The sequence below is a fragment of the Mastacembelus armatus genome, chromosome 17, assembly GCF_900324485.2.
Source record: "Mastacembelus armatus chromosome 17, fMasArm1.2, whole genome shotgun sequence".
Taxonomy (NCBI): Eukaryota; Metazoa; Chordata; class Actinopteri; order Synbranchiformes; family Mastacembelidae; genus Mastacembelus; species Mastacembelus armatus.
Genome location: NC_046649.1, coordinates 16,653,349 through 16,793,849, shown reverse-complemented (window position 1 = coordinate 16,793,849; position 140,501 = coordinate 16,653,349). Strand labels below are relative to the sequence as shown.

The 140,501-nt window shown below is 39.2% G+C and overlaps 14 protein-coding genes across 22 annotated transcripts; 10 read left to right on the top strand and 4 right to left on the bottom strand.

Moving 5' to 3' along the window:
• The first annotated feature begins 11,723 nt into the window (after positions 1–11,723).
• LOC113134214 (ATP synthase subunit g, mitochondrial-like) lies at positions 11,724–13,126 on the top strand. Its single transcript, XM_026313457.1, has 3 exons — positions 11,724–11,820; positions 12,127–12,287; positions 12,927–13,126. The coding sequence occupies exons 1-3, from the start codon at positions 11,769–11,771 to the stop codon at positions 13,023–13,025; spliced, it is 312 nt and encodes a 103-aa protein (XP_026169242.1). The 5' UTR covers positions 11,724–11,768; the 3' UTR covers positions 13,026–13,126.
• Positions 13,127–13,293: 167 nt separating this feature from the next.
• ift22 (intraflagellar transport 22 homolog (Chlamydomonas)) lies at positions 13,294–15,615 on the bottom strand. The gene is made up of 5 exons (XM_026313456.1): positions 15,332–15,615; positions 14,199–14,281; positions 13,903–13,989; positions 13,561–13,763; positions 13,294–13,475 (listed from the first exon to the last, which is right to left on the bottom strand). The coding sequence occupies exons 1-5, from the start codon at positions 15,368–15,370 to the stop codon at positions 13,327–13,329; spliced, it is 561 nt and encodes a 186-aa protein (XP_026169241.1). The 5' UTR covers positions 15,371–15,615; the 3' UTR covers positions 13,294–13,326.
• Positions 15,616–15,773: 158 nt separating this feature from the next.
• Positions 15,774–22,267, top strand: LOC113133754 (outer dense fiber protein 2-like). 2 transcript variants are annotated; one of them, XM_026312621.1, is made up of 17 exons: positions 15,774–15,845; positions 16,181–16,334; positions 16,454–16,577; positions 16,719–16,850; positions 16,935–17,009; positions 17,205–17,276; positions 17,370–17,486; positions 17,593–17,778; positions 17,852–17,961; positions 18,061–18,196; positions 18,390–18,500; positions 19,107–19,211; positions 19,672–19,830; positions 20,216–20,316; positions 20,461–20,623; positions 20,758–20,883; positions 21,036–22,267. In XM_026312621.1, exons 2-17 carry the CDS (start codon positions 16,189–16,191, stop codon positions 21,207–21,209), a joined length of 2,037 nt encoding a protein of 678 aa, XP_026168406.1. In that variant the 5' UTR covers positions 15,774–15,845; positions 16,181–16,188; the 3' UTR covers positions 21,210–22,267. The 2 variants fall into 2 exon arrangements, with proteins under 2 accessions (XP_026168406.1, XP_026168407.1); XM_026312622.1 differs by lacking the exon at positions 19,672–19,830 and having other exon boundaries at positions 21,036–22,266.
• Positions 22,268–23,265: 998 nt separating this feature from the next.
• LOC113134875 (CCN family member 1-like) lies at positions 23,266–25,210 on the bottom strand. Its single transcript, XM_026314432.1, has 5 exons — positions 25,091–25,210; positions 24,773–24,986; positions 24,313–24,663; positions 23,949–24,142; positions 23,266–23,837 (listed from the first exon to the last, which is right to left on the bottom strand). The coding sequence occupies exons 1-5, from the start codon at positions 25,130–25,132 to the stop codon at positions 23,535–23,537; spliced, it is 1,104 nt and encodes a 367-aa protein (XP_026170217.1). The 5' UTR covers positions 25,133–25,210; the 3' UTR covers positions 23,266–23,534.
• Positions 25,211–29,700: 4,490 nt separating this feature from the next.
• On the top strand, positions 29,701–32,144 carry bcl10 (BCL10 immune signaling adaptor). 3 transcript variants are annotated; one of them, XM_026314434.2, is made up of 4 exons: positions 29,701–30,134; positions 30,266–30,322; positions 30,541–30,829; positions 30,949–32,144. In XM_026314434.2, exons 1-4 carry the CDS (start codon positions 30,084–30,086, stop codon positions 31,353–31,355), a joined length of 804 nt encoding a protein of 267 aa, XP_026170219.1. In that variant the 5' UTR covers positions 29,701–30,083; the 3' UTR covers positions 31,356–32,144. The 3 variants fall into 3 exon arrangements, with proteins under 3 accessions (XP_026170219.1, XP_026170218.1, XP_026170220.1); XM_026314433.2 differs by having other exon boundaries at positions 29,718–30,134; positions 30,946–32,144; XM_026314435.2 differs by lacking the exon at positions 30,266–30,322 and having other exon boundaries at positions 29,842–30,134; positions 30,946–32,144.
• An 877-nt stretch (positions 32,145–33,021) lies between these two features.
• Positions 33,022–36,929, top strand: LOC113134342 (mucolipin-3-like). Its single transcript, XM_026313665.1, has 12 exons — positions 33,022–33,237; positions 33,353–33,520; positions 33,611–33,764; positions 34,105–34,186; positions 34,262–34,358; positions 34,507–34,606; positions 34,841–34,953; positions 35,530–35,679; positions 35,827–35,928; positions 36,009–36,131; positions 36,447–36,653; positions 36,789–36,929. Exons 1-12 carry the CDS (start codon positions 33,022–33,024, stop codon positions 36,927–36,929), a joined length of 1,653 nt encoding a protein of 550 aa, XP_026169450.1.
• A 763-nt stretch (positions 36,930–37,692) lies between these two features.
• On the top strand, positions 37,693–43,420 carry ssx2ipa (synovial sarcoma, X breakpoint 2 interacting protein a). Of its 3 annotated transcripts, none has more exons than XM_026314380.2 (14): positions 37,693–37,828; positions 38,871–39,035; positions 39,258–39,424; positions 39,536–39,745; positions 40,288–40,398; positions 40,499–40,634; positions 40,755–40,830; positions 40,929–41,109; positions 41,234–41,381; positions 41,473–41,609; positions 41,834–42,007; positions 42,087–42,201; positions 42,508–42,661; positions 42,803–43,420. In XM_026314380.2, the coding sequence occupies exons 2-14, from the start codon at positions 38,993–38,995 to the stop codon at positions 42,936–42,938; spliced, it is 1,788 nt and encodes a 595-aa protein (XP_026170165.1). In that variant the 5' UTR covers positions 37,693–37,828; positions 38,871–38,992; the 3' UTR covers positions 42,939–43,420. The 3 variants fall into 3 exon arrangements, with proteins under 3 accessions (XP_026170165.1, XP_026170166.1, XP_026170164.1); XM_026314381.1 differs by having other exon boundaries at positions 37,696–37,828; positions 38,889–39,035; XM_026314379.2 differs by having other exon boundaries at positions 37,751–39,035.
• Positions 43,421–43,507: 87 nt separating this feature from the next.
• LOC113134217 (guanine nucleotide-binding protein G(I)/G(S)/G(O) subunit gamma-5-like) lies at positions 43,508–45,739 on the top strand. The gene is made up of 3 exons (XM_026313460.1): positions 43,508–43,679; positions 44,622–44,764; positions 45,463–45,739. Exons 1-2 carry the CDS (start codon positions 43,599–43,601, stop codon positions 44,745–44,747), a joined length of 207 nt encoding a protein of 68 aa, XP_026169245.1. The 5' UTR covers positions 43,508–43,598; the 3' UTR covers positions 44,748–44,764; positions 45,463–45,739.
• Positions 45,740–46,626: 887 nt separating this feature from the next.
• gpt (glutamic--pyruvic transaminase) lies at positions 46,627–60,303 on the top strand. Of its 2 annotated transcripts, XM_026314217.2 has the most exons (12): positions 46,627–46,774; positions 50,428–50,614; positions 54,479–54,568; positions 54,766–54,874; positions 55,034–55,167; positions 55,662–55,905; positions 56,431–56,510; positions 56,603–56,739; positions 57,172–57,346; positions 57,818–57,973; positions 58,881–58,993; positions 59,714–60,303. In XM_026314217.2, exons 1-12 carry the CDS (start codon positions 46,740–46,742, stop codon positions 59,802–59,804), a joined length of 1,551 nt encoding a protein of 516 aa, XP_026170002.1. In that variant the 5' UTR covers positions 46,627–46,739; the 3' UTR covers positions 59,805–60,303. The 2 variants fall into 2 exon arrangements, with proteins under 2 accessions (XP_026170002.1, XP_026170000.1); XM_026314215.2 differs by lacking the exon at positions 46,627–46,774 and having other exon boundaries at positions 49,981–50,614.
• Positions 46,781–48,929, top strand: fuz (fuzzy planar cell polarity protein). Its single transcript, XM_026314218.1, has one exon. The coding sequence runs from the start codon at positions 47,168–47,170 to the stop codon at positions 48,473–48,475; it is 1,308 nt and encodes a 435-aa protein (XP_026170003.1). The 5' UTR covers positions 46,781–47,167; the 3' UTR covers positions 48,476–48,929.
• A 10,662-nt stretch (positions 60,304–70,965) lies between the features above and the next one.
• c1ql3b (complement component 1, q subcomponent-like 3b) lies at positions 70,966–72,284 on the top strand. The gene is made up of 2 exons (XM_026313909.1): positions 70,966–71,577; positions 71,891–72,284. The coding sequence occupies exons 1-2, from the start codon at positions 70,966–70,968 to the stop codon at positions 72,068–72,070; spliced, it is 792 nt and encodes a 263-aa protein (XP_026169694.1). The 3' UTR covers positions 72,071–72,284.
• A 1,230-nt stretch (positions 72,285–73,514) lies between these two features.
• On the bottom strand, positions 73,515–77,058 carry pter (phosphotriesterase related). Its single transcript, XM_026314650.1, is given in 6 exon segments — positions 73,515–74,027; positions 74,184–74,324; positions 75,107–75,372; positions 75,878–76,039; positions 76,041–76,344; positions 76,957–77,058. Coding segments are annotated over 5 exon segments (1,050 nt in total). The 5' UTR covers positions 76,311–76,344; positions 76,957–77,058; the 3' UTR covers positions 73,515–73,816.
• Positions 77,059–85,628: 8,570 nt separating this feature from the next.
• On the bottom strand, positions 85,629–104,108 carry mmp16b (matrix metallopeptidase 16b (membrane-inserted)). Of its 3 annotated transcripts, none has more exons than XM_026312840.2 (11): positions 103,805–104,108; positions 103,516–103,626; positions 94,931–95,079; positions 94,208–94,324; positions 92,854–93,158; positions 90,678–90,839; positions 89,969–90,186; positions 89,709–89,847; positions 88,694–88,844; positions 87,052–87,167; positions 85,629–86,436 (listed from the first exon to the last, which is right to left on the bottom strand). In XM_026312840.2, exons 1-11 carry the CDS (start codon positions 103,934–103,936, stop codon positions 86,075–86,077), a joined length of 1,962 nt encoding a protein of 653 aa, XP_026168625.1. In that variant the 5' UTR covers positions 103,937–104,108; the 3' UTR covers positions 85,629–86,074. The 3 variants fall into 3 exon arrangements, with proteins under 3 accessions (XP_026168625.1, XP_026168627.1, XP_026168626.1); XM_026312842.2 differs by having other exon boundaries at positions 86,075–86,436; positions 103,516–103,610; XM_026312841.1 differs by lacking the exons at positions 103,516–103,626; positions 103,805–104,108 and adding an exon at positions 97,575–97,953 and having other exon boundaries at positions 86,075–86,436.
• On the top strand, positions 103,587–140,247 carry egfra (epidermal growth factor receptor a (erythroblastic leukemia viral (v-erb-b) oncogene homolog, avian)). The gene is made up of 28 exons (XM_026312839.2): positions 103,587–103,848; positions 123,160–123,311; positions 124,128–124,314; positions 124,479–124,610; positions 124,741–124,809; positions 125,152–125,270; positions 125,624–125,765; positions 126,099–126,215; positions 126,563–126,689; positions 126,806–126,879; positions 126,967–127,054; positions 127,211–127,410; positions 127,587–127,719; positions 128,155–128,245; positions 128,909–129,066; positions 129,919–129,957; positions 130,093–130,237; positions 130,483–130,605; positions 131,378–131,476; positions 132,681–132,866; positions 133,352–133,507; positions 134,352–134,427; positions 135,217–135,363; positions 135,927–136,024; positions 136,147–136,314; positions 138,525–138,572; positions 138,654–138,747; positions 139,904–140,247. Exons 1-28 carry the CDS (start codon positions 103,770–103,772, stop codon positions 140,245–140,247), a joined length of 3,591 nt encoding a protein of 1,196 aa, XP_026168624.1. The 5' UTR covers positions 103,587–103,769.
• The last annotated feature ends 254 nt before the right edge of the window (positions 140,248–140,501 follow it).

The window sequence follows — 140,501 nt, the reverse complement described above, 5'->3', positions numbered from 1 at the left end:
CATTCATTCAGTTTCTTCTGGCATGTCAAGCAAGATACATCAAACAAATAATTGAGAACATTAAATGGACAGTTTGATTGCTTGTGGTTGAAGGTAGCTAAGCACATTTGCTTAAGTGTGCAGAGATTTGAAGTACTTCTATATTACCTGAGTATTTTATGCTTCTTTGTACTTCTGCTTCATTTCAGAGGGAAGTATTTGGGGGAAGTGCTTTTTTGCTTTTACTGGATTTATCTGATAAACACTGTTTTTCGTCACTTTTTAGATTAAAATTTTAAAAATATGAAAACATTTTTAAGAAGCATCACACTGCTAAACAACAGTTGTCCTAAAAGATGAACTTCCCCTCTGAAGTTCTCTGTTTGGAAGTCAAATAAAATTATCCAATATTTCACAAAAACCTAGACAAAGACTAGAGAAAATTACAAAAACACGTTAAGGCTATTTGTGTATTGTTTTTATTTGTCCTTTTACCTGAATATTTTTTCTACCACTGCTTAAAAATCCATTAACATCTAATCCTGCATTGTGCAGAGATACAAGAAAAAAATCAGTGCATCATGGGTAAGACCTGCCACTTACGTGTACATCACTTCTTCAGCCCTTCGCTAAAGTCCAGTATTTGAACATCACTTGTGGTGGTGACGGGGATTCCCTCAGGGGGAAGTGTTGTGAGGAAGTCAGCATGATGGATCACACTGATGCACTGGGTTACTTCTGCTGAGCACAAGGCAGCCAAACCAAACACAGAAAACACTGAGCCACTGAGACATTTTTTTTTTAGCATTTTTCTGTTTCATTAGTATGAGTGAAGACTACATGCAACGTGGGCTGGGAACTGTGGTCAGAGACCAGAGACTGACTGTCACCAGCTATAAATGTATTGTCTCAATAATGCTTATTTTTTACTCATATTACTCAGTGGTATATAATAATTTGCATGACATACAGACAACATGTTGACATGACCTATGATGCATGTTTTTGGAGCTGAAATTGTCCCACAAACTTTCTACAAATGCAGAGTTCCACATTTAATACTGTTTTAAACAGATTTTTTCAATTTCTGTCACACCAGTGTGTCTATGTGTGTCTCAGCTAGAGAATTTGTTGTTTTATGTGATGTTATGTATACATGTGATGTACATGTATATGCCACATGTACAATACAGTACATATGGCAGGTGGAACTTACCACATGACAACATCATTATTTTAAAGCCAAAGTTAGAGCTTAGATAAACAAAATAGGCAACATTGATAAGTGATGCATTGTGAGTGAATTTTCAAGAAATTACACCTGATCTTTGCTGGTTTCCTCAGTCTACTAAAATAATAAATTGCATATTTTTTAGGTTTTTACTATGGGAAGGACATAAATGTTAAAACATGATAATGTGTGAAATTCTTTTCTCACCAATACAGACCAAAAACTTAATCAATCAATTGAGGAAAAAAAAAAAAAAAAAAAAAATCAGTCGATTAATCTATAATCAAAGTAGTTGTTAATGTAGCTTTAAATGTTCTGTCACCTCTACTAGCCAAAACAATCCAAACATGAGCCGTTCAGTAAAAAGTGTGTCATTTTTTGACTACTCCTGCTGCTCCTTAATGAGACATGTTGGTGATCTAACAAGTCCTCAGATGAAAGTAATGACAGATATACTCAGACTACTGTGTGACTGTGAATGTAAGAAAATCTTGACACAGCAAAAAAAACTTAATTGAATAAGTGACTGGCAGAATTTAACTTCTAGTCTAATTCAAAAGGCCTTAAGTCACTTCTGTATTCATACCCTCATTATCTGCTGCAAGCATATAATAATAATAATTTCCTTCTCTAATTAAAAAAATTAAGTACTGCATCAATGTTGCTGTAATAAAAAACAAAACAAAGTACTGGTAAAACCCAGAAACTGAGATATGTCCATTAATCAGAAAATTTTATAAGCGCTTCCTTGGAACTTTAATATTTGTACCAAGGTTTCACTCACCAATATGTTGTATATTTTAATTCAGTATGCTGGAGGAAACAAATATGTGCATAAAATATGAACTGTCAGTTTTGTGATTTTAACTGTGAAAAATTATTGATTTTAGAGATTGGTGTTGATAATGTTCCTGGTGTTAAACCTTACCTGCAAAAGAACAAGATAGTGTATGTGAGATTTTTCACACTTCATCCTTGTTCCTCTTTTCTGTCTGGAATCTACAGCTATGAATCATGTACCTCTTTCTTGTCTGTCGTCTGGCCTGTTTTATCAGCACACAAAAGCGCCACATTAATGTGCACACATGCATTTATAAACAAATCCGCATCTACACAAACTCTGCTCTCACATAACCCCCACTTTTCACAGGTAAAACCTGTTCCCACAAGTTTAAACAACACCGCACCAAAAAGGTTCATGTGAGTTACAGCTGGCTGCATTTTCACTCTGCTCTTTTAAAATGGTATCAATACATCAGCTGCATGGGGTTTGCTACGCCTTGCAAGATAGTAAAAATATATCTGTAACGTCACACTGAAGGAAAAGCCAGTTCGCGTGACAACAGATCATCTTCCCTGTCTGAGAAAAACCACAGCAACAGCTGTGTGTGTTTGTCTGTGCAATCTTTGTTCAATGTGAAAATAAATCATCAAGTGAGTATCAGGCTTGTTTGTGACAGCCTCAAACTTAAACCCTGTATGAGGTCTCAAATTTTGATAATTAGAATAGATTTATCCACATCTTCACACATGCCACTTGTGCGTTTCATAAACCATTTGTCATGTGTAATTAAAGGCTCAATGTGTAATATTTAGAGAGATGTATAAGAAGAAATGAAATATAATATTCAGAAATATGCTGTGATTAGTACCATATTTTCCGGACTATAAGTTGCACTTTTTTTTTTTTTTTTTTTAACTTTTCTGGCTTGTAATCTGACTTATATTTGAGTATTTGCGGTCATTTTGTCAAGTAGTCACTAGCATTAGATGGCACTCTTGACTCGACTGAGGATAACATTATACTGCCAAAAAAGAAAAAAAGCTTATGTTTACACCAAACTCGAATGCTGCCCAAAAGAAAGAGCTATACTGCAGACTTAAAAGCGCAGGTAATAAAGTATACAGCTGAAATAAAGTTTAGAGTGAGTGTCGACATTCAGACAACCTGAGAGAGTAGACGGACACGGAGGCCTCCTGGTTTTTTATAGGCTATAATCCGTATAATTAGAAATGCGACTTATACACTGAAGCGACTTATTATCCAAAAAATACTGTATGTTGTCACCAGAAAATACCAATTGGAATCTTAGAATAAGCCTTTTAAATCAACATAGGGAGCAGGTCTCCTTTCACGGAGGCAGCCATGTTGTGACTGGGCAAACCAAACACTGGCTCTAGACAGGGAATTATATTTTATTTTAAAAGTGACGGCCACCATATCCTCCTTCGCACCTAGAAACAGATTGGGGTGGGATATGACGGGTCGTCAGAGGGTTGCATTCTGCAGTTTCATCACTAGATGTCACTAAATCTCTCACATTTTAAACACTGCATCTTTAAACTGGACCAAGACTATCAAATACAAAACACTGTGACTCTTTAAACAAATATCAATTAGAACAAAACTGATAAGCTTTGGAAGCATTCGTTGGGTTTAGATTAACACGCATGAAAGAATGATCCAAACACAGCATTTTTAAGGCGTTACTGAAAGTTTTAAATGGCTGGAATAAAACTCTTTTAAATGTACCTGAACCTGAGTATATCTGGTATTCCTAATGAGTGTTCCCTTGCTAAGCCAAGATGAGAGATGAGATAAACAAAATATAGTCTGAGGCAATTTAAGCCTCTTTAATTAGTTTCACTGAGCAAAAAATCCTTTAACTAACAGAGAAATCATAAGATATTCCCTCTGACCTGAGTGCTTTTGTGAATTTTTTTTATTCTTAACTGGTTGCCAAAGCTTTAATCTTTGCATGTTTTCTGATTGGTTGTAATGCTTATATTTTAACATTGACGTTCATGGTGAAGTTCAAGGTTCTTACTAAAATGAAATGAATGATGGGAAAATAGTGTAGATAGTTGTTATAGGCTTTGACACTGCAAGCAAACAAGAATTTCGGTCCAGTCAAAGATGATGATTTATGATACAGCCTCAGGGACTCATTCTATAGGTGTACACTAGCAAAAAGGTGAGAATTATAAAATGTGGTCTATTTGAAATGCTCTATAAATCACTGAAGGAATGTTAGCAGCAAGAATCTGCAGAAGCCATGACAAGAGGTTTGCTGACTTTCCTATAAATATGGACTCCAATATTACAGGGATTTAATTATGTCCATGGATTCTGTGCAATTAGTTGAATAAGGTTTACATTTTTAAAATCATGTGCAGTATTATTTTCAGCAAGAGTTCTGATTTATAGTGAGTCAAAAAGACCCACTTTACACAACAGCTGCCACCCAGGGGGAAAAGCACTACTAAACTATTTCAGGCAAAGCAGTTTAACACAAGAGTTCACTTCATTATTCTTTTTCCAGTATTTAAATTGACAGCCTGGTGATAGTGCATGTGCCAAAAAGATAATGAGCTCATTCATGACAAAAATTACACACAATTAATGCCAATGCACACATTCCTGACAGCAGCATATGAAGGTTAACTAGAAGGCGGACAGATGCCGTGACATCACCTGTAAACAGATTGGTAGGAGTGTCACAAAACAGAAACAAAACAGAAACAGACAGCAGGATCAGCAACCTCATAACTTAACTGGTATTACTAAGCACACGGACACTGCTGGGCCAGAGCCAAGTTATCAGTTCACAAAATGTCTGCTAGCGCATGCAGCAAACATTTACTTTATCTTAGTGACATGAAGCAGTGTTCACTGGAGAATAAACCCATGAAATGTTTGTCCAACAGCACGACAGGGAAACCTTGCTTTATGCAAAATTGGATCTGAAGCTTCAAGTGCATGTTTGATGCTTCACCTGTGTTTTTGTGGCCTGCAGCTGATATGAACGTGGGAAGGGGTGCGCCACAAATACAAATTTTTGTCTAAAAAGTCATCCTACAGTGACCTTGGACTTCTGGCAGCCAGGAATGCTTATAGAAAATCCCATATGAACAGTGATGAATGTTTAGGTGAGTAAGTGCAACAGGTGCAAGGCAGTGCAAGAATGGATGAAACTGCATGTTAAACAGACCACCTTATTACCAATATGGACCTGCATATAAGACAATACTATTTTCCTGAAAATAAAAAGTAGATTATGGACTATTGTTCCTGGCATTACAGTGCCACTCTGAATGTTGCATTGAGTTTCTTGAATATCTTGTGTTTAGGGTTAGTCATCTCTAGGAGTGTTTAGTTAGACCAGTTTATTGTAACACATTTTGTTTCCATGGAGGAACCTAATTCTTCAACAAGTGAAGATCAATCAAAAGCATTTCCTGACGGCTTTACCTGCCAGAACGAGTTATCTGTCAAGCAGCCAAAACATACCACTGTCACAGAGCTCAAAAAGACAGTCTGGGAAAATATAACTGCCTGAGAAAATATTTCAATACAGGAGCCTGACAGAAGAGCGTGTATATGACTAATAAAGAGAAGGAACCACATAGATGCACTTCAACAAGCTACACAAGTGAGTAGCTTTTCATGGAAAAAGTCAAAACTCTACGGACACCTCATCAGAGCTCCTAAAATTACAGTGTGCTCTTTCCAGATTCTGCCTCAGTTTTGACCTGTCTGTTAAAGCACTGGTTTGAGTTTTAGTTGGTCAATGAGCAGAGGCTTTTTGCCTTTTAGCAGCGGCCTAGTTTCTGTGTGGTAACAGTGACATCAGTCACTTCAGAGTCTGCACTTTGGGCTCTTCACCGGAGGGATGTAATATAGCCTTACAAAAATCTTAACTCAACCACCACATCATCGGGCTCTTTTCAATATGAAGAAGTAATGACTCAACTCTAGGGGCCTTTTGCACACTACTGAGCTCCTCAACCCATAACAGAGGATGACGCCAGCCACCCTGTGGAGAGGTTTTGCTTCGACTGCCTGTCTCACCAGGAGCCTCTGGCTGCATGCAAGGGTCAGAACAAAGATCAATCTGTAAATCAAGACATACGCTCTGAGGTTTGTAACTCTTATTACCTCTGTGGTCTGACATAATGGTCACATTACTGCTGCTAGCACACGCAACCATCCACAGGAATAAGGTGCTAGAAACCCTGTCATAATTGGGCCCTTGATAGCACTCAGACGCAAGAATACATTACATACTCCTCTTATATTGTGTTATTCACTCAGCATGATTTTGGCTGAGGTTAGGTTGGAAGAGTGACTGGCTGACAGCAGTGTGAAAGCTGCTTTTTGTGGATGGTGCTGCGGTCTGGCATCATTACACCTGTGTACAGGAGCAGTCTGCAGCTAAGCATGAAACATTCTAGATGAAATCACCACTGCCAAGTCTGAGAGACAATTCTATCACAAGGCTGGTGCTTTAGCTTCCAGGTTAGGAGAAGAGGTTAGGATCCCATACTATTTTTAGATAACAGTGCATTACTATATGCCTGGAAAAAAAAAACAAAAAAAAAAACACATTCCTGTTAACCAAAGTTTATTGATTTATTTGTCCCCTAAGGTAGCATTTTAAAAAAAAACAGCGCAGTCACAATTTCACAGTCAAAAGAGAGTAGGAACAACAATCCCTCAGTTTTTAGAATGCCTGGTGCATTTAGACACTACCTTCTTATCTTTAATGCATGGTTTTGATTAAACAGAATGGGATCTGCCACAGCAAGAGAATATATTTAGGTCATAAACAGAGCACTGTACTATACATTTAAATTCTCTTTTTTTCTTTCAATAAGGTAAGGATGGGCTGAATTATCTTATAAAAATGGTTTATCTCATTTTATGCCTGCTCCTAAGGAAAATATCTGGCTCTTTACTTGCTAAATATTCCACTATATTCACAAACTAGTCGCAAAATTTGTGTCTCTGCTGTTTGGTAGTGAGTAGGCAGTGTACAGTGGGTCTGTAGAGCCATTTAATTGAAAACAGCTGCTTGCTTCCGAGGAAAACAACACTGATTAGAGTGGTGAGCCTGAATCAAAACAGTAAATTTGCAGAAACAAAACAATCAACTGAAAGACAGTAAAAAAACAGTGAGGTGGAGCTGTTGATTCGTCTCTACGAAAGACCCCTTTCACATCACATGTTGCCATATCCCTTGCTGCTTTAAAAATATTGGTTAGAGCAGTTTTAAGGCTTCCAGTGGAAACCAGACATAAGGCTTTACTTTTGACATTACCTTGTTCACACTAAGCATTAAAATGTTTGCTGGGTACAGACCCAGTCTGACTTATTTCTAATGTATGCGCGTATGTGTGTTTGCAATACACATGATGCCTGTGCAGTCCTGAGTGAAATCTGCATTGAAGAACTGCAAAACCAATTCTGTGATACACATACATGCCAAGTGCCACTTACGTAGCTGAGGTACTATATCGTGCACTTTTTCTCTCCAACGTTCCCTCATTTTGGTTTTATAGCATTATCCAATTTGCAAATACACACTAATCCTCTTCTCAAGCTTCATAACCACAGATTCCCACAGATAAAAGCTGCAAGGCAAAAGCAAAATGTAATGACAGTATTATGTTGGTACGTTTTAAATGATTTTTTATACACGTTGTGAACTGCAGTCTTGTGGTTTATCTACACACAATCTGTGTATGTGGACAAAGATAGAATATCTGAATGGGGCCAGAAAGAGAAACCAGACACAGATAGAAGCAAAACAGAAAGACAGATTAGAATAAAGATGATGATTAGAAGAAAGAGAAAAGGTCATGTGATGAAATAATCCGTTTTGCTCTCAAATTCTGAAATGGCTGCATGTGAAACAAATGACTCCATCACCTCAGTTCTTACCCTGCAGTTCTAAAACTGATAACTGCACTAATGCTCGATCACCAAATGTGTGTTTGTGTTGCTTGCTGAGGCCAAAGCAGTGATGTCATTTGTTTTAATCTCATCTGCATTTTATACCGTGAAAGGCAAATTTTACTCACACCAGCCTCCCTTCCTGTCTGTTTTTGCCTTCCTGTCTATGTATATTTCTATCTGTCTCCGCCTGTTTCTATGACTCACACAGTCCTGTCTCATTACATGGAATTAACACATCGCCCTTCAGGGACCACTGTGCTGTAGGGTCACAGGGATATCCAGAGGGCACCAGACCTCTGCTTTTTGCGCTATTGAAAACTGGTTTATTATCTTATACATCATTCAAAAAAAATTAGATTCATTCCCTTTTCAGAAAATTATTCTGGAATAAGTGTCTATAAGTGTCAGCTAAAGACCTGTAGCTTTAAATGCATTAACAATGTGCCTGTACTGTTTTTTATATGTCTTCCTATGTATTTTGATAATTGGCATTATAAGTAAAAGACGTATTTCATTTCTTTCCAAAAATCAGCTAAGAACATAAATACCTATACATGCAGGAGTCATTTACCGTAGCTAAGCTTAGTGTAAAGACTGAAACCAGAGTAGCTACTTTGACTCTAATGAATCCCATAAAATAACCCATTATATCTCATAGAAAACATGTACAAACAGATTGAGGGTTTCCTTTGGGTTACATGCTGGAAGATGCTTTCTTTTTTAATCTTTGGAAAGCTATGTAAGCTTACCTAACCAGCTGCTATAGCTTTATTTAACAAGAGTGCAGTAAATTAAAGTACAGTAAATCAATGTGTTTCACTGATTGACCTTAATATTCCACCTAAAGTCTCCTAAACATACTTCTACGCCATCTTACATCAGACACCTTTCCACATCAGATTCATTTTTATGTTGCTTGTGCTTCTACATAAAATGCTTTCACCCTCTGTCACGCTAATTCTGAATAAAATCCAAGGTGATGTTTTCCTGGCTACTTGAAATGGAAAATTCCTGATGCCTTGTGATGCTTTTTTTCTTTTAAAGACATTTCCCTGTAATTCAGGTTGACATAGTCGATATTTTAGAAACCGTGACAAATTTAGTAGAATTCAAAATAAAGTTTGCTGGCTTCAAAAAGTGTTTAGATGTGCAACACAAGTTTGACATGATGAAACCACAAAGGCGCCATGGGCTTAGGGAGATAAAGAACTCCCCCATGAGGCAAGGCAAGGCAAAGCAAACCTAATACTATAGCGCAGTCCTGATAAAAGCAACATGTTTAACAAAGTTCATACAGCACTAAGAAAACTGATAATATAATAAAAAGCAATCAAACACACAACAGTATGGGAATAAAGAGAGTTGTGTAACTTAAACACAACTTTAACGCTTTTACAAAACGTAAGACAGTTCAGTACGCTGGTTCAGTTTTAAGCACACTTTGTCCTGCTGGTATCTCTAATTCTATGATGTTATTGTAAACTATTAGAGAGCACCCTCTAGTGATTTATTCTTTAAAAGCCTGATTACACCATATGGAGGCCGGTCTGCATTGCATTTAGACAAGGGAAAAAGACTCCAAGACGTTATGCTACATCTTCTCAAATTACACACACATCTATCTCAATACATTGTATATCAAATTCTTATTTATTCCAGGATCCTTAACAGAAATAACAGTGCACGTGTATAACATACTAGGTATACAGTAAATAAGCAATAGCTGTAAAACTGAAGCTAAATCAAGCAGATCGAATTGGTAGTTGGGTGTTTCCCTGGGAAATGCAGGTCTAACCTGCATTCATGTTAGTTGTTACTGCAACAGCTTTGTTTTATATGGGCTGAAATATTAGTCAGAGGAGAGTGAGTAATGGTGTAGTCATCCATGTGATAAACACAAACTAGATATGCACGTGCGCGCACACACACACACACACTGTCCACGTACAAAAGCTAGACACACATTGTCCTTGGCTTTTACTTCTTTCTCTCACTTTCACACAATACACACACATACACAGCCAATTCCATTTCACATAATGAGCCATTTATGAGGCTGTTTTTTGGAACTTCATATAACTGGACGTCATCGTCATGGCTGTCTTGTACTGAACAAATTACGTCATAGAGACATGGTAGTGTGTGTATTTTTATGTCCTAACAAATTAGCTTGTCCAAAAAAACTGTTAAATGTGGTCCAGTTGTTGGCTTCCTGACACATCTGAAACAATGGTTAAGGTGAAACTGTACAAACAAACATTCTGCAGAAATCTTACATGTGGCACATTTAATTTATTTCCAAACAGTAAACCTGCACTGGCAACGTTAGAATGAATTAATGTACCTTTGTTTAAAATCTGCAAATTTATTTTTATTGTTTTGTTTTTAAATACTATGCATTTACCATTTCACTCAACATCTTACTCAGTACCAAAAGTAAATTACTTTATTTGTTATCTAGGTACCTCAGAAGAAATTATGTACAACATATTTAGATCTATTGTAGCAACATGAACATAAACAACCTTTAAGATGAATCTACTTAATTGGAACAGTGATTAACTTTATTGGACCTGCCAACAATCAGCCAAACTGCAACTGCACATTGCATAAATGAGGAGCATTATCTGAAACCTATCCACACAGTATATGTAAACAGCCTATACAAATATAATAAAGAAAAATGACTCTCCAACCATTTTCCTGCACTTTCCTTCAGAAGAGCAGTCATTTAGGAGTATTTAATGCATTGCACATTTAATAACACCACATCTATATTATATCCAACTTTCTGATTAGCTACTTTTGTTCTGTCATATCAACCTGGGAGATACTATTTAATCTGTAATTTTGATTAGGCTACTAATAAATGCATAGCCCCATGCAACAAAGCAGCCTAAGTAAATAAATTCTCAACAGGATAAGAAGTTTATGAATAAAGGCCTACCTTCACAGTGACTTCTGGAGGGCCAGCTGTCAGTCTTGAGAAAGCATCTTTCAGTAGATGTCCTCCACGCGAGCATTTTGAGAGTTGGCCATAGGAACAGTGATACAAATGTCACGTCCAGTGCAGCTGCACTTAGCTTTATAATAACCAGTCCTTGGTATTGAGGCACCTAATTCCCAAATTGATGCATTGGTTGCCTCTACCCAAAGAGCCCTGCATTTTTAGATACTCCTCCTTTATAACAGTTACAGCCTGGATGTCTGCATTGTTTTACTCGACATCTTGTGTTGTTTCTCCAAATGTCAGCTGCGGTGGAAACAGTCAGAGTAGACTCCATCACTGCTTCACCCTTGATTGGCAGCTGAGGCCTCCTTGTCCGCAGGTTTGTGATTGCTGTGTCGCTCTGCCACATATATGCTTTAATAAATTACAAGTATTTTTCGCGGTTGTTTGCATTTTGCTGTTCACACAAAGTTTACAACGGATGACAATATTCTTTGCATCTGACTGAGATAAACTCAAAACAATAATAATAGTCCCAGCGTGTGGAAACACTCACATCCATTATCTTTCCTTTCATTTTTTGGTTAGAGCGAGCGCCTCACGTGATAAGGTAGGGGACCTAGGTCAAATGTCATACTCAGCGTCACTTGAATAACAAACTATAATTTCTTATACTACTCGTCGTTAATAACCATATTACATTTAATAGTAATGCGTTTTACTTTTTAATTTTTCTTCCAGGTCCTTTTATTTTTAGAACACACGACCATGCTCGCATTTGTGCAGCGTTAACGCCTTTTATTTTGAAATAATCGACCCGGAAATCTTCTCACGCTGGTCCAGTTTTCTTTTTCCTTGTGTGTTCACCAATGGCTCAGGCTGTACGGAAGCTCGTTGCCAATGTACCTACTTTAGTAGGTGGTAGGTTGAATTGTTTTTGTTTTTTAATCAATTATGTATCGACGCAGTGGAAGAACCTTGTGTGACCAGCTAGCTAACGTTGTTTATTATTATTAACAACTATACATCCTCACTGTGACCTCTGAAACTGTAACCACAGGTGTTAATACACAAACCAACCACTGCAGCAGCTTTTCTTAATAAAGTCGCTAGACCTTTCTTTACCTGTCTTTGATTTGTGTTCTGGAAGAAAGGCTCAGAGGCTGTATACTTTCCTACTCTATAGGGCTCACTGAATATGTTTGTTTGTGTTGGTGTCACTTGCAGCCGTTGTCACATACTCCAAACCGCGACTTGCGACCTTCTGGTACTATGCACGGGTGGAGCTCGTCCCACCCTCCCCAGCTGAGATCCCCAAAGCTATAGAGGCTGCACAGGGCCTCATCAAGAGTTTCCAGTCAGGACACCTGGGTCAAACCACAGTAAAGGTGAATCCCCATAAGTCTGAGTAAAAATGGTCATAAATGGTGTGAACCCAGTGCTTGAAATGAATTAACATTTGTTCAATTTTGCATAACTTGTTGCTATGCCAGTTCAAATTAGGAGCAGATATAATACATAATGTGTATAATACATTATATATATATATATATATATATATATATATATATACATAAAAAACAGAATATAGACAAAGAGTGTTATTTTGCAAAAGGCAATATTTATAGCTGGATGTGACTCAGATGGAACACAAATGAAATACTGGTGTGAGGTTACTAAATGTCATCTCAGCTAATTTGAAATTAGTGGAAAAACACACCATGAAGATAAGACAAAGTGTGATCTTTGTAAAGATGTCAGTCTTCAAATGTTAATTAGAAACTTCATACACAATAGGTCTGCATGCATGGTGAGACAAATTAGTTAGTGTATATTCATAGTGAGTGTTTTGTTACTGTGAGCGTGTATGCATGCAAAGAGACTTTTTTTTTTGCTTTATATTATTAATCTTTCATATTACATTGCCAGGTCTCATTTAAATATAAACTGTCAAAACTATTTCTCTATTTCTTGAGACTGTCATTAAAGCGATTTTCTAGTGAAAATGTTTGTCATATATTTTGTAGGATGCCTTAAGGAATGGACTTGTGACCACTGAGGTGCTGATGTGGTTCTATATTGGAGAGTGCATTGGTAAAGGGGGCATTATTGGATATGACGTCTGAATGTTGGACTGTTTTTCCTCCTGCATTTCTAATTGTCATATTTTCATCAACCTGGACCAAATTTTCAAATAAACATATGTCTATAGTCAGGACTATATATATATTGTCTCTTGTGTATTCATTTCCAGATTAAATGAAGTCAAAATGTTAGTTTACAAAGAGTTTTGGAAAGAATGTACAGCTGAATAGCAGCAAAGATGTATTCTAAATAGCTTAAAAGAGTAATGTTCATTAATATCACAATAAGTGGATGTCAACAAAATATATATTCATTAGGCTACATATTTTAGAGATTTTGCTGCTATGTAATGATAGACATTTCCTCTCGCTCTCGACTCTCTGACATTGTATTTACAACATTTCCCAAGTATCTGCAGAAAGTTTGCCTCACATTCTCAGGTTCCTCCTCCAGGTTGGAGTGAATCAGTGGCAGTCTGCTCAAATGTGTGGCTGCAACAAAAGGAATGTGCATGTTAGTTGAGAAGCAGTAATAATAACTCATACAACAGTGTTTGGAGGTCCTCTGTGGGATCACCTAAAGGCAGTCGTCCATCTTCTACTCCGCTGCCAGGCTTGTGATGAGCAATGAGCAGACACTGATTGTCCTGCAAACCTTGAGAAGCGATGAACAATGAATGCCATGTCTCTATCTCTTTGAGGTGACTTGGAACATCTGGATTAAAAATGATCACCACACCACTGGAGTCCTTCATTAGTGCAGGCCAGCATGATTCAAATCTGTATGAGAATTTATCAAATATCTATAAATATATAATTATACACTGAAATACAGGAAATCAGTTATGGAAAGTAATACAACTTTCCTTAAAAGTCACAAAAGAGGAAAATAAATTTTATTCAGATTGTGTTAACTTACTTAAAATCCCCTGAACAGTCCCAAAGTTCAACTTCACATTTCTTGTTGTCACCACTGCCTTCAGGTTGTGATTCAAATTCCAGTATCCTTGAAATAGAAATCAGACACACAGTATTTCAGCTTATTATATAGACACTGTGGATCTAATCTAATGCAAGCAGTTGATTTTACACAAAATCTGACACTAACCCCCTAGGCATTCAGTTAGATAATATTAGTTCCATCCTCACAACTAATAGACTGTTGCATTTGGGTTATATTGCCAAGTGAAAATCAATCAAGTTAGCACGGTTTACCTGACTCCTTGAGTGGGTCTGTATTCTCCTCCCACATTTTCTGTTGTGTCAGAGAGAAAATTTGCAAGAACTGTTTTCCCACTCTGAAAGACAGACCATTACAACAGCCACATCAGTTGTAGTGCCAGAAGGCTAACACTCTAACTCGAGTACACCTTTGAGGAACATTTTTGCTACTTTATTTTAATTCTTTTTAACTTTTATATTAACTTTATTTAAATTGAAACTTTTCTTAAACTCAATAATATATTAGAGGGAATTACTCGATCTTTACAACACCATATTTGTTCTTATAAATAAACAATTAGTTGCAGATTACCAACACTAAAAGTTCATTTTAGTTCATTTTGTTGCTAACAATTAGTTTTCACAGCAGATATTTTGACATGTCAAAGTAGGAAATGCAGAAGTGTAATTCATTACAATTAGTGGGTTCATTCTAGGTATATGTTCCAATTAGCACATACATTACATTAGCATGGCATGCTGATACACCTAGATGAATTACGGCTAACATTAATGTTAACATTTACATGTGTGCTATAAGTATTTATTTATATGCCGTGTGGCTTACATTTTTCTGTTGTCTTATGGAGCATGTATGTAATATATGTAAATATAATCAGATTAACTAACTTCAGGTTCCAAAGGTTTAAAAAAAAAGGCCCCCATGAGTGTTTTTTATGTAGTAATGTAAAGTGAACATTCATTGTCGTAGTTGAGCTTATTGAGCTTATTTTAATAATTCACGTCAGACTACAATATTTCCCTCTGAAGTGTACTGGAGGGTCTAATGCCATGAAAAGAAAATAGAGAAAGTATAAGCACAAAAAATTTGGAAAGTTACCTAAGTAAACGTGCGTATTTACTTCCTATTAAAGGCTTGGTGTGTCTTTAAACCTGAGGAAATAAGTGATCACTTCAGCTGAATCTTTGTAGTTCCAAAGACAAATAAACGCGGAAGGATTTTTAATATTTCTTTGTAAGGACCGATAAACTGAGCTTTTAACGATTCATGCACTAACCCCCAAAAATTTGTCCTATTCTATCACTGTTAGGGCTATGACCGTCTATCTATCAACATATTCCAGCAAATACAGCGTACACAGCCGGGCTAAAAGGATTTTGCTTACCTCACTGGGACCAATAAAGAGTATTTTTGCTTTAAACATTTCCACGTCCAACTTTAGCTATCCAGCTAGCTAGCTAACGTGTACTGATGAAGCTCTTGCAATATCAAGCAGCGACCACAAAACTAGCTAGTTAAATAACACTGCTTTCTATGGTATATCTGAACAACCATGTGTTGGCTTTCAGGTTTAAGGCAATAAAGTATGCAATATGTAAATAAACATCGTGAAATTATGTTAACTGAGGCTGGGACGAGACACCATTACAGTAAGCTTCCTTTTTGTTTCTATGGTTTCAACCAGTCCTTTTGTTTTCTGTTGTTCATTGGCTGTTCGTTCGTTTAATCGAATCTAGTCCCGCCTACTTTTCCCTAAGAGAACAAATCAAAGAGCGAGAAAACGAGTGAGCGTCTTGACGTTGACTCAGAACTGACGAATCCGGTGCGACTTTTTAAGAGGGGTTCTTCAGTTTGGAGTATTCACGACCGACACAAAGCGAAAGCCTTAGTAACCTAACGTTAGTATTTACATTTCCAGGGCCATTGATTAGTAAGGGATTGCTAAAGTTTAGTTCTAATAGCCATTGATTTCATTGATGTTGCTTTTTAGAAATTAGAAACGAATAGTTGGTGTGTCTTTAATGTAACGTAAAGCTTAGCAGCCACTTAACGTAGTCCGTTGCTATGGACTAAGCTTAGTTAGCTTGCTTGACACCTGGTCTTTCATTCATAATAATGTAATAATGTGCAAACTGGATTATTAAGTGTAACTAAGTTGATTTTAATAGTCATGTTATTATAGCGTCCTGTCCTCCGTATGTTAACACTAACTTATATGTTGTTTTGTCTGTAGTAAGTGATATGTCTCCAGAGACTGAGCTCCCAAGTCCCCCCCTTGGTTTCAGTTCTACCAGGGACGATGTCACTCTGAGTTGTAGTGATCCAGGGAGAGGGAGCATGGCACAAGGCAGTCTCCACACAATAAACCCAGAGGCTGGCATCAGTTGGTGAGATCCTATGAAACATGAGCATTATCATTAACATAGAGTCTAATCCACTCAGCAGTAGCAACAGCCTAACTAATGTAATGTTAAAGAATTATCGTTTCTTTCTGTCTTTTATTCAGTCATGGAGAGTTTGCAGACAGAAGGAGCTCTTTCCTGAAAATACTTATGGATGCAGAAGCAGCTGCCAATTCTGCAGCCATACAACTTGTGTCTTTTAAAGATGCAGTTGAAGAAAAATTTGCTGTATGTATATTTTCATTTTGCACAAGTTAGGTTCAGACATGGACCCTCCATATGAGAAACCAGAGAAATAGTTTACCTACATTAAGCATGCGTTTTGGCATTGCTTACACAATACATTATTTCTTTTTTCTGTCAAATAAGGATTCAAGGCAGTCTGCTGTTGAGAAGCGCCAAATTACAAGACAGAGAAGACTTTTACTGGAGAAGCTGGAGGATTTTAGGCAGATAAATAAGTCTGTTAGACACAAACTGAAACAGATCCAGGAAGCCGAGGTTAGTGAATATACTGCTACCTTCTATATTTCTCTCACATAGAAGTGTCTTATTTCTTCTCTTAACTTATGTCTTTCCATTTAGGCTCATCGAATCGATGCAGCTGAACAGAATGACATCTTACTGAAGAAGATCACCCAGGCAGAAAATGAAAATGAGGTGAATGTCTCACTTAAATTTCAACAGGGTTTGATACCAAATGGATACTATAACTGGAATATGACAAGTTTGGACTATTTACTATAAGACTGATTGTCCTTTTAGAAATAGCATTTTTATTGCATGAAAACTGTGAAATTGTGTAAATTCCAGTCTCGAATCATGTTATGATTAACAACATTTTTTTTACTGAAGCATTTAAAAAATAATTTAAGGGAGACAGAAAGAAGAATCGAAGAACTGATGAATCTGCAGAGAGAAGAGCGGGTAAGCACAACTGATATTTTCTTATCTTCTTGCAGCCTTTAAAAATACAATGTCTCCATTTAAATCATCATCTGTATATAATGGTCTTGACAGGAAAGCATGAAGACTGCAGTTCACATGACTAAATCTGTGGAGGCAACTCGTGCTCACCTGCAGGGGCAGCTGCGCAACAAGGAAGCTGAAAACAACCGTCTGACTGTACAGCTTCGGGTACACACCTGAGTGTTTTCTCAACCAGCTTTTCTCCAAACAATCTGTTTTCACAAAACCGTGTAATATTGTAAACATACCCTTGTGGATCCATGGTGTCTTCCAGACTCTGGAGCGAACCCTGACTGAGCAGAAGTTGGAGATTGATAATCTAAAGGCTTCCATCACCTCTTTGACTGAGAAAGCAGCACAGGACAAAGAATCTCTCAAGAAAGCAACCCGAGCACAGAAACTGAGAGCTGAGAGATTTGAAGCTGCCATTGAGAAATGCTATGCACAGCTAAGAGAAAAGGTATGAAGTCAAACTGTCAAGGATTTATTTTAAATTGTGTCTTTTTATTGTGTTAAAAGTTAGCTTTGTTTAGGATGCTCAGTTGGTCAAAGCACATTTCGAAAGAGACTGCAGAAGGCAGCAAACGGAGGAGGCGTCAGATGAGAACAACAAACTTGTGGCTCACATAGAGTTATTGAAAAGGTTGGACGATTTTCTGTTACACACACCACTCCTTCTCGTACACTGGAAAATGATAGACACATGGTACTGATGAATGTTAAATGGTCATCTCCATTGTAGTCAAGTTGCAGATTTGACAGAGCGGTTGCAGAAGGAGACAGATGAGTCCAGGTCAGCTAATGAAACGGTGATGCAACGGGTTGAAAATCTAAGCGCTGAAAATGGAGACCTCAAGATCAGCAATGCAACACTCAAGGTACAAGTTGCCAAACAACATGTACTGTATGTGCTAATCATTTCTGTAAAAGGCATAAAACAGCCCTTGATTATTCATACAGCCATTCAGTGCAAAGTTCACGGGTCATTCTTCAGTCTGGTCTTTTAATTCTTCCATTCAAGAATTATTCATTTCTGTCGCTAAAATGGTTATGTTTTTTGTGTGACTGCAGGAATCTGTTGCTCAGTTGGAGCAGCAGCTGGCTGACTGTGAGTCCGCACTGGTAGAAGAGAAGACTGTGTCTAAGGAGAGGAAACATCAAGCTGAACAGTGCCAAAATCAGGTTGACGCTTACTAATTCATTTCAGAGTATTTTTTAGAAGTCTTTACACTTTTCATTATTTTTATAGCATTGCCTAAAAGAAAATGGGCTCTTGAGTGATCCAAAATGTTTACATTAATGTATATGCAACCAGTGGGTTCATAAGAATAATCTTCACAACACAACATACAGGTTTAACGATGTTTGATATTGTGCATAAAATGAAAACATTTAATGGAAGAAAATACTGGATATCTGGCCAAGAAACACAAGCTTTAACACTACCAAGTGTTGTGTCTTTTACAGACAACTCCCTAATGTGTTTTTCTTATGTCTTTAATTATTAATTGTTTGTGATTTTCTACCACTTATTATTGTTAGGCAGGATCAGTTCGGTGTAGTTCTTCCTGAAGCAGTTAGAAAACAGTTTTTTGAAAAAAGACTTTACCAAAAAGGATTATGATCATAGGGATTACACGAGCTCACTCTAACCAGCCTTTTCTTTGCATGTCAGAATGACACTGAATGTGGTCTTTTGTGGTTGTGGTTACTGTTGCTAATTGTAAAGTTGTAAGGAGGGCACAGCAGGGTTGGTTATAATATTCTCTGTATTTTTTTTTTTTCTAGGTCACAGAGCTTCAAGCTGAAATAAGTGATCTGAGGATAAAATATGCAAATATTTTAAGAGAGACAAAGAAAACACAAGATGGAAAACATGCAGAAGTTGAGAAGGTACCCTTGTGCCTCTATATAACATTGTCTATATTTCATGAACTCTTACTGTGAGAAAATGATAATGGTTACCAGCAAGTATACAAATATAACATTTTTTGTTCTTATAACAAATTCTAAACGGGCTGTTGTGCTTTTCCCAGCAGCACTGATGTTTGTTGCTGCTGTTGAAATGCCAGCGTGTGTGCTCTTAGTACTTTCTATTGCTTTTTTAGTTGCATGACATTTGTTGAAACTAGACCTGCATGTGTTTTAACAGATAACAAACTTCATACAGTGATTCTGGGCAGCAAAACACTTTAGCTAAAAAAAAAAAAGCTCAATCTAAGTAGGAACCATGGCATATTTTGCACACCATCAGCAGTCATGGTTTACTGTGACAGGTGTGATTCACCTTTAGGCTAATATATTGTCTATTTCCAAAACTGCACTCCTTCTGCTGTCCTCCTCTGGAGCCCAGGTGAGGCAGGAGCTGCAGGGGCGTGTGGAGGAACTGAAGGCTTACCCTGAGTTAGTGAGTGCCGCTGAACAGATTCTCTTCGAGTGCCAGGAGAAACTCCGACGTTCAGAGAGGGAGTGCTCAGAAAAATCAGAGTCCATTAAGCAGCTGCAGGTTAAGGTGGGGGTGTGGCGGTCAGAGAATGTAAAATATAGTAATTTTTCTACATCTGACCATTAGGTGGTAGTACAACCCCATGTGTCTTCTGCAGCATCATATTTTTTGGTCCTGCTGTGCGTTTTGATGTTTATGAGGTTGCAGCAATTGTCTACCTATGTACCCTTCTGTGAGTGTTTTGTGCTGTGAGTTCCTTTCAGTTTCTATCTGCAATATTGAATTAGTATTTTGAAAAACCGTGTTCCATGTTTGCAGGCTTGTTGTTAAATAGGCTGTTGCTGTATTTTATTCAGGTTTATATCAGATGTGAATTCTTCCTTTTTCACCTACTCACCTGTGCACATTGCAAGTTATATTAAATTAACAATTTTACATTTTACATATACAGAGGGAGAGTCAGACAAAGTTGCTGAGATCATCTGTGGAGATGAAAGAGTCCATTTCTGATGCCAATTTACAACTGAGACAGAAAGGGAATTCTCTTCAAATGTAAGTTATCTGCTTCTCTCCATTTTCTAGTCAAATGTTCATGCTTCCTAGACCTTGATTGTTGTCCAAAAAGTATTTAAGCATTGCCTTTCTTGCATTTCTTAATGTCTATATACCTGTGTGCGTGTGTCCATCTGTTTGCAGGCAGATGGATGAGCTGCAGCAGGAGAATTTGGATCTTATACGGAGACTCGCTGCTCAGGAGGAAGCTTTGAGCTACAGTAACCGGCAGCTGGATCAACGCTCATCAGATTGTCAGGCCCTTAGCCGCCAGCTGGAAGCTGCGTTATCAGATGTCAAACAACAGGTACAGTTTAATTTGAGCAGTTAAGACTGAACATGCAGATATATTTTTTGCTCATATTATCAACGAGGACAGTGAGACCGACCAGTCCAGTCAGCTGATTTGTCAAATAATTAAAAGTTTTTCCACTTGTCCAGGTTAACAGGATAAAAGACCAGGCTCTTTTCAGAGAACAGGCTCTTCAGACAAAAATCTCAGAGCTGGAAGCAGAGAAAAGTAGAAGGAATAATGAGCTGAGGCTTCTTCGCCAGAGCAAGCTCACTGTGAGTACTTTTGCTTTTCTAAAACATATAAAGCAAATGATTGCATGGAGCATTAATGCATACGTTGAAACTACATTCATCCTTGATGCAAGCTGATATGTGCCATTGTTGAGTAAGATACCTGAGGAAAACTATCTCTGTCTGTTTTTTAGGCAGAGAAGCAGTTTGAAGTGCGCATGAAGGATCTGGAGCTCAGCCTGCACCAATCAGAGAGCCACAAACAAAGCATTCAAAACTACATTGATTTTCTCAAAAACTCTTATAAGACAATGTTTGATGAGGGACTGCAAACGTCAAATTTTGCATCATCATATTTTTTAAAATGACTAAAGATTCCTTCGTTTACATTTTGAAAATGTTATTTATTTGTATTGTATGTCACTATTATTGTCTGTAATGTTTTACAAGACCTATTTATGTCATTTTCGTCTAGAGCTTAGTTCTTATAGATTTGAGGTATCTTTGGATATCTACATCTACATGATGAAAATGTATGACATTTTTTCTACATATATCAGGAATCAACTGTAATTTTTCCCCATAGACCAAGAAACATTACATAACATTTTCACTCTTGTATGCAAATCTTTGACTATGAATTCTTGGTGCTACTGTGTCTTGTGTCTCTATTTTTCCAGGTAGGGAAAAAGTATGTGTCACTAGTTGAAATTGGTATATTTTGAAGCTTTGTAACTGTTCACTGTTACTATAAAAGTACTAATGAATGCAAATAGTGTTACAAACACCAAATGTGTGTCTTCTTATGATCCAAGTTTAGCTGTGGTAGAATAAACTACATTTAACAGGCTACTCCGCTTAATCATAAATATGCTCCATCTTCACTCCCATTGAATCATTATCATTCTTCTGTGATCGACATACTGTTTCTGATGGGAAATTTGGAGCCCAGGCACACAGAAATGCTCGTTTTACAGTTCAGTGCTCGTGCTGAAAACCAGTTTGTTTATGTTGAGTGAGTAGTTCAAGTGATCATAGGACGTTTTATATGTGACATATTTATATATGACATGTCATATTTAATGTGTTTATGTTGACTCTCAGCTGGACTGAGACGAATTAGGCTCAAGATCACTTGTTTAGCTGACAGTTGTGAAGTTTGTGCCTTTAGGGTTCTAAAAATAATTACTAACATACATGCAACACCAGGATGTCTCCAAGCCACTGATGTTGGTTTGCTCTCATGCTTTTGTAATGGAAGCTTTTATATTACTGAGGCTTAGGGGCATAGAAAGATACAGGTATGTGCTGCAGCATGATTTACCAAGATGTCCCAAAAAATTGGACTGTGTTTGTCATGTTCTGTACTTTGATCTTGTTGTTCTCCTGTTGATTGATTTGTGGTCCCATACTGTATCTATGGTAATAAACTACACAGCCCAGACCTCTGAAAGGCTCTTACATGTCTTTGCAGCAGACATATTCCCCTGAGTGAGCACTGCTCTTCTCAAGTTCTCAGAGACAAAGCTCTGTTGTGCTCTGAATGAATGGGATGGAACCATTTCATCTGCGTGCGTCAGTACCCCATGTTTATTTTTTGCTCGTGTACTCAGTCTCCTGATCTTTCCCATTTACGTGTTTCTGTTCTGGTCATACTTTGGTCATTGCTGTTTGTCTGCAATTTGATGGAAACCAAGGTTTCATTTCCGTTTTGGTAAATTTGGTTGGTATCACAATACAGCCGCATCAGCAACACAACCTGAGCTTATGTGCTCATCAGCGTGTGTCTTTTGGGTGGAGGGGGTGGGGGCGGCTGACTGCTGTATAACCCTGCTGGGTGGAAAATAACCTCTGGAATATTTGCATTTCAATGAAGTAAATTTGCATTTCATCAAGCTAACTTTTAAATACAACTTAAAGAGGACGAAATAATACAAATATATTTACCTAACTCTGGCCTTATTGCATTTAATAGCAGCAAATTTCAGACCCAGTGGATTGTACGTGGGCTTGTCCTGTGTTCTGCATACAATAAATCACTGTGGATAGTTTAGATTATTCTCTGCTACCCTTTAAAATAGCCAAGCCATAATTTTCCTTTTTTTTAAATAAAATAAATCAATTGGCAAACTGAAACTGGGTTTACTGTTTATTTTTTAAATAAATACAATCACAAAGTTGACAATTTAGCAGTTCATCAGCCTGCTAATACACAGTCGAGTATGTGTCCCAGCCTTCAGTCATAAGCAAGTGTAGACAACAGGTTGTCAAACCAATATTCTTGTACAATATTCCATGATAAATCTTACAATACCATACACAAAGTGAAGTATGACACATGAATTCTTTTAAATAAAGTGAAGAAAAACAACAGAAACATGGCGACATACTGTGTAATGAATTACCTAATAGCTGCCGTCATGTGACATGTCTTGTCAAGAAAGGCTTAAATATGTTTAATGTGTAAATAAAATAAAAGTGATGAACAAACTTTGGTTTAACTAAAAAAATAAGACTTGTTCATGTAAAACAGCTTCCCAAAGAAGCAAACCATAAGGCTCCAATGGTATGAAGCAAAATTATGAACAATTCATCCTACATAAGTTTGCAACCTCACAGTGCATTTTTTTCTGTCAGTCAATACTTAATGTTACTTATTATAGTCTTCTTTCCACCTAAACTTATTTTTTCCTTTACATGTTCAGTTTGTGTTTATCATCAAAAAGTCTGTGGAAGTTAGGTGTCTTCTTGTTTCCACCCACACAGTTGTGGTCACATTTGCAAGACTCGATCATCATCAGCATCCTGTTCATGATTTCTCCGTTTTTACATCGGAAGAGGACACGCGTTGTCTGGGTTCGATGAGGCCTGCAGCATTGCCCATCAGAGCACAACCCGCAGTATTTGGGCTGGAACTTCTTCAGGCTACGGCAGCCTGAGTAGGACAGTTTAATGGGATGGCTTGTCTTTTCAAGGTGGTTACATTTTTTACCTTTCTGTTGGAAAAGACACGACAGGCATGTTTTAAACATAAAACAATTCATGAATAAGACTGGATTTTGGATTTCAAGACATAAAAAACATGACATAAGAGGTTTGGACTGTACCATCATTCTGCTGAAAGTCTTTTGGTGGCATGGGCGGACTGTACAGATCCGCATCTCTGTCACTAGTCTGCACTGGGTGTTGCTGTTGGTCATCCTAGTGGATACTCCAGTGCCGCAGGATTTGGAGCAGGGAGACCAGGCTGTGGTCTGTGATACACACTTGTCGCCTCTGGCAACCAGGTGACGCCTGAAAGCTGTACAGAGAGAAAAACAGTAAATGGCACAACTGACAATCTGATGTAAAGCATAAATGAAAAGACATCACTTGCACATTTTGCGATATTTTTAATTTCACAAACATTTCTTGTTCTTAGATACTTTAACAATATCTCATCAGAAAAGGACATTGTATAAAAGTGCTCACCAGGGAGAGACTTGGATTTGCCTTTCCACACAGGAGCCCACTCATTTGTGTTACTGAAGTCATCTTTAGATGCTCTGTCTTTGCTGTGCTTTTTGCTTTGCTTCTTTTCCACAGAGCTTTCTGACTTTGTGTCCTTGGGACAGGCGGGTTGCACACAGCATTGTCTCCGGGATTTTACCTGGCCTGGCTTGACACATCCCAATTTGGACAACGAGAGCTCATGTGGGCACAGGGAAACACATCCAACAGCACCATCCATGCAAGTGCACTGGTGTTTGCAGTTTGGATGGAAGATTTCCCCATTCTGGTAAATCTTATTATTGTACTCGCATGTTCTCCCATCAGATTTTGCTGTTTTAGAGAAACAGAGAAGGTAGTACGGTTTGGAATGAGAAGTGTAAAGAGGGTAAGAGTGTAAAGTGAGTAAATTCATAAAACAGAGGAGAAAACTGAACATTACCTCGACAGATGCCCTTTGCAGAACCAAATCTCCCGCCAAAGTTACACTCCAGTCCCTTCTTGTGGTCACATGGCTGTGTCTTACTGCAGTCTTCGAAGAGCTGTCGAGCACAAACATTACAGCATCCACAGCTATCCAGAATGAGACTGATTCCTAATCCACATCTTGGGACTTCGGGGGGACACAGGCAGTGCTCTGGACAAGAGGCTGACACCTGAAGTCAAATAACAAAGAACATCAAACAATATTTGCTCCAAAAATGGATCATCTTAACAGCTGAACAAGCAACTTATGAATAAGCAGTAATTGTTTCCTTACCAGCATAACACGGAGGACCACAATGACACAGACTTTCCACATTTTTAGAGACGTGCAGACCTTTCCTGAGTAAATCTCCTCTGTCAAACACCAGAACTGGCACTGAGTTAAACACTGAACACTGCTTGCTCTCCCTCTTTAGAGTCCTCATCTCCTTTTATACACTCTGAGCAGATCTGACGTATGCATAGGCTGAAGAGGTGTTTCAAAACTATGAGAGGAATGCTCTTCCACGCGTTCTCCCATAAGCCTATGAGAAGTAGCTTGTTGAACTTTTTCCAGGGCTTATTTTTCAATTATATAATGTTCAGCTTTTATTTACATTGTCAGAAATGTAAAAAAAAAAAAAATTATTGTTGAGGTCAGTGTCAAAATGCATACTCTGAACAAATTAAAACCTCTTTGAAAGTGTAAAAATATGTTGGCAATATTGTTGACAGCATAAAGGTAGTCTTTATAGTAGAACAGTTTAATAGGATTGCATCAGATTGTACATGTGTCCCATCTGTTAACTTCTAGTGTTACATGAAATGTCAATGAGCCTTTCCCTAATGTCTAATACCTGAAATATTTCAGAGAATATATAGCTCCATATATGCAAGAGCAGCCCCAGAAGGAATTCAACATCAGGGCACCACAAGTTCTGACATAAATATTGAAGAGAAGCTACATATTTCTATGACCAACTTGATTTCTATCTCTGATGAGAACAGTGTTTAGACTGTTGCACATTGGCTGTCATCAGTGTTTGTATTTTCTAACCTTGGTGTTAAAAGTAACATGAAAATCCTGTCAGTCACATTTTAGGGTGTGGATGGATTAAAGTTTGACTTCAGTATTTCAAAAAGCAGATGAGAGGTTCCTGTTTAAACCTCAACAATCCTTTGTTCAGTTTGAATGAGAGTGTTCAGAATGAAAAAAGCACAAAAAAAACAAAAAAAGAAAATAGAAATCTTGAGGATTGCCTGAAGCAACATTCCTTTAAGGATGAATATTGTAGGTTTCTTTGAAATAGCTGCCAAGATAAAAAGCATCATCTTCTATCCACATCAAAGAACAATGAAAATTATCAAGGAAAAAATATATTTCCTTTTATTATAACCTGTGAGTACAAGAGGCCAAAATGGGCAGACTGGCACAGCCCTCTTCTTATCTAACGGAGGTTACAAGGGCCAGTTTGAGTCGCTGCCAGATCAAGCAGATGAAGAGCGGACAAGCATGAGCTTGGTGCAGTGATGCTGGAAACTTTTCCTTCCAAAGCTGTGATATAAAGAATTTGCAGAACCATGTTATGTATGAAGAGCACTGGGTATATAACAGGCAGCTGGAGGAAAGAATTACAGCTGCAGGTTAAACTGACCTATCTGACAGTGTTACAGTCGACAAACCTTTTATTTTCCTGGACACACTAATGTCCCACTCCCACATTATCTGAATATATATTGAATGGATGTAAATTCTACTTCAATGTTGATGTGAACACTGTTTACTATAAACTTTTAAATGCAATTACTCTGATGTCACATGACCACAGAGCTCTTTCCAGGGTAGAAAGGATTGACAAGAAAAAAGGATGACTCTCCTCCATCAGAAATTCCTGTTATTTACCTATGGTGTGGATGGATTAGAGCTTGATGTCAATATTTCTCTCCAGGAATGTTTCAGAATCTGTTGTTTGATTTGATCGAGAGTGTCTAGCATAAGAACTACACCTAGAAAGAGTGGATGGATTAAGGACACAGTAAAATTCATCCACACGTCTTTGCAAAATAAAATATATGATTTTATTGACTGGACTGAACTGGAACTGGAAAACAACACAATTCTCCCCAAGCTTCTTTCTATGTTTTCTGTCCCAGCATTTCCTTCTCAAGATTGTAGTTAACTTTATACTGTAACAATTTACCGAAAGCTCTAGGAGTTAGCACCATTCAGGACAGAGAGTACACACAATACTCAAGAGAACTATCTGTAAACTGTTCCCCTGTTTTTGGAGCATGTTATACTCCAGGAGAAAATTAATAAAAGTGGGTGGTGCAGCATCACAGCTAATGAGCTTTGACAGCTTCTAATATTTTGTACTTTCCAGCTCTTGTTCCCAAATGTTGTTTTTTTTAAAGAAACCTTTAGTTTTCCCATGCGTGTAGCCTTTATGCTAAGATACTGCTGGCTCGAACATGAGAGTAGCATTAATCTTCTTGTCTAAATCTTGGAAAGAAAACAGTAACCACATTAAAACTAACCTACTCCTCTAACAGCCATAACAATTAAACCTTTCTCACTGTGAAGGAAATTGTCCAAATTTGAAGTGTTTTCTTTCATCTTGCTGCCAAGTTCCTGTTACCATCCACAGCAGAAACAAAGGTGGGTTGAGAAGTTATGCAACATGTAGTTACCCATCCTCGGGATTATCCTATTAAGGAGACATGGCTTTAATCTTCCTTACCCACTTATATGATATGATACTGTGCAGTAGCATCCAAGAAAAATAAATCAGTGCACCTTTTTAGTAATTACATGTCCTTAATTGACCTAGATAATTAATTGGCAACCTGTCCAGGGTGTGCCCCTGCCTTTCACCTGAAGACAGCTGTAGGCTCCAGCAGATCCCAGTGGCCCTAAACAGGACTAAGCTGGTATAAATGATGGATGGGTGGGTGGACAAATGGCAAAGATGCTGATGCTGTACATGATGGTGAGGTTGGAGAAAAGAATTCAAGCATAAAAAGCATTTTGTGATGCTGTACACATTGATACTGAAACACAAATTCAAACTTGACTGCAGAGAATGGAAAAGCAGAAATACTCCTCCAGTAGTACCCAATGCGAACTCCATTGTGTCTGAGATATATTTGCTTCTATTAGAGCAGGTCACAGTCTGCACAGACAGAGATGTCTGTAGGGGCTGTGCAGCTGATCAAATCATTTTTATAAACAATGCCTTTTTTCTGTGTCCTCATTCCCTGCAGAGGCCACACATGTCTCGTACCCTGGGTTGAATATCCCACAGCTGACGCAGCACTATTTCCAGGCTACTGCCCTCTGCACGTAAAGCGTGTGAGTCATCATGAGGTTTTTCGTGAGGAACGTGGGCATGTGGCGTTAGTTTCTGTCGACAGCTTCTGTGGCTAATCCCCAACATATATATGGTTTCACCTTTTAACACCTGATATTTCAAGGGTGTCTTTTGTTGCAGTTCTCCAGAAATTGCAAGGATGCAACAGCAGACATGAAGTTATTGGAGCTTGTATTTCCCCTCAATTTCAAATCATTATCATTACATGGAAAAACCTTCAAGGCAGCAACAGAAAACCTTATGTCTGATTTACAGTTAGCATAGTTCTCCTTGGGAAGGGTGTTTTCCATCTACACAGTAGGTATTAGATTGCAGAACATGACAAAACAAGTCTGACAATAATCTCCTCAGGGATGCACCCTTTCTCAAACAGTTCATGGCGTATCATGATTAAAGGGAAGTGAAAATCTTAACTGCATGTGTTTTGCCATTCTGCAATTTATTTCAAATTTACTGGAGTGTTGTTTTGCTTCATCTCATGCACTGGCTTTTTAGTCACACTGACAGTGATTACAAACACCTTTCCTTTTCTTTTACATTTGCTCAGTTTAAATAATTTGACATTTGACATGAAGAACTTACAACAGATGAAGCACTTTTGTATCAGAGTTAGTACAAGCACAACACCTTAAGCTGCTGCCAGGGACTTGGATAAATTATTCCAATGCAGCTTAATGGGAAATATTGTATATTTTACTCTATATAACGCTGACAGACAACATGGTGGCTGAGTGGTTAGCACTGTTGCCTCACAGCAAGAAGGTTCCTGGTTCGAAACCCAACAGGGACCTTTCTGTGTGGCGTTTGCATGTTCTCCCTGTGCTTGTGTGGGTTTTCTCCAGGTACTCCGGTTTCCTCCCACAGTCCAAAAACATGTATGTCAGGTTGATTGGTGACTCTAAATTGCCCATAGGAGTGAGTGTGAGTGTGTGAGGTTGTTTGTCTTTATGTGGCCCTGTGATGGACTGGTGACCTGTCCAGGGTGTACCCCTGCCTTTCACCCAAAGAGAGCTGGAATAGGCTCCAGCAGATCCATGTGACCCGAGGAATAGGAATAAATTGGTAAAACATGGTAGATGAATAACGCTGATAGCTGCAGTTACTATTTACTATGATAATTTTATCTCATGGTCCTATGAATTTTTGTGACGGGATGCACTGAAGTAATTATCTCCTATTCCACAATAGTAACTTCTGCTTATATATTAAAGCATTAGTAAGCTATTAACAATATAATAGTGCCATATGTGTTGTTATTATTGCAGTCACTGGCATAATTTGTCAATATTTCTACTTAATGAGGCTTTTTAACGGATAATTTACTGCACTTTTATTTGTTTAAGATTTTTAATGCGGGATGTTGACTTGTAATGAAGTGTTTCCTTAAAAATCACCTAAATCATTCTTCAATCCCGGGGCATGTTTTTGTTTTGAATCACATCTCTAATATCTGAGGTGGTTCACTGTGTTGAGGTTCAACAGCGCCACCCAGCGGGCAGAGCCGGAACAGCACGTCACCTGTGGAAAGAAGTATTTTCTACGTTTGAAATCGATCAAAAAGTGAACAGCCTGAACTTAATCCTTCATCCCTACAGAAAATCGACATTCTTTTCACACGTATCTAAATAAATTCGCATTTGGCGTGAAACTGACGACTCTGCTGTCTCTACTTCTCCTCTGGTGTCGACGTAAAACCTCGACACAATCAGGAAGTCCGGTGATTTTGTTTTCCTTACATGAGGCACAAAAGTTGAATGGACAGTGGATACGGCCTGTTATCACCACAGATAATGAAGATCCACGCTGATTAACGCTTACAGTTCATTAATGTAGCCTTTTTTCGGTGTTATTAGCTTATTGACTTATTTTAGCCGTGATTCGTTGAACACCTGGATTTTCACTTTTCGGGTGAAAGCGATGGATGTTCCTCATCTCACTGAAGATGAAATGGCAGAGATTAAAAAAGACGTGAGTATGATCATTCAACCGATCAGATAGGCGTCGTTGTGTAGGATAAGACGATGTGGAAAATACACACAGAATTGTTACACTGCTGCCATTTGAGTTGTACCTTGTTTGGTGTTTACGGCCTGTGAAAGGAGGAAATACCTCACCACACCCTCCCAGTGCCCACAGCAACATCCAGTCCCTCTAAGGTTTGACATTAAGGCAGTGTTCAGCACACAGGCTGGAGGTTGAGTGCACAGTTTTTGTAAATAGACACAGTCTGGCTAACTCCATGTACCACAGGGAGCAGAACAGGTGTGAGTGATTTCACCAGCTGCTGTAGTCTTTGTTTGGTATTTATTCAGGGCCTTGTCAGCTCACGTTCTTTTCATTTTTCCTCTCCTACATGGCTGCTGTGGGTTTCCAGGTGCTGACCAGGTTGCGGCACTACCTCTGTGACAAGATCCGAGCAGAACGCCACCTCGACTACCTGCGTTCTCGCAGGATCCTGACACGGGACGATGCTGAGGAAATCAGCTGCAGGACCACACAGACGAAGAGGACAGCTATGCTGCTGGATATCCTGGCTGAGAATCCCCGAGGCCTGGATGCCCTGATTGACTCCATAAGGGAGTTGCGTTCTCAAAACTTTATCATCACTAAGATCACAGATGAGGTGCAAAAGGCCAAAAATGAGAAGATCGAGTCTCTCAGAGGTGAAAAAGCCAAGTCACAAACACATCTCTTGTATATTTCTGATGTATCACAGGTTCTTGATGCTTTAATTCAAATTTTCTTCCTACTGTCCCCTTCTTCATCTGTCACTCCACAGCAGGGGCTTCTAGTTCCCCATCTGAGAACAATCTCAGCACTCTGAGCACAACCAGTGACCTCCCCATGATGTTTTCAAACAACTCCACCCTGCTGTTTCATCCAGACGGAGAGCAAAGCCCTTCTACTTCAGACATAGCAGGCTCACTCAATCTGCCATCGTTACAGAAAGGTGGAAGCTCGGCCTCTGTGACTGGTGGTAGCATCACCATAGTCTCCTCCACAACCTCCTCCAGCCTCCCAAAGCCTGGAGACCCAGGAGCTCCTCCGCTGCCGGATGAGGTGATGGTCGAATCCCCCTCCAACATCGATGCCGCAGCTGCAGGGTGCCCTAGTAGTGGAGGGGACCCGAACTTCCAGCCCCTCCGATCACGCTCGCTTACTCCAACATCACACAGGAGCATCTTTTAACTTCACATCCCAAAAAGACAGTTTTCATGCAGTGAAACAAACTAGTACAATCCTCTGTTGCCTCAAACTAGTACAATCCTCCGTTGCCTCTTGTTGGTGCTTCTGTTGCCTTTGATTACACACTGAACATTGGTTTTACTTTTCTGACCTATTTAGTCACTGGGCTGGGGTAATGTTTGAAGGTTTTTGGTAATTGTGCCAAATTGTTACCTTAGATTTGTAATTAGGCTAAATGTCATATCCTTAAACATAAGCAGATGTACAAAAGTGCAGTATGAATTGGCAAAATCAGAAATTGTCTAATTAAAATAAAACATTTGGTTTCAGCTTTTAGTACTTCAGATTTCAGACACATTTAAAGCAGTACCTAAAATACATTAAGGTTCAACACTCAGTGTGATGATGTCAGGAGCTTAGAAAATCTGACTCATCTTCTTTGACCTTTGCTGCTGCTTTTAGGAGAGATGTGATATCCTGATAAACTGTATAGTGTAAAAACATGGCAGCTGTGGTTTAAGTGCAGTCAGAGAAATTATATATACTGGAATGAGTACTTGAGTATTTACATTTGTGTTTTGAGCCAGTCTAATCTTTTAAGACACCATCTTTGATGGAAGTGGTGGAACTCCAAATGTTATTTTCCATCTTCTGTGCAGCATTAAGCCAGCAAAAAAGTTGCTTTACATTTTCATCACTACTGAAGTCTTAAATCAGAAAACATATGGAAAATACCATCCATGTTCCAAGTCCTGTGCAATGTCTGTTGCATACTAAAGTTTTTCTACATCACTTCCATTTGTTTTCTTTTTCTTCATTGGTGACACTTCAGTACTTTAGAAAAGAGTTGGTGTAGTTTACATTCATCAGATTTAATGTCTACTGTATTAACTGTAAGCTATTGCACATAGGTCAAATTTAAAATAAAATGATTGACTAATTGCAGAAGCTCAAACTCTCTGGTGTTTGCAGAGATGCGGTAACTGGGAGCTCTATTTCTGTTTTGGAAAAACTGGAAAGCTTCATATGACACTTTATCAGTCATTGTGGTGAAGGCTGGAGTGGTGACTGCACCACTTGGTCTTCACAGACAGGGCTGAGTGTTAGATCAGTTACTCTCTGGCTCACTGGTGCAGAACGTGACAGCAGGTAATTTATTATTACTTTCCACTAATTTGGAGCTTTATGCTCTGTAATATTCCAACAAGGATTTGTATTATATAATTACACTACAAAAATGTCTACAGTTTAAGTGCTTGCTGTTTTGATTTTTCTGTAAAGATTTTAAATTCAACAGTATCACACCTGAAGTAAATTGGTAATTAGTAAAAATCTGTACATATCATGTCTTATTTATGCTCACTGGGTCAGGTGGGTCTGCTCTGAATGACCTACAGTTATTAATTGAGGAAAAATACACTTCTGTTGTTTTCTAGAGTATTATGGCTCATTATAGTGCAATTAGTTTTCACTTCAATTTAAGGACAAAGGAGAGAATGACAGTGAGTTACTGTAGGAGAACCAGTTTGATAAACATCAGAATGACTGGAATGGCCAAACCTTGCCTTATCACTGATACGTTGCTGATGTATGTTGAAACTTTACCAAATAAATGAAGACAACCAAAACTGTCCTCACAAACATAAAAGGTCTTCTGCACTTCACTGTAATGGATGAGTCTGAACCACTTGTGAGGTCCGAGGAGAGAAGGCTAAACAGCCACTGCAGATGGAGCAGTCAAACCATGGAGACGAAGGTGGTGGAGAACTTCAGGCGGAGGCTCAAGTACTTCTTCATGAACCCCTGTGAGAAATACGAAGCCAGGGGGCGCAAACCATGGAAACTAATTTTGCAAATATTGAAAATTGCCATAATCACAATCCAGGTAGGTTTATAGAGTCCTTTGGTTGAAATGGATTTTTCATTAAACATAAATGTAGTAGATATGGTGTTAGATATACTGTTGTTAATTTGTTGTAATATATGTCTTTTTCTATCAGTTAGTGTCGTTTGGCCTGAGCAATGGAATGATGGTCACCTTCAGAGAAGAAAATCTGATGACATTCAGACATCTGTTTCTCAAAGAACAAAAAGATCTCCAGCTGGGGAGCTATGCACTTTACACCAAAAAAAATGTGTATGATCACATCTACTACATTATCCACAGGGTACTGAAAATGTAGCTCAGTTGCAGTTAACATTGTATCACATGGCAATTTGATTGCAATTGATTTTTTTTATTATTAATGTTATTGTAGTACATCCACCTCCGAAACCTGACTGTTGGTAACCTTGCGTATGAGAGGATTAATGGAGAGTACACTCCTCTGTTGGTCTGTCAAGAGTTTTACAGAAACAGCAGCATTTATCCTGGAAACGAGACCTTTGACATCGATCCACAGATTGAAAAAGGTACGCAACCACAAAAATTAATAAATAGAGACATATATAGTCAGACATAGCTGTAGGTCTTGCATGTTAAACCTCAGTAGTTACCTTGAATTTAAACCATATTGTTTTTTTTCTTTTGTTTTTTTTTGTGCAAAATGTATTAATGGAATGTGATTCATGGGAAGAATGGAAAATAATCACAATGTGTATTTACTTGTGACTCCATGTAAGAGGAAGTTCATATTGTTCACAGCACAGAAGTAGTGTAATCAGACGAATGAATGCTAAATAATTTCCCTCTTGAACTAAGAAATCAAATCTAAGAGCTTTTTAACAGACAGCATTTATTTCTTCCTTGCAGATTGTATGTCGATATACCCAGTGCAGTGGTTGGACAGCAGCAGTTGGGCGACACACGTCAACTTCTCTTTAGATTTCAAGAGGTGACTAAACTGGAAGTACTAGTTTAATGCTAGGTGGTACAGGTGCTGCCAGCTAATTTGTGTTTGTGTGTCCAGGCTGCTGTCAGTGAACATCTATCTTACTCTGAAAACCATCAATCTGCAGACTGTGCGGCACCATGAGCTACCAGACTGTTATGACTTCCATGTAATGGTTGGTGACAGTGTGAAAACTGCTGCACCCTGATTTGATTTTAAGATCTATCACCAGATAAATGCATAAAGTAATGGTTACATCACATTTTATGCTTAAAAATACTTTGCACTATGTCTCTAAAAAAGTCTTTATTTGTTTTACACAGATTGTGTTTGACAACCGTGCACACAGTGGAAAGATAAAGGTTGATGTTGAAAATGATGTTAGGATCTATGAATGCAGAGACTGGAACGTGGAAGGCACTTGTAAGTTTTCACCCAACTCATACAATAAATGCACCCATGGTTGATGCTTTATGGCATCAGCAAACTAAATAGGCTTATCATTGCTTTAAAAATCAGCAGAGGGCATGGTGACATTATTTTGTAACCTTCCAGCAAATGATGTAACTAATTTCTTCAGTTTGTTTCTCAGTTTTGCAAGTTAAAAAACGCTGTTAATGAAATAACTAACCTGAAATCAGTGTCTCTCGTTTCTAGCTGGGAAGATTGACTACCTGCTCTTGCTCTTTGATTCTGTGGTCATCCTCTCCTGTTTCACCTCTCTCATTCTCTGTACACGATCTATCATTAATGGCATCCAGCTCCAGTTTGTAAGTTGCAGTGAGCATTGCACGTAAATGTATTTCTGAAACCACCACACATTAATATTAATCTTTTCTCATTGAAACGAATTCATTTACAATTTAAAAATCAAATAAATTTATCAGCACAACATATAATAAGGAAACCAGCATTAGATGCACAATTGTAGCTGTGTTACAATGGGGGAGGGATTTAGCAACCCTAATAATTATTAACCATACATAACAGGATTTGAATATAAATTTCCAGGCATCAATCAAAATTGCACTCCTGACAGTAGAGGGGAAGTTTTAAACAGCATTTAAATGGTTTTATTGCAACATAAAGATTTATATTTACAAAAAATGTAACTACATTTTACAGAATTAAGCTCTTTTACACAATGTTTGCATGATTATAGTATTTCTAAAAAACAGATCTGATTACGTATTAGTCTAAAAGAATAACTCAGTTCAACATATGAACCTCTTGCAGACAAACATTTTGCAAAAATGAAGTTAAATGACATGTATAGGAATTCATTTTTGTGTGCAATTGTTTGACATGTTTACATGTTTTGTGATTATTGTATTTTTTTTTTTTAGGAGTTCAGCATATTCTTCCATGTCTACTACAATAAAATTGCTACATGGTCAGACCGGATGGAGTTTATAAATGGCTGGTATATCCTTATCATTGTCAGCGACATTTTGACCATCGCTGGGTCAGCCCTCAAAATTGGAATACAAACAAAGGTCTATTTTGTTCAGAGACTTAAGACTTCTTAATATTCGCTATGCTAATGTTTCACTGACAGTAAAGGGAAACCTGAAAAGATAAATCATTAGAGATCAGACCACACTTACGTTTGTCATGGAGTTGTTCTTTCTTTTCCTTTGTAGTTCCTGACAAATTATGATGTCTGTAGTATTTTGCTGGGAACAGCCACAATGCTTGTCTGGGTCGGCGTGATTCGTTACCTTGGTTTCTTCAAGAAATACAACGTAAGAACATCAATGACCTTTTGTGTTACAAAGATCAAATGCATATCCAGAGGAACTGAAAATATTTTTTTCCTTTCCAGATTTTAATCTTAACTCTGAGGGCAGCATTCCCAAATGTGATCCGATTCTCCTGTTGTGCAGCCATGATCTATCTTGGCTACTGCTTCTGTGGTTGGATTGTGCTCGGGCCTTACCATGACAAAGTATGTATATTATAATCATATTCTGTTTCAAGTGTCAGTGTGGTCTACTAGATTAGATCAGGGGTCTCCAACCCTGGTCCTCGAACACTAATGCTTGTTTTCCAGACATCCCTGCCCTACCTACTGCTGATTACCAGCTGTGTTCAGCCAGTCAGAAACTGGAAGGGCAGGGCTAGTTGGAAAACCTGCTGGACAGTAGCACTCAAGGACCAGGGTTGGAGCTCCCTGCATTACACCATGCAACGAGATGTCTGTGCTGATAACACATCTGACACTGAAACATAAAAACTCAATTATCAAAACATTTTTTTCCAGTTCCGAACACTTGACAAAGTGACAGAGTGCCTCTTCTCTCTCCTCAATGGAGATGACATGTACGCCACCTTCCTGAGGTTGAGAGACAAGAGCTACATAGTGTGGCTTTTCAGCAGACTCTACCTCTACTCCTTCATCTCCCTCTTCATCTACATGGTGCTCAGTCTATTCATTGCTCTCATTACTGACACCTATGAGACCGTCAAGGTCAGTCTGAGTCTCATGCATTCATCTATTGAAAAATATTATTAGATCTTGCTGATGAGAGATGGTTTTAGGGTATAGGTTTTATTTATCTTTGCACTTTATTGCCATTATAACTGCATAATGGTTCTTTTCCAGCATCACCAACAAGATAAGGTGCCAGTGTCCCAGCTTCAGGCTTTTATAGCAGAGTGCAGGGACCAGCCTGAGTCTGGAATATACCAGACTGATGAAGAGCCAGCATCCTGCTGCCTCTCTACATGCTGCTGTTTTGGATGAAGTCTGAAGACATAGCATGTGCCTTTGCCAACTGAAGGTTTTAATAGTTTGCTGAAAATTACACACTGACAACGTACCTGTAGGTCATTCTTTTCTTTTGTCGTTTTTGGTTTAGTTTAGTGCAATAATTCATTAAAATCAATGTAAATAATTTAACTTTTAAAATATGACTTAATGGACTGCTTTAGCACATTTTGAATGACTATGTTTTACCACTGAAATACAGTCAGTCAATCATTATATCATGATAAAAAGAAACAATCAGAAAACAATTAAAGATATAGGGTAAGACCCAATACGTGTACAACACAGGTCAGTACATTAATAGAAAGCACACAGTCCTTCTATGTTTGTATGTTTATACTGCTTGTGTGTCTTTTTTGCAAGTTTGATCACATGTAACATAAATATAGTGTTAATATATAAGTGTTGTGAAGTTAATAGAACAGTAATTCCCTGAAATGCAGAAGCATAAAGCAGGATGAAGTGGAAACTCAAATTGAATAAAATTCTATGAAAATAGTGGGCTATTTGAGTAAATGTACATATCTACCTTCCTCCACTGATGCATGCAAATAAATACCAGTGTGTATCTTATTTTTAAAGGCAGGGCAATACATTGTATATGTGCTGACATGGGGGTCATTGCTGCGCCTGCTGACACCTGACAGCATTTCTTATTTGCATATTTCACCCACTGCGCATGTTCACGTCCAATGTGCTACTCGGATACTGGTTGCCTAACAACACACCCTCCAATAACAATCACGTTTGGTTTGCAGCCAGCGCCGGAATAGACTTCAAAAAAACACAATCAGCTGCTGTTGCTGCAGACTGAGCCTGCTGCACCCACAGTACTGTCGGGGCACCTCTGTTGGACTGTGTTCACATTAAATCAGGTGAGATTGATGGGTTTTTTTTTTCCCTCTGACATCAAGGTGATGACTGAACTGGACACGGCAGCTGCCTTGACCATTTTGTTAATGTTACCAATAAAACCGAAGTTGGCAAGTATCCGGTCGAACCGACCCATTTCTGGACCCGTGAGGAGCGCTAGGTTTAACTTAGCATAGCTGCTGTCCAGGTTAGCAAACAGTGCGATAGTAAATCATTGGGAATTAGCCTGTATGTTAAGATTTAAAACTTTACCTCACCGTAAAATTCCTCTAGCGTTACGTCAAGGTGAAGTTAGCAGTTTTACATGTGGTAACTTATTAACGCAACCTGGGAAATAATTTCCCCTTAAATAAAAACACAGCTTTAAGCACCAGGTAAGGTTAGCAAATGGTAGCCCAGCTTACTATAACAGTAGCTAACATTATATACTAACATTTGATACCGTTACCATACAACCTTAAGGTAAACACATAAGACTTATCTCTGCCTCAGTCAATGTGTCTGCAGATAAAAGCTGTTGTGGTTGGTTAGATAAGACCTTTGGAGGGACATGCGCACTGACATGGCAGGCACAGTTTGACTGGTAGTTAATATCCTTTCTGATTTAATTACTGAGCAATACATCAAAGTTTCCCGTTTTGTTCAACAACACAATGTGCCCCTGAACACAAGTTGGAACATTTCAGTGCACAGTAAAGTTGAGGGAGTGGTAGCTGTAGATATCCAGCTCAGCGTGTTTCACCACAACATGCTAGGATCATAATTTTGTCCTGAGGGCAAAGAAGTTCCAAAAAATAAAATACATGCACATTCTCAGATTTAGCCTCTCAATGATGTGTTCCTGCTTTTATTTTTTTTTTTAATCTTTCTAAATCCTTTGGCTTGGGGCTGAGATCATCTTACTACCCTGCAATTTAGATGTCACTAGCCAATAGTGAGGGCTCACTTAAACCCCAATCTAGCACCCTCTGGCCCACATCTGACAGTTAATCCCATATGAGTGAAGAGACAGCCCAGATTTTCCATTAGTGATCTGTTTTGTAGCTTGTTGCTCCATTGCAGGCCTGTTTTCCAGTGGGAGCCTCCGATCCACCACCTGACTGCTAATCCAGCTCTTCGTTGATAACTCATGACTTCGCATTCCCGTGTCCTGATGCGTCGTTGATATGGGGGAGTGGTGGACAACAGTGCCAACAGAGATGTCTATGGGTAGCTTTCTCTGCTAACACTGTGTCTCTTTGAATACTTCAAATATAGAAACCCCATCAGCTATGCTTTTTTTTTTTTTTGGGATCTGTTAGATGTGACCCATATTTGTGTTCTCATTTTACAGCACTAACCCAATTCAAGCTTCTCACTAGTAAGAGACAATATAGTCAATGAAATATAGCTGCAATTGCCATATTTTGCCTGTTTCTGTTTGTGTTTTAGGAAACAATGAGATCTCCAGCATATCACAAGTGACAATGTCCCCTTCTAGACAGAACAACCTTGTGTCGATGTATTCTTCTTTGGCCCTCTCCAAAAGCTCCTACAGTGGGATAAGTGCCTTTTGCACAGAGGAAAATATTCCCCAGTGCATTTCATACATCAGTCAGGTATATCCTCTTTTTCTCATTATTCAATATATTATATTCAATATATTATTTGTAATATAGATAACTCAGTACCACAACATGACAGTGATATCAGTCCACTTTCTTTTACAGGAGCTTGACTCACTGGGCCTCTCTTCCACATGTATCGAGGTCAGCTCACCCGGGGGATCCAGCCTGAATGCAGTGCCAGCTCTGAATGCCATGTATGAACTGCTGCAGATTCACAGGCGAAATATGTGCGCTTTAGAAGAGCTGGAGAAAGAACAGCTGAAGAAATCCAACACCTTGGAACATGTCCAAATCAGCAATTCCAGACTGAAGGTATGTATGATGGCGAATCTTAGAGTTACATTTTCACACTGTTTTTCATTTCTCTTTGGATACAACTCTGTGTAACCACGGTATAGAAACTGTATATGATATGTCCTGATGGTGAAGGTGCAGTGATGGTTTCTGTCCACTACAAGGCAGAAATACACAGTGCAGAGATCAAACAGGAAGAAATCATTCACAGTACTGTACTGGGGATACTCACTGCTTTTCCTGATATTTTAAATAGCACAGTGGTCTCACCAGTTGTCTCTGTTTGCTAGGGAAAACATATTTATTCTCTCCAGTCTTACTAGTAAGGAAATTAGTACATTTCATATCACAATAAGAAACATTTTAAATTAGTTACTATAAAAATGGCAAATAGCTGGCTGCTATTTGTGGATCTTGTTAATGTCTCTTAATAAATCCCTCGGTATCATATACCAGCTTTCGGGTAGGGTTTTGCTGTGGGACCAGTCTTTCAGCTTTAAACCTGAAATGAATGCTTGTGGTAACATTGTCATCTTATAAGTATTTAAGTTTTCTTCCAGGATCAGCTGGAACTGTCCATGAGGGAGAAGTCAGGTCTGCATGAGGCTGAGAGGCAACTGCAACTAAAAATTAAGACTTTGCAGAGCTGCTTGAAAACGGAAAAAGATGAGGTAAAATTTCCCTTTATGGTATCATTGACAACATTTATGACAATTTTATATGAGAATGCGTCAACCTGGTAAACTCTAATGGTTGGTTCACACTTGGCAGGTCCAAAAGCTCCAGAATATCATTGCCAGCCGTGCCTCTCAGTATAGTCATGATGCGAAGAGAAAAGAAAGAGAAGCTGTGAAGCTCAAGGAACGCCTCAGCCAGCTACTGGTTGACAGAAAGGACAAGAAACTAGGTAAAACCTTTCCTTTTTTACTATATATATATATATATATATATATATATACATTGCTATTTTTTCTGGGAATTTAAAAGTAAGCTCATTGAATGTTGGCCTCCTAATCTTCCCAAACAGCTATTGATGTACTGAATTGCTTGGGACGGTCAGATGGAAAACGGAGCCATTGGAGGACCGCAAAAGCGTCAACCAAGTATTTTGAAACCCTTCTTGTCACTTGCAAAGAACCCAGTAGTAGTACTGATATGTAATATTAGTTGTGTAACTGCATTTGCAAATTGTTCTGTGCAGCCACGAGAGTGAGATGTACAAATCCTTGCTCAATGACTATGAGTCGAGCCAGAGGAGCTTGATGGTGGAGAATGCTGAGCTTAAAAAAGTCCTCCAGCAAATGAAGAAGGAGATGATACATATCCTGAGTCCACCAAAGTCCTCTACCAGAGGAGCCACTGCTGATGACAGCCTGGACCAGGTTTTTTTTTTTTATTATTATTTTAGTGGTGTTCATTTAATTGACGATGTTCATGTATGTCAAATCTAATGAGATAGTTGCATGTTTGAAGAGTTGCCCTGTTTTTCTGCTCTGTCCTCGTCAGGCTGATTCAGATGGCGATGAAAAGGCTGGTAACTGTAGCAGAGAAACACTGGACCAATCTTGTGAGCAAGCTAGGGAGCAGCTCACCAGCAGCATCCGCCAGCAGTGGAGGAAGCTGAGGAGCCACATGGAGAAGTTAGACAGCCAAGGTACGGAACGGTTACATAGTCTGAAATACTGCAAATGTAACTTAGGTTTAATATTTTGATGGAGTTTATAAACTAGTGTTTTGTTTGTCAGCATCTCAAATGCAGAATCAGCTGGAGTCCAGTAAAGAGGTGATACCAAGGGAGACTCATGAGGATGAGATGGAGAGGATGAGAAATGAAATCCAACAGTGCAAAGAGTTCATTCATGCACAACAGCAGCTTCTCCAGGTATCTTTTTGCTTGTTTATAAGGCTCGTGATCGGCAAGAACTCTGAGCACATTAAACATTTGCTCAGTTTTCCACCAATTTACAAAAGCTTTCTCATTTTGAAGTAAATCAAAGGATAAAATAGCAGATAACATAATAGAGCCCTTTTTTCTTATATATTATTGGATATTGTAAAGAATAATTTAGTCTTAAATGAGTATTTGTCTGTTTGTTTCCTAATAAGCAACAGCTCAACACATCATTTGATGATGAGACTGCAGCTCTTCTTAATGACTGCTACACCCTGGAGGAGAAAGAGCGGTTAAAAGAGGAATGGAGGCTCTTTGAGGAACAGAAAAGAAACTTTGAGAGGGAACGAAAGAATTTCACAGAGGCTGCTATTCGACTGGGCCGTGAGGTATTCAGGTCTTATGTTTTATTCCCCATTTGAGTGTAGTAATTGCATTGTGTCCTCTAATCTTTCTTTTATTCCACAGAAAAAGGCCTTTGAAGAGGACCGTGCTTCTTGGCTCAAGAATCAATTTTTAAATATAACTCCATTTAGAGACCACAGAAGTTGTTCATCCGACGGTCAAAGTGCCTTATCAATAAGTAAGTTGAATAAAAATCTACAGTGACACAGATTCCTCTTCGTACATCTTGCCTTGGGAGAACCACAATAAATATAAATGGCATCATATGTTGCAATTAGTATAATGTTGGCATGACAAACATTACTTTGAGAGGAAGTATATCAATTAGAACCTGCACATAGAAAAGTCAGTTTAATACGAAAGAACACTAGAGAAACAGTGAAACAGAAATAACTAAACAATATATGTTCTGCTAATGTTAGATTTAAACACCAAAAACTTTGGTTGATTTAGATTTGACTGAATTCATTCCCTTTCATTGCAGGAAGTGAGCCAGAGATAAGGATGTCTTCCACAAAGACTCGGCTAGCCAAATCATCAACGTACACAACGTTCTCCACTCCTAAACCCACACAAAGCGCTACTGTGCCATCCACGACTGAACTTTACCGGACACTCCGCCTGATACCAGACAGCAGGTATTGTTCAGCCACTTGATACTATTGTATTTACTATTTAACAGTATTATATATATTAGATATTCATATTAAGTGGTGTCTAAACTTTGTTGATGGCCATTAATGTCATTAATCTGTATTTTTCCATTTCCTTTCCTCTAGACATTTACATAGAGGATCCTGGCAAGAGTCCAGCGCCATTGATGATGGAGATACTCGGCTCAAGTCAAAAAACAGAGTTCGATGTGGAGACTTGAGTATCTTCTCTCTGGGTGAAGATGAGAACAGCCTCACCTAAACAACCTCTGGTGCCTTATGTTTTTTTTGTCACTCTGCAGTGGACATAAGCATCAAACCATTAATCCACGGCTGCATTTCATCAGAGCCGATAAACAATTTTTTACATCATTGCTATGTTGTGGTGTTATGGATAAGGACAAATCATTCACCAAAGCTGATCAAACAAGAAAGCACTTTAATAAATCCGCCATTGTTTGTAGAAACAAACCAACACTGACAATTCAGATTTTAAGCTATATTCAAGGAGAGAATATTTGCCAAGTGGTAATCTGAATATATTGGAGTTAGAAATCTTTTTTTTCACGTTGATCATATTGAATGCTTACGTTTTTGTTGTTGTTTAAAATCAACTTTGTTTACATTCTCCACATGTGTAACTTATGTTTAAATGAACTGGTATTTATTGATGTAACTAGCGTTAAGCTTGATAATGATCTGCACTGCTGATATAACTGTACAATAAAGAGATTTTTAGTTAAATGTTTTTATTTTGTATTTTGATTTGGCTCCCCCTAGTGTCTTTCAGTAGGAGTTGCAGTCACAAATGTGAACAAGCGGAATCCGGATGTGATCGTCGTTGCTATTGTGCCAGCATCCAGCCCAGTCTCCCACCCGCAGCTCGGCGTTTATTTTTTTTCCACAAGAAATTAAATTCACAATGTCGGGTTCCTCAAATCTCGTAGCCATGAAAAAAGTCGTACAACAGCTTCGTTTCGAGGCGAGCATAAACAGAGTGAAGGTAATTTATGGGTTTATTGTTTTTCTAATGCTAAATAACGGAGCAATCTCGACCGCTAACAATGTTAGCTGGTGCCAGTTGGTGCTAGCAGCCCTGTAGTTAGCGAGGTCAGCAGACACTGGGGCTTTGTGGGGGCAGAAGAGGGAGTGTTTTACTGAATAAGTCTCACACGGTGCTGAAAATGTTTACTCTGCTTTAGGAAACAGCGATACTGTCCAGACTTCATGTTAGTAGCCGCTACGCTAGCATCCGGTAACTCAAGCTAGACCCGGGCTGTAAACTAGCTTAACAAACGCTAAACCGACTTGATAATTAACCAGATCGGTAACATCGTCATCAGTCAACACTGTTTCACAGCATATTACATACTATTGCTCACATTTTGCTTTAAAATGATATGATATTGAAAACTTGGTGCCTGCTCCCTGTTACTAGTTCATCAAATAACATGATTTAAACAGAAGTATGTGGGTGTACTCACTATTACTACTACTGAAGAGGATGTAAACAGTTCATTAGCTACCTACTTTGTGCCACTCACTAGGGAAGTACAACCAAGAGTTTAAAAACCAAGAAAAACTTAGCAAATCACCACATATGAGAATTAGCTTTGCATTTGTAATAATTTCTTCTTAAAAAACGACCAAGTTGTTGTATCAAGCTTCTTATATTTTATTCTCCTTTCGGTAAATGAATTTATTAATATTTGCGGCTCTAAAGTGAACCTAAAATACTTCATTCTGTCATGGTTTTACAAGATGCAAACCTTTAAAGAACTCCAGTATTTCAGCGATTCAGTTGAATTCAGTTGTGTGTGTGATTGATTAAATTTAAAAAAAAGTCAAACTTTAAGCAACAGAGAGCACAATATTTCAGCTTTTCATACCTAGCAAAATGTGAGCTTTTTGAAAAAAAAACGGGATGGTCCTCTTTTGTCACCAGGTCTCCCAGGCAGCTGCAGACCTTCAACAGTTTTGCATACAGAACGCCTTGCAGGATCCTCTGCTTACCGGTGTGTCTTCCAGCACCAACCCATTCAGGCCACAGAAGGTCTGCTCCTTTTTGTGAAACCACTGTGTTCATTGGTGAGTCAGCCATCCTTTTGGCACATTCACTCATACCAGACATCAGTGTGATGTCTAAAAAGGTTTTATGAAAAGGGCTGAAGAGTCCCTGAAGTAATGGTCAGAATTTCTGATGAAACTGAGAATAACAGGTATTTTAATTTGAAAGTCATCTGTGAAACGTTGATAGTCTCTTTCACAATAAAACAATAACTCAGGTGGGCATGAATATCTTAGTGTTAGAGGGAAACATCCATAGAAACTGCTCCAGAATAATGGACTTCCTTGCAGTGTTCCAAACTAAAATTTTCTCCTAAAGATGGTGAAAGCCACACTTCACTGAGATACTAATAGTACAGTTTACTTGTGTTAAGTTGCCACACTGTACCAATAATATTAATAGTTGTTATTGCTATTTGAGGATTTATGAAACTGTAGAAAATTTTAGCAGTACATAAGACCGTAAATTACATGGTTTTGTAATTACACTGTTGAGAAATCATAATGTCTCTCTATCTGTACAAATATCCTCGTCTGTTGAATAAAATCTCCACTAATAAACTTAATAAACTTATGTTTACCCACACAGTCCTATAAATTGAAACATTCAATATGTTTTTAAGAAACCAAATCTATTTAAGTTCATTGGTAACTGTTAAAAATCAAACCCCATTTCTGATCTTTCTGTTTCTGTTTCTTGTTTTATTTTTGTGCTGCAGGCCTTCATTTTGATGATACAGGGAAAAGTTGACCTCAACACTGCTCCTCATGCCAAGCCATTATACTGCCACGGGATCTCTTAAGTCTAAAATGCATTGTCAAGAAGATAACCATCTATTTTCAGCCACAGTAGAAGAAAAGGTGGTGTTTTTATTTTTCATGGCACAGTGTGATTTTTGAGTAAATTATTGTGCCTTTTCTATTGTTCTATTGTAGTCATCACTGTTCTGGACTTTTTGTATTTAATGAATAAAAAAACTTTCTTTACTACTCCAAGGCTTTGTTGATTGGCAGTTTGTGTTTTCTGTTATTTGTTTTTTGACAGCATTGCAAGACAACTGCTTGGAAAAAAGCAGATAGAGTGCTGTCAGAGGTGTTTTAAATTATTCTATATATACTAATAAAGACAGCAGATTTTTCGATTATGATATAGAAAAAAATGAAGAGATTACCTTAAAAGATTCTGCATTTCTTACATTCTATGTTTCAGTGCAATAAAGGATCAATGTCTGGCTTTTAGTTGCTAGTTTTACAACTAATAACTTTAGAAAAATATGTTTTGGCCCAGTTGGTATTTGCTCCTAGAGTGTGTAAAAAATGTTGGTTGTGTATTTGTGATAGAGCAGGTTGTTAATGATTGATTGATTTTTTAAAAAACAGTTACAAGAAAAATATTTCCATTAAAGTTTTACTTAGGAGCACATAAACATGATCAGCCAGGAAAAAAAATACAAAAGTAGACTATAAGCAACATTGTAAAATTAATCTCTCTTAAATTCAGGGTGTTATGGCAAATTATAAACAGAAATTACAAAATTATGGAATTAGACGTAATTAAATATAATGAACAGTGGGTATATATTTTATTGAAGATTTTTTTCTGTCTCAGACTAAATGTAGAAAGTAGCATAAAATAAGAGTGATATAAAACACAAGTACATCACGTTTGTAGAGTAAATATACAGTCTTTAACTTACATTATATGCATATGTGACTGACAATACCACCATGTTAGAACACAATCATACATGTAATTATTAAAATACTACGAATAAAGATAAACAATCCCGTGTTTGTGAAACCAGTGATGGTAATTGCCATATAGCGGTTGTCTCAGTTCTCGCGAGAGGTGATGCAACGTCAACTCTCCGGGAAGAGTTCCGGACTGAACCCAGGTCGGTGTTGATCTCCCGCTCGTTCAGCGGTTACACCAGAGCTCGTCCCTGATAACTGCAGCTCGACCAGCCGAATGCAACCGTCCTCACCAGGCTGAAGAATGAATCATGGGACATCGTTACTGTGGAAACGACGGTAACCTCTTTTGTTAACCTAGCATTTTAAATACTTGTCGCTAACAAAACAAGCAATAGCAATATTTAACGTAAGTGAACCGGCGGTATGTCCGCAGACAGCTAGGGTCGCTGCCGTTGGTTGTACCTGGTTTCAGATAACGGTTTAAAGTTAACGCGAACGTTACTGATGCTAACGGCTTACCAAGGTGCACACCCTAGCTGATGCAATGCTAGAGCCAGATTTATAGCGGCTCCCTAGCCGGTTTTCTTACTTCAATGATTGTTGTAATAACGTTAACTCGTAAAGAGCATTGAGTGACGTTACGTTAGTTGACCGGGTCAATAATCTGCTGTAACGCTAGGTGACTCTATTTTACGTGAGAGTTAACCAGAGATAGTTAGCTAAAATCTCATGATGATGCTCCAGGATGGGTCAACACAGCTCATCTGCCTCACAGCTAGTAGCGGTGTCCCCCTTTTCACGAGGGGAGCCTCCAAACAGCTACCCTTCTCTGTCATCGGCTCCCTCAATGGTGTTCACATGTTCGGCAGTGGCCAGGGGGTAGCGTTGTCCTGCTGTGAGACTGAAGGCGGGGGGAAGGTGGCGTGGAGAGTCTTTCAGGACAGTGTGATGCTCATTGCTGTGAGTGGAGGTGGGAGACATGGTGCAGGCAGCAGCAAAGAAGAAGAGGTCCATTTACAGCGCCTGCTGGAGAATGTGTGGAATTGTATGGTGCTGGTTTTGGGGCAGGATGAGCTGACCAACATGAGAAATGTTGAGAGGCTGAAGAGAGACTTGCGCTCCTGCTTTAGCATCATTGATCAGCTGCTGGAGGACAGGCAAGAAGGGATCCTGGGTAACCTGACACACTGCACTGATTCACTGATACCGCCAAACACCACTGTAATTCAAGAGGCTGTGGACAGCTTTGCTAAGGCTGCAGACAGTGAGTTTGGTTGCCTCATTGTCCATGGTCGGATAGCTGCAGCAACTGAGAAGTGGTGGCGCCTTGCACCGCAGGAAGTCGTACTGCTCTCTGCTTTGGTGCGTACTCTCTCAGGTTCAGGATCAGCTTCTTGTGATTACCCAGTTTTCCTTCCTCAAGGAAGCCCTACTGTGGCCCACCGTCTGCTCCGCTTTCATCTGCTCCCTGGGGCAGATGTATGCGTGCTGTGTGGTCCCACACCTTCCTTGCATAGAGCTGAGACCGAGCTTGTGGGTCGTTTCTGGTCACCCCTGGTGGAGACCCTAAGAGACTGCCTGGCTGTTGGAGAGCGCTGCTTACCAGGATCTGTATCCTTGCGTCCTGATGTGCTGGCACTTCTACTCATTAACCGTGAAACACGTCGCTCAGTCTCTTGTGTGCGAACATCCACTAATCATCCACCCTGTGCCCCTCTGTTACCCTCCAAGGCCCGCTGCTGGGAGCTTCTGAAGCTATTCTACATCTTCAGCATTAAACACTACTTCATGCAGGAGGAGACTTTGTGTGTCACTCCAGAGGAGAGGGCTCACAAAACTAACACTGAAGACTTTGTCCATGGTTTCTCCCATCAGCCAATACATTGCTATTTAGTTACAGAAGAGTGCAAAAGCTATGGACTTCAAACCCCACAGCACCAGCTCTTCCTGCTTATCCCACTGTCAGTGCCCACCTTCGCGCTGCGTACGGTGGCCACACAGACTCTTTCTGATATAGTTGCAGCCACTGGGTTTTAGCCAATAATGGTTTTAACGGAACAGTTCACTTAACCATTGTCATTTTGACATAATTATAAGAAGAAGAAATTAACAGATGAATATTTAGTTGTAATGTGAATTCACTGTTTTGGTTTTCCCTCATATTGTTACAGCTGCCTGCAACTATATACAATTATGTGTTCATCAAATCTACAATAGAGACATAAAATTCAGTTTCCATCTGTTCAGCTTTTGTAAATATATTGACTAAAGAAACACTGGTAAGTGAAGTCAATAGGACCAATAGGAAAAAATCCCACTGCTACTCTCACCATTTTTACTAAACTGCTGCTTAAAATGTTAATACTGATAACTGATAACAGTTCCACACCAAAGTGAACATCTTCGAACTTGCTTTTTATGTAAGACAAAAAAATCACTGTAAAAATTGTGTCTAGCATCACTGGCTTCAAGGCTATTACTGTCACAGTGAGCAAAATCTCAGTCCAAATTCTCTTTGCTGTCACTACTGTATCTAAAATCTTTTTTGAACAATCGTGAAAGAAATAAACACTGATAACTAAGTATGTACTATTTGATCATTTGCAGCGTTTGGCTTAAAAGAAAATTAAATCATTAGTTTGTCTCCTCTGATGTAATGATGAGAAAGTTTTGCCCTCTATTGGTTGAACCTTTCATTGCAAAACTGGGTGAATGCAAATAAACTTGGCAAAAAGGACAAAACTTCTAAGCATGCTGAACTTTACACATAATCAAAAGGGAAATGATAGGAAATATGTAAACCTTTACATTGAAGGCAGTGAGTTTTATCCACAGTCACACTGAGGATCTATATCATCAGATACTCTGCTTTATTTCTCTTTGGGCTGGTGTTGTGTGTGCGCATTCCTGAGTGAGAAGAGGCTGTCAGAACAGGATATATGCTGCGTTGCCTCAGAGGCAACCCCAGTTTAACCTGACAAAAAAAAGTGTGAAATCTGAGCCAGTGCCAGTGCAGACTAGAACAAGTGAACTTGTTCAGGCAGTTTGACCGCTATCATGAAAGGCCTTTAAACACGGAGCAAAAGTAGCACTGCATGTACACGCTTTTATATATATTTCAACAAGAGTCATTTTCTATCAAAGCCAGTGATATTTTTAATTTAAATCGTAGCATCTATACAAAACCAACCGAGCAGATGAAGGGCCCCTAAATAGATAACTCAAAATAAGAGACGCCCTTGTTATTATTTTGTTCAATTAGCCTTCACAATCTCGTCTTTACCCGCATGGAGCACATGGACAAAATCGAGATGCCTCGCAGCGAGCTCAGGCCAACGCTGGAAGCTGCATCCGGTTCCCTGTCACTTGTCTCTGAGCTAGGTCTGTACTCCAAATCTGGTTCAGGTTCAGTAACTGGAGAACCGACCCTGGCTGATGGCCTTATGGCGTATGTGGTATGTGGTAACTAATGGGAGGGGGTGGGATGAAGATGAAGCCACACAAAGGGGAGGGTTACGTTTCGGGGGGGGACTTGTAGTGTTGTCCTGTGCAGGGAGCATACCCCAAAAATGTCTCAGTGGAAAACTTGAGGCGGTGTATGTAGATGCATCCAGGGTGCTTTTATCAAAGTTTAGTTGAATCCTCGTTAGCACTATCACCCCAGAAAAGTCCAAAGGTCTGCGCGCTTAGTCATTTTAGGGCCGCGGGGGCTCCACTTGCACAACTTTGATTTCGCTCCTCTCTGGTGAAGTGCAGGCGTGGCGCAGGTCTCTGTCGCACCTCAGAGGATTTTCAAGTTACCGACGTGTTGAAAGAGCAAACAGTAAAATGTCAGCCGCACGGATTGGACTGATGTCGCCCAGAACCGTCTGGCCTTTAAGCCGGGTTCGAAAGGAATTGTTAGGCGGTACACATGGAGCGCAGCGGCCCGGTGGTGATCCCAGGGTCCGCGCACTGACCTCTCCCCTCCTCTTCTCTTCTCCCGGCAGAGCCTTGTCGAGTCTGAGTGCGACGCGGCGTGGTCTTCCCAAAGAGAAAATGTCCGAGAATGGAGTGGTGCCCCGGGCCAAGGTGTTGACCATCGACACCATGAACCCCACGGTGAAGAATGTGGAGTACGCGGTGAGGGGGCCCATCGTGGCGCGGGCTGTGGAGCTGGAGCGGGAGCTCAGCGAGGTTTGTGTCACTTTCTCGGTCTGATCTTTTCTCATCTGTTTCCTCCGTGGAGCATGCTTTCCATCTCACTTATCTTTACAGACACACATCTAATCTCTGGAATGCTTGTTGTTGTCTCTATCAACACATCAGAAAGTTGCAGTCTTATCTCACTGACTGTCGCAAAGCTGTGTCCCTTTCCATTGACCGACAGAAGCCACTTTACCCAGTATATTTGGGTACTTTACCCATTTTACTTTTACTGTATTTGAATCAAAATATATATCAGTTAGGGTGTGCAATTGTTTGCAACAGCTTTGAACCTCTTTGAAGTTTGTATGTAACTTTGATTTTAAACCCATTTTACATCGTAGTTGAGACGGGTCTGAATGCTTTGCTGCCGATAAGTGCTTGTGTTATTTGCTTCCGCACTGAGCCAGTCAATACCTTTCTCTTGTTACAATCCCAGGTTTCTGTGTTTCCAACGTTATTCCAACAGAACACGGTTCATGTTAGATCTTGCGCCTTACATGTTCTCTTGTCAAAGTCCATCAGTTAGTAATCCCGGAGGGGCCTGATGACATACGGTGTGTAGACTGGTATGATCCAGATGAATGGGCCATTTGTCACTTTCCGTTTTTGTTTGGTCCTCACTGTTAATTTGTAAACCTTTTTTTTCCTGAGCTATCTAAGAGAGAGGTAAAAGTTCATAGTCTGAGTTACTCATTGTGACTGTTTCTGTTCAAACTGGATTTACCGTCTGTGTTTCAGTGGCAGACCTCCTGCAGATGTAAGCCTCAGTTAGCCTCTAAAAATTCCCATTGTTCGACTTGACTCATCTGTTCACTGCTTTTCCACAGCTATGGTTTGAAAGTAAAGATAAAAAGATAAGAATGGAAATTTTGTTATATATTATCGTTTATATCCAGCATTTTAAGTCAGAACCTTTAAGTCAAAGTGATTTTGTGTTATATCCAAGGCATAAGTGGTCCTTTCCATGTTACTGTAACTATAAATTCAGACCATTTGTGCACTGTCTGATCCCTTCCACTGACACTGTTTATGGTGATGTGGCAACCAGCTGTCAGTGTACTGAGTGCAGCCTGCTGTGAAAACTGTCATCTCTTGAGTGCTGTGCTCAGGAAGGGATGAGTATGCGAACAAGCTCAGGTGAATGGCACAGTGTCTTTGGCCAGCATGGACTGAAATGATAGTGGTGACCTTTTTAAACAGGTAGTTCACTAGCCACAATGATTTTTGTGTTGTTTGTTCTAACCAATGCTTATCTGCAGCTGGTCTTCCTATCTCTGTGGGATAGGTTTACTTACGTTCTTCATAAACGTACAAGACTTTCAAGTGTTTTTAAATTGATATCTAGATGTTTAAAAAGCAGAAGAAATTGAATTTGGGTTCAGTTGTTAAAACTCAGCCAAGGAACAGGGACGAGCATTTTCAGGGATGCGTCTCCTGCTTAGGAAGTTTTTATTCATCACACTTCTATCTAGGGCAGGAGGAGCACTGCAGTTTGTTTTTTCACTAACTGCAGAATGTCCCACTGCCAGTCTTTTTAGTAGTAAAATAAGCAGAAGGCAAACATGTACTTCAAGACATCAGCTGCAGACTTTTCAGCTTACTGTCCAAAGACTTTTAACAGTTTTGACAAAATGCATTCACTTTCAATTTCAAACACCACCTTCTCCATGCTAAAGTGTTGGATTACTTTGGGAAAAAGGACACAGTGGTAATCAGTCTTTTAGTCTGTGAATTAAACAGACATGAATGCACATTGTGATCCCCTACTCCAGTTTCCTACATGCCTTGTTTTTTGGGATACAGGATTTTCTTTCTTCAATTACACTAGAACTAGTAGGTTGTTCAATAATAAGTAATGGGTTCAGTTCAGAGCATTTCCTAACGGGGAGCAGAACCCAGAGCCAACTGTGATCCAACTGACAGTACCAGATAACAAGGGCACAGACTAAGCTTTCACATTTGGTTATTATTTTGTGGGCTTTGTTATGTCCTAATGAATAGCAGTCTGACAGTGAATGGGGACCATTTGAGAGAGCTGCTATAGGGGCAGACCATGAACACAGAAGGCTAGTCTTTGTGAATCTCTCTTTACATATTCTACCACAATGCAGCACAGTATTAAAACCTTTAAAATGTTTTTTTTTTCTTGTAGAAGTTATGATGAACTTGATCCTGCATTCTAGATTTATTTGGTAATGGCTGACAACTAACATGTGATGCAGTGACGCAAAATTAATTTTCTTATCTTCGTTTATCTGAACTTTATACTGTTATTAGTCACAATGTCATGTAAACACATCTGCTATAAAGATTTAACAGTAACAACAAATGCTGCTTGAAGTTAACATTGAGAACACCAGTTCACCTTCTGTTTGAACTTCAGAATTGTTTGTTTGAATGCTTTATCAGTGATGGAGGGCAAAAAGCACAGGCCTTTCAAGTCACTTCTCAGGAGTAGAGGTCAGTTGTTTTCTGAAAAATATCCTCATCGTGAATGGGTGGTTCAGCTGACCTAGGGGTGTTTTTCACCCTGTATAATGTTACTGGGCCAGACTGAGGGACGCCTTACGTGTGTGACCAATGAGAGCCAGACACTCGTGTTTCTTAAGTTTTGAATTGGATTGGACATTTGAAACAGTCAAGCCTTTTTGATTTCTTCAGGGTGTCACCGTTAGGTTCAACTTGTGGCTTCTCTGCAGTGTCACTCTTCCTAACATCTGGTGTTAGCAGCATGTGTGTGGGTGTGCATGCTTGTTTGTGCACATGCCTGCATTCCTGACCTCAGTCAGTGGTCTCAGCTGCTCAGGAGATTATCTTTCAGAAACATTATATTATATTTGCTTGGAAAACAGCAAATACATCTCATTATTTTTTATTTTTGACATGTGATTTACTGCTTTGCTGTCATACATTAAGTTTTCTCAGTCTGCACCACGGTTGTTTTAGGCCTTTGTTTAATGTATGTCTGTGTGTTTATGTGTTAGAAGGTTAATGGTATCAGTAAGATAAGAGAATTTGCTCAGGTTGAAACTTGGTTCTCACATTTGCAGATACTTTAACATTGCTGCAAATACACTTCTTTTTTTTAACCAAATTATGTCTGTCTTGTGAGCAGTATAGCAGTGTAACCATACATATGCATACATTTCCGTCAATAAGGACTTGTGCTTAACTTTAGTGACAGTGAACATCAGTGTGCATGAGAACAGGTTAGCCTAAGATAGTTGAGTTTCACATTTTGTCTTAATGAAAGTGAGACTGATGCATTGAGTTTATATTGGTACCCAGAACCTATGGGTACAGGACTTGTGAAATTTCATCAGAAACCTGGAGATTAGAGCTGCCTTTTCTAAGCAAAGTTATGTTTAAATTTACTGTTCTTCTCCATAACACATTGTGCATGTTCTTAAATCCTGTGTGGAATAAACCAAATTTTTGGAAGAATGTGAAATTTACTTTTCCACTGCCCCTATAATCACTACTGACTGACTAAATTAAAGGAGAGTGAATTTGCAAGGGGTTTTTGGATAAACCACTGAACCCACTGTGTGTTGTGCAGCTGCTGGGCTGATAGCGTCCTGGGGCATAAATGTTTATGGAAAATTTTTGTTTGAATCCCATGTGAAGGCACAGGGTCAAGGTTATTAAGGTGCAGTCGGAGTTCTGAGCCAACCCTATTTTCTTTTGACAAATTAAACCAGGTTTATTATAGGCTGTTAACCATTGTACATGTCAAAGTGATATTACTTCAGTGAAGAAATGCTCTTATTGTTATTGTTAACATTGTCAACATTTTTTTTTTTTTTTTTTAGGTATATAATAATTTCTGTATCTTTTGTTTATGTTCTGCAGGGAATGAAGAAGCCTTTTGCTGAGGTCATCAAGGCAAACATTGGTGATGCACATGCTATGGGCCAGCAGCCAATCACTTTCTTCCGGCAGGTCTGCTTCTAAGCCCTTCCCCCATCTGATCATCTAAATATAGCATCTCCCCTCTTACTTCTGAATTTTTAATAAACTGATTTATTCCTTAAAGATTATGATGTAAATCATTGTTTCTAGTTTTGGGCAGTAATCCATGCAGTATTTTTTACAATGTCCCTTTCACCCTTTATGATGACACCTCTCATTGTTTCAAGGTCTTGGCGCTCTGCTCCTACCCTGAACTGCTAAATGACAGTACATTCCCAGAAGATGCCAAAAGTAGAGCATACCGCATTCTGCAGTCCTGCGGCGGGAACAGTATGGGTGTGTATGGAATTTGCATAACCACAGATTTTAATTATCACCTCTAGTCTCTTTATGAGTTCTTTGGGTGTTAAATTATGGTTTCTGATAGTGCATTGTTGTGTCAAGGCTTTAAGCTGTCATAGCATCTTTCATTATCTCCCCATGAATCTCCCTCAGGTTCCTATAGTGCCAGTCAGGGCATAGACTCTGTGCGTCAGGATGTGGCCCACTACATTGAGCGAAGGGATGGAGGTGTGCCCTGTGACCCAGACAACATATACCTCACCACAGGAGCCAGTGATGGCATTATGGTACAAAATGTGTCACTTTTGTCTCTTTGTGTCTATGCTTGTTTTCTCTAAATTAAATAATGACATGAATAATGAAAATTGTAGCACTCCAGTAATAATGAAACAAGTTACATCATGTCTTCATCATTTTGTGGTATTTTAGTTTATAACATTGAACTGACAAAATAGAAGCATTTTGGCACAAATTCACCCTCTCAGCACATATAAGCGAGTTTTCTTGAAGGACAACAAACATACACAGAAAAAGTTGAGGTATACAAGGTCAAGATACTTCTAAAATTAGATTGCTGATGGCCAACGTTTGTGTGTCCTTGTGTCAGGCTTCATTCAGCACCCAACTTAAGCTCAGTATACAAGAAGTGCACCTGTACCCTTGTCTTAAGCTTTTACACAAATGTACATGCAGACAAAGTTACTGTCTATATAATCTAAATTATGGTCACTTGTTAACATATCTAGGATTAACTATATTCATCTTTCTCCTGTAATCTCAGACAATGCTGAAGCTGCTGGTGTGTGGTGAAGGTGCCACCCGTACAGGCGTTATGATTTCTATACCTCAGTATCCCCTGTACTCGGCTGCACTGGCTGAACTCGGCGCCGTGCAGATCAACTATTATCTTAATGAAGAAAAATGCTGGAGTCTGGACATCAGCGAGCTGCAGCGTGCTTTAGACGAAGCCCGGCACTATTGTAGCCCAAGAGCTTTGTGTATCATCAATCCTGGAAACCCAACTGGTAAACTGTCTTTAAATTTTTTTTTTTTTCAAAATTAATGTCATAATACTTTCTTTCAGTAATAACTAACTTGAAGAAGTTGTTTTGTTCACCTATTAAATAAACCAGGAACTAATATAGTGTCAGTTACAGTTCACTCAAGGTTCACTTGCATTTTCTGGAACTTCCCACTACATCTCAAAAACTTTAATTATATGGCTTTTTTTTTTTAGATAGTTTACAAAGATGGAGAGAAGAAACAAACAAGGGGAAAGGGTGGTGTGACATTCCCCTTGTGGAATCAGAATGGGAACATTGCAGGCATGTTGTACACATCCTACCCAGTTGATTAGTTGATTAGGCCCATCAGGATGCCCTGGGTTCCTCTTACTTGAGATTAAATCTTGGTATAGACACCATTAGCAGATCAAACCACAGATTTCACTACTCAAAGAAGATTCACTAGGTGGCAGCAGAACAGCAGAAGTACCTGCCTGGTCACCACTTCAGACCATTTCTCATAATGAGCATCCTATTCTTTCACAGGTCAGGTCCAGAGCAGACAGTGCATTGAGGATGTAATCCGATTTGCAGCAAAAGAACGTCTCTTCCTCATGGCTGATGAGGTACTGTCTCTGCATCTTTTTAAACATCTACCACCTCTATTATCTATTTCGCCCAATCACCCTTCATCTGTCATTCTGTCTACATCTCCCAGGTGTACCAGGATAATGTGTATGCTGAGGGTTGCCAGTTCCACTCTTTCAAGAAGGTTCTGTTTGAGATGGGGCCAGAGTACTCGAATACAGTGGAACTGGCATCCTTCCATTCCACTTCGAAGTGTTACATGGGAGAGTAAGTCTTACTTTTATGTTGATAAGACCTAATGACAGTAATGTTTACAGGTAAATCCCAATTCCATCATTTGTGTCTTTTCTTTGCATCTTATGTGCATGAGACTAAGATAAGAAAAATGTTGAGGAGAGAGGAAATATGAGACCTTAGACACTGGAATCATCCAATCACCACTGATTTCCAATTAAAAGGTTTGTTGGGTCATAATAAAACGTTTGTGAAGGATGGTCTCATGTATCCCCGCTCATAGTGCCTCCAGGCATCCTGTTGTTTCTCGATCCTTGGGACTGGAATGTCAGGTCGAGCAAGGAATGTGGAACGATCAAATAAGAGAATTGGGATGTACACTGTATTTGCTGTAACCTGTTGGATTTGCATCTTTATATTTGGGGTCAAGTAGGTTACATTATAATGTTTTCAACTCTCTCTTAGGTGTGGTTTCCGTGGAGGCTACATGGAGGTCATGAACATGGATGATGAGGTGAAGGCCCAACTAACGAAGCTGTTGTCAGTCCGTCTGTGTCCTCCTGTTCCTGGTCAGGCTCTCATGGACCTGGTGGTCAACCCTCCACAGCCTGGAGAGCCCTCATATGACAACTTCATCAAGGTTCCTAGTCTATATCCTATAAGTCTATTTACTCTAGGGGTGCAACATGTAATCAATAAACCAATACATTGTATTCCTACATGATTTCTTGTTATTCATCATCAATACACTGACACCAGTATGATTATACATTCTATTTACAATATTCTTTCAGCACATTTGATTTGAGCAAATCATTTGTAAATTACATTTTTCTTTTATTAATGATTAGTTTTTCATTTCCTGGGTGCAGTTTTCTTTCATTATATTATGATGTATTACACGTGATTGGCTTGTAGCACTGACTCACTGGATTAATATTAGCAGGCAAAAAGCTTTTCTTGTGGTTTTCTTCATCCTTTTAAGATCTTGATTGCTACATATGTTGTTTCCAGTCTTTCATGATTTAAGTAACGTCTCTCTTTGGTTCACTCTTCATTCTCTCTAACCTTTGTATTTCTATATTTTCTCTTTTTTTTCTTCCACATCCAGGAGCGCACAGCTACGTTAAGTGCCTTAGCAGAGAAGGCCAAACTTACAGAGCAAGTTCTGAATACTGTCCAAGGTATCAGCTGCAATCCGGTGCAGGGTGCCATGTACTCCTTCCCCCACATAACCATCCCTGAAAAGGCCATCAAAGAGGCCATGGTCAGTCCTCAACCTTCTCTTGTAAATGTTTTGAGCGATAAAAGCTTGACTGTATTTTTTCTTCAAAGAAAGGACATTGATTAGAAGCGGCAAAAAAGAAGGGAATAAAATAGACGATACAGTTATATAAGAATCTACTCAACACACATGCTAATCTACTCCCTCTTATCCAGTCCAGTTATGATTTCTTTTCACTGCCTCACAGCCCTTAGTGAATCAATGTTTTCCACTACGTACAACCCAAATGGCTGACATTAGGTACACTTGCACAAACATGGGAACAAAGCACAATGTTGGATGAAAGAACTCTTCACTGAGGTTCAGTACACTGTGCGTCCACTACCTTGTTTGCTAAAGGGAACAAATGATTTCCAATTGCTTGTTGTTTCGCTTATGTCCTGAGGTTAACTGCTTAGGAGGAATTTCAAGGAGAGTGAATGTACCAAGTCACTAAGAATCTGATTAGCATTACAGAGGATAAGGTCAGGATAAAGCTGACCTGGTGACACTTGATCAATCCCAGCGACTGCACACCATGTTGATCACACAGTTGTGGCTGTTTGATTTATTTTAAACTGTGCAAAAACACACGTTCGACTAAAAGACAGCATTTCTTTATGTCAACATTACCATTAGAGATTAAACAGAGCTCCTGTTCTCAATCTCAATACTTTGGCACTTTTCAGGTTGGGAAAGTATACAAAGGAACTCCTTTTTTAAATTATTTTTTATGAAAGCATCTGATCAAAATTAGGTGCACTTCAAATGTATTTGACCTTAAATCAGTAATCTTTTTGTATTATACTGTATACTCCAGTCTTCTTTATATTGCTGAAGTCCTCATTCAAAACCTTGTGTGATGCTGAAGGCACCTGTGCTAACGTAACTGTGGGCTCCTTTTTATCAGGAACAAGGTCAGCAGCCAGATATGTTTTACTGCATGAAGATGCTGGAGGAGACGGGGATCTGCCTTGTACCTGGGAGCGGCTTTGGTCAGAAGGAGGGAACCTACCACTTCAGGTACACAACCTTTCTGAGCCTCCAGCTGATTATTATTTTCTTGATTTTTAAAAAAAAAAATTTAAAAAAAACAGATCTATAAAAAACATCAACAAACTGAAAAATGTGTCTGTCCAAAAACCCAAAGATATTTGATTTTTTTATGAAATGCTTGATGTTTTTGCTTCAGTATGATTTAAAACATTACTTCTACTTACTTTGATCTGTATCAAATGGTCAACTGATAAATGAGTAGTTCCTTTGTAATAATGTAGCACTCGGTTGACAGTTTATTAGGTACGCCAAGCTAAAACTAATGCGGTCTAATACAACAGTCCTGCATTAAATCCAACCTAAATGACAGTTTGTTGTTTTTTTACTGTTAAGTTGAGGTGGTGATTCTGACTTTATGGTAATTTTATGTAAGATGTAATTTCTGGTGAATTTTATTGTATTATACTCCCAGGTGTTTCTATTTTTTTCCCCCTATTCATGAACATGTTTACCTTTATGCAAGTAGATTTATATTGCAGGACTGTTGTATTATAATGCATCAGTTTGGTGTACCTAATAAACTGCCAACTAAGAGAAAATGATTCATCTGACAGAATGCTCTCCTGCTATTGAATAACCTTTTAAAATAATTATGAGATTCTTCGAAGTTCCTAACAATGTGTAACTCTTATCCAAGCATCCACTCAGTTAACATTTGCCTTTTCCTTCTTCCGTTCTGCTGTACAGAATGACCATCTTGCCACCCATAGACAAATTGCAGATCCTGCTGATAAAAGTCAAGGAGTTCCACCAGAAATTCACCCAGCAATATTCTTAGATTTCCATGTGTTTTCTCTCTTTTCAAGAAGGGAGAAGCTCACCAACCACACCAACAAGAACTCAGCTAATCAGAATTTATGTCACTAACAAGTGCCTTCTCTACATTGGCTCTAGTGGTCTCTGTGATGACACACTTCAGCCTCTGCAGCTATCTCATTTGGACACTTGTGGACAGTACACAAGGCACTGTTTTGTGTCAGAAAAGACAAACATAAAAGGGAGATGTAACTAATTCAGAGACGTGTCGGGTGGGTATGAAAAATACTGTCTCATGTAACGTTCCTGTTTTAAACATATTAACTGTGTATTTGTATGAGATATAGATTGCCAAGCTTAAAAACGTACAACTGAAAACAATGTGATGCTGCTTAAAACTTTGACTACATGTAAATATTCTATTCATGTAGGCTAAACTTGACAGAATAGACAGAAGCGTCCAACTTGCATGATGATTCAGAAATGATTTTCTAGAAAGAAAATAAATGTGTCAGTCTGTGGTTTGTCTCATTATTTTGCGAAGATGTGTTTATAGACTTTAATACGTTTTGTACAGCACTTTATAAAAACCTGTTTTACGAAATGCTTAGCATTATCTGCATATATCATATAGAAGCTCACAAGAAAAGTCCATATAAATCAATAAATTCATGTATTTTTAAATTGTTAAACATTTATGCCCACAGGAATAAAGGAAAGAAATGAAGATCTGAACAAACATGAGTCTACTTGTGCTACTCACACAAATATTCTTATTCCAGAATCATTAATTAATGAACACGCTGTATTCAATTCACCACCGATGCAGTTCAATTAATGGACTGAGACAACCATATCATTTAACCATCTGCCCACAAGGGGGCAGAAGAACAAGCTGAAAACTACAAATCTACATATCATTTTCATATATATTGATGTAATAAAGTGTAACAGTTACAGATCCAGCATCTCAAAAGGACTTTTTTTTTTTTCACCAACCTCTGATGTATAGATCCCAGTCTGCTGGATGTTTTTCTTATCTGGACTGGGAGACCAACTAGAGTAAAAATGTGTAAAAAATCTAGAGCTCAGGGTTTGGTGATAGTTTTTGGGGGGGTTTGTTATTATAAGCCACCTTTTTTCACATTACACATGGTCATTTTGTTAATGCATGGTCATTTGTTAACCTAAAATATTAAGTAGTGCAGCTTTAAAATGAGGAAAATTCCATGTGCTGTTATCCTGTAATTGCCATCTCTGACAAAAACACTACAGTCTGCCTTTAATCAAACCAATTCACAGAGCCATTAGTGTCACACACATAACATATTTTTTTATCTTTGTAATATATATGAGTCCTTAAGTGTTAAGCCAAGTAAGGGACATATCTTTGTTATGTTGTGACTAAATTGATCATTTGCCAATAAATCTAGACTTCCAGTAAAGGGACACTGAGTGAGGTGGCTCCTCAAATGTCGCACGTTTGGGAGATGGTGAGATGGGAACCGTCTGCACACTATGAAACCGTCACCTCTAATAATAATGTTTAGCTTTATTTCAAGTTCAAACGGCTGGGTGTGTAGCTACCACAGCTGCCTTTATTGTCTCTATTAATCTGTCATCTATTTTATTGCCTGGTATGCTGTTTCCAAGCAAGCTGGGATGATAGATGGTACCACAGGTTAAATGTGTGTGTGTGTGTGTGTGTGTGGAGTCTGAAGACTATGTAGAGTGTGTTAAAGTGAAGCTTGTAGTTTGAAGGGGTTTTCTGCTGTCTTCTCCCCTACTCCACAGTGGCTGTCATCTTTAATTATCTTTGACAAAGGGTCTCCTGAATCCTAATTATATTGAGCTTTGTCTTTCCTGAAGCCCCTCACCATTCACTCCAGCGGCATGATGTACCCACACGTTCCACTCCCCTTCACCCCAAATTAATTGGGTGCGTTTGCATTTTTTTCCTCATCTTCTGACATCTTTTGGGAAATCAAAGGTCATCATTAGTTCGGGTGAGGATGTAGGGCGACAGAGAGGCAGTCATGCATCAGACATCGGTGCTGTCATGTGGCTGTTATGGTTATGACACTGACCAGTCTTTATTCACTGTGTACAGTCCTGTATGAGGAGATTCATATGACTGACTGGAGCAGCTTATTGAGACTCGGTGGTGTTTGTGAGTTGAGAGTCATATCGTGTTTTCTATATTCTCTCTGTGTGACAGTTATGACTGTAAAAGTCCTTTAGCAGGTCCAAGTCTTAACTTTGGATGGCATTTACAATAGCATGAAAATGAAAGGTGATCCACAGAAAATGTCACATAGGACTCACTCTAAAGGTATTCTTTGGTATAGATATATATAAATTAGTTCTTTTCATTTAACCCCTTCAAAACATATTGATCATACAAATTGCTTAATCCAATTTAACATGCATTTCTTTTTTATGTCACCTGCTTGTATACTGCTAGTGTAACACCGTCTATCTGTCTGTCTGTCTGTCTGTCCGTCTGTTGAATTTATTAAATCATTAAATTAAATTTGTTTAATTAGTAGCCCAGCTGCACTTTTTTTTTTTTAAGCTAAATGGTCGAAGGTCATTCCAGCTTTTTTGCCATGAATGCATTTTTGATTTTGTTTATTTTTTTAATGAATTAGAGGGTTGATCATGCCAGGAGGATTTCAACTGGCATGACGTGTCTGTGTTTTCCTAAGTTTGATGCTAAAAATGGAACTGATGCATTGTGGGAAAGATGAGTCAAATGAACCATCAGCACCACCAATCAACAACTGCATTGTTTCCTTGAAAGAACGGTGTGTAGTTACAACTTAGGGTTAAGCTAAACTCTGTTGTTGCAATCATTATGTTTTTGTTTCGGAGTCATTTGCATTTAGCTCTTGTGTAATTGCAGATTCATGGAAGGAAGCTTAGAGAACGAAGATCTCTGCTTCCCCTCCAATTTGTTTGGTTGTGGTTGTTTCTGAATATGAGCCTGATTTGTGTCCATATAGGATTTCATCTTTATTTCTTCATCTCCATTTTGTGTCTCTTAGAGCCTTTGTTTGAAACAAAAACCAAAAAATTATACCATCTATGGGCTGAATGGAAGTGAAAATCAGACTTAAGAAGATAAACTCAACCTACAGATTATTAGAACAGTAGTTAAACCATTGCAAAACATGCCTATTTGCTTTGTTTTAGCTTTGCTTTTTTGAACAGATTGATTTTTCTCTCACATCTTTTACATTGGACCAACTTTTAGTGGTTTTGGTGCCAGAACATGAGTTTGAAAGCAAATGTTAGTCAAACATGTTATATTTTCAGGTGCTTTGTTAAACTCTGGGGTTTTAGAGGTCCTACTGGTTTACTTTATAATTGTTAATATTTGATCCCTGGAAATGTAGTTTAATATTACCATAACTTATTTTTCACCCCTTCTTAAATCTCTACAACCTGTTCAAAAGTCATATACACTTTCACATGGCACACTCAGGTCAGTAAATGGAGAAGGGCAAATTTGGGAAAAAAAGAGAGAAGAGAAAACAGTGAGGGGGAGGGAGTGATGATGCAGAGATTGGGTGATAAATCTTGTTCTGATCAGGTTTCTCTGGTGCCCTCACACCTCAGTCTCTTTCTTGGGGTAATTAATCAATCCCAGACTAGAGGCATTGATCGGCCTCTTGCGGCCCTCGGTATGTTTACACTTCTCGATTGTATTTGCCACTAAGCCCCTCGCTGCCGCTCAATCTCATCGGCAGAAAATGTGACACTCCGCCCTCTGATGCCATCAGCGAAACGGTGCATCGATTGACATCTCGATGAAAATCAATCTACTTATTTTTTTTGTTGCATGGGGGATTTGGTTTTGCTATAATCCTTTGTTGTAATTTTGCATTCCAGGTTACAATACATAAAGTTGTGAGCAATCAAGACACTCCTGGAATGCAGGACTGAGTGTTAGCTTCACAAACTGTCAAACATCTACAAGGTTTTACCCAGATATACAGATTATTTTAAGTTTTTATTTATAAACTGCTCAAAAAAGGGGACCACTTAATCATCGGAGTATAAGACCAAGTCAGTTAAACTTCATGGATATCAATCTGTCCATTTAGGAACCAGAAGTGACTGTGAATCAGTTTCACCTGCTCTGGTGCAAATGAAGGTGACAACAGGTGCAATGGAGAGGCAGAAGCCAGACAACCCCTCACAAGGGAACGGTTTTTATATGTGGTGGCCACAGATAAATGCTCTCTACTTATCCCTCCTGAATTATTTTTCTCAAGTTTTGGAAGAACTGGCAGGCCTACTGTCGGTGCCCCGTTCTCTTCGCACATGAGGGCAGGCTCACGCTGAGCACATGTGACAGGTGTGTCTGAGGATGCCATGGTGAACGTTATGCTGCCTGTAGCATGATCAGGCATGACTGGCGTGGTGGTGGGTCAGTGACGGTCTGGAGGAGGCATATCCTTGGAGGGTCCCACAGATCTCAATGTTATAGCCAACAGTACCATGACTGCTGTCAGACACCAAGGTGAAATCCTCAGAGTAACTGTCAGACCTTATGCTGGTGCAGTGAACCCTGGGTTCCTCCCAGTCCAGGACTTTCCCCTGACCCATCTCCATCTGAGCACCTATGGGATCCAGGTCTGGAAGGAAATCCCCTACAAAGGACTCATCAGGATCATGTCTGGGACATTGTTTGGGGTGTATACAGACACATGTGGGTCATACACACTTGTGAGTCACATAATGATTTGCTGTGATGAAACTGACACAGCTTAGATGAGCCTGTGATTTTCCGTGTGATTTTGATTACAGGCTTTCATGGGTTGACGAGTTTGGTCTGAGTTTCGGACTATTGGTATGTAATTTTGTTCTGAACAAATTATACAATGTATGATAGAAAGTAAAGATTTTCAACTTCAATAAATCATTCATCAAGATCCGGTATGTGATTTAACTTTTCCCTTAATTTTTTGAGCAGCATATAATTTGAAATACAGCCATTCAAACAAACCAACTGAATGCATATCCTAATGTTTATCATCCACCTACATCTTCAGATTCCTTCCTAAACCATCAGTGCTGGTTGAAATATTTATATCCTTTTCTTAGGACAAACTAGTGGTATGTACTAGTGTAAAAGTCCTGCCTTCAGAAAATGTGCTACAGTAAACACTCAGAAAACATATCAGGCAAATATACTTGGTAATAAAAGCAGAAATGCTCATCAACCTTTTATTTTAAGGGTCCAGCATGTACACTGTTATTGAATTGTTGCTATAGTGAGATTTATGTGAAATGATAGTATAATATGATGCTAATAGCTGCTGGTGAATTAGGTCTGAAAATGTTGCTACCAGCCTTTAAAATTTATCTTAGTCAGGCCCTAAAATCTATTGCCTGCCTTCAGGCGTTTTGCATCACTGCCCACATCTCTGATTCAAGTGAAATAACAATTCAGAGAGAGTTTCAGCATGATAAGCTGAAATGAGTGTCATCTATCCATACTGGGTAAGTTTCAGCATACCTCTAAAACAAGTGTATTTTAAAACACTTATTGTTTTATGAAACCATGCAGACCATATATTTTGCAGTTTAGTTCTTTGTTGTACAGTTATCACCTTTTCATCTTCTGTTTTCTATATTGTTGCTAAACCTCCAACAGGATGCGACTCGTGATTCAACATCTTATTCACACACTGTATGGAAGGGATGACAACTGTGGCTTTGAGCTTCTGCTGGAGGACAGAAGGACGATGCAGAAAGGGGAAGTTTCATATTAGCGACATGAAATTTTGCTGCAGGCAGAAATGCTCAAAAGTAAATGACAGCAATCAGCAGCATTCCTCAAACAAGTGAGCTTGTACTAATCAAAAGACAGCAAACAGAAATATGTCTTATTATTGTTATAGTATTGTATTAGGCAAATATAAATTACATTTCAGTGGTATGTACGATTGTGTGTTATGAAACATTAAGGGCCTAATTTATAGCAATTTCTGTTTGCTTGTTTAAAGGTGCCCTGTGGAGTGTTCTTGTAAAGGCTGTTAGTCACAAAAACCTGTTGTGTGTAAACTTGGGGGTCTAACAAACATGTTGAATGCAATTTTCTCCCCATAGAGCAGATTTTGCTTAAAACATAAATAGCCAGTCTTACTTGACTTCCTTTGCTGGCACATTGCTTCCTATCTTTCCATGTCACTGCCACCTGCAGGTCAGTGCAATAGTGTGACACCACCGGGAAGACAGTTTAAGAAAAACAAATCTCCACGTGTGGTGAGGTGCAGTGATGTCGGGTGGCTGAACTAGAATTGAGAAAAACTAAACATGATTCTGCAAAACATCTGAAACAAGGTCAGCTGCATTAAAAACAAATGATACAAGTAAAGTACTCTCAATGCCCTGGTGGACTTTTTTCTCATTTAAAGATAATGAAACTTTTTCCTCTCAAATTACAGAAAGAAGGTCAAAATTGGGTAATATTCCATTTTAGTAATGCCTGCATTAAGAAAATGCTCAAGTTCAATCTATGAATCCTCATCCAGGATATCTGTTTTTTGTTGTTGTTGTTTTTACATTTTCACTACAAATGACCTTCAGTGCTCATCAGAAACTCTGAATCCTTCTTTTCTATGCTTCTCTCATGTGGGACGCTTACAGTACGGAGACATACCCAATGCTTCTATTCACTTAGAAATCTGAATTAATGAAAGTCCACACAAGTACATAAACCACTTTTCATCCACACTGACGAATGAAGAATAAAAAGAACAGAACAAATGAAAATAAAGTTCTGCCTGTCAACTGGAAGAAAGTAATGAAATCAAATAAAAGAGTCACCAATCACACCTTGATTTTTACTTGAATGAAAAGATGTGTTCTCCAACATGCAGTTAAATCCCCCCCCCACAGACGACTGTGATTGCTTCTCCATCTTAAATACAGTACAGGACCAGGTTTGAGTGGGCGGTGTGATAACGCATTCTGTTACCCCCCCCCCCCGCTGCGCTGAACTGACGAGCCAAACCTTTTCACTGGCTTTTCTGTGAAAAAGAAAAATAAACACTCAAATTTTGAAAGAGCAAAACATGTGAAAAGTACTGAGGCGCATGAATTTTATCACTGCCCGGCACACATGGTGTTTTGTCAGTTGATAAACACTTTGGTGTCAATGGTCACATCATTTTTCTGTTTATATCCTGGGCTGGTAATGAGAGCTCCATTCAGTTTCTATCCCATTCACCACATAAGTTGTTTGACAAACCTGTCTTGGTTTTGATTGTCATAACCACAGCTGAACTCTGCTTAGACACTCAGGTCAGGCTACGTAAATATCATGCATATTTCATGCAGCATCACACTTATCTGACAAAGGGATTTATTTTTTTTTTTTTTTTGGGGGGGAATTGAAATCATGCCTCATATTTCATTAGACACTCGGAAAGTCTCCGGTCTGTGGTCAGATGGGCTGTATGTTTTATTCATGTCCTCTGAACATCTGCTTGTCCGGATGTCAAAAATCATCAGGCTCCCCCAGGACTCCTGCCTGACTGGCTGTAAATGAACTCCAAAGTCGTGACTCAAAACAACCTGTCAGGGCTCTCCTCCACCAGAGGAATCTTTCAATACAGCAGCGGAGGTGAGCTGAGTAACTAAGATCTTGTGCTGGAAAAGATTGATGAAAGTCAAGTATGGACATATGCAAGATCTTTTTTTTTTTAAACAGCCATAAAAAATGTACAATGATTCACTTGGTGTGATACTGTGAAAAGCTCTCTAATACAAGTTGTGCCTTCTTCCCACAGCTTTTGGTGGATTTTGACACTGCTGTTCACTTTGGCTCCTGGTCGACAAGTCTCCCTGAGTCACTGGAGGCTTGTGCCAACTGGAGGGAAAGAGCCTGACCGCTAACAAGTGCTCACTGACTCATATCTGCCACAGTATGTCCCACTGTGTTTGTGTGTGCGCGTGTGTGTTTTTATATATTATTCTATTAGCTATATACTATTCTATTCCTCACTTTGCACCCTTCCCACAGAAAATGTGCTCTTTTAGAAACGGTTATGTATTTAAGCTCACATTCACTGTCCTCTCAAATTGCTTAAATGAATCAAATTAAATGAGCAATTAAAAAATAAAATGATTTATTGTGTCTTCAGGGTAAATCCTGATGAACCTACTATGAATCTGCCTCCGTGTTTGGTAAGATCAAACATGGCTGACTTGACATTCAGAAATGCTGTCAACAAATTACACTTCACATAACTAAGATTCGAATACAAACACTTCATATGGCATTCGACTGACTCATCAAATAATGTCAGGCTAGATATTTCCCACTCATTCAATCTGTATGAACATTCAAACACATAACCTGAAAACACTCTTCAATTAGGTGAACACACACAAAAACACACACACGAAGGAGCCACATGGAGGGATATATGTTTGGATTCATTTAAGCTTGAAGGTGATTTTAAATATTGTTTTATGTATTTATATAAAGAATCTGCTTCGGGTGAATATGCAAAGGAAATAAGCTGCATTTGAATAGTCGTTCATGCCTGGACATTTTTTTCCCTTTGTTTTAATCTTTCAAATGTCATCTCTCGTTTTAATATCTTGAAATGACCTTGCTGTATCTGTTCGGATGGAAGGGTGAAGTCTTACCATCCTGAGATTGTATGCAGTGAAAGGTAAATTCAGTTATACAAAGTCATATAAATCAAGTCACCTATTAAATGCATGTGACCATATAACATTGGAAGATTGTATTTTTAGAAACCTGCTGCTGCTGTTTTGCCATAATTTATTGTTCTGTCACACTGTTTTATTTTCCTTTATGGTCTGTTAATTTAATTAGCTTGGTTTTATCTGTTGTCAGGGTTTGAGTTTCTTTTAGCAGATGGATGGTTTTAAGGTGGATATTGTTAGGTTTTCACTTTTTTATATTCAGACCTGTTTTTTAAAGAAATTATTTACATGAAGTATTTTACATTGTTGACAAATTCCACTGCGTGAGAAGGTGTGGTCCTTTATTCCCCTGCATGGTGGCAGTAATTGCACATTAACCCCTTATTATGGGTTGTTGTGTTTGTTGTATGTGTTGTAAGTAGGGCTTGGCCTTTTTATTGACGCCACCATTCTCAGAGCTTCATTGGTGTCCTAGAAATTTTTATGATTGTTTCTAGTTGAACCCAAAGACTCCTCTGGTTCACAGTATCTCTTTGTCTCTATTTTATTGGGGATAAAAATAGGTCAAAATGTATTCAGTTCTGCCCTAAATGTTACCAGTCGTCAGCAACAATGGGCCAAGTTTTCTGGCCAGGCATTGCCTTAAAATGGTTTCTGGGTCTCAATAACTGAAATGCCCTTGTATATTTAAAAAATAGACCCAAATATGGCACTGTTGAGTGTAACTTTAAATGAGTGTAACATCATTTAAAGCCTGTTCAAATTAGAGACAGAAGTTCCCCTGCTGCTTTGTAAGTTTAAGTAAACTTAAGTTCTCTCTCCTTCCAACACTTGATTGCTAATGCCTAAGGTGAGCAGACACCTTAACTGTGCATCCATCCCACCACCCTCCCATCTTAGACTTTTCTTTTTCTACTGTTTTCTTTATTCTTCCCTCTTATTGAAATGTGATAAATTATTAAAAAGAGTTAAATGATAACTAAACTTGATTCATAAGGAGCCACACAAGATCCATTTAGATGTAAAAGGAAGCACCGGTTTGTGGCTATAAAACATTTTCAATGTGTCTTTTATTTATTTGTACACGTTGTACACATGTACACATTTAAATGCTTTTGCACATCTTTAACAGAATAAGACCTTTAATAGTCTACTTGTAATTCAATTTTAAACCTCATTATTCAATATATTCTCATGGCCATTTTAACTATCTTTTTAGGAGCGCCATCAGTTCTGTATGGCACTTAGTGAGATCATGAGTCAACAAACACATTTTCCATAGAATCTCATTCAGGCTGCAATCAGCACCTCCCAAACAAACTAGGCTATCTGTGTTTTTCCTTCTTGTTCATCTATCTCTCCACCTGGCTGTGAGGTGCCATCGATACAGACTGACACCCTCTGCATTCATGAGCACATCATCATCTGCCCTCCTCACCAGGAATTAGCCCTTCATCACTCAAACCTCACTAAAAGCCACAGTGCTGAAGTTTTATCTGGACAGGACATTTCGTTTTGAATCCCAGAAGCCAATAGAACTGCTTCTTTTTTTAGTAGAAAATCCAGCTGTAAATTTTAAGTGAACTATCACTTACTGGGACTATTATTACAACCCAAGCTTTTGGGATTATATAAAATTGTAGCTGCTAATGGTGAATTCCTACTGGTAATTAAGTGATCTCGCCCTATTTTTCCTCAGAATGCCTCAGCATTCAGTCATTTCATCAGTCTGTATCTGTGTTAAGTCTTCCCTCTTTGCCAGCTCCCAGTGACACACTCCTTCTTTTCAGTGGCTCTATAGATTTTCTCCAAATGATAAATTGGACACGGGGAACCACTGAGGTGTGAACAGGTGCCAAAGGAACATAGCTTTTAGTCTTTAATTGGCCTAATTATGCTCAAGAGCTTTGGAGCGGTTTGGATAACCGCTAATAACATGTTGTGGGATGTAACGTTGCGAGCATCAATAAAAAAAAAAGTATCTTACAAAACTAAATGGCACAAACTTGCTCCTGAACTTCACAAATGCATAAAATTAAGTTGTCACGTCTCAAAGTTGCATCTGTGTTTGTGTGTTGTTCACTTTCTCTCTTTTGATTGAAGAAATGCATGGATTCTATCCCATCCATCACCACCACCCCTCCCCTCACTCTCCAAACAGAAAAAAGGGTAACGCTTAATTTCTAGCCCATTCTCTCCTGTGGCATCGCGGTGGGCAGAAACTTGTGCAGCAAAACCACAACGCATTTTGTTTTCTTTGTCTTCTCACAGTGTTTTATTGTTTTTGTTAAAGTGGAAATGAAACGTTTGGACGGATACTGCAGCGCGTAAAAGTTGTGGATGGTTACTTTTGCGCATAAACATTTAAAGGACTATTTTGTCTACAAAACACAAGAACAGGTCAAATTCTTCCCTCTGCAAAAATATCGCCCACAAGCAGGCTGGAAGACCATTCACTCCGGAGAACACCACGAATCCGCAGAGTGCAGATGATCGCAACTGGTGTTTGTGGCGTCGCGCTGGTGCTGGTGCTGGTGGTTCTGATCCCGGTCGTAGTGAATACCGCCGGGACTCCTGCACGCTACGAGATGCTCGGATCCTGTCAGATGGTGTGCGACTCCCATGGGACCACGGCCACTGCAACGGCAAAGGCAACCAATCCGGTCAAAGACAACCGCTTGGTTCAGTCGCTTCCGACGTTTATCCAAGGTCCTCAAGGAGAACCGGGACGCGTCGGGAGGATGGGTCCAAGGGGTCCGGTGGGCGAGCCCGGACCACCTGGACCTGCTGGTCCTCCCGGGGAAAGAGGGCCACCAGGCCCGCCGGGTCCACCCGGAGCAATTGGGCCAACTGGTGCCATCAGCGCTGCCACTTACAACACTGTCCCAAAGATAGCGTTTTATGCAGGACTGAAGAAGCAACATGAGGGCTATGAAGTGCTGAAATTCGACGACGTAGTCACAAATCTTGGCAACCACTATGATCCCTCTACAGGGAAATTCACCTGCTCAATACCGGGGATTTATTTTTTTGTCTACCATGTGCTGATGAGAGGCGGCGATGGAACCAGCATGTGGGCTGACCTCTGTAAAAACAACCAGGTGGGACCATTTATGGTATAACTGTATAACAGTCCTTTATCTTCTTAGCTTCACACTTTAGTTGCCTATTTATTTACAATACGCAGTGAAACGCTTTTTGTTTTCTGTATTTTTACGCACATGCTTTACGCGCGGTTGTACATAAGAAGGCGCTTCAGTTCTAGGTTTTCTGTAACATTTAAAGTTTAAGAAAGTTGTTTGAAGGTCGTCAGAAAGCTGAATAACTGATCTGTCGTTTGTTAGTTGCCCTCATGTGATAGAATTGCCCGCAATAAAGACATTTATCATCAGAAATGCCTAATCCACTTTCCAGGTGAGAGCCAGTGCCATCGCCCAAGACGCAGACCAGAACTACGACTATGCCAGCAACAGTGTTGTCCTACACCTTGAGCCCGGGGATGAGATTTACATCAAACTAGACGGCGGGAAGGCGCACGGGGGCAACAATAACAAATATAGCACCTTCTCCGGTTTCATGCTGTACGCTGATTGAGACTCGGGAAAGATCTGCTGAGGCGGAAGATGTGTCCTGCATATCGCTTGCTTCACTGCTCATACTCGATTCAATGCCAGGTGGATTATTAGAGACAGAGCTCACCATTTCCATATTGCAAATGAGTCAAGGAAGATGTGGAGGAAGTCGTGCGAAAAAGGGGAACTGTGCTTTGCACCAGCGCGGAGCTTACAATTTAATTGCAGGGTAGTGATAGGCCTAATGAATTTTAATTTGTACAGCGTCGAACTGTACCCGTCAGGTTGATTAGTGTCGCTACTGCTCCCTGAATGAACTCTATAGCTTTACAAATTAACTTTGCTGATGTGTCAAACATACTGTAGCTGCTGTAGTAACATACTGAGTGAATGTAGACTTAAAGTACAATGTATTGACCTTTAGCACTCAATTATAAATACTAGAAAGATACATAATCATTGCTGTTCACATTGTTAGTCCATGCGTGCTATATTTTTCAAAAATATGTGACAATTGTATTTTGAGTAAATGTTCAAGTCTGTGGTAATGCATGCTTGTAAAAGGTGACATTTTAACTGTGCAGTGTAAAAAGAGTTTAAAGAGAAACAGAAATGTGTAAAAGGCCATTCTCGTGTCCGCATTGAAAAGTCACTAAGTGATCATTGTGAGTCTTTTTCTTGTATGTATGACAGCTGCCTGGGGCAACAGAGTGGCCTGGTGGTTAGTCACCATCACAAAACTGGATTGTCGCACTGACAGAAACGTTTCCTCCAGCTTGACAACATTCATCGATCAGCCCGCTGATTGTTAAGCCCCTCCAGATAAGACTGTCAGTTAAAATGTTAAAAAAAAGAAGAAAAAAGTTAAATTAAATCCTCTGACTCACTTTCTAATCCTCTCAAGAGATTAATCAAAGTTATATAGTTATATATAGTTGTTCGGTGCACAGTCAGCTGTGGCGATCATGCCATTGATCATGTGGTGAAGTCACCCTGTGAGGCCACCTGTTCCCAGATGAGAGGAGAACATGTCCTTCATCTGGACTTGCCAGCCAGTCAGCCTCCCATAGACACCCAGGCCCCCACTGTGGGGCAACAGGACAACTTATCCAACACAGGCACTTTGTTCTGAGAGCAGAGCAGCATACTGATTACTAACGGGCTCATTATTTTTCTTCCAGAAAAACGTGTTTATAGAAATGTCACATGAATACAAAGAAATCATCCACAACATTGACATTAAAATTGAAAAATCAATTAGCACCATATCTGTGAGCACCACTGTAGACAAAACCTTGAGGGAATAGAAAATATTTGTCCTAGATTGCATTCAAATTTCTGCACACAAAAAAAAAAAGCTATTTTTTGGCATAAATGAGATCAAAACAAGACTGCTAATGAGAGTTATTGTGATCCTCAAAGGCCCATTTATATAATTTGCTTACAAAGTTAAATATTGTGCAGACTCAAATATGAAATTGAGTTTTAATGAATGTCTCTATTTAATAATCAGCAATTATTTTCCATTGAAAAAATGACAAGTGTTCTTTTACTAAAAAAATGAATCAATTAGTAATATATGTAATGTTAATGACATTGCATATCAATTTACATATACATCCCATAAACCTATTGGTTTAAAAAGAACATTTCTAAATCATTTTGGACTGTGATTATTACAATATTGAAGTTTTCATTGTGACGTGTTCTGAGGATAAAATAACAGCTACATCACCATGCCTGTCTCTGGTGTCCTTTTTTTTAAACTTCATTTGAAGGTCAGCAAGTGTTTTGGGTTGTCAATGAGGATCTTATCCACCTGGTGCTGCGTGATGCCCCTGGTCAGCATCTTCGGCACAATGTTCTTCAGGATGTGAGAGTAGCCATGGCCGCCGTACTTGGTCAGGCGATTCTTGGTGTGGATGTCATGTGCCATCAACAGCTTGTCTTCATAGCCCTCCTTCAACAGCATCGCCAAGCTAAACAAAACAGAAATGTGAAAAAATAAGGAGCAATAAACAGAACATTCTGACCTAGATTTACAGGACAGAGATATTTTTTTAAGTGTCAAGTGTGGATGAATCAATGTGGTCACACTTGCAGATTAAGTCAGTTTACTGATCAGTGTCTCTCACGTTTGGACTCTTTGGTTGTCACTGGGCATGTCCACCTCCAGGTTAAATGGGTAGTTCAGCATCTCTATTCCAAACAGATCATACTCCAGGTAACTCCCCAGTTTTCCAAACTCAAGCAGTTCACCTTTATCGAATATAGTCCTGTATAAAGAGAAAAGAAATGTGATGAAGCCAAGGTGCAACATGTTTCTAAAAATATTCAGTTTTCATACGGCAATAAATACTTAACATGCAGTACAATTACTGGACCTCCCTAAGAATGGAAAACACCTGCAGCCAGCATAGCAGTGACTCATATGAAGCAGCTCTAAGAAATACTGGGATCAACTGCAGAATGATAAAGCTATATTAACTGATACAATCTGTCTTTCGCCCAGCTTACGTGAGAATTTGAAGTGAAGAAGATAAAATTAGCATTTTAATTGACTTGATAAATAAAAATGCTTTTCTCAAATTGAATGTATATGCTAAATCTTACCTGTACTATCTTCTTGTATTTACATATCTGACTCAAAAAACTACAAACGAGGGTAATAGTTTTTGGCTTCAAGTTATTTTAACCAACCCTGATTTGTTTAAAACATCAGAGAGTAATAAAAAATTAGAAGAAACTGAAACATTAGCAGATACTGCACTGGTTTGCCTCTAAAACAGGATCCAAATGGTATTTGTAAATCAGATTATTTATTAAAATTTCCCCTTGATTTTCAAAATTACTGATAATTTGAAAATACTTAAGAGATGTTTACTTTTAGTAAAACAGAAGAGGAAAACAAACACTAGACAGGAACAAGCAGCAGGGGGCTCAATGGTAAATGTGGTTTTAATTCTGAGGTAAACCAGCAAAAAGTTGATGCTGTTATGTCAATCAAATTACACATTTCAACTTTTAGAAAAGAAAACAGTTTCCAGGCATTTCTCACCTGTCCATGTGAGACATGACAGTTTTACTGATATCACCACCGGCCTCCTGGAGAATCCGGATAATTTCTGCTGGAGCAGCAGGATTCCTGCCAGGGTGAATGATGACAGGGCACCCGAGCTGAGCCTGAGCATGAGCCGTGGCCCTCAGCACCTTCTTCTCGCTCTCTGTGATGGGCCAGCCGGTCCCAATCTCGCCGATCACGCCACAACGGATGTCTGTGCCGTCTGCGCCGTGAAGCACCTCGCTGACAATTATGTCGCTGAGCTGATCAGCAGGAAAGGAGAAGTTAGTCAAAGCAGGTCGACATCACACATTAAGACCAGTTACAGGCAAATTAATACATTAATTAATAAATTCTGATTTCTCTGTTCTGGCTCTTTAGCAGCTCTGATGAACACAAATAAAGCAGATGTCGGTTTTGCAGAATAATATCTAAATACCCACAGAGTAAACATTATATACAGCCTCAATGTGCCACCATTAAAAAGACTAAACAAAGCAGCCAGAGACCTGTTCAAATCGATAAAAGATACAGAAGAAATTCCTCCATATAAACACAGAATCTGTTGAGCCAATGGGTGATAGATCAAATTGTCAGCACAACAAATTGATGCAGGACGTTCCTCGTATCTAATGACAGAGACATACAATACCAGTGCCCTCACATACTAATGATACTTCCACAAGTTGAAACTGTATTATACCTTGCCATTAAAGTGTGTGTGCCTTATTTAGGCTGAAAATGCTGCTGCTACAGACTGTACCACACCTTTTCCACACTCATTTTCTTAGTGGTCTCAGAGTGGGTGCAGTCTACATAGTACCCTGCTCCTGCGATGATGTGGACCCCGGTGTCCTTCGACAGCTGCCTCAGGGTTGGCAGGTCCCGGTCAATGCCTGTGGTGGTGTTCTCTACTATTGCCCCCCCCCCCGGCCTTCCTGTAGGCCAGCAGCTCATCCCGCACAGCACTGGTCTCCTGCTGCAGCAGCAGGTTCTCGTGGCTGCTGTAGGGGTTCTGTCTCAGCCAATCCATGTGCTGCATCTGGAATGGGTTCTCCGCCACTGCCTCATCACCTGAATGAGGAGGGAAATAGCAGCATTCGAAGCTCATGGTCAGGTGCTCATGGGTCATGGTGCGGCCCAGTTGGTCTGGATCCACCAAACCCAGAACAGTTTGGACCTTCCCAGTCAGCTCTGCCATGATGCTCTGATCAGTGTTCAGCGTTTCCAACGACCTGAAAGAACACAACATACAGAGATGACAGAGAAACATCCTGTCCAGCATTTTTATTGATCAAATAAATGCCAAAACCAAGCAACAGGGAGTCACTAGTGTCATTAGTGAGATGTCCAGTAATATGTTACTCTTATAAACATGTTGAACTACATTAATTCACAATAAATAAACCATTGTCTTAACAAAAGTTAACTACCAGGTGAATGAAAACGCTTCATACGTTTTTCTAAACTGTGTGTTTGACTACAGACTAGGACAGTGTCCAGCAGAGGTCACTCTTTTTTAGGTTAGCTAATCGTTGACCGGGCTGACTTCACAGAACATGGAGGAGCGGAACCTTTGGACTGTACTGTCTGACTAAAAGCTCCGTTCATTTCGTCGCCTTCTTCCAGCTCGAGTCCCAACAGGTTCTGTTTTGCAAAAATACACATAACTATCCACAGCCCTGTTATAACCAGAGGCGTTTTGTGCAGCGTCGAAATCACCAGAAAACAACGTGACAATACAGCCTGTGACAATACTCTCACAGCTTCAACATGAAGAGAACTGTCGATTAAAGTTTGAGCTTTGTTTCTGCAACGTGTCTGAATCGCGGAAAAACTTTTCTGACCTTGTTCCTTCTTGTTCTGGTCCACTCCCAGCAGCCGCCGAGCACAAACAGACACAGCCTGCCGTAGCGAGAAACGTCACGAGAAGTGGGACTCATCGCGATACTTCAGCGGCGATCACAGTGTTATGTCTAAAAAAAAACAACCCAATAATAAACTAGTTCATGTGATAAAATTTGCTCAGGACATCGGCCCTTCAGTTTAAGCTTTTTTCTATGATTATCATTATTTTGATTGGCTTTAGATTTTACATTTTAAAATTCTGTTTTCCTTTCGCAGTTTATTGTATGTTAATTTCATTTTTAGAGGACTAAGTAGGCTATTTGTTATTCAGTTGCTGTCCTATTTTGTCATTTGCTCCAATAAAGCTAAATAAAAATTGAAGAAAATAAATCAAAATTTATTATAGAAATAGATTAAGATTTCTTTTTCAGTTGATACACATACATTTTGTATGTTTATTTAGCACTAAAGCAAGACTTTAAAAAAATGGTAGCAAATAGTTAACCTTGAAACTACAAACAACTACATTTAGGCACCATTCAAGTATTAAATTCTATTACAAACAAATGGGTAATATATCATTGTAATGGGGTGGCATTTAAAATATGGTTGATATCATAATGTAGTCATTTGAGGAGAACATAAGATGATGCAGAGTTTGGGAGACAGACTGTGAATCTTTCTGGTTCTATGCTCCTCACTCAGCAGATGGTCTCCACAGCATCATTTGGTCCTCTGTTGCAGGGAACTGCCCTGTGAATAGTCACCATTACACTGACCATTCCTACAAATGGCTGAGCAATGGTCCATCCCCATACTTTAGGGCCTACGCCACCCATTTGTCTGCAAGATGACTACTCTGTAGAAATGCAGACTGCTGAGATTTAAAACAAACATTTGGGGCCCTTCTCATTTTTGTGTCTCAGCTCAATGTCTTTTGTTTGTATTAGCTGAGAAAAGGAAGGTGAAGTCAGGCCAGCCGCATGCAGGTGCAGAAACATGCCACACTTTTCTTTGTTTCTTCAAGGGCCATAGAACAAAAATGAAATGTAGATCTACCATCTCTCGAGCAGGCGACTGTGTCTTAAGCTGTAAGGAGATTCATTTTTTTGATTCACCTTATCACTGTAATTCTTTTATCATCTCCTGTAGCAAGAACTCTCTGGGTTGTTAACAGGAAATCCTGAATTCTGATGTAAAGCTTTTGACCAGGTTCCTGTTCCAGTATCCAGCTCCAGTCAAGTCCAGTTCAAGATTATACATTAGTTTCATTAAACAATAATTAAAATTAATCTGTGCAATGTAAACCTTCTGAATATGTGCAATGCAACTAGCATACCTAATAAAACTAAATTTAGGAATACATTTTGACACAAGGACCCTGATAAAAGACAAACCAATGAGAACGATGAACTGTGAAATTAAAGTAAACTAATAAACACTATATACATAGAAAATGAATACTTTTAGCTACTATGATAGCAGGAGGAAGAATACATTTTAAAAATAGACAATATTAATAATAATAATGAGGCATATCACCTGTCAACGGAGTTTTAAAAAGTGCTTTGCAGAGTATAAAAAGAACAAAGTAAGGCACGGCAACAGGGCTGCAAAATAAATGTATCATTTTAAAAACTGAGCAGAGTTTATATGGTAAATGTGTTTTGGAGTGCTGTTGCTGTTGAGCCCAGAGTGTCATCCCACTGCAGGGTTTCTCATTACAGACAAGAGAAGATTGTCACTCCCATCCATCTGTGCAGCATGTTTCAGGGAGATTCTCAGGAAGAAGGATGGGTAAAACCACACTTTCCCCTCTGGATGGACCCAAGAAACAGCTTAACATGAATTTGAGTTTGGTGCATTGTCTGCGTATTATGGATGTTTTTTTTTTTAATCATTTAATACCAGGTTTATTTTTAAAGGCTTTTTTATTAATATAAAATGTATTAGGAACATGGATTCTTATCCTTTAAACTCATGACTGGACACACCTTTAAAAACTATATTTTCCTGTTCCTCTCTGTAGTTAGGCTGTATATTCAATGTTGTTCTTCAATAGACAGCTTCATTAAGGCAGCCAGTGTTTGCAAGCTAAAGAGAGAGAGTCTGGAGGCCTGCATCTCCAGGTTCGGTGGAATGTTGTGATCTGGTGCCCTCTGCAGACAGAGAGGAGGCACATTAGTTTGCAGTTTAATGTGGCTAAATAATCTTTATTGGTATATAATGTATTTCTGTCAAATGACACAGTAGCTGTTGCTCAACATTACACTTAAAAGTAAAAATATGCACTTAGCATTGCTAGAGGAAGAAATGTCAATCAGTTTAGATGAAATGAATAGTAATAAAGCCAGTGATTTGTTGTAGGGTTTATTTGTTGGTCTTTATCTAATTGTTGCACTGGTTAGACTGGCCATAGAGGCCTCATTGATTATGAATCAATAGGTTTGTTTCTAGAAATTACACTGAGATAACAAATTATTATTAGGCCAAAAAACAAAACAAAACAAAAAAACAAGGCAGGAATATTATAATGATAAAACAGAAAAGTGGCTTCCTCAAACTGTTGCCACATTGTTTGAAACACACAGTTGTAAAACATAATATATGCTGAAGACATAAGTCTCATACTGGACACTGTAATTCAGGTTTAAAGCATGGCGACACATAAAATATAAAGTGTGCAGACAGGATGAGTTACTGTTTGACTAAATGCCGGACTTTGGACATGGTATTATTCTTCTATTGCAACATCTTTGAGCCTAAATCTGGTGAAACACCCATGAACTTTAAAGAAATTGATGTTAGAGCTAAAAGAAATTACATATTTAAGCAAAAATATGATCAGAGCACAAACTGCACATGGCAGTTCCACATTTGCATTTATATATTTATAATCTAAAAAGCTAAACTAAAGCTTTATGTTATGGTGAAAAAAGCACATAAACAAGTTATATTTCAAACATACGTTATTTATCAAAAGAAAAAAAATCCAACAACCATCACCAGTGTGAAAAATCTCTGATATGCATATTAGATGGGAAAACTTTTCATTTTTAATAGTGGAGTCTGATGTGTTAATTTACCTTTTCCTTTTTCTTTTTTTACTAGAATGTTAAACAGGGCTAAAACCTTATCTGTGCATTTGCTCATTTATTTAGACTACTTTTAAACTCAGACTAAAGAAAGCATGAGTTTTATGTATTGTATCTCAAAGCCAGATCTATGGATTTACAATGTCCCTGGATGTACCAGAATGGGAAGTAGATAATGGATATATAGATGGTTGTACGAATGCTGCAATATGTGGCATTCCTTCATGATATGTACTCATCCTTAGAGAAGGCACATTATTTTGCAGTTGAATGCACAAATATTTGATGGAACCATGTTTGGCAAGGTGCTACTATGGTTTTGTCATTTAAGATGTTACACTGGAGTTCAGTGTCTCACAGTTTTAGCAAGACAAGCAATGACACATATGCCTTTATGTGTTGCTGTGACTCTACTGCTTGTGCATGTATTGTGGGCAGAGGAGTAAGATGCTAGTTAACATAAAATTAGTTATGCTTACTAGCAATTGGCTACACATTTTTGTGTGGGCCTTAGGTGCATGTTTCTATCACGATTCCTGAACACTTCATTTTAACGTTACTAATTCTGCCTCTTTGCCTCAGGTCCCTGATTTAACATGGTACTTTTCTCACTGTCATTCCTTTTTTGTCCACCAGATGTCCTCAGAATTCCCCCACCTGTTCCAGCACCTGATCAACCATGCCCACTCCCACACCTGTTCCCAGTTTTCCAATTAACCCAGTCACCATGTATGCCTGCCTGTTTCACCAGCCCTTTGTCAGATTGCTGTATTTCTGTGGGTTGTTGTTTATGCTGTAGGGTCTTGTTGTCACTCTGTCGTATGTTATTACCTGTGATCAAAACCAGATTTTGCACTGGCTTACAAGTCTATTTTAATGGTTCATTGAACCCTTTGTCACTGCACCCGCCTGCCTGCATTTGGATCTTCTGTGCCTATTTTTCACACACCAGTCATGACATGTTTCCACTTTACCAGCTGGTCTCTTTTATGAATTTTGCTTCAATATATTTATTAGCAATGACAGCCACTTGTATGGCTCCTTGTGCTTGTTTGTGATGCTCTGGTTCTGCCGTGGTTTAAGGGAAAGGAAGAAGAAATCACTGAATTTTTCAAATCTCATATTCTCTTTTGTTGTGAATTTCACTTCTATGAATGTAGACATCCAGTGTTGTTTTCTGCTGGTAGTCTCAGTCTGACCCTGAGATTTTCTATTGTGCTTCTGATCAGCAAACCAAGAAAGGTCACCTGACCTGTTATAATTACCAGGTGCATTATACAATGTAAATCAAGCATAGAGGTATTTCACAGAGTATACGACAAAACGCCTGGTCAGTATCACTACATTGTTAAGTAATTGAAAATCCTCTCCATATGGTACATTTGATTGTTAGCCATAAGCCCAAGGGGAATGGAGCTTGAACTATAATGATAGTGAAATATAATGAATATTGACAAAAAAAACCTACAACAAAGGTCAGTACCTTCTCTGTCAGATTCCCGTTCTTTTATATATTTTCAGAATATTTTGTATGTCCACCTTTTTATTTGATGACAGATTTACTCCTCTGGGAAATGGATCATACCAGTTTTGCAGAAATCTGTGGAAAGATATTTTGCTATTCTTAACAAATGGCTTTTCTCAGCTGCTCTCTGCTGGAGGGGTTTTGTTGTTCTACTTTAGATTTAAAATACTCCAAAGGTGTTCTGACCTCCTGATGACTGCAACTGTGTGTTTGGCTTACGTTCAGTAGCCTAACAGTGCTCTTGTACCCACAATCTGGTTTCTTACTTGTTCAGGCATTTCTTTACCCTGCGGAACTATGTTGCATTTGACACAACACAGGCCAAAACAGAAAATCGTTCTATTTGTTGTCTGATGTGATGAAGTTGACTGAAGGGCAATATCAACAGACCTTAAATATCAGACACAAACATATGGTTTTTATCTCATACATTTTTATTCATCAAAATAAAAGCAAAAGAACAATTGGCATGGTAGCAAACTGTAGACATAACTATAAAGGGATGACGGTTGTTATACAATAAGTTTAATATAATTTTTAAGTTATACATTTTTAGTCTTGGGTTATGAGTATTAACTTTAAGATCACTGATTACCTGAATTATCAGGTTATCACAAAATTACAAACTTTATGTGGTTGATCATTAACTTCCACCGACAAAACAGGCTCCGATTTTCTCTCTGCCATCTGGATAAAGACCTCACACTATCCAGACCAATTAAAAATATATGTGAATGAGTCACTAATAAATAAGTGGGCATTCATGTGGACTCCCAACCTAGCAGCTCAGATTTTTCCTTGTATTTATAGATTATGACAAAATGTACTGGGCAACTGTCCCAGAGCCCCAGAGCTCCAGGGGGCCCTGAAAGGGCCAGTCATGAAAACATAGTTAAATAGAACTTGTTCAAGAAATAAGCTAAGTTTCCTAAACAAACTGTCCTTCAATTGTGCAGCTTCTGGCTGTAACTTTGTAATGGGTGATGAAATGTACAACATTTTATTAGTGTTCGATTTGAATGTTTCTGTGTGACATGATAATACAGGACACGCTCTTTATGCACTCGTTTTATTTACAACATACAGTTTTTTTTCTTTATCCATAAAATGGATGGGTTAAAAACAAAATTATCCCAGACATTACACACACTGTGTTTTGTACAGATTATGTTTACTTCTTGTACACTATGCCTTGGTGTATATACTGCAGTAGAAGCTCTTGACTGCAGTGTTTGCAGAATGCTCCTCATCTCTTCCTCATCCATGCATCTGTGTTGTATTGACTGCTGTCTAATTGGCCCCATCTCCTTCCTTTAATGACACTCCAAATTAGCTCTAGTGCTTAACAGCGTGTGGCAAGGCAGACCAAAAAAGAACTGGAGAGTCAGGACATAAGCAGGAACAGGTTACAGAAGTGAGACTTCCTGCTTTCACCCACTCCACATCTAAAATGTCAGGTATCTTAAGCAGAAAGACCCATGTAAATGTGTAACCTTTTAAAGTTTGTGATCTACATCTGAAAGATGGAAAAACATTCACACTAGGTGAATTGTCTGTTGAGACAGTAAAAGAAGGATGAGGGCTACTTGGTAGCAGTGAGACGAGAAAAAAAAATTGCATTTCAAACCCATTTTATTGACAGCGTCTTGCCCTCAGTACAATGCAATGCAAGATTTGAGGTGCTGAGCACAAGAATAAATACGGCAATACATACAGTACCGACTCGCCTCACTGGTTGTCTTTAATTCATACTCACTGGAGCCATCAGATCCTCACCACAAACACACAAGCTGATGAGACATCACGCACAACACTGAGCCAAAGGTTTTTGCTTCCACCTTAAATTACAGTGGTCATGGATCAACATGGACTGATATGCGCTGCAATTCAGCATTGCTTTAGGAAAGGAAAGATATTCCTTTCTTTAAAATGCAAACATTTTCTTCCATCACTTTTGCCTGAAGATCCAAACAGGGAGGACAGACTGGAAGTTAGTTATTTTACATGGTTTATAAAATATAACAGTTTGGAATCTGTCAGCGTACCCAATGGAAATCTGCAAGCCTGATCAGTCACTTCAGGATGGAACAGTACGAGTGTCCGAATGATCCATGGTCAACAGCTGTGAAACAATGACATCTTAGTTTAACAACGGCATGCATTGCCCTTATATAGGTTTTATGTTTTTATCCCTTACTAATGATAATGAGATAAAACATCTAATCAAGGTTCAGCCCATCAACTATGGTTCAATCCATTTAACCCTTCTCAAATCCCTTGACTGATATGTTATAAAATGGCATTGCCTTGATGTCAACAGAAGATTACGTCAGATATCCTGTACAGTTGATGTTGATGATCATTTCAAGTAAAAGAGTAACAAAAACAAGAAGCACAAATATTAAAAAAAAAAATCACATCATGAATCATCACAAACAGATCATCTGGCAAATTCTGAGAAATGCTATACCACACAACCACATTGTTACATGAATGGCAGGCAACCAAAGGCAACTGCAAGACAATATATTTCACTGGGATCCAGGTTGTGTGTTGCATTTATAATGCAATACATGGAGAGAGAAAAAGCGTCTGCTCAGCTTAGCTCCATCTTCATAAATCACCTCTTTAAATGTGCTAGATTATTTAGTTTTTTGTACTTACCTGATTAAACAATTTTGAAAAGATATATGATGTATGTGTGAAGTTATATTGTATATATGTATTATCATAGATCATGATATATATGTGAAATATTCAATATCAAACTTAATTTTGCTGGTTTTAGTTTTCCGATATGCCTGTTAATTCCAACAATGTTAGAGTAGTTTTATAAACATTTATTAGTAATTTGTTAATGACACATTAGTGAGGTTTTTAGTATGAAGGTTAATTACAGTTACAGTGCATAAGATAACCTGGTTACATTACTGAACACACAGCCAAAACCGGTTCAACTTCTTTTCTGACACCCACAATTTCGAAAAGTGTCTTTATTTCTTTATTGTTTGAATGTATTGTCTTTTTTTACAACAACGGTTTTGCTTTGCATTTCCTTAAAAACTATTAGTAGAACTTGGTTAAAAAGATGGAGCAATCTGGGCAATGGCCACTGGTATAAGGCTGGCGACTAGAGAAGCAGAGATGATTTTTGTTGTTTAAGAAAAACATATATCAGTTATCAAATGAGTACATGTAGTTTTTCTTCCTCCTTTCTAATTTCTCACCTACTTCTGTCTATCCTGTACTATGTGAAATATGTAACCTTACAAACCTTGTACAAAACTTGAAAAAACTGTTTAAATGTATGGACTGTCCTGTTTGGAGTATTAGTGTCCAAACCTAGCAGATAAATAAGGGAAGCAGGATGTTAGCTGTTCAATAACTGTCACCACAGTATGGTACGCATACAATATAGTGGGGGTGACTACTCTCTTTCACGCACATACACACAACCTTCCCTTTGTCTCTCGTCCCCTCTGGTGAGGCAAAGCGATAGCTGATATTATTTACTATCAAGTTGATAGCCTAGTTGCCGTCCGGTATTTAGCACAGCGTAGCACATTTTCAAGAGTAATGAACCCATTGTGGATCAAACTGTGACTAGTGGTTTTGAAGTTGCATTATGTGCAGTAATTAATGGCTTCATACACTGTTTGTATTCCTACTTTGTCAATCAGTACCCAGCTACCAGAGAAACAGGGAGAGAAAGAGAAGGGAGTTTAAGCTATCTGTGATTAAGGCAGTCTCATAAATATTGCAGAGAGATTTTTGGCCCCTGTTTGGAGACAGACTGCCACAACAGTCTTGAGTTCCGAGCTCTTCCTAACGGCTGTTTCCTATCCCCACAGATTACAGAGCAGACGGGTGGATGAGAATAGAAATGGCAAAAGAAAATCTGAGTATGATGCCACAATGTTCGATCTATCCCATCAAAAACAACATCGAGCAGTAATCCTCTTTGGAAGAAAAGGTCATATTTGGTTTGTGTATCAGTCTTCCACATAATGAATGATCTTTTACAGGGACCCTAAATAAAAGAAGAAGCACAGCGCATGGCGATTTAATTAAGAAATGAAAGTAAAGTAGAAGCCTATATCTAATTTGTCCACTGAAGTTAGTGCTAGGGGCTTTTAAAGCGGCGTGCAGAGACGAGGATAGACAAAGATCCCACTTACAGTACAGTAGCTTAACTCTGTCTCACTTAATTGAGTTCATTCCAAGATACAGAAAAAAAGTCTAAGCAGATACATACATATTAGTTGGACATAGGAGATGTGGCTGTCTCACTTTCTTCAGCTGTCTTCTGCTGATCATTTCGCTTCCTTGCAGTTTGCACGTTATGAGTTCAAGCAGTTTTAAAAATCTGCCAACATGGCAATCCTTATGTACTGTACCCTTTACAGTGCTTCCAATTACTGTACTTAGGGCTTCAAGCAATAACTAGACCTTTATCAGAGCTTCACACTCCTTCTCTATACAGTGCAGTATCATCCCTCACACCCACTCCTGCATGGAGCGCTTGCAGTACAGTATGTGGCGCTGTGTACTCTTCCTCCTGAACTGGAAAACGGTGTAGAGGAGGACCATCATGCACAGCGCCAGGACACAGGGGATAGCGATGGCCACTGCTTTCTCAGTGCCCCCCGTGCTGTCAAGTTTGATGACAACGTCCACATCGCCATTGTCATAATGGCGCTCCTCCGCCACCGGGGGGCTCCAGTCCCAGTCGGGGTCTGCAGGTAGGCCGTCACAGCCCATGAAGTCCCTCAGGATGGATCTCGGGTAGCCGGGTTCCACACGAAGCAACTGGTTGTTGAACTTCCAATATTCCTTTCCCTTGTAAAAGTAGGTAAAGCCTGGACAGAGGGATTGTGGGACACACATTTGCTGATTTTACAGTTGAATAAACAATGACACAGTAAGTATTCTTTAGTTGCTAGTGACAGTTTATAGTGCAGGGGAGTAGTCTAGACGGATGATTCTTGCTAAAATTAGGCTAAAAACATGGGAAAACATGCTTAGCTATTATGAGCAGTGTATTGCAACAGCATTGTATGCATAGAGTTTATGATTTATTATTGTCCTTTTGCACAGTTAATGTGTGCAGATCCTCTGACCTGAATTAATACTTTAGCAACATTTTGAAGTACATATTATGGAAAAACATAATACATAAAACATTTTTTCATATTATGAAATTATAAAATGACAAATGATTATGATGATGAGAAATACTCTTCAACTAACATCCTATTTTCCTATTTATGTTATTTATGTTTTGCAACACACAGTACAAAATGCAAACCCAGAGTAGGTGTAGTTATTTGAACCTGTTGCTTTTTGAACTGAGATGAATCTTTAAATTATAAATGTCCCTGTTTCTCAGTAGCAATGGTAATGTGATGCTAGCATGTACAACTACTTAGCTCCAATATCACTAACTCATTCTGCACTCAGTAAAGCTGGCATACCATTGGCTTTATCCACAAAAGCTCCCTGTGGAGAGTCAGGGATGCCCTTCCAGATAGTGATGGGTTTGGGATAACCTGGGTCCATGGTCCTCATGTCCTCATTGTACCTCCAGTATCTACAACAGGACAGAAAGAAACACCAGTCATTGAAGATGTTTTCATGTCAGTGTCATGTACCCCTGTCAGACACTTAACCTTGCAGACAGTCAGAGTGCTGATGTAGCTCAATACCATGTAGGAGGAAATTGTGCATTCTTGCAAGAATGCACAAATGCATACGCTCACATTCGTACAACAGTTCGGGCAACTGGACATCACCATCACCAAAACCATTATCACTGGAGCACACAATTTGTTCATCAGTCTCCACAAAGGCAACGTTAATTTCCCTGTTCTATCCCTGTCACCACCAGAATCATCAAAAGACATCAAGAGACTGGCTGTTTGTTGTGTTTGCTCCCTTAGGAAAAATCTGCTGACACAACTTTACCAGCCAACTGAGTGCTCAAGAAACAAAGAATTAAATGTTAAAACTCAATTTGGCAAATCTGAATAAAAACTATATATTATGGCTTGATATTATTGTGGATAAATTGTGGCATTACACTGGATTTGACTATATTCATTACACAGTCTTGCAACTTGCAGCCAGACTTAAAACAACAGTCTCCACTCTGATTGTGGTCATGTAATCATCAGCAACTGATTTAATTCACATGACCAGAGACAGCATTCAATCAGTCATCTGCAGTATTCTGTGTTTGTCTGCCATGCAAATTTGTTTCGGAGGTTGTTGTGATTGATCTGCTTCTCACACGCTGGTGCTCACACATAAATCTTGCCGCCGCAGCATCGTTTCTTTAAATTAGAACAAACATCACCCTGTCACACAGAGACAGAAAGATAAAATCCTGTTCGAGACGATGGACAGAATGTCCTGTTTGTCATGATGTGCAGCAGCAGGTTGAGGGATGACAGTATCATGACAAAGCATTTTGTCAGCTCTCACCACAGGGTCTCCAGACCTCTTAGGATATGATTTATCATGACAGCTGAACAAACATGTGAGTCACATTGGCATACACTCAAACATTAAGACACATGGAATGCACATAGATAAACAACAGATTCACTGTTTTTGGTTGTTTTGGAAACATTCCCTGGTTTAAGTTCTGTACAGGTAAGTAACAACAAATTTGATTAAAAATGATAACTTCCTGGCACCCTGAAGCAAAACAATTACCATTACAAATGTTGCTCTAACACTGGGTCATAACAGGTTGAATACCAATAAGCAGTGTGTGTCTGCTGTTAAAGAGGCAATTAGTGGTTTCAAAGCAACATGAGACAGCTTGCAGAGCTTCGAGGATGCCAAATTATTTATGCCAAAATTAAAGATGCATTGATCAACACACCTGCACATAGGCAAACAATGCATCAGTAAAGAGGAATAGAAGGAAAGGTGCTTAAAGGGTGCAATGATTGTACATGCTCTTTGATAACACAGAGTAAACTGTAATGTTTATTTATTATTGTAATAAGCAAAAGTTTAAACCTTTGAGTCCTCAGAGTTTTTGTTTTTGCTTTGGTTCTGCCAGATTGCTGAACGTCATAACATTACTAATAATCATTCCACACAGACCTGTCTCCTTTGAAGAAGTAGGTTTTGGCGACATCCTCCCACCAGACAGCTGTCTCGATACTCTGAGTGGGCATGCCGCTCCCGAACAGCGAGATGTCCTGAGGGTACGAAGGCTGGAGAGTTGTGTCCTTGAAGACCCAGAAACGGTTTCCTAAAATACACATACAAAGTTAGGAGGCTGTGGGGCAAATAGATTATCTTAAAGATGACCTCAAAATTAGACAAAACACAGCCGACTCTGAGCTCATCCAAGCCTTCTGTAGGTTTTTTTTCGCCTGCGAGTCTATTTTATTTCTATTCACATGACTTCAAAGGTCAGATGTTTGAGCACATTTACAAAATATCTGCACAGCAGAAAATCTATGCAGGGTTATCTGTAATACAATAAATAGAAAGATGATGCTCTAAAGACAACTCTGCCAAGACTTGTTGTTTTGAGCTTTATTGAAGCTATTGTTGCATTTAATTCAGTTTGATCATAAGTGCCTTAGGCAGAGTGAGGAAGCTATTGGGGTGTGTGCGCTTATAGTAAGTCGTTAGACACAAAGACACACACACAAACACAAGCACAGTTAAGTTCCCTGGAGTGAATAAATAAAGCATGAGGCGCTCTGATCCCACTGGGTGACAGATGTCATGTTAATCTGCCTGATGGACGGATGGCAGTACCGGACGTGCACCCGTTCTGTTACCATACAGAACAACTTCACAGTCACCCAGTCTATTACTCTACAAGGAAAGATTACTATTTGTTTAGAGAGCTCACACTTTAAAATGCACTAGTGGTGGAAGTATGCAATTAAAAATGCCTTTAAATGAGTAAATACAAGATCACTGTATGTTTTAAAAGCTCACAATTTCACATACACTTTTAGTGGTGCTACACAATAAAAATTACTATTTTATTTTTCATTTATTAGTTATTATGTAGACAGAACTTTGCACAATACAAACAAAGCCAGGACTTCCTTGAAGAAACATTGCTAAAAAATGTTAAAAAAAAAAAGTTTATTACCTTTGAAAAAGACAAATTTTCCTTCGCTATTTTCATAGACAGCATCAATTTTGGGAGGCAAGCCTTTCCAGAAGTAATTAATCTGCATGGGGTAGCCTGGTACAACTGAGTTGTCCCGTACCCTCCAAAACCATTGGTCCTATTGAAGTACATAAGGTAGAATCATCATCATCATCATCATCATCATCATCATCATCATCATCATCCCAAACTGGTCTAAACCAAAAGCTGTTTTTACTCAAACAGATAATCGGTTCTACCTTGAACACAAAAAGCTCCTGTCGGAGGATGGCCAGGGTATTGAAGCCACCATCGCAGATGTTGGGTTTGGAGTTAGGGTTGGAGGGCTTAGCCCCCTGTGGAGGGCGGTGGGGTCTGGCATGGCGGTCATGTTTGCGAGGGTCTGAGGGAGGGTGGAAGCGAGGAGGAGGGACCGTGGGTGGGGGCCTGGTGGGCTGCGGGGCTCTATCAGGTGGACCTATACGCACACACACACACACACACACACACACACACACACACACACAACACACAACACAGGTTATTCCTTCCTCCTTCCTCCAACATGTAGTTTTGACATGTTTAGAACAATTACCTATGTTGTGACTGTCTCCATTCTGATTTTAGATATGTTTACAGTGTTTTGACCAGTATACCTTTAATTTTGGCACTGATGATGTGGCCTCTTTGGAGCACTGTTAGCTGACTCATTTTGCTTTGAAAACGCCTGTTGGCTGGCCTATTTAACAGCTGACAAATGCTGCTTACTGGCATTCAGCCCTATATGACTGATGCAGCAGCATTTCTATTAGTGACTGAGTTACTTCAGGATTTATAGTTCTATACTTCAATGCAGTGATGGAACAATATATGTAACATATGTAACGTTTTTACATTGGTTTTTAATTATATCATCATCTCTGATACAAAAACAAAAGAGATAGACTAATGTAGAAAACAGAGGGTTACCATAGATTTTCTGGATGCCCTGTAGGTCATCATGAGGTAGTTTGAAGTTCTCTGTGTCCATGTACTGGTAAAAAGGAGCCATGATAGCAGTGGGGTCATTAGAGTGCTCCAGACCGAGGGCGTGGCCCAGCTCATGAACAGCAACCAAGAAGAGGTCATTACCTTGAAAAGAGGACAGCTGTACTGAGAATGGCATATACATTTTTTTTTATTGCAAACTCAATATCTATCATGTTTTGGATTGTAACATCCACTGAGGTAGCTTGGTGCAAGAAAATCTTAGTAAGGATTACTGGAGGTAAATTGTCAAGAATAAGCACATTTTCTCTTTTCCTCCACAAGGGAAGATAAGCCACATGTGATCCACAGCTCACAGAGAACTGCCAAGGGCACCAAAGAAAAGTGAGAATACAAACACACATCCATGTAATGCATCTGAACACAGTCAAATGTCGACCTAGTACAAGCAGACATTGTGGCTGTATTCCATATTACATTTAAGCGCGGACACACACACACACACACAAATGAAAAAGAAAAATGTCATGGTCAGTGCCTATGGTCAGCGCTCGGCTCACAGTGTCGACCTGATTTAGAAAGAAGTACACCATTTACGTACAGCTTGTGACTGAAACTGTCCCCAGGAGATTGTTGCCCTTTAAAACATGATATCCAGTCCTGCCAGGAGCACTGCAAAGAACAACCACTGACCCTCAGTCAGCAGCTAAAAGGTTACACCTTCCCCTCCCCTCTTCATCTAACACAACCAGCCTCTTCCACCTAGCCAAAAAATGTCCCATAAGAGCTCCCAGGAGAAAAGCTGGAGCTACCATTAGTGCACATGTCAACATGCAAAATTTACTATTATGCCGCTGTGAAAGCCCATTAAAGATTGCACAGTTTTCCAGATGCATAAGCTGAGAGGAGCTTTTTAGAATCAGCCTCAGCAATCCACATGGATAACCCTGACATACTGTGCAAGGGTGAACATGAATTTGACTTGGGAGTTTGAGACAATCACCAATGGAATATGAGAACAAAAGCAATAGATGGAGGAGAGCTGATGGGTGGCAAGCAGTTTCCCAGAAGAAACGCAATTAGAGCTGCAACTCCAGCCTCTCCTGCTGCTGCAAGAAGCCTAGCACCCCGTAGGTAGGGTAATTAAAGTGTGTTTGGTTGCATAGATAATAAATGTATCTTATTTGCCCCTATGAGCTGCCAGAATACACACTGGCAGGGTGCATGCTGTAACGCAACGTAACATAACAAAAAATATTACCTAAGATAACTTATACTAACCAAATTTAACTTGACTAGTTCTGCTTAAAATTACATAAAACAACACAAAACATAAGATAAACTAACCCAACCTAACCTACCATAGCACAGCAATATACTATGATATGACATGACCTGATGTCATATGACACGACATCACAATATAATATAATATGACCTATAACTCAACCCAGCGTAACTTATAAGGCTATAACATAACATAAATATAACATAACATGACATGACATGACATGACATAATATTACATAACATGACATGACATAATATAATTTAAATACATAACCTGAGCTGAACTGCTTTGTTAAAGTAATGGTATGGATGTTTCTCTGCTACTTTTACGTAGATCTATTTTGAAGCATACCATTGAGCTACATCAAATTCACTAAAACCGGAATAGCCATAATCATGGGCCAGCAACCAAAGTCTTAAAATAGCAGGGCTTTCTATCCTGTCATCTCAAGAGCTTATTATGCAGGGAAAAACATCAAAATCCTGACAGATGGGTTGATGCGTCTTTACAGAGCACAGACCGTTCAAAGACATCTCTGCATTCTTTGTTTTTGGTTAAGCATCCCTCATACCCTGCATTGTAATACTGTCTCTGCCATGCTGCCCTCCTGCCTAACCATCTGTATCTTCATTATATACTTTCAATCAATCCTTATTGTTTTTACTTGATGACAGCTTTTTTTCTGTTTCTCTATGCTTTCCTCACTTCTTTCCACACACTTTACTAGTGTACTTCTCTGTCAACATTCAGAATTGAACAATCTTTAATACTCCTTATTGGCTCATTATTACTTTGTCTTACTCCTTGCCACCACCACTGCCTTTCTCTCCTGATTTAAGGTTTACACCCATTTTCTCCACCACATACCATCATGGTTGGGGTTCCCCAGGGTCCAGGGTTCATCTGAGTCAAAGTGTGTGTCCCCTCCTATGCCAGGGCCTGGGAAATAGGCGTGGGCAAGGAATCCGCCCTCCCCATCAAAAGGTGAACTGTCCCCGTGAAAACCCGAAGCGAAGATGATGGTGATGTCAACGTCACGCCTGCCAGTCTCCAGGGCGCTGTATGGAACGGCCTCAAAACGCAGAGGAGTCACACCCTGCCACACATCAAATGCCCGCCGGATGGCATCGTGGGTCTCCCGGGCACCCACCTTTGGCGTGACATTTTTTATACTGTCGAAGGAAAAACAAATAAATCAATCAGGCTGTGAAAATACTGCTACAGTGTTGTCATTAACATTCAGCTATTTTGAACTAGAAACAAAACATTTAGGAGCAGCTGAAATAAATGACATACTGCATCATCCCCGTGCCTCGTTATCCTATTAATTTCAAGTGAACATTTTTACTTTTCGAAATGAGGAGACACTTAAAAAAAAAGTCACACTTGACACAACTATTTCAAGCCCAGCAGCTTTCACTGAACTTTTAACACAGGAGTCGTTATCAGTCCCTGGCAGGCAGAGAGGAATGGGAAATCTTGTCCCTCTCTCTCTCTCTCCACTCATTTTCATGAATAAAGTGCAGTCAGCAGCAGCACTGGCTCAGCACTGATTGACATTCCATTAGGAGAGGTGGCTCATCAATTCAAATTCGGAGAGGAAGGAAGGATTTGAATAAATTGACAGTGTTATCGTCTATTACTGCTGTAACCTGTCAATTTGCAGTTGTGCCAGCGATGCGTTTATCAGTTCTCCTCAGGACTTATTAAAGGCTGGAGCTTAATCAGGTGAGATAAGATGAGGGAGAGAATATTTCTGCTGAGATTATGAACAATTTACACTCAGGATTTTTTAAACTGTTTAATATGAGGGAGAGGACAGCTTTCAGTCTTCATGCTACTTAAATAAATTTATTTGTTTTGTTTAATAAAAAAAAAAAAATGATAGTGTTAAAAAAAAAATCTGCCCGCTCCAAATCTTCACTTTGCCAGGAAGCTATTTTTACACTGGAAAGTAAACATACTCACAGCACACATGGGCAAATTTATGTGTTAATCCATGTGTTTCTGAATGTGTGATTATGACTATATTTTTGTGTGTGTGCCTCCTCATATGTGACGTATTTGCCCAGTCTCTATGACAACACAGAGCGTGTGATCCCTGGTGGTCAAAGACCAATAGAAGAGACAGAGGAGAGCTGAGAAAATGAACACGTGAACTCTACAGTAAGCGCAGCTAAACTCAATGGTTGCTATGACAACCTCATCCACTGCCTCTTACCTGTAGGTGATGTGTGTACGCTGCCATTTCTGTCCTGTCAGCGCATATCTCCGCGTCCGTGACCTCGAAGAGCTTTTAAATTTGTCCGGAACTCCACAGCGAGGCTTTTGCATCCAACTTAAAGAGAAAGGGGAAGAGAAGACAAGAAAAAGATGACTCAAGTGTGCTAACTAAAACCAGGAGTCAAACACTATCACAACACAACACAACGCACTGAAGTGAACTCAGCAGTTCTCTTCCCAAAAGGTGCCAGATAATGATAGCAGCAAAATAAGGGAGTGAATAAGGGAATAACTACTCCAGACTACAGCCATCGATACGTATGAGGTGTAAGATCAAAATCTCAATGAGGTCTGAGAGAAAGTAAGAGTTTTATGTTTCTCATTGATACCACATCAGTGTTTCACAGTTACAGAATACACACAATGCATAAAGAACACATAGATTCTCACCTCAGCGTGATATCACTGCATCATCATGCAAAATGAGAAAAAGGAAAAGTGTTAAAACCTGCACCTGGGGTTCAGGTGAGGTGATTTGGGGGAGGGGTGGGGGGTGTAAAATAAATTTCTGTCCTTCACTAGTTCATTGATATATTGATAGGCATTTCTTCTTCATTTTAAATAAATGAGAAGAACATTTCCATTCATGTAACACCAAAATAAAAGTTCATCTGCACCTTAGCTTGTGTTTGTACAAACATAAGCACATGTGTATACTCACTCCTTGGTTTTCTCATCCAGTGTCCCTGTGACATTGAGGCCATAGACGCGCTGCATGGCAGCAATGGCTGAGTGCATGGTTTGGGCCGAGCGCTGGACAGACATTCCCGGTTCTGTGCGGGGAAGGTAGCCATACCTCTGTAGCCATCCCTATGTGGGGGAAGAAAAGGAAAAATGTAGGCATTCGTTGCATATCGTGGCTATTTTAAAACTTGTTTTAGACTCTTCGCTTTCATTAGAAAACTCAACGATGAGAGAAAAAAGGAACAACAAAATACAGATGGAATAGCAAATGACATGCAACAGAGGTCCCAGACTGAAATCACATTTAGGATAATGCACATTTAAATTTTTCTGCCAAACAATTGGGATGCCTAAGTTTGTTCATTTTAATAAATGAGTCAATCATCGACTACAATGTACTGAGTATTGTGTGCAATACATCAAAAGTGAAAGGCTATTAAAATAATCTATTGTCTTCGTGTCCTCCCATTCACCGCAGATACCGTATGAACTTGAATTCCCTACAGTTTGTGTCTGATTAGATTGTAACCACATGTAACCATTTCGACATACACTTTTTTTTTCAAGACTTTACATAAGACTGGAAGTCTATCTAGTACAAACACAGACCACAGTTGCTCCTTCACTGCAGTGGTTGGGGTACCTTACCCAAGGGCACCACATCTGTGGCTGTAATGAGGACAAAGTATTGTTTGTTTTAGCCACCCTACCCAGTTTTCCCAGTAAGTGGTGACTCCACTGAGGTAGGGTATCTGGCAACCTTCCAAGCATAATCCTGCTTCTTTCCCGCTATCACTCCTGTAATAAAAATCAATACTAATATGGCTGTGAGTCATTCATCCTGCATCTCACAAGAGGCTGTAAACTGGCTAAACATTGCTACAATACTATTTCAGTAGAGCTAGAACTGGGAATGAGCTACTGTGGTTATATTTACATTTAACATCACAGAGTGAATACTGTTCTAATAAGCTTGAGTGACATTCTATATGCTTAAATTGTATGTTCAGCAGTGTTTTATATTTAAATTTATCTGTATGTTTGCAATTTGTTTTTGTCTGTTTTGATCATTCCTGAATGGCTCGGAGCTGTCTGTTACCACTGAGTATAATTCATCTAATCGTAGCGATGGATTTTAGCCAGCAGGAGGGTCGGCATCTTGCTTATTCTTTGGCTGCTATACTCAATAATATTGCACATTATTGATCTGTAAAATTATGGACCTACATTATGGCTGGCAAGGTTGCAGGGTGCAGCGTGTCATGTTACATTTCATCACATATCATAAATATTTTGCTCTATCTTGTTTTGCACATTACTGCAGCTCACATAGTACATCTGTAGGCTACTGGTCTATTGTACTCTTTAATTGTCCCCTTTGTCTTGTACCTTGTCCAACTGCACTGGTTGTATGTGGCCCATTGTCCATTTCGTATAGTTTTTGTCTAAAAAATACCTGTTGTAAAATTTGTTTTACTGTGCACTGTTTTCACTGTACATGGTGGAAAAGCCGATAAAAAGCCCTTGAACCTTGAACCCTTAAACCTCAGAGGCACAGTGCAATCATTTGCATTTGAATCCCTGCTAGTGACCTTAGTCAGAGTGTGTATCCTGCGGCTGCTAATCAGGGTGCATGTGCAGGACTGTGGCCCTGCCTCCTCCTGCCCTACAAAGCAAGATACGGAGGAGAGAGATGAGACTGGGCATCATTCAGGGGTCACTCAGTCTGGATTCTGAGGGCAATGAGGTGCCCACGCCATCCACAGCTGTCTACATCCCAACCAGCTGCCTCCCTATCACTACACAGCCTATGAGATCTGCTCCAGCTACCTAATCTGGCTAGCTGTCTCCTCTGTCCATCCCTCCCCCTTTCGCCTCTTTTCCTCTTTCTGCTGAGCTAAACGCCTTGTTTATCCCTTTTTCCCTCTCTCTCTCTCTCTCTCTCCTGTGGGTGTGTTTCCTGTGTGTGTTGTGTTTGTTTAAAGGCACAGATCTCAGAGAGATATGGGCCAGATTTCAGTGAGCCATAAAATTGAATAATGATGCGTGTGTGTGAGTGTCAGCCTCAGCATTTAATTTCTTCAGAGTGGTGGGACGAGAGACCGTGGTGAGGATGAAAATTACATCAATTAATAAGGTACAAAAAAGCAAATCCTATTATGCAACTTGTGCCTGTGAACGTTTAATCTCATCCAAAAACTATGATGCTGCCAGAGCACGTCTGACGTTATGGTGGCCTGTCACAAAACTATGCTATGAAAACATGATGCTGTAGGGCATCTCTTCTAAAACAGACGTCTCGAGGTGCAATCATATCTGGGTTGCACAGTCCGGATCAATGGGATGGATCCGCTCAGAACCTGGACCGCAGTGTAATAACCTCAAATGAGCATCCTTCTGTTTCTTTGCAGCCTAAAATTGAGAAAAGCCCGATATTTTCGGTGCGTGAGTTGTCCTGATAGGCTTACAATGTCTCCTGTGTTATGCGTTATGGTAATTGTGCCCACGGATAACGTGGGGAGTCAGTATATAGCCTATGTTTGTCGCGCTGAGGCAGATGATGTGGAAGGAGAGAGCGCGGTCGTTTATGATAACCAGGGAGGGAAGGCCATTTATCTTACCTCAACGCTGAACTGATGATCCTCCTCTCCGGACACGGCACACGAAATCCAAAGCAAAAGGTGCAAGCAGAATGCTGCCGCGTAAAAGCAATCCGATGGTTTTCTTTTACTGGAGGATTCTAAGGTCATAATGACCCGTTTTTCCCGAGTGTTTATTAGGAGAAGCCGCCCGTGTGTTTTGGCTCTTGTGTCAAATAAAAACCATCAGGCGAGCTGTCAAGGCAGATTCAGATGAAAACGAGAAAAGGATCCGCGTTTTCTAAAATCCCGATGGTGGCGTACGATATTCCGATGTCAAGCAGAGATAACGCGGCATGTTAGACCCGCTGCCCTCGCCATTCTTATTTACATCAGGGGCTACATCTATCCAGCAGCATCAATGGCCATGTACAGTACCCAGTCTGCGCAAGATAGGCTCCCTCCCGACTCGACGCCTGCGCTTTGATTTCTCTCACACAGCGCAGCTCTGCTTGGCAGCATTATGAGCGCTGCCCTACAGAGTCATGAGAGATGAAATACCATTCTTCAGAACTGCCTGTACCTTTGAGTTTCACACTGCAACTACAGCGGCTCTGTGCACAGATATTATGCTCCTATATTCAAGATAGTAAACAAAGGCCTAGGTCCAAAATATGGATCCTTTGCTGATGTTTTGATAAAGCTGAGCCAGATTATTGTCATGTGTACCCTGTAATAAACCAAATATAGCCTGCACCTTGCCAGAAACTAAATCATCATGATAAGCCTATATAGGACACCAGGCCATTAGCTGGCTATTATCCTAATCATTCTCATTTATCTTGACATATTTGCCTCACAGTTTATCCCTTTGTTGATCTCTGGCCCGAAGACCCACAGCTGACGACCTGACAGCTTCTTAAAACATTTATAGCTGCTACAGCTCTTTATAGCCCACATAGGGCCTAGAGAACCTGCTGCCTCAAGCAAACAAGCCACAAGATGGCGGTGTTTCATTGAGGAACGTGTCCTCCAGCTACTTCCTTGCAAAACCTTGCAGGACACAGGACACACAAAACCTGAATCCACCCCTCAGGAACTAATGAGCCGAGAAATGGATCTGACATTGATTTAATATGACAAGCAGAAAGGGCAAACGGAGAAGGTGAAGATGAAGCTCATTACAGCATCTTTAAGGGTTTCTATGTTAACATACAGTAATATGCTCAGGGAGAGCTTCAGGTGATTTGTACTATTTGCATTCATGCCAAATACATAAGGAATGGATAACAGATAAATAAGGAGGCTTTTCTTTCCATCCTTCCATCATCGAACCATTTATCTGTTAATGGTGGGAGGCATCAGTAAAAACTGAGAGGCCTGCTTCAGATCTGTCCTATGATATTCCTGTCAAGGCACTTTACGAAGGAGTCGGCTCAGTTGACTCTTCTAGGACCAGTGTCCAAACCTGACTCTGAAGCTGACATTTCCCTGAAAAGAGTGAAAATGTCTGCAGAGAAATCTAAATTTTAGCTGATTATATCCACGATCTCATTCTATCAATCACTTGTACAAGAGAGATTTGGAGTGAATACCATCTGCCAAGCTGACAGATTTGTGGCTTGGCAGTTTTTTTTTGTAAAGACAGTCCAATACAAAATGTGCACTGCTGACGCCAGTTTGTCTAACAGTCGATCTTTTGATCTCTTTTATTCACACTTGTGAATGACTCAGAGATTCCTGCAGTTAGACACATTTTCTCATCACTGATTTGAGAATGAGACCGGCCACTTTTACTAGAAAAGCACCTCGACTGTACCAAAGTGGAAATCAAAGGCCCATGAAACAAAAATAACTGCTTCAAAGAGCAGGTCCAGAGTCAAACTGAGCTCCTCTAGATAACAACGGACTGTTATCTAGTCCAAGAACATCACAAAATGGTACAATTTTGTTTGAGTCTGATACATTCATTTTTTAAACGTCCACAGGCCAAATAGGTTGCTGCTCCCACAGGATACAGAATCAATAATGGGCCTTAAAAAATCACACAGTGAAAACCAGTGATGAAAAGTTGAAAAATTTAACTCAGAGGTGCGAGTGCGATTGTGAGGTATTCACACTGCACTTTATTTGAACTTCACCTCTACTACAACTTAGAGGCATACTATATATATATATATATATATATATATATATATATATATATATAATCTACTGCTAAAATTTCACAGTGCAGTATTTTGTCTGTTGTTTTGTTTTGCTTTTCTATAGTGAAGCCATTTTGGTAAGTGCTATATAACTCCTCATTATTACTGTTGTGACATGCTTGGCCTGCCTCACACATCAACATTTTCTACCAAAGTAGCTGAATTAGCAGTGAAACCTGAAGACATGGGACTTTCAGTAAATGATTTGCATTCTTCATAACTGCAAACAAGGTGTTGCGAGTTTTGCAACAGGATGCAACTGGTTGAGAAGTTGAGAAAGGACTCCTATTGGATTAAAACAGGTTCATTCATTTACTTTGCTATGTTTACTGTGTAACCCATAGAGCTGCCATGGAGACCACATGCTCGGGCAAGTGAACGCGGCTCAGAGCCAAAGACCATGGGCCTCATCAGGAAATGGTAAAACACAGTGCAATAAGACACATGCACAAATTTTATTGTTCTTCATAAGAAGAGAAAACAAAGTGTGCATGTACTGTATATGTGTGCTCAACATTACAAAACAGCAATCCATTCCTACATTCAAATATTTGCCTTTACTATTTAAATTTAGCTTAAATGAGAATTTCCTTTAGAGGGCAGATGGTGAGATAAAAGTAATCTCTGGCTTCTCTAATTAAACTGAATTAATTGGTATTTGACAGGTTGTTCTAAATGCCTGGGGCTTTTTCATACCGCTGAAAACTGAATTTAGAAAGGCGTTATTAAAGCCTTCAGGGATTCAGTTACATCTAATCTAACATGCCAGAGATATGGCAGCAAAACAGGTACCTAAAAAGGTAGAGATTCACAGGAAGTACTTAGGACTATAACATTTTCTAAATTATGAGAAAATGTCTTCATATATTTTATCATTCTAGCCTTTAGATACACAGCAGCATGGTGGCTTGGTGATTAGTACTGTTGCCTCACAGCAAGAAGGTTCCTGGTATGAAACCTGGCAGAGGCCTTTCCATAACTCTGGTTTCCTCCCACAGTCCAAACACATGTATGTCAGGTTGATTGGTGACTCTAAATTGCCCATAGGAGTGAGTGTGAGTGTGTGAGGTTGTTTGTCTCTATGTGGCCCTGTGATGGACTGGTGACCTGTCCAGCGTGTATCCCTGCCTTCCACCCAAAGAGAGCTGGGATAGGCTCCAGCAGATCTTGTGACCCTGTTTCGGAATAAGCAGGTATAGATAATGGATGGATGGCCTTTAGATACTATTATGTTTTGATTTTGAATTCACATTTCTGCTAATGGCCCTTCAAGAAAAAATATATAAAGCAGACTTCTTACTTATTACATAAAGATAAAAAATATTTTGAAAAAATCACCCTTTAATAATGTGCTTTATCAAATGTCAGAAAATCCAATTTAGTATTCAGCTTCCAACATATCCAACATATGTACATTTTTATTATACATAACAAAGAGAAGCGTCACATCCTCACATCTACGCAAACATTTGCCTTAAAATTAACACATATTTAATGAATTATCAAAATTGTTAATACTTGTTAACAATAATTGTTGCAGTTCTGCTGAACACCTTCACTGGTGTTGGTCATTGTCATAAACACAACTATTATGAAGTCTACATGGGTGGATGCAGCAGATGCTTCCCCTCCAAACGACAGTGCATGTTTTTTAAAAGTAGAGTTAGATGATTCTGATGTGGTCCATCTGGATCCTGCAGGCAGACCAGACTTCAGACCTTCAGGACGATGAGCCGTCTTCTTTCTACAACACGGTCTCATAATTTCTGCCTCACTGAACGATTTAAAAAGCCTCCCTTTTCAAACATTATTTAATAAAATGCTCATAGAAGGAGTGTCTTAAATTATTTTGATTTTACAGCTTTACATTTATTAGCATTCATGGTGTATACTGCTATTCAGATGCTTAACACCAGTGCGTTCTGAACATATAAGTGATGGAAAATGTGTTGAAGATGTGTTTTTATTTTGTCAGTCAGTAGCTGTCTCCTCTCTTTTTGCTCTTTCACACACTTTCTTCATCTTTTCTCTCCCTGCTTCTTCTTTTTTCTTACCCTCTCTGTTAATTCCCCAGTGGTCTGGTTATTGTTCTGTGTTTGTTTAGTATTTCTGTGGTGTGGGGTTCTGGGTAGGCCTGTGCAAAACACACAGGGTCTCAGGCCAGTCATGCATTTTGGTATAAAACACTGTCAAAACTCTTTCTTTCTCTCTGTGGAAAATTTCATAATTGAGACATTTTCCAGCGATGTAGAAATAAGCTGCTGGTGAGAAGCCAAGGTGATTTCTTTCTTTTTGCCCCTTTAATGAGCCTCTAATGTGGCTCACTGTGTGGCAAACCCTGGTTTCAAAACATTTAAACCCAAAACCTGAGTCATACTGAAGTGAAGATTTGATTTTCACTGTATGTGACCTCTCTATATCCTCTTAAAAGACTTAGACTATTTAAAAGTCCATAACCTTGTGAAGGGAAAAGCGATATCACTTCATGGTGATTTTTCAGTTCATACCCCCACCCCCCCGATTTACTTAAATGACACACTTTATTCTGTTTCCCAATAACAGTACACCTAAAACCCTCAAACTGACAGTTGCTTCACATCCATATAGCACATTGAAAATAGCTTAGTGTGCCTTCTCATGTGAAATGTTAGCTTCACATTAGGTAATTTCTCCTCAAGGAGAATGTTCATAATTTCACCCAGCACAATAACCTCTTTCTCCATCAGTATAGCCAGAGACGATTTGCTGAGCCATTAGGCTGCTGTAATGAAATAAACAACAGTGTGAAAAATGATTTCTATCACTCCTGTCCCCATAGAGGCTGATCTGTGTACAACAACAAACACATTTAAGCAGCTTGACATCCAATTAGACTCAGCTCTGTTCAGACAGACACTCTGTCAACAGTCTAGCCGTTTTGTCCATTCAACCCCACTATAACCAAAAATACTGAAGACTCTGATTCATACGCACACATAAAAAAATGTCATTCTCTGTCATTTTGATTTCAGAATGACACAAATTACAGTTGGTCCTGTTGTTGCTGGACAAAATTCAACGAAACCTCTAGAAGTTTGGTTTACAATCCTGGATGAGTCATCGTCATTCGTTTCGCAAAGTTTCTACATGTAGGTGTTCACCTAAAATAGTTTCAGGGACACTTACATCACATCTGCTGTCTAGGTACATGATAAAAAACCCCCTCTCCAAAAAGTAGATGACCCTGTACTGTGCTCACAATGAATGTCAGTGTCTCTGTCTACGTTTTGATGTGGTTGATGTGTATTATTCATCATCAGAGCTCATGAATGGTTATTCATGATGACTGCAGATTGTTTTATATGTCAATGCACTAAAAATGCATACAGTATGTAATGACACTAAGTGTGCATTTCATGAAGGTGTACTAGTGCAGCATCCTGTTATTGTGCAGTCTCATGTATTTATTTGGCTTACAGGGAGAGATCTGAGAATTTCCCATGTCCTGAAGAACTTCTTGTAAAATGCCCATATAGTTATATAGGAAACCATTTGTTATTGTTGTATGCCATACTGACCAGCACGTCTTTCTTCAGGTAAAAAGCTGGATAGAGTTTAGGTTATGTTCCATTTCCTAGTCTTCCCTGCTCCAAACAGAGTAACTGGATTGGGAATGATTAAATGATCATACCTGTATGTGAATTTTTTTCATGCTACAAACCCTGTTTGTATATGTTGGTGCATATCACTGTGTACTATATATATTTTCAAATTAAAATCCATTCTCTGTCCTGTACCTGAGCCTTGGAGAGACGCATATATCCTCCCTCTTCTGACGTCAGCGCAGCCAGAGGTTTGTCCTCGCTGCCTGCGTCCGGACTGCTGGAGATATCTGAGAAGAGGAGGAGCTGTCAAAGTTTGAGAAGGGAAAAGTCTTTTACTTGGCGAGTAAAAAACTTAAACAGTTTGAAGTTTTAATAAAAGCGAACATCGTGGGGCTTTTATGGGGGGCATGGAATGACACCTTCTCACCAGGAGCTTCAAAAACACGATGGCAACCCGTTTTCTGAAGTGGATCATTCTCACCTCTCTGCTCAGCTTGTGCTCCTGTGTTGTGGCGGAAAAGAAAGGTATGATTGTCAGGGAGTATTGCAGCATGTACGTGGCTGGGCTGCAATGTTCAGCTGACTTTCGTTTTCTTCTTAGTTCGTGTGGCATTTACATAAATCTCGTAGAAATCACCGACTGCTCTCAAAACCGCAGAGAAACTTGATCCAGCGTGGGAGAAAAGTTTGTCACAGTCTCGCTGTTCAGCCAGTGACCTGGGAACAACTACACAGAGGCTGCAGGGAAGTTTTAACGTCAGTCTTAAAGCGGGGTAGTTATTGATAATCACGTACAGTGGCGCGCGCGCGTGTGTGTGTGTGTGTGTCCATTGTGTGTTGCGGAAAAATCCTGGGTAATTGGGCAATAGCGAACCGCGCAAATACGCATCTGTGCCACATTCAGCGTAAGTGACGATGGGCCAAGTCTGAACATTTGCACCACACTTGTGATGATGATGATGATAATGATGATGATGGTGCAGGGAGGGGATGTGGATTGTGCAACTTATTTGTGTAGTTTTTTTTTTTGTTTTTTTTTTTTTTGTAGTCAGTTTAAGTCTATGTGTTTTGGATCTGTAGTATTATTTTTTCTTGATTTGTTTTATACAGTATTTGACCTGTTTGTAGCCAAAAATAGAATTACCACTGGGACATGGTGTCACCTTGAAACACACATGTACATTTGATGTATTTACTAACTCTCGTTAGATGTGCTCTTCCCACTGTAGCTGCCCACACATATTTCTATAGGACTTTTGCACAATCCTCATACATAAGAGGTTCAGTGGTGCATGTGCACAGCTCTTACATCTGGTCCTCAGAGGAAATTAGTTTAAATCTGAAGACGTTCCCTTCATTATACATGGAAAAGCGATATAAGGCAGAGAGCATGGGAAGTGTGGCATGGAAAAGTGAAGATGATGAAAGTATGAAAAACAAGTGCTGAAGTCGCAGGGACAGGTTTTCTTAGTGCCTCTTGCTTTGCTCGATTGGAGCTTTGCTTTGGCCATGAAGTTAAGGTCAAAGAACACTTAGTTTTTTATGATATGACAGTGTTTTGACTGTTACTTCAATGCTGTTTATGTCTTTCAGAAATTATGTCTTTTTTTATCAAATCAATATTTGACATAGATATACCTTAAACACAAACAAGATTCTGCACCACAATGCTTAAATTTAATGGTTAAAATCCATTAAAGATTAAAAATTGAAATCATATTTCAGTTTAAGCGACATGCAGTTTGAGTGACTTCATAAAGGCCAGATGTCAGGAGTGAAAGTGACCAGAAGTATCACTTTACTCCCTAATGATTTCAACTTCCTATTCCCATGAATCATAATTGAGCTCACTTATTGCGCTGTTGTTCCTCCTTATAAGCAGATAAGCACAGTGTGTCCATTGCCAGCGGCACACGTGCAAGTTGCATCTTTCCTGTCTGCGCCAACGTGTAACAACCAGCGCTGGTTTTCAGAGAACCATAACAAATCAAAGTGTTTGTGAGCCAAAAAGACAGAGTCCCTAAATATTTCTGGACTCCTAAACAAACCAGACAGTGCATATTTCACAGAGCAGCAAGTCTCCCACAATAAATAAGGATTTTATTAAGACCGGAGAAGATTAGAAATGAGCAGCTGTAATGATGAATATGGTATGCAGTACAATTTGGTTTAATTACTGTTCAGTTTTTTTTATTTTGCAACTGATCCAATTTCCATTTCCAGGGAAATACAAGCTCCACCATATGGCCTGACACTTTTAGTTGTTGTTACTTTTCGTTTTTTGGCCAGGGGCTGAGACAGATGTTTATATGTGGCACACCGTGTTTACCTAGCACAGTGTCCATAACAGTCAACCGTGATTTGAACAAGATGTTGAATTTCAATTATGTTACTTTGGCATCTAAACTGAAAAAAAAAAATGCTTGAATATGTGGGTTGTTTTAGACTTGCTAACTATAATTAACATAATTTTTATTATTGATTAAAGAAAGTGTAGTCAGAGGGTGCCATGTTGTGTGCCTCAGTTTGTGTCATCATGTTTGCAATAGGTTTGTCCATTAACTCTAAATCCAAGCCCGTAAAGCAGACTTTGTTCCTCTATAATTACACTTTGACTACTTGAAATACTTAGATTTTTTTAATTGTCAGTGTGATCATTGAGAAAAAAATGATCAAATGTCTGGACATATTGGTTGGTTGTTGATATTAGTGGTCGACTGATGATGTTTTAGTGAGATTCTTATTACTGCTTATCCATAAAAGCACATTATTTCTAAGTGTCTTAAGACCGAATTTCAAAAGGCTTGTCCAAATAGACAGCAAACAGCTTTTATTTTGAAAATCTGAAAATATTTTCCTGTTTGGTAGAATAGTAAAGTATTACAAATGTTGGCTGTAATTGCGTATATGGTGTAGGCTATATGACCACCTAAATAAAGATGCATGAATAACTTAATTTTTTTAAACTAAGTTATTAAAGTGGTACAGTATACGAGTTACTATATATAATAGTTAAATGATATAATATATGTTATAAGTAATATAACATCACTTTGCAGTAAAAACAAGCATTTCCAACGCGTCAAAACAAAAAGAAATGTAACTACGCTTGTTCTAACCTTAGTGATAATGCATTTCTGAGATAATCCAAAGGGGTTTCAAAGGTTTTTGCTAGACTTAAGAAGGATAATTTTCTCAGCTCACAAAGGAGCATGTAATCCTTTGAATTATTTTAAAATCAGCAAGCCAGGAGGTACATGATTTTCAGTGATGGCCAACTGTTCAGTCTAATTTAGTAAAGTCTGTTTGTCTTTGAAGTGTCGGTGCTGTTAGGAAGCAAGTAAGGACATCTGGTCAGCTTTTTACACTTAGAAGTAACAACGGATTTTCAAGTTGAGAAAAACTTGAAATTGATGCAGCTCATGGATGAAATATTAGCCTTTGGTCTGTAATTATTCTGTATTTGGGTGCTCTCCCACTGATAGGAACACCCTGATAAGTACAAATATTTTCACAATTCATGGGCTGAGTTCAGTGAGCTGAAGAGGAAGAACACACATGAATAGCGTTACTCACTTCACAGATCACAGATACAGTTATGAAACCATGGAGTGAAGTGTGTACAGCCACACACCCTAATTTGCCATTTTTAATGGATTTGCTTTATGCACACCCCTCCAAATTATCATTGTCCAATCATAGCTTACTAACCGGGACTGGGCAGAGTGTGGTGGTGGCATTTGGAGATTCTGCAAATGTAAATTTAATGGATTTAATGATTTATCTCTTCACCAACTTCATAATGTAAGATGCTATTGTTAGCATGTCCTGAAGCAGGTTCCTGGATGCTACTACTTCTGTTTGAGAAGGTTAAAGACCCAGTCCCCCTCTTTATTTGATTTATGGATGTTTACACTCCAGAAACCACAGCCTTCAGTCCCATGTAATGTTAAAAATGATATCATAGTTACAAAATGCTAAATGGGGTTTATTTGACCAACATAACAGTTTTTATAAGATTGGACATTTTTTCTTATGAAACTTATGAATACTCTGATTTTTTTTTTTTTGCCTATGACATGTAGATTTAGCTTCTGTTTTTAGCAAAATACAATTTATCTAGTCATCAGCTGCATATTTAGGACCCTTTTATGACATGAGTATTTCTAGCAAGTGACATGTAATATTAAAAAGTAGGCAGTGATTGTAATTTCAATATGTAGCAAACATTGGCTTAACCAGCTAGAACTGAGAATGTGCTAGCAGTAGCCACGTTAGGTGGGAAATAGGCAGTTGCTGGCCAGAAATGAGGACCCAGCTGGACCCCTGCGGAAAATCCAGGACGTACTATGAATTTTGAGTGGTAAATCTGCCACTGTTATCACTGTGTGAAAAGTGTGATTGCATAGCCGCAATAACTTTACAGTAGAAAATTATCAATGCCTCTTTTGCCTTCACTTGTGACAGCTTTATGCAGTTCAATCAAATGAAAACAAATATGCTTTCTTCAAACAAATATGATTGCCCAGGTTATTGAATGTTAATCAAACCTGGGAGATAAAAAAAAAAAACAGGTGGTCAGTTTGGCCCAACCATTCAGCCCACCTCTAGTTGCAGCCCTGCTATGCAGAACATATCAAGAGCTTTTGAAAAAGAGAATTTGAGATTTGATAATGCACTTGGCATCGAGCGGCCTCTCCCACAGGAAGCCCACCTGTCATTCCTCTGCTCAGTGACAGGCTGCTAGGGTGTGATGATGGCTTCTGTGGGAGTCAGACAGGACTTGCTGAATAATAGAAAAGCTCCTCGTCCCACGTGCTGGTATGTTCAGTTTATTAACTGTCATCATCTGTGGGGAGGTTGTAAATAATGCCCTCAGCTTCACCCTGCAGCCAACCACAAGTAATAACTGCTGATATATTTCCCAGATGAAATGCTAAACGGTCTAGCAATCAGTTGAACTCCAGTTTGCGACTAGAGCTGTACTGAGAGGAGATGATTACATTTAAAATTAAACACTTAAATATTTTTATTGTTTATATAAAATATATCTCCAACGTGCAAATATAAGGTGAACCTGGCTGAGAGCACCTTTAACTGGGTCATGAGTTAACCTGTGAAAAAACAAACTAATCTCAGGGGTATGTCAGTGGCTAAATCCTTAATCCGTAATGAGAGGCTTCTGGGGTTGCTTTGGGCCCAGGATAACCCTCTTATATCAATATGCTGTTTCAGAGTTGATGGGTCATTCAGGTTCCTGACAGAATGAGATTGTAAGATAATATATTTAGGTGAAGTCCAGCACCATCACTTCTGCATTTAAATGTGCTTGCACACCTGCAGAAGTTGAGCTGAATCATGACAAAATTTTACTCCTGCAGTGCATTACAGCATCCTGAGTAAGTGCTTTTCCCTCTGCGTTGTGCTGGGCTCTAACAAGCCAGCTTCCCTCATCAGTCATCTATTTTTTTCCATCACTTTCAGAAAACTCTGCCTTTTCTTTTCATTAAAGCCCACTCTCTGGGATTAAATAGATGTCGGTAGTGAAATATAGGTTATGATCTTGTGAAATCCTAGAATCTCTAGTCTGCGTTTTAGGGTCCATAGTGGCTCTGGTGCTACTACTTGCTGCTGTTGTGTCTTGCTGATCCTTTGATGACCTTCCCAGACTTCCATCTGCTGCAGCTATTGTTGGAAATATTAGTTTTTGGTTTAGGCCGTGGGAGCTGGAGGATAATTTCTTACCGCCCTCCTTGCTTTGATAAACTGCCTCGTGTCTGAGTGGTAGAGATTTTAGAGAGCTGCTGGCGAGGTGCAGGATTTTGGTTTCACTCTGGGACAATAGTGCCTCTGTAGAGGACAGGTTATCTGGCAGCACTGATACTTTTGTAGAGCAGCAGAGATATGTGTTGTGAAGCAGACGCACGAGAGGCTAGACTTTTATGTCATCAATAGGGAATACAGAAGTTAACCAGCTTTTGTTATACTTCTTACTTTTAACTGTAAAGACACATCTGAATACATTCAATCTATTGTGTGGCCTTAACAGTTAACTGTTATTTACATGTCTAGTTCCAGCCTATAAAACAGAAACAATAAAGTTTTTTGTATTGTTTGCATAGCTGACATTAATAATTCTTCTTCTAGTGAAGAAATGCTTCATGCATGACAGATTTAATTTTTTAGTGTGTCCTTTGGCCTCTGATTCAAAGTAAACTTACTGTGTTGTAACTGCAGCTACTGAAATCCATTCTGTAGTTTGTATACATCCACTTAGAGCATGGAACAAGTGAGTGAATGTGGTTACTCATTGAACTGATTTGTGTCCATTGTTTGTACATAGTAACACAGTCATTCGCTGCATTTATAGCCTTTCCATGATCCACTGGTTGTGAATGGAGTCTCCGTTGGAAAGAGCTTTAGGAATTCAGGTTGGAAAAAAGGCCCTCTGCTATCTTCCCATCTCATCAGATGCAGTGTCGTTTTAACAGGGAAAAGAGCTCACAGCTCTTCTTGAGTAATTGGACCAGTCTGTGTATGCTTATCTGCTAAAACTTATCTTACTTGGGGGGCACTGCTGTGATAATTTTCAGATTTCATTATTTTCACCTTGGGACAATGTTTTTGCCCTAATCTATGGGGAAAATATGACTTTCACTAGTATTTCTCATTTTTTTAGGGATACAGAACAAACTGATGGATCATTAGTAGTGTTAACAAATGTCTCGTAATAAATCTGTAATGTTCAGTAAGTCGACCAGCATAAAATCTGCAACTGTTTTAATAACTGATTGATCATATTTAAAAGCAGATTGCCATTGTTTGAGCAGAAAATACATAGCACTCCCAGCTACCTGTTCTCATTTCTAAGGATTTGTAGCTATTCTTTGTCTTATCTGACCTTACATTTCATATCTTTCCATTTTGGAAACAGGTATGTGAAGACATTACTGTGAACCTTAGGAAATAGTAACAGGAAATTCCCTTTTTTAGACATTTTATTGAAACAACCAAACAATACAAACAAAACAAAGCAAAAAAAAAAAGAGAACTCGATTTATGATGCAATCAACATCTCAGAAAATGTTTTTTGCACCTGAATTTATACCCAAATGTGAAAAATATGTTGATATAAAAATACTGGCTAGAGTATATTAAGCATCCTTCAAGAACCAAATTGGTACATCGTCTCATTGTATTATTTATGTAGTCCATGTTGACACTATGTACGTCTGTGTACTTGTTAGACAAGTTCACACTGGGACATCTAATCTAAGGCACGTAGCGAGGTAACCAGTGCACAACCCAGTTGTACTTCAATTTATGGGTTGAAATAAAGAATAATAATGCTGGCTGGTACAATTTTGCCAGTGTAAACACCATTTGCACCTCTGACAGTTGCCAATTGAAACATTTCTTACCAAGTCATTTATATAAAGGAATTATTATGTTTTTCAAATGTGTCTTGTGAGGTTGGAACTGCTGGAACAGAAAGTAAACCCAAGTAGTGGAGGTAAAGATGGAAAGTATGTGAATATGTTTCCAACCTGGATGAAAACTATGGTTCGAACAATGCAAACTTTGCTGCTCAGTTCAGTTCCAAAGGAGACTGAACAGACTCAGGCCTTTTTTTCTTACAGGCAAACAGTTGGTTTATTTGTATTCATTACTGTGCACTGTGGATCTTTGTGTCACAGTGCAAATGTAAAAGATGCCAACAAGATGGACAGGGGTGGTGCATAGATAAAAGGAAGTATCACAGCAGGGAAAAACAGGAAAGCCGAGGATACACAAACATCAAGGACAGGGTGAGATCTTCATGCTCTCGTTTAATCGTTCATCAAAGAGTCCTCAGGCTGTTTTTTCTAGTTACCTCTGCTTCACTTTAGCGTCCGAATTGGAGACGAGAGTCTCTCGCCATTATCCTGATGGGCCTCCTGTAGGTGTGCCATTTTTTCCTATGACCTCAAGGTCTTTCTGAGGAACATTGCTTTAAACAGTGCTGGCCCAGAAAAGAAATCCCCTATGGAGAAGGGAACAATGGTTTCAGAAACAACATCTCAGACTATTTCAGAAGAAAGCACTGGCTGAGTGGTGGTTGCTCTCTGATACTTGCTGTCCTAATATATTTAGCCTCTTCCTTTGTGGTCCATTGGCCAATAGTACTTAACTAAATGGGGCATTTTAATTGTTGGTAGTTTGGACTTTGTGGTACTTTGTGGTTCATTTATCCAATTTTTTTAAATGAGTTTGTGCGTCTGTCAAATGATGTTGGAATGGGGAATCTCAATGCTTAATTTCTGATTTAAAAAAAAAACCACTCTGTCAATAACAGAAAATTTGTGGCAGACATTGATGTAAAGTTGTTCTGTGTGACTTCCCACTTCAGGCCTCTGGTTCACTCAGTACAAGGGTGAATCAAATCAAACTTCAAAACTTTATCTTCTTTATTTATAGAACATAATTAATTATATCTTTCAAGGGAATCTTGATCTGGCTTGTCTGATAGTTTTCATCGCTCAACTACCTATGAAAATGAGTGTTTTCTTTGCCAGTGTTATTAAGGCATTATATGCTTCATTGCAAGGGTGTGGTGCTGTGTCACTCAAGATCAGTATGTACTGTAACTTCCCAGTATTTATTGAAAAGGTAATGATTAGTAATATCTAGTCAAATAAAACAGATTTCTTTTTGCCTCTGTTGGTCTTTGGCCGTACGCTGTAACCTCTGCAGGGAAAAGAAAAAAAACAACTTCAGTTACAGGCTTTTATCTTGGATTCAGTAACATTTAGATGCCAGCATTAGGATAAAAATAGCTTGTTACAATAGGTGCTTTTATTTTTTCGGAGCAGAATTTCTCACAAGCAAATTATACATATACAGACATGCAGAATCACTTGTCAACTAATACCTGTATTGCCTCCAGGTTTCTTCCAGCCTAGACCCCCTGTCATATCTTTGAATGAGCCTGGTATTGACAAGTTACAGTGCCTACTGTGGTAATCTTCCTTTGGCTTCCTAACAACAGTGTATGCTACAAAAAAAGTCAGTAAAGCTGAAAATTAGCCAATATACATAGTGGGTTTGTGGCGGGGTTCCAAATGAGTTAATGAGAGAACGTGCATGACTGAGAAATATACACAAAGAAAAAGGAAGCGTGCATAAAGAAATTCACTTCCAGCCCCTGTGGCTCATGTGCAGCCCAAACTTGAATGTCTCCTGCTTTGCAGAAACCCCTAAGACTTTGAACAAAAGGTTCTTTATTTGAGACTTTGCTGTCTTCTTTGACACAGGCTTATCTATCTTCCTTGACCTTAACTTGCCATGTAGACATGACTTTACAGCCCAGTGTCAACAGTGAGGAGAAAGGCATCCTTGTTGGCTTGATGTTATAAAGGATGTGAGGGTAATAGAATCCATTTAGCTGTTTTAGAGCTTGAAGTTGAATAAAGGTGAAATTATTCTATGTGTAAATAATCTGTTGATAAAAATAGCTTATACCTTGTAGGGGTAACAAGACTGAGAATTCACAGCCACACCAACAGCTCAGTGAGGCTGTGCATAGGCACCACAGCAGTTTCAGCTGTTGATGTCAGCGTGCTTACATAGCTTAATGACAATGCTAACATGCTGATGTTTAGCAGGTATAATGTTTACTGTGCTCATAATCGGAGTAGCTAAGCATGCTAACATTTGCTGATTGGCTCTAAACCCAACAAACAATTGAGGCTGATATGAAGCTCATTAGTTTTGCAGCCACAAACATTTTGACCTGATGGCGTAATAAGGTATGCATTAAGTTGTCAAAACCCATTCTGCAGTGGACATGGATGGCAATACCAAATTTTCAATTAAAACCACAAGTGTCAACTTTACAATGATGCAGAGACAGTCAGGGACCTCTAAAGCCATTAGGGTTCATGCTGTGGACACAGTAGATATTTGTATCAAAATTTGTTGCAATCCATCATAGAGTTGTTGAGAAATTTTCAGTTTGGAGTGAAGTGGTTGACCAGGCACTTTACTAATCCCTGGAGCCATACAGCCAGTGAGGCTAAAATAATTTCATATAGTAAATGCTTAATCAGGTGATTTTGTTTATATCTTTAAAGGGCTGTCTCCAAAACTATAAGATCTCAGTAACAAAAAGGACATCAAGTAAGTATACTCCAGTGAGTATAATGCTGGCAGCACTGTCTGAATTACGACACAACTGATGATAGGCCTGCTGGCAGTGTATTGTGGTGGGGTGTGTGAGAAGCGGAAAAGAAGATGTCAGCCCTTCTCCCGCTATGGTTTCAGCATTTTACAAGCCAACATCACTTCTCAGGGATTTTATCAGTATCATAAAATGTATTTCACTCTAGTCATTTATAGATGAGATGACACCATTGTTCATAACATTGTAGTTGTGGCAATGCTTGGCTGCAGAGTTGATCTGTGGTTTGTTTAACTCCCAGACTGCTAGAACATATTATGCACTAAACACAACATGTCTTCTGTACTATCTTACTCTAATTGCCAAGTACGTTTCAACAACACCAACGCTTCGTTGAGCTCAGAACTAATTTCCTAGTGGGAGTTTGAGCGGAACATCTTCATTACCACATGTTTTCATAATTGAAGCCAGAGGCCTATAAAAATGCTTGTTTCATTTCTTTCCATGGAACCCTGGAACCTACTCTATTATTGCCAGATTGTCCACTACAGCATTAGTAAAGGACATACATTATAAGTATATACCCATGCACTGCATCATCTTACAGCCCCTTTAAAGACCTCTCGTCTATGACACTTAAAGCATCGCTGATAAAATAATCAATATCTACTGCTCTCTCCTCTCATTTTCATAACAGACCACTTCAGTTTGATAGCAGTGTGGCTAGGTGGAGAATGGGTTCTCTGTTCAAAATACCCTGGAGTGCATATTTGGACTGTTGCCAGGCAGTAAGGATTAAGCCTCCTGGACCTGCTGTATATGCACTACATCAACAACCTCTTCCTGAGCTGATTAGGAGGCAGTCTGAGATTTTTTTTTTTAATATAAATCCACTTGTTTAGTTTTTATCTAAGTATTATTGGAATAATCACCCATAAGATTACCTAGAGATTAAAAAAAAAAAATACTGCAAACCTAATTGGGTTTTCAGGTCGAAGGATATGTAAACAACCCACTGAATTTGATTTCCTTGAACAGCCAAATTGGAAGTATTTGAAATATGCATGTTGGATTGGCAGGGGTAATTGTGTCTTCCTTTTACTTAGTATTGTTATTCTGGCTTGGTAAGGGAGCATTTTGGATACTTTTTATGCGCTGATGTCTTTTGCTTCCAAGAAATAAAATGATCTGAACTGTCCAAGATTTATCTTGGCTTATAAATACTTGGCACCTGCTGGTCAGTTGAAAAACATCTGAGATGACATCCAGGATTTGGAGATGGAAACATCATTACATCTGCTGAATTGTTTAGCTCATGTTTGTAACAGAGAAAACAATCACGCCACAAGGTTCATTTAGGTGATGTATTGGAGGTTTTGGTCATATCAAACCTCCTTTATTTAAAGAAGGAAGGTTTTAATTTCTCATTTTCTCTTGTCCGTGTTGCCTTAAAAGATAAAACTGAAAGTACATCATTGGCCATGGAAATAGTAGTTCACAAATTAATCTCATCACAAGGACCATTTACAGTAAAATTTCTCAGTAGTTTTCAATCATATCACACGATCTTTCTTAGACAATGGAGCTGGGCTGTCCACATTTTGATTTGAAGCACTTGAAGTACTTTTTGCAAGTTGAGACTGGAAGCTTAGGCTGAGCTTTGGAAAGAGTGGTTGATAAAAGAATCTCATTTGTCTTTCTCACTAGAGGAAGATTTTGTGACTTGATTGAAAGCTCGAGAAAAACTACACAATGGACCTTGTGCTGGGATTTCTGTTTACAATGATATGGTTATGAGAAGGACGAAGCTGATTTCCCTTTTCCCCTGAATTTAGACAGTGAATAACTAGAGTGTTGGATTTGGTTTTAGGATTGTACACTGATTGTCCACTCTCTGGAGTAGGTGTGAGAGTCTGTTGTGTGTGTTTGATACACAGTGATTCAGAGCTATGGTCCTTATATTCAGCATTGTAACAGACAGCAAGAAGAAGAAGCTCCAGTTAGATGCCTTTGATGACTTAGGTTATACAAAAGCCTCATCTCTCTGTTTGTGAGGGGGCGGCCTTAAAACAACCACCTTCCTCAGTCATAATCATCCTAAACAAGCTAATGCATTGTGTTGGAGCTTTGTTAACTGTGTGTGATGTGCTTTTTTTGTCAGGAACAGGATAACGCCCCACATGTTAACAATGGATGAAATCTGAGCCATGCTTTTGTGGGAGAGGCGTTTGATGAAAAACTAGCACCATTTTCTGCGGCTCTTTGCTGTTCACACTACTACAGTGGAGAAAGAACTGTTTTGAAAATACTCTGAAGATTATAACTGAGCACTCCGAAGCCGAAGTAATTGGCAGTGGCACCCCGTCGCATTTCAAACATTTCAGTTTGATGTGTCACCAGGAAGATGTAGCTAAATTCTTCAGAGCTTCCCTGTGCAAATTAAATTGGTCATGCTTTTGGCAAGTACAGCACAACATGTAACAAAATACTCTTTCACAGTGTTAAAGTATGAGAGTTCCTCTGCTGTGCAAACCAATTCCCTGAGCTCCATTTGTCCCTGACTCTTGGCCTCTGCCAGTGTAGATGAGGAAGAAGCTACTCATCAGTGGATTTAAGGGCCTGCTGATGTGTAAAGCAGAGGTTGAACTGGTGAGTAAGGGCTGAGCAAAAGAGTAAAGCTTACTAATGCAAACCCCGGGGCTTTTGTAGAATACTCCTTTTATGGGGTCGGTGAAGACTTCAGCGGGGCAGAGTTGCTAGAGACATGACTAAGGCAGTAACAAAGTTGTTGGCAGGCAACACTACAGAACAACAGTTAGACCCACACAGAAATTAGCCTGTCAACAATCGAGCTAAAAATAAGTAACCCTCAAGCAAGACGGCTGCCTCAAAGAGCATCTATCTCCTTTGTTTAGAAGAAGTGAGGTGTCCAGTGACTGAGATTTATCTGTCCTGTGTGCTGATGTGCTCTAACCTGGGCTTGCTGCACTGCACTGGGAATGCTTAAACCAACAGGGGATTCCCGAATCACAGCTGCTTTCTCGTGCTGGAATGATGTGTGAAATGTGTGGGTTTCTTTACTTGTGGCTCTTGTTTTTCTTTCTCTCTCTCTTTTTCTTTGCTTCTCTTCCTCTGCTCTTCTTATCCAGGCATGATGGTTGGTGGGGGCTGGGGTGGTGGGGGGCACTGAGCAGTGAGTTAGCAGCAATGCACTCGCCGCCCACTGCCTCTCCAGTCTTCCTTTCTGACTTCCTGTGGGAGTCAAGAGGAGTATGATTTTAACAGGGAAGGATCAGTAAAGAAAAAAAAGAAGAAGCGGGGGATGGGGTGGGGTGAGCAGGGGGTGTCTTGGCTAGAATGGACTTCAACAGGGAGAATGTCTGGATGTTAAAGAGGAAGTGGTTTGAATGCTGGAACATTTCAGGAGAATGGTGGGTGCATTATTGGAATTTAAATAGAGCCGAGGCTAACGGAGGTTGTGTGAGTTTCGGGTAGCAGGAGTGGGATTGTTTTGTGCCTCTAAGAGCACTAATGGACTTTCCAACAGGTCATGTGGGAGAATTGTCTGGCTAATGATATCTATTGCCTGATTATGTGGGCCATCATGTTGGGGCCCTTCATATGTTGGTCACAGCTGGAGAGTAATAGGAGTGCAGCTGTGTTTAACCAACTCCAGTAAATCAACTTAGTGCCCAGTAATTTATGCCTTTTCTAATGCATCTTCTATTATTTATGGTTTATTTATCTCTTCTGTCATGGATATCACTACTGGGTAATGAATACATCATTAACTATTGAGATAAATGTGCAGTATGTTGATTATTCACAGCAGCAGCTCAAACAATAATCAGCATGAATGTAATCACATATCCTCTTCTAAGACAGTAGTTGTATAATAAATGAATTTTTTTTTTAAATTAAAGAGCTGCTTTGCTCTAGGCATCCAAACCGTTTTTATTTTTCCAGGATATGAGATATTTGAGCTGAGATTTTGGCCTCCAAACCAATACATTGGAGGTAAATGCAACGGAAAGCAGCACAATATTTTGGTATAGGGTGAAATATTATAAGGTGATTATATAACTTTACCTTAAAAAGTTGGAAAACACAGGACCGAGCAGTTGCCTATTACGTACAATTGACAAAGAACATTGGTAGCATTTATGTCGTCGTGTTTCAATGCTACTCCAATATTCCCTGAGAACTGTCTGATTTAATAACTGCTGAGTGCTCCAATATTTTCACCAGTTGTGTGTTAACATTTGACACTGGGCAGGTAGCGTACAGTAGGTTTATCGCTGCTGCTCTGCTGAATGCAGCTGCCTGCCGTCGTGGAAACAACACTGATGAGCTGTGACAGACAACTACAACAGTAAAGCTGTGGGCTGGAAAGCCGAAACAATGAGCTGAAAGATGCTGTAAAGCTCTAGGCAGAGTGGGTGGGTCGGTTGTTGGGTGATTTACTTCGCCAGCAACTTTTACAGAATGGGCATTCATCTAATCTGGATAACTAAATGACATTAACAGTTTTTGTTATCTACTTTGTGCTCTAGTTATCATGTTGACATGGAAGTCAACACTGACTAGTACGAGCCACTGTTTCCACAGCTGGGAAATATCTCAAATTTTGGGCAAATCAAACCAAAAGCATCAGCAGTTGGATGTAACCCTGGTAGAAAATAATAAAATTTGGGCGAACCAACCCAAATTTACATGCATTATACAACTTCTATACTTTAAGAATTCAATTGCTCTGAAAGTCTAAACTTGCTCTGGTTCTTAGATGTTATTGTGGATATGCCTTAATGTTAGTGTGATAATCAGTATACATACTGAATTCCTGTTTGTGCAGAGCCTAAGTCGATGGTTTCCACACGCTGAGGTGGAGAGTAAACATCATGATGGGTCCAGCCACAGGTATCTGTAGTGTCTCACTGACTGGTAGAGAACACTCTTCAGAAGCAGAGAGTAAACATTAGCCTTTTTGGTCTTTATTTGGTCACTTTTGCTGAGCTTTTAACAGACTTAACTTCACTGACCTCACTCAAACTTAAGGCAGGGACAGCGGGTGTAGTCGCTGGGGTTGATCTGTTTAGAAGACATGTGACTTTTTTGGTGGGACGCTTCTTTTGCTTGTGTTCTGCAGCTGGGTGTTTCAGAGTTTTGTCCCCTTTGTTGGCCTTCAGAGAAAGGTCAGCCATGTTCATACATCTAGTGTGAGACTTTACACCCACCGGCCACAGTTTGACCCCACAGCTGGCCACAGCATCCAGCACCTCGGTCGGCTAAACCACAAACCACCCCGATTCTACTTTTCCCCTCTCAGTTCCTTTCCCTCAGTCCTCTTTGTTACAGTGGTACATTATGCTGGATTCAGACTGTCCTCTTGTCCTCCTCCCCTGGAGACAAAAGTCATCTACAATCCAGTTTAGCATCACAGGACAGCCGTATGAGACTGACCCTGTGCAAAGTTCAACTTCCTGAGATGTCAGAGGGCCTTGTGTTGTTGCATTCAGTTGGGATGGGGAGGGTAGGGGGGTGGTATCCTCTGGCCCCTTTTTTCTTTTCTGAGGCCCCAAGATGTTTTCTCTAGGGGATTGATGCATCTCCCACACAAAGGAAGATTGCATTTCCCCTGTACAGAGAACAGGATATCAGGAATTTTTAAAAGTCTTAACTACAAAGTATGTTCATACAAATACAGACTATCACCACAGAATGCACATATGTGCTGCTGCTTCTGTCTTTGTATGACATTGATACTTCATATCTTTCTGAATTTAAGCCAGTCAGAAAATATAAAAAGAGGAAGTATAAGCTGAATACACAGAAAGATTCAAGGATGTGGCCCCCCTTTCATTTTCTCCTAGTGGGTTTGTGAGATTTATGCATCCTGAAATCTAAAGGTCTGGAAATTTGAGTCAATGCAAGAGGCCCTAAAAAAAAAAAAAAAAAACAGACCAAAAAGTAGATTGTGCTGTGTTTTTCGATGTATCAGCGTCAATTTGCCATACATGTGGAGAGACATATTAGGGGGTTAACTAAAACTTACCTAATTAATCTTTGCATCAATTTGTTATCAGCAGGGGAACACCGCAGATTGAATTACATAAGAAACCTTACCGTAAGGCTGTTGACTGGGAGAGAGAAATAAACAAGTCATATCAGTTAGCATTGTTACTTCCCTTTAATTATGTATAAGTTTTCAGATAATGTAATTATCAGACTCTGGACACAGTGTAATTTAATTGCGCATAGTGAATGAGAGGAAGAGAATGCAGCAGGCCCATTTCTGTTTTCTGGTAAAAGATATAAAGCATGGTGATTCAAATGTATAGTAGCGGGCTCAGTGTACTAAAGGAAACCATTAGATGTGTTTGGGAAATTATTGCTGTGTCCCAGTTTGGATTGCATTTCACTATTTCCTATCAATGCAAGAAAATGAATGAGATACAATATCTTCTTGCAATATCCCTTGATTATGTAGTAAGGCTGTCGCCTCACAGCAAGAAAGGTTTTAATCCCATTTGACTTGACTTGGAGACTTTCTGTGTGGAGTTTGTATATTCATTTTTGTGGGTTTTCTCCAGGTAATCTGGTTTCATCCCACAGTCTAAAGTCTTAGATTGGTTAGATTGAGTGGTGACTCTAAATTGCCCGTAGGTGTGAATGTGAGTGTTTGTTTCTATATGTCTGTTAACTTTTATATGATTTCCAGCTTGGAGAGAATTATAGCTCCAGTAGAGGGTTTACCTTCCTTCTGTGCAACAATATGGTTATTCTTAACATGAAGATCTGGTGTAACCAAAGATCTTGTAAACCATATTGGCTTTGTTTTTAAACACTGCTTTTTGAAAGTAAACAATGAATTAATTATTTCACATAATGAGATTAGGCAGCTTCTTTTTCTGTTCTTACACAGATCCCATAGCCTCAAGAAACGAATATCTACCCACACACCCTTGACTTCCAACATTTGTCCCCAAGTAAACATCAAAAGAGTAATTTGCGACCGCACATAGCACGGAGCTTAGATGACTAATGATCGGGTTTATCAAGTCTTTTGTTTAGCCGTGACTGGGTGCTGATCAGCACAACCCAATCCAGGGAATGTTTTCTGCACCATTCACACACACACATGCCAGTACACACACCTCCACATGCACACATACACATTGAGATAGACATATACCAGACCTGCCACTCCCAGAGTTACCTCCTGGACATTTTGTGACGTCAGTACAGCTGGAGGAAGTGAAGCAATAGGTAATTAGTCTTTGTCACAGTGTCAGTTACATCACTGCAGGCCCCACCTTTGCATGTTACATTAAAAGTACAGACAGTGAGCATTGTTTTTAATGTTTGATGAGTCAAAATTGAATCAGGTTCTATGGAAAAACAGGATTCCCAGTTATTTCCCATCTGTGTATTGCTTTAGTCACCATCTATTACCAGAAAGAGTCAGCAAATGTACAACCTACTATGGCTGTCACCTGTATGTGACAGTGATTTTTTTAAATTTTTTTAATTTTTTTATTTGTAGAACAATGAAGTCATTTTTCACTTACAGCTTCTCTGTTGATACAGTCTGACCTTGTTTTTTCATCTGCAGCCTGATAACTAATTCACTGCATTGTCACTGAATAGAGTTAGAGTTCTGAAATCAACAGCTACTGTAGACAAGGAACATGTTTACTGTGGCTATACTGCAGCTTGCTTGAGCAATCAACTGATTTTTTTTTTTCTTCCTTATGCGCCACACAAGTATGTACTCCAGTTGGGGGGAAGTTTGTTAAACCTTTAGTCACCTGCCTCATTCAGCCTTTATTGCTCATCATAAGTATTAACAGAACAAAACATTAGGACAGGAAACAGGCTGTATGTATGCATCTGGGAGATATACATAGATGTACTGAATGTGGCATAGCAGCAAACCAATTAACCATAATCAGCATCCCTATTAGCAACCAGCCATTTGGGATGCCTAAATCAGGTTGATTAACATTTACAGCTGCACGGCCTTACAACTATTTTTGTTTATCACAGTGTGGTTTCTCAGTCTGAGTAATAATTTGCAGAATAATTACATATCATATGGCTCCTCTAATTAAAACGGTCAGCTTGCCTTAGCTAGACTGCCTCTGTTGCCTGGGCATTAGGCTGCTGGACTGCAGGGTTCATGTCAGGGAGGACCCTGAGGGACAAACTAATGAGGAGGAAGAAGAGAGAGGGCTGGAGACAGCTGTTTGTGTCTAAATCTCACTGATTCGGTGCCCCTGGATGTTGGTTTGTGTGAACTCGACACCACAACAAGAGTAAAGTGCATAGTAGATGAGGAAAAGTACAAATAATTGACCTCTGATACTAGTTTGACTGAGCTGAAAGCTAATAATTTGTTCTTTCTACAATTTGGAGACATAAATAGCTTGCAGAAATGCTTGGCACTTAAATTATCTGTTATGTACAGTGTTGTGAGGTGTGTCTCTGGACTAAGAGCACACGTTATGGCTTTCTTTGCAGTCAAGAGCAGGCACGTTGTGGAATGTGATTAAGAGACATTACAGCCGCACCATAATTTCTAGCATAACAAACACGGGGAAGAATCTTTTGTTTTTCTCAACCTATTGCTTAAGTTTACCCATAAATTAGGACTTGAAAGAGAAAAATCCATTATATGGTTATGAGTGCATGCCGAATGTTTGCATGTAATGTATGTTTAAGGGTATGTTGGCTGTCTCTTTAGTGCCAGTCAGAACCTGTCTGACCAGCTCCAGACAAATGAACAGAAGATGATGACCTGTTTTCTTAAGACATGCATTCTTCTGCTAAAAACTACAGCACATTGATTTTAAAAAAAAAAAAAAAAAAAAAAAAAAATCTCTGGTCTCTGCTCCATTTATCGGCAACACTGCCTTCCTTATCCAAACATTTTATTGCATAATGACAGAGATCAGCCTACAATTATAGTTCTGTGAATCTCTCAATCACTACCTTCATTATTATTGCAGCTGAAAACAAGAAAAGAGTACACTTGATTTAAATTTTAAAAATTTTTTTAATCATATCAAAAACTTTGTCTAGAATAATTTATCCTGTAACTAGGATGAAGTTATTGCGATCAGTGGTAATTATGCAATTTTGAGATCTGACGTTTTCCCAAGAAACATATTCACCAATGTCACGGGAATGTGTGACACACCAAATCCTTTCTCCGAAATGACATGATGGGCCTGGAGATTCTGGTCGCAGTGGTTGTTTTTAACTAGTCTGCATAGCAGTGGAAAGATTCGGGCCTCTGCCAGTATAAATACAGCCAGAGCTCACTTTGACTCATGAGGTAGAACTAGCTTTGTAGCTGAGATTTGATTCCTATTGTAGATGCAACACAGATCGCTTATTTTCACATGAATCCCGGCCAAGTTATGACTGCACAGACCAAATTTTCAAACAGAGACACACAGACTGCACACAGAATATTATAAATTGAGCCAGGGTGTTACATAAGCTTTGGATGTTTCTGACTGATAGCACTATGAGCCTTTGGATTAATGCTTTTGTGACACTGCGCTGAATTTCCAGATGCTTTACAAACAGTTTGCATCTTGTATTTCAGGCAAATTTAAGTTAACTTAAATTTAAGTTATCCTATTGTTTTTTTTTTTCTTTGTCTTTTACAGTGTGCCAGGGCATCACTAACCGTTTAAACCTTCTGGGCTCCAAAGATGACCACTACCTAAACATGGTGAAGACCTACAGCAACTGCACTGTGGTCCTAGAAAACCTGGAGGTCACCTACATGGAGGAGCACCGTGATCTGTCCTTCCTCAGGGTAAACACTGCATTCTGTTAGCAGTGGCGGCTAAACATGCATATAACAGATTATTACTGACTGTTATCTATCTATCTTTTTGGTGATCTGAAACCATTTTGCCAAACAGTCTGTGTTCCGGATCTTTGCAGACCTTTCGCTGCTCTTATCACTCTAGTAGAGATAATTAAAATCAGAGAGAGAGTGAGTTTGTAGTGACAGATGATTCACTGTTTATAACCATCTGGTTGTAGCTTTGCATGAAACCCAGCTGTGGTGACATGGTTGTGAACATTGGGCAGATGTGAGGGGGGACCACACACACATGCAAGCTTGTACACTCAAATGCAGAAATAACATACAGTCAGCAGATATCATGCAGTAATTCAAAGGATGTCATTTTCCTAACCATCTGATTGGTGCAGCTTGTTGGGGCTGCGGGTAGCATGACAGGAGCACCCACAGGCAGCACTCAATGCTCAAAAAACTACTAATTCTACCTTCTGTGTGATAGACAATAATGTTTAATTTTAATATTTTTACAAGCAAAAACTAAACATTAATCAAAAGATAAAACAAGAAAAAGATGCAAATCAAAAATCGTTCAACTTATGTCCAGTACCAGGTGATTTTGTAATGTTTTTAAGACTAAAGTCGACACTATTTATCAGTGAAATTACCTGTGATTTTGGATAGGACTAGTGCATTAATAATATAGCCACTGCATCTCACATGTTTTGTATCCAGTTATTGTCTACTGTCAGTTTCATTTATTGTTGACTTTGCATATTGGATTCTTTAGTTCAGACCTAGGTCTTCTCACTTTTACTTCCACAGTCCATTGAAGAAGTGGGCGGCTATGTCCTAATCGCCCTCAACACAGCTTCCAGGATCCCTCTTGAGAACCTGCGCATCATCCGAGGTCATTCACTCTATGAGGGAGGGTTTGCTCTTGCTGTTCTTGCCAATTATGACAAAGCCACGGGCCAGGGCACCAACGAACTTCTTCTGACCAGTCTGACAGGTCAGTCCAACTCTCTATACTCAGGTTTTCCTTGACAAAAGCTCCTCACAAAATCTCAGTATTATAATACAACTAAAATAAAAAATGGTGTTTTTAAAATTAATTGTGTGTGTTTTTTTTTTTTTTTTTTTTATTAAAACTGACGTAGCAGTTTTGCTTTGCAGAAATTCTTAAAGGAGGTGTAAAGTTTGGGACCAATCATCTATGCAACGTGGAGACAATACAGTGGTATGATATTGTCAACTCAGATACCAAACCAAACATGGAGCTCCCGGTGGCCAGCAACAATCCGCTGTGTAAGTAACACATTTAACCACAAAAGATAAAGACAGACAAGGCAGAATTAATTCATTGTGCAGTTCTAAAGAATTTCAAGGGTCAGAAATATTTTATCCTGTTTATCCTGTTTTATACCTGCTGCTACAGGTAAAAGATGTGACTCAAGATGCTTCAATGGGTCCTGCTGGGCACCTGGTCGTGAAAATTGTCAGACCTGTAAGCTCTGTTCTGTGATTTAATTTCAGTTAGTGTGCAGTACATCCACATTTATGGTGTGAAGAAACACTAAAATAGCCATGTTTTTGATTGGTTTCCATATTCTAGTACTGAGAAACAATGGACCTCTCTATGCGTTATATAACTTGGTTGGTTATTAATATTTTCACTTCAACAACAGAAAGGTGAAAGAGCTTTGCAAATGTGCTTTATTGTTTTTACCATTTTTAAACATGCAAAATGTTATAATTTATAGCTGTAATGTGTCCTCAGAATTCAAATGTTAAAACATGACTTTTTGCTGGTCACTTCGCTGCTGACTTTTTCTGGTCCATTCTTTAGTGACAAAGCTGAACTGTGCACAGCAGTGCTCTAAGAGATGCCGAGGACCTTCACCCAGTGACTGCTGTAATGAGCACTGTGCCGCAGGCTGCACAGGACCCCGGCCTACCGACTGTCTGGTGAGTGAAGGACACTTTCATACGCAGGACAGAAGTAATGATATGATCAGGGAACTCAGGAGGAGACAACCTTGAAAAACAAAATTTGGATGAGAAGTCTTCCACAAAACAAAGCCCTCAGCAGCATCTGCTTTTATGATCAGAAGAATTATTATTGGTCTCAGTACCAGGGAGACATATAAATGCTGATTAAATCTTTCCTTTGGCAGCGCCTTGAGTATCAGCGTCTGCTCTCCTTTTCTGTGTGGCTCTGAGGATTAAGCCAAGGCTGTGATAGAGGAATGCAGTGTTATCATTAGTGTGGGGCTCTGTTTTGGTCCCAGTGTACTGGATGACTGCTGTTTGTGCTGCAGGCCTGTAGAGACTTCCAGGATGATGGGGTGTGTAAGGACTCCTGCCCGGGCCTCATGCGCTACGACCCCAACCTGCACCAACTGGTTCCTAACCCACATGGAAAATACAACTTTGGGGCGACCTGTGTCAGGAGTTGCCCACGTAAGGATGACTAAACAGATAAACATATCCTCAAATATTCTCAGTTTGTCTTTTAGAGTTTTTAGACACAGTGGTTACAGTTTGTCTGAGTTTAATTATAAACTGTACAAGGAAATAAATGATTGAGTTCAGGGCGTGTTAATGCAACAACTGTGCTTGTTTTAACTACTGCAGGTCTCTGTCTATACTGTTTGGCCTACAGCATTAATAGAAAGGCACATTTAGATTGATTTGGATGTTTTGGGTATTTGTTATTGCTCAGGTGCCTTGTAATACTGAAGTATATTGAAAATTATATGAAATGAATGAAAAACTGCTTTGCAATCATTCCAGATAACTATGTTGTGACTGATCATGGAGCATGTGTGCGGACCTGCAGCGGTAACACATATGAGGTGGATGAGGGAGGAATCAGAAAGTGTGCCAAGTGTGATGGACTATGTCCAAAAGGTGGGAGGTTAAGCTGTTATTGTGCAACCTGGAGACATATTTCTTCCACATATACTGTACATAATACAGTTTATAGCAGTGGAATACATTTACTCATGTCTAGAGTTTTATTGCTGTTCTAAGCTCAGCAAGAACACAAGTAGGTGTATTTTTCTACGTTACATTTTTTGCTGTACATACAAACTATATAACCATAACATAAAGTATAATACATGATAACAAAATACCAAACACTATGTCAGTTAGTTCAAATGAGCTTCACTTTGAGCTCCAACATGATAATTCTAAAGTATCGAGATCTTTATAATAGTTTCTGGACTAATGTTTGTTTTCTGAATTGTGTATAGTGTGTAATGGCCTCGGAACGGGAGATCTGACTCACACCCTGTCTATCAATGCCACCAACATTGGCTCATTTAAAAATTGCACTAAAATCAATGGTAACATTGCCATCATCCACACATCAATTTATGGGTAAGTCAAGGACATTAACAGCATCACAACCCTCAGGTCTTTCTGTATGAGCTATAGTTGTTAGTGGGCACTTTTATCTTTAGATAGTAAGATGTCTTTCATTTATTTTTCTTTAGGGATCCATTTACCAAAACACCAAAGATGGATCCTGCCCAACTTGATGTGTTTAAGACAGTTAAAGAAATTACTGGTAAGACTACGTAAGACCTGAGTAAAGCATGACACACTAAATACAGTTTCACAATAGAGTTTCACAATTAACAATTTATTGCTCCAGGATACCTGTGGATTCAAACCTGGCCAGGGAGCATGAACTCACTCAGTCCTTTTGAAAACCTGGAGATCATTCGAGGACGAACAAAACGGTATGATGTTTGCTAAGACCCCCTATAGATTCACAACCACTGACTCAGGAATAAACAGAAATAAATTTGTTCTTTAAGAGTTGAGTGTTATTCAAGGCTCTCATAAAATCTTTCCTGTTTTCATCTTTTCCTGTTCCACCTTTTTCCCTTTGGTAGCGGTAGCCGCAGTGTGGTTATGACTCAGCTCAGTATTGACTACCTGGGCCTTCGCTCTCTCAAGGAAATCAGCGATGGAGATGTGGTCATTGTTAAGAATCAGAAGCTGTGCTACACCAGCAAAAGCCACTGGAAGCGGCTCTTCAAATCAGAGCATCAGAGTGCCACAGTAGAGGAAAATGCTGATGCTGCTACATGTGGTAGATTTAATTTTGTTTCCCACACCACAATTAAATCCTTTTGTTGTCTTATTTTGTAACTTTTTGTTAGGTTTTGTTAAGCAACTCACAAGCCTGATTCAATTATTGAAGTCTAATTTCAAAATTGGATAATTCCACACGGAAGATGGCTTCTTGAGATTGTGTTTTGTTTCCAGCTCTGAAGAACAACACTTGTGACAGGAAATGTACCACAGACGGCTGCTGGGGGCCGGGCCCGGACATGTGTTTCGCTTGCCGTGATTATAGCCGTGATGGGAGCTGTGTTGACTCTTGCAACATCCTGGAGGGGTAAGGAAGGAATCTAGATCTTACTGCCTTTTAAGCTCTGAAATGCAGTGTTCCTTATTTTAGACAAACAGACTGAACATCTGATCTATCTGCTCCATTGGCCTTCAAAGTCTATTTTCAAACCATGAGCATTTCCAGACTATGACATTAGATGAGTTTGGGGATTTGCTATTGAAAGAAATGCTATAACCAAAATACAGTCCAAGGTATTCTGAAGTTAAAGCTCCAGTAGATCTAAGACAAACAGTGTAGCTGAAATAGCACATTTGCACACATCTGTTTATCTTTGCAGATCCCTGTCAAACATTGAATCTCAAACTGCTTACAATTTAACTTGTGCCCTCAAAAAAGGGATCAAAAATCTTACTTCACTTGTAACTGTGTAAATAAGGCTTGTCAGTGGTCCGTCTGTCAGCTTTATTATTGTTTTTGCAGAGAGCCACGGGAGGTGGTCGTGAATAAAACCTGTGTGGACTGCCACCCCGAGTGCCAACGCATGAATGGGACTGCAACTTGCAGTGCGCCTGTATGTGTGTCACCAACAACTAAATTATTAGTACAAACATCCATAAAAAGCTGAACCTGTAAAAGTCTTGTAAGATTATTTATGAATCTCAAATGTCAAGGATAAATGTTATATTTTATTGTTAGTCCCTCAGAATCTGAGCATCACAAATCAAATAACGCAGCATGAAATCTGTTTTAGAAGTGTTAGTGTTACCAATTTCAATTCAGTCAACAGAAGCTTTATTAGACCAATGCCACCATAAGACATGTTGAGTTTTGAATAATGGGTGTGATAATGTAGTTGCTGCTGTCTTCTATTACTGTATACAACCATAATCCCATCTTTGATGGGAAACAAGTTCAGGCCCCTTTTTTGAGGTTGTGGAAAGTCATCCTGGGAATGTAGGGCATTAAATATAGAACAAAACAGTTGATAAAGAGACAAAAGTATTAAATTACATTTGATTGGAGTAGGTGCATCAAGGGACTACATTATACTGGCCTAAACTAAAGGCCCTATGATGGGTGGATGGTTTTGATTGCCTTAACATGTATATCTTTATCAGAAAGAGGGATGTGGCTTGCTTTGAGAAATTGTAACTATGAGACAGTGCTTTGCACATTATATTTACTACTCCTCTCAGGAGGGTTATAAACATCATGTCTTCTTTTTTACTTTCAGGGTTCTGGAAACTGTGCTAAGTGTGCCAACTTTCAAGATGGACTGTTCTGTGTGTCTCGCTGTCCACAAGGCGTGCCAGGAGAAGACGACACACTAGTGTGGAAATACGCAGATGAGATGAAAATGTGCCAGCTATGCCATAGAAACTGCACTCAGGGGTAAAAGCATTGTTCCACCAAACTGAGAATTGGCACTATATTTCTCTGTGTTGCAGTCATGTATCTGTGGTAATGTTGATGCAGTAACTTAATCCAAGCCAGAAGGGTCAGCTGTGGTTGTGTTGGCACAGATTGGAGAGAGCTTTGTTTTAAAGATGAGGCCATTGTTGCTGAGATAAATGTTGAAATCTGAAAATTAAGGAGAGATGTTTTTGAGTATGATACTTTTTTTAACATTTACAGCTATTTTTTATTATTTCCACCTGTTTTCCAAAGTACAACTTCGGCTTTATAGATTTATGAATGCTTGTGATTGGTTTCTGTTTGTTTCAGTGGATAAAGGGCCTACTCTGCATTGTAGAACAACCCAATAATGTCTTTGACAGAAATGGAAGCAGACCTGATGTTCACAATGATGAACTAATTAACCATGGAGTTGTACTGATGATGGTGGAAGGGAGGGGAAGATGACCACTGCAAGACAGTGTTGATTGGCCTCTGGAACTGCCTTGTGCAACTTTTTATGATGAAAAATAGCATTTATTTTTGCACAAGTTGTGTATTTTTATGGGTTCTGTGTTTCATAACATCTCTGGCCCCAGCAAACCCCAGTGATTGATGCATGCAGTCTTGTAGACTCTGAGCAGATTTCAGTGAACTTGTATGCTTTTAGTGGCTTTTCATCTTTTTTGAGCACAAATGAGGGAACTGTTTTTTATGAAATCAAATAAGTGTGGCAACAGCAATCGGTGAATACCAATTGCAAAACATTTCCCTGGATGTTGAATTTGTCTTGTGAAAGCATAATGGCGATATAGTTACATCAGATCATTTGCATTGATTTGTTTATAGGTGCACTGGACCTGGTCTCAAAGGCTGCCATATTAAAAGGTGAGTAAATACAGTAACACTGATCATCCATACCCAAGTTCGACATTCTGAGCTCATCTTTCCATGTTGATCAAATTCACAAATGTGTTCTGCTTTATATCTGGGTTCTTAAATCAGCTCCCACCTGTCTTTCAGCCCTTCTGGTCTTTCCATGATTGCAGCTGGTGTAGTTGGTGGGCTGCTGGCTGTTCTTATTGCAGGCCTGTCTGTCTTTGTGTTCCTACGCCGACGCCACATCAAGCGAAAGAGGACCATGCGCAGACTGCTCCAAGAGAAAGAGGTAAGATGAGTCACTCCTTGTATCATCAAGATGTTAAGATTCATTTACAGATACAGTACAAGCCTACTATACCCAGAGGTCATTTTTACTTGTCTTCTGGTTCTTGAAATGGAAAATGCAGTCATAAGTTTCATATTACAGTATGTTTAGAGTATTTGATTTTTTTGTATGATTTGTATGGAATATTGATTTACTACAGTGCATTTTAGGGCTATATTTAAGATATCTGAGCCTTTTTTTTCCAGTTGGTTGAGCCCCTGACTCCAAGTGGAGAGGCACCAAACCAGGCTCTGCTGCGGATCCTGAAGGAGCCTGAATTTAAGAAAATCAAAGTGCTGGGCTCAGGGGCTTTTGGCACAGTTTATAAGGTAATATCATGCCTTAGGTTTGTGCCTAAAAACATCATCTTGTTAAAACTGCAGTGCTGAGCTCTCTAGAAGCTGGAGCTCAGGAGTACAGCATATGCCAAGCCCACATAACCAACACCTGTCAGTGTTTTCATTCATCAACATCTGTTGTCAATTTTTCAATTAAAGACACATTTTTAACTTGCCAGATCATGCACGGGTGACTAACCTATCACTTTCAGTGCTATCTGTGTGTATATCTGTCTCTGGTGACTGTGACAACTCATCTTCCTCATGCTGATACAAAGCAAGTACCCACAAGATTTGGAATATGTTTTTTTTAGGGTTAATGTTTGGGTAAATCTCCAGAGAGGATAAATGTCAACACAGTTGTTCTACTTACAGTAGAAAAACAAGTCTGTGTGCCTGTTCTCTTGGTTTTCTGCCTTTCAGAGGACCAACCTCACTTTTTAACCTTGAGAGTAAGGGCATTTTTTCAAAGCACTATTTGAGAGTAAAGACTTATTTATGGGCTTGGAATTAGGTTTAAATTATGGTCATGGGTAAAGGGAAAGTGAGGAATTTAGCAGTGCAGGTAAATCAGTGCTCAGTTGTTTCTGACCACTGGGTTTGGGATCTAGAGTATAGACTATAGAGAGTTTGGGTGCACTACTTGTATGCCAACATTTGTGATTATGCTGCATATGCTGCCATTTTTATGTATGCACATGTACTCACTTGATGATTCAGGTGTGATTAAAGCCTGTGAAATAACAACCTTGTGTCCATGCAGGGCCTGTGGGTTCCAGAGGGGGAGGATGTGAAGATCCCAGTGGCTATTAAGGTTTTGAGAGAGGCCACGTCACCAAAGGCAAACAAAGAAATATTGGATGTAGGTTCTGTGATTTGTGCAGTACTTCTTTGAACTCTACATATATTATAATTCTGAGTCAGACATTCAAAATGTTATTTCCCGAGCTGCTTTAATAAAAATGCGTGCTGCCTGGCAACACAGCAAAATCTTAGAATTGACTGTGGAATTACAAAAGTTATAAACTCAACACATTTTTTTGTAATTATCACAATGTTTGGACTTTATTAAAACAGCTCAGAAGTACCTTAATGTGCTGCACAAAGTGAGTGACAAGTATTGCTTTCCAGACCTCAGTTTAACAGGAATGTATACTGTAATTTACAGCACATGCAACTTATCTTGATGGTATGACCACTTATTTTTCTTGTAATATAGAACATGTTATGTTTCTACACTGTAGTCCTCCTATGGGGACTCTTGAAGGCTGAAGACTGAGGTGCTCTGGAAATGAATGCAGTCTTGAAATCACACTGAGAAAGCAGCCTGTTCAAATTGCATTATGCAAACGGCAGAATGTGCATCTCAGATCCTCCGATGTTGTGATAATTTTGCTCAGTCACTTTACTCCAGGATGTTGTTGTGCTGGACCCTCACATCATCTGAACTTCATGTCTTAAGGACAGAGTCTTGCCTTTTTAAAGAAAGCATTTCTTAGTGCTTTTTGATGCTCCTTCTCATGACACTGTCAGAATTACAGAGTTCCTACCAATGATGTGGTTGTTTTCTGAATAATGCTGATACTTTAATAAGAATGTGGAAAATATTTGGGATAAAAGTAATACACTCATGGCAGGAAACCTACTAAATAAAGCTCAGTTTGAAATGCTGTTTGCAAAGTTCTGCTAGTAGGAAGCCTTTCGTCAGTCAAATCACATCTGATGGTTGTGAGTTCCACTCGGAGCAGAGCTACTACTTTTACAGTTGGCTAAATGTGGCTAAGAAACATATTCCCCAACATAGGTTTTATTCAGAAATATTTTTTTCAAGCTGTCAAATGTTAGTAAATTACCATTATTAGTTCAGTTGAGGAAAATGTTTCACTCAAAGAGATAGTTTCTTTTTTGCTTTTGAACCTTTAATCTAACATTGTGCATTCTCAAATCTTTACCTCGTGGAAAAGAGAAAAGTGTTGTTTTGTTGTATGTGTTATCTGAGTGTTCCCAGATAATATTAAACATGTAATGACAAAAAACGTTTTTGTATGTCTACATGCACGCTACAGGAAGCTTATGTGATGGCCAGCGTGGAACACCCACATGTCTGTCGCCTGCTTGGCATCTGCCTGACCTCCACAGTGCAGCTTGTCACCCAGCTCATGCCCTACGGCTGCCTGCTGGAATATGTCAAAGAGAACAAGGATAACATCGGATCCCAGCACCTGCTCAACTGGTGTGTTCAGATAGCAAAGGTAAGAGAGACACCTTAAGGCATCAAGTTACATACTGTTCAATAGGACCGACCTGGGGCTATTGTTGTTCATTTACACACATACGGTGTGTATTTGTGTTATAATAAAGATAGGGAGTAGATTAATTTTTCTGTGTACTATATTATAACTATATTGTTTACCCATTGTTGATCTACAGTACTCACAGCCTTTAACTGCTAAGCTATAATGTTAAATGACATCAGGTGATTGTGATAAGTCTGAGGAAGACCATTTTGCAGTCTTTTACCCAGCACCTGTACAAACATATTGGTGTGTGTGTGTGTGTGTGTGTATGCCTACGCCTACTTAAGACGGTGACCAGTGTATCGTGACAGCCTTTCAGCACTCTTAGATCCTTTATCTTTGTCTGATCAAGGCAAGTTCCTGTGTTTTGACATATCAGACAGTGAAAAAAGCACCACTCTTATGTAATAAACTACATTTCAACATTTGTTTGACAAAAGGGTATGAACTACCTGGAGGAACGCCACCTGGTGCACCGTGACTTGGCAGCCAGAAACGTCCTGGTGAAGACTCCTCAACATGTCAAGATCACTGATTTTGGTCTGGCCAAACTCCTCAATGCAGATGAGAAAGAGTATCATGCAGATGGAGGAAAGGTTGGTTGAAGATTAAAGTAGTCTATAGTGTCAGCAGTTTAATCTCTTATGAATATTTTATAAAGACAAAAGAAGCTCACAAGGCTACTACTTTTTACTACTGCTACTACATGTGTTAGATTTATGGTCACCAATTGTTGTTGCAGAGAAATAGGCCTAAATGTGAACAACCTTAGTTGTGTATTTACATCTTTTCACAAATCTGGTGCTGGTAAACAGATGGTTTCTTTTAGATGGCTGAATTTGCTCCATGTCATGAAAGATGATATTTTTACATTTGTAGTTTTGCTCTAAATTGTAGGTTAGTAACTGTTGCACTGTATAAATAGTTCAGTCAGTGAACTGAGTTCTAAGAGAAATGACAAAACACATATTTTCCATCTCTTATCAAGGTGTCTTTGTGCAACTGAAAGCATTTTTTCCTGTATAGTGCCTGTATTTACTTATAAAGTGACTTCTCTATTGAACCCAATAATGTTCCTCATAAAACAATAACACTTTAATCATTTTTACCCAACTTCAAGAAATCAATAATGTGGTAAAAATGTCCTGGTACTAGCAACTTTACTGATATAGTATATTTTCAGAACTCTATTGGTGGTGTATTATTTTTTCCAAAAGACAGATGCTGAGGTATTTGAAAAACATCTGGACGGAGCTGGACTCCAACACAGACATTTTCAACTACAACTGCTTTCCTTCATTGTAGTTGCTGTTCTCCCATTTAGTGTGGGCCTAGACTTAATCCTTATACAGGAAACCATCCAAGTAATCAGGTTTTAAGCTTTCTGTGACACACTTTATGTGACGTCGTTACATTCCTGATTTTTTTTTTGTTCCACAGGTACCGATAAAATGGATGGCGCTCGAATCTATCCTAAACAGAACATACACACACCAGAGTGATGTGTGGAGTTATGGTAAGTGCTATTTGCTGGGTGTACATACTCTTTAAACTAGAAAGGCATGAACCCTGCATACAATATCCCAGAGGTGTAAGTTCAGATATATGAAACTGCTGGGCCTCTGTACTTTCTGCTTAGTATTGGTGACAGTCTCACAGGAGAAATATTTGCTCAGTGCTAAATAAAGTGTTTTAACAGTGAGGGCAGTAATTTTGAACATTCAGAAAGGATCTTGTTTTTGGATCTAATAAGGCAGCGTTCCAAAACATCAAATGAGAGAGAACATCTTGCTAGCATCTGTGGTATATAGGACACAGGTAGCACACACCTACACAGCAGCCGTCTCAGATGGACAATATCACATCATAAGAGATTTTTGCCTCAGCCCTCAAACTGTTCTGCTACTTGTGCACAGATGCTTCTCCATACATAAACTCACACAGAAACCAAACATAGCACAGTTTTCTTGAGTGGGCTAGCCTCCAAATCCTCTTTTCCCGAGGGTTTGATCATGCCTTCCGCTCAACATGGCAAAAGCATCAGCAGACCCTGGCAAAAGTGATGGGCTTCTTTTCTTCATTTTCTTTTTTTTTTTCAGTTCCTCCAGCACAGAGATGCATCCTGCTAACTCCCACTCCTGCAGGCAGAGCCAATTTGTCAACATAGCTATTTTGATTCTGTGTGATACTTGAGAGGCTTGCATCATGTCACCCTCATTTCTTTTCTTTTTCTGGGAGCAAACAAAGTGAATGGCAGATCACCAAACTGTGACACATACTGTACCAACTGTTCTCCTTTCTGTAGGTGTAACAGTTTGGGAGCTGATGACATTTGGGACTAAACCATATGATGGGATTCCTGCCAGTGAAATAGCTGGGGTCCTGGAAAAAGGGGAGCGATTGCCTCAACCACCAATCTGCACCATAGATGTTTACATGATCATGGTGAAATGTAAGTATATGTGTGTGTGTGTGTGTTTGTGTGTGTATATATGGCCATATATATTTTATATATATATATATATATATATATATATATGTATAAAAATAATATATATGGCCATCTGTACACTGACTAGTATGATATGATTTATATTGATTTACATCCCCATAAATTAGACCTGCAGGGCTTAGCCAGTAAAAACAACAGCAAATTAATCCCCAACTATTGTGATAATGAATTTCTCAAGTCATTTTCTAAGCAAAAGTGGCAAATCTCCTCCCTCTTTCTTTGTCGTGAGTCGAATTACTAAGACAATTCACAATACATAATAATGATGATGATGAAGTTAGTTGTTTCCAGTTTTATAAGTTTCTGTCTTTTTAACACATACAAGCAAGAACTTTGTTTTACTAGTTATGCCATTATACACTGCTTTTCTAATTTAATAATTTTAGCTTTATGGTATATTCTACCTTTTTTCTGTTGCACTTAATTTCTGTTCATGTCAATATACAGTTTCATCTTATTAAGTAATTTTTATCCTAATGACATCTGCTGGTATGTTTGGACAGGTTGGATGATTGATGCAGAGAGCCGACCACGCTTCCGGGAACTAATAGCTGAGTTTACAAAGATGGCACGGGATCCTTCCCGTTATCTTGTCATTCAGGTATAAATTTACCCACCATTTGATTTTACTTCCTGAAACATGCAGCTCATTTGATGATAAATAGCAGTAACTTATGACATCCAAAAAGCTGTAGAGGTTACTTTTTTCTATTTCTATTTCAGGGTGATGACCGCATGCACCTGCCAAATCCCACAGATACTAAATTCTACCGCAGTCTGATCAGTGGGGAGGATATGGAGGATGCTGTGGATGCAGACGAGTACTTGGTGCCACAGCATGGCTTCTTCAGCAGTCCAAGCACTTCCCACACCCCACTGCTCCACTCCACAGTAAGCTCCTTCATGTAAAAAATGCAGTCATATGTTTTGGACTGGATGTGCTTTTGCTTCTGCCTCTCTCTCTTTCTGTCCCAGGTGACATTTGTGGCACCACAACACAGATTTTGGCAAAAGATGAAAAATTAGGCCTGCTGGCACTAAAAAATTCTAAAGAAAAACAAAACAAATAAATGGCTAAAATGTGTGGCTTTTTTTCTTTTTCAGTTACACTGCTGATATTTCAGAAAAAAACTCAAAGGGGTGACTCATTTGTGTGTTGTGGTCAGATGTTCAAAACAGAAAATGAATGCTATAATTTAAAGACAACCATTTTAATTGAAAAAGGCTAGTGCTGCCGTAGCAGGGCTCCCGTTTTACTGAAAGTCATAGACAAAAATGTGTTTTTCCATTTTATTATTGTAGGCTAACAATCATGCACTAAATAGCAAAAATAGTGTATTAACACAAATGGCCTCTTAGTCACACATGGTAGCCTGTCTGCTGCAAGTATAACTTCCACAAGGTGGTGCAGTTTTACTGAAAATATGTCCTTGTGTACTATAAACATTACTGGATACTATTTGTGATTGTCCATCTATAGTATTATTATTACCTAATAAAACCAAAAGATTTAATAATATTAATAATAAATGCATATTTTGGAAAATAAAATATATTGGATACCAAATACAGTATAGATCAGAAAATATTAGTTTGTTGCATTAAACCATTGCAGTTGTTGACCCATTCCCCCACATTTATTATGAGTCATATTAAGATTTTACAGAATTTTGTGATTTACACCTAGAGTATTATATAAAGTATGTTATGTTATGAACTCTCAGTGACTGTAGTGTGAATGGGGGGGGGGAGTGAATCAGTACATGTAATGATGCACTGTTACCTTCCCTGCGGATGTGAACACCATTTCGTAAACACGTTGACCTTTTATGACCATACAAAAGTGAAAAGGGAATTCCAGCTGTTTTTCAGGCAGCGTAAAATTTCCCAGAAAAAGCAGCGTTTTTTTTCAGCCGCTGACACTTAACCAAAATGCAGCTGACTATTTGAAAATCTAATTGTTCTATTTTAACTGTGTTTTTGGGAACTGGAATTACTGCATAAATCATTCTCCTGTGAGTCAGAATGGAAATAAATGCAGTGTAATTTCTTTCTTCGTTAAAAGCAATTAGCTTTTACTTCAATCAGCAGAAGCTGTTGAACTGAATCTGGGTGATCACACAGCAAGGGAGTTGAACAAATTGCCCTGACTTGAACCTGAGTCGCCAGTCGTACCTGACCTGAACCCTTCAGACCCCAGCTGCCCTCATTCTGTCTGACGGTCGCCCCTGGGACTTTTCTCCTCTTCCTGATCCCTACCCACTCACCCTCAACATCTTTCCTTCTCCCACGTTTCCTCCCAGGTGCCCTTTGATCGATGAGAACAGAACAAGGAGAACTCTTCTATCTCAGGTTCAGTGAAGGCCATGCGTAGGTCTGGCTCTTCAACCTGGAATCACTGCCGGCCGCTGACAGTCTGGTTAGCCTGTGCAAGCTTTCCAGTTTGATTACCTTAGCAGGCAACCAGTGGAACATTTTCAAGTCCAATAAAAGCTCAGCATAAGCCTGTTTTTGTAATATCAGTGTTTGGGCACAGCCCACTGAGGGTCGAGAATTTTTTTTACAGATGGTTGCTCCTTCGGCGTGTTTAATTTCCTTATTCTGTTGAAAGTAATTGCATTGCCAGAGCTGTCACTCTGTTCTCTTTATTCGCTCGGTTTCCATGGTTTAATGCTGTTCACAGTCCTTTGACTTCAGAGTCTGACAGACATAACAAAGCTTGTCATATTGCTTGAATGAATATGAATCCGTTCAGTAGGATGTTTATTTCGATCGTCATCAGCTTGTACTGAGATGACAGCTGTGTTTCCTCAGCATAAATAACTATAAATAAAAGCAGGAAGTTGGAAAACAAAAACAACCAAAGTGAAACATGAAAGATAAAAGATTTACCTGAGAAATGAACACCAGGGACCAGATTTGTGTGTGTGTGTTTGTGTTTGTGTATGTCTTTCCAGTTTGTATTGACACTTAAAATGCACATTTAGTTACATTTTGAACCTTTTCTTACTTAGTGTCTGAATTATGGACAATAGTGGCTTATTCCTGCCTTGTGCTGCTGTGGTGTCATTATAACATATCAACTACACTTTATTTTGCAGAGTCTAAACAGCAGCATTGGAGCCTGCCAGGGTAGAAATGGCTTATTGGTAAGTATAAGTCAATCCTTTTGATTGCCCTTAATGGCGTTCCAGTGCGTTGGCCCTAAAACCATTTGTCTTTTATTGTAGAATGCGTTCCCAAGCAGAGATGGAAGTTTGGTTCTCCGGTATATTCCTGACCCCACAGGCAATTTTTTGGACAATGCCTTCCAACCAGCTCCAGGCAAGTTGTTTTCCAAAGTCAAAACTCCTAAGTGACTCTCATTTTAAGATGGTTCTCCTCTGGTGCATTTGTTTGATGAAGAGAGACATCTAGTGGACAAGAAATACATCGCTGCTTAGTGGTTATTGTATTACTGCACCTACTGAAGACCATATGCTTCTTAACTTCTCTGCTGCTTTTACACTACCATTAGTACATAAATCTTTAGACTTGGTGGCTCTAATGGGGAATATAAAAGTGAATACCGGCAACATTACGGTTCTGCTCATGACCATAAGAACATCAAATAAGTATTATTACTATCTGCATATTGCCTACCACCTTTATTAGACATTTTAATGACTATACAATTTTTGTTTTCATGGAAACTAGAATCCCAGCAGCTGCCTTCATATTGCAAAAAACTACAAATGTACATGCCCTTTTCCTTTTTTCAGCAAAGATCAAAATACTTAAAACTTTAATGTCCACCGAAGTGTAAAATTGTTTTTGGCCCATTTGGCCCATAATGAAACTGGGAATATAAATACTCCAAATGATAAAATACAATATGGAGGCTTATTATGAAAAGGAAAGTAAAAGTAACTCGGTTTCTAAGAACTGAATAAGCCAGTTACCTCTGGAGGAATTACACCTAATAAATTTTATTTTTTCAGTCCACTCAATAATATTATAAGTCAAAGCTTCTTTGAGTGTTAATTAGAGTGTTAATCAGTCCCTGCTTACATCCATATAATCACAGTGTAACTTTGATTACAACAATAAAGCAAACAAAATGCTCATGTCATGGATTAGCTGTCTAAAGCTTCTTTTAAATCTTTAAGTTGATTTTCATCACATATTGCCTGGAAAGCTGTAAATCAATCAGCAAACTGCTGTAGTGTCAGTCTTAGTTAAAGGCCCAAACAAGGCTGCCCTGATGGCCTCGTGGTTCAGGCTGCTAGCAACATTTCTGAGTCCAATCTGACCAGGGACCTCTGTTACACATTGATCTCAGCATTTCTGTTATTTCTCTGTTGTCAGATCTAACAAAGTATAAAAAATGCCCTATAAACATACACAACTATTATTCCCTAATATATTTGATATATATATATATATTGAATGGTAACCTGTCTATGTTGCATCCTTGCTAATGTAATTGTCTTTTTTACAGACTACATGAACCAGAATGCAGTCTCAGATGTGACAAATCCCATCTACCAGCACCCTGGTCCACCTCGCACCCTTCTTCCCAATTTCGCTTCAGATGACACAGAGACAGAGTACCTGAATTGCTTTAAGAATGGGGCCTACAGGCCCGAGTACCTCAATGAAGTTCCATCCCCTGCCATTCTCCCACTGAGCTCTAACGGCACAGTCCACAACATTCAGAAATGCCACCTGCAGAACAGCATCGACAACCCTGATTACCAACAGGATTTCACTCCTACCTTCAAGACCCACACCAATGGACACATCCCAGCGGCAGAGAATGCAGAATACCTGGGCCCAGACTGAGGACTTTGTGGATACTAACAAAAAATAAGAGACTTTTTTCCTGTTCCATTAAGAAAGGGCACTGATTTCTTGGCTGGGAGAGCATAGCTAAGTGGTACCATCCATTATCATATATGCTGTATCCTGTCTTACAGAGTGACACTTTGTGCAGCTGTTTGTGTTGTTTGCATGCTGTCATACTTGTCACAAAAATCCAAATATTTTCCCTTACTGCTAATCTACAGATTTTTCTTGATAAAAGTGGGATTCAAGGT

Excerpts from the sequence above, each read along its gene's own strand:
- c1ql3b (XM_026313909.1), top strand. The coding sequence starts at position 70,966 with ATGATCGCAACTGGTGTTTGTGGCGTCGCGCTGGTGCTGGTGCTGGTG. Across the intron at positions 71,578-71,890 it reads ACCTCTGTAAAAACAACCAG|GTGAGAGCCAGTGCCATCGC; the intron begins GTGGGACCATTT and ends TCCACTTTCCAG.
- bcl10 (XM_026314433.2), top strand. The coding sequence starts at position 30,084 with ATGGATGTTCCTCATCTCACTGAAGATGAAATGGCAGAGATTAAAAAA. Across the intron at positions 30,135-30,265 it reads TGGCAGAGATTAAAAAAGAC|GAGGAAATACCTCACCACAC; the intron begins GTGAGTATGATC and ends GGCCTGTGAAAG. Across the intron at positions 30,323-30,540 it reads CAACATCCAGTCCCTCTAAG|GTGCTGACCAGGTTGCGGCA; the intron begins GTTTGACATTAA and ends GTGGGTTTCCAG.
- ssx2ipa (XM_026314380.2), top strand. The coding sequence starts at position 38,993 with ATGGGGGAGTGGTGGACAACAGTGCCAACAGAGATGTCTATGG. Across the intron at positions 40,831-40,928 it reads ACCGCAAAAGCGTCAACCAA|CCACGAGAGTGAGATGTACA; the intron begins GTATTTTGAAAC and ends TGTTCTGTGCAG. Across the intron at positions 42,202-42,507 it reads TCAAAGTGCCTTATCAATAA|GAAGTGAGCCAGAGATAAGG; the intron begins GTAAGTTGAATA and ends CTTTCATTGCAG.
- ift22 (XM_026313456.1), bottom strand. The coding sequence starts at position 15,370 with ATGTTTAAAGCAAAAATACTCTTTATTGGTCCCAGTGAG. Across the intron at positions 14,282-15,331 it reads TCTTTATTGGTCCCAGTGAG|AGTGGGAAAACAGTTCTTGC; the intron begins GTAAGCAAAATC and ends TCTGTCTTTCAG. Across the intron at positions 13,476-13,560 it reads AGATGGACGACTGCCTTTAG|CCACACATTTGAGCAGACTG; the intron begins GTGATCCCACAG and ends CTTTTGTTGCAG.
- gpt (XM_026314215.2), top strand. The coding sequence starts at position 50,267 with ATGTCAGCCGCACGGATTGGACTGATGTCGCCCAGAACCGTCTGGCCT. Across the intron at positions 55,906-56,430 it reads CAATCCTGGAAACCCAACTG|GTCAGGTCCAGAGCAGACAG; the intron begins GTAAACTGTCTT and ends ATTCTTTCACAG. Across the intron at positions 57,347-57,817 it reads CATATGACAACTTCATCAAG|GAGCGCACAGCTACGTTAAG; the intron begins GTTCCTAGTCTA and ends TTCCACATCCAG.
- LOC113134875 (XM_026314432.1), bottom strand. The coding sequence starts at position 25,132 with ATGTGGAAAGTCTGTGTCATTGTGGTCCTCCGTGTTATGCTG. Across the intron at positions 24,987-25,090 it reads TGGTCCTCCGTGTTATGCTG|GTGTCAGCCTCTTGTCCAGA; the intron begins GTAAGGAAACAA and ends ATTTGACTTCAG. Across the intron at positions 24,143-24,312 it reads CAAATCCAAGTCTCTCCCTG|CTTTCAGGCGTCACCTGGTT; the intron begins GTGAGCACTTTT and ends CTCTCTGTACAG.
- LOC113134214 (XM_026313457.1), top strand. The coding sequence starts at position 11,769 with ATGGCTCAGGCTGTACGGAAGCTCGTTGCCAATGTACCTACTTTAGTA. Across the intron at positions 11,821-12,126 it reads TGTACCTACTTTAGTAGGTG|CCGTTGTCACATACTCCAAA; the intron begins GTAGGTTGAATT and ends TGTCACTTGCAG. Across the intron at positions 12,288-12,926 it reads TGGGTCAAACCACAGTAAAG|GATGCCTTAAGGAATGGACT; the intron begins GTGAATCCCCAT and ends TATATTTTGTAG.
- LOC113134342 (XM_026313665.1), top strand. The coding sequence starts at position 33,022 with ATGGATGAGTCTGAACCACTTGTGAGGTCCGAGGAGAGAAGGCTAAAC. Across the intron at positions 34,187-34,261 it reads TTCTCTTTAGATTTCAAGAG|GCTGCTGTCAGTGAACATCT; the intron begins GTGACTAAACTG and ends TTGTGTGTCCAG. Across the intron at positions 34,954-35,529 it reads ATGGCATCCAGCTCCAGTTT|GAGTTCAGCATATTCTTCCA; the intron begins GTAAGTTGCAGT and ends TTTTTTTTTTAG.
- egfra (XM_026312839.2), top strand. The coding sequence starts at position 103,770 with ATGGCAACCCGTTTTCTGAAGTGGATCATTCTCACCTCTCTGCTCAGC. Across the intron at positions 126,690-126,805 it reads ATCCACACATCAATTTATGG|GGATCCATTTACCAAAACAC; the intron begins GTAAGTCAAGGA and ends ATTTTTCTTTAG. Across the intron at positions 138,748-139,903 it reads TGCCTTCCAACCAGCTCCAG|ACTACATGAACCAGAATGCA; the intron begins GCAAGTTGTTTT and ends TCTTTTTTACAG.
- mmp16b (XM_026312840.2), bottom strand. The coding sequence starts at position 103,936 with ATGCCACACGAACTAAGAAGAAAACGAAAGTCAGCTGAACATTGCAGC. Across the intron at positions 95,080-103,515 it reads TGCGTCTCTCCAAGGCTCAG|GGATGGCTACAGAGGTATGG; the intron begins GTACAGGACAGA and ends TCCCCCACATAG. Across the intron at positions 89,848-89,968 it reads AGGAGCTTTTTGTGTTCAAG|GACCAATGGTTTTGGAGGGT; the intron begins GTAGAACCGATT and ends GTACTTCAATAG.
- LOC113133754 (XM_026312621.1), top strand. The coding sequence starts at position 16,189 with ATGTCTCCAGAGACTGAGCTCCCAAGTCCCCCCCTTGGTTTCAGTTCT. Across the intron at positions 17,779-17,851 it reads ATGCACAGCTAAGAGAAAAG|GATGCTCAGTTGGTCAAAGC; the intron begins GTATGAAGTCAA and ends AGCTTTGTTTAG. Across the intron at positions 20,884-21,035 it reads TTCGCCAGAGCAAGCTCACT|GCAGAGAAGCAGTTTGAAGT; the intron begins GTGAGTACTTTT and ends TCTGTTTTTTAG.
- LOC113134217 (XM_026313460.1), top strand. The coding sequence starts at position 43,599 with ATGTCGGGTTCCTCAAATCTCGTAGCCATGAAAAAAGTCGTACAACAG. Across the intron at positions 43,680-44,621 it reads CGAGCATAAACAGAGTGAAG|GTCTCCCAGGCAGCTGCAGA; the intron begins GTAATTTATGGG and ends TTTTGTCACCAG.
- fuz (XM_026314218.1), top strand. The coding sequence starts at position 47,168 with ATGATGATGCTCCAGGATGGGTCAACACAGCTCATCTGCCTCACAGCT.